Source organism: Corvus cornix, chromosome 4A (genome assembly GCF_000738735.6).
Source record: "Corvus cornix cornix isolate S_Up_H32 chromosome 4A, ASM73873v5, whole genome shotgun sequence".
Taxonomy (NCBI): domain Eukaryota; kingdom Metazoa; phylum Chordata; class Aves; order Passeriformes; family Corvidae; genus Corvus; species Corvus cornix.
Window position 1 is genome coordinate 3,086,928 of NC_047058.1, and position 144,179 is coordinate 3,231,106.

General features: G+C 44.3%; 1 protein-coding gene and 1 long non-coding RNA gene across 9 annotated transcripts; one reads left to right on the forward strand and one right to left on the reverse strand.

The window, feature by feature from the left end:
• Window positions 1-23,883: 23,883 nt before the first annotated feature.
• On the reverse strand, window positions 23,884-110,585 carry LOC104691301. Of its 8 annotated transcripts, XR_005604712.1 has the most exons (10): window positions 110,187-110,582; window positions 84,468-84,589; window positions 80,210-80,378; window positions 59,782-59,883; window positions 58,115-58,204; window positions 33,580-33,867; window positions 31,599-31,907; window positions 31,444-31,493; window positions 25,557-26,297; window positions 23,884-24,923 (listed from the first exon to the last, which is right to left on the reverse strand). It is a non-coding gene; the product is annotated as an uncharacterized LOC104691301 (long non-coding RNA). The 8 variants fall into 8 exon arrangements; XR_005604714.1 differs by having other exon boundaries at window positions 23,884-26,297; window positions 58,115-58,200; window positions 59,792-59,883; window positions 110,187-110,585; XR_005604715.1 differs by having other exon boundaries at window positions 23,884-26,297; window positions 58,115-58,200; window positions 110,187-110,585.
• Window positions 110,586-111,360: 775 nt separating this feature from the next.
• LOC120412051 (POU domain, class 3, transcription factor 4-like) lies at window positions 111,361-112,653 on the forward strand. The gene is given in 5 exon segments (XM_039572333.1): window positions 111,361-111,491; window positions 111,493-111,789; window positions 111,791-112,256; window positions 112,259-112,440; window positions 112,442-112,653. Coding segments are annotated over 5 exon segments (1,116 nt in total). The 5' UTR covers window positions 111,361-111,431; the 3' UTR covers window positions 112,553-112,653.
• The last annotated feature ends 31,526 nt before the right edge of the window (window positions 112,654-144,179 follow it).

Sequence of the window (144,179 nt, forward strand, 5' to 3'; positions counted from 1 at the left end):
GAAATATTTGAAGCACAGGCTTACATGTTTTCTTACTGTGACTTTGCTACTGAGCAGCCTGGCCATACAAAGGGAAATAAAGCAGCTAATCAATACTCTGGGATTGTGATATATTAACAGGCATCCCCAACCATTAGCTGAGAATTACCCATTAACAGATTAATAAGCAAGGAACAGCTGGAAAAAATACGTTGTTATTGCTTGTGAGGCAGTGGTTTTTTTCCCCCTACAGCTTAATTCAAAATAAGCAGCCAAATTTCAAGAAACTCAGAGGTCCCTTCTTCCAGAAAACTTTTTCTGCCTTTAATTACATCAGCATATTCTCAAGAACCACCCCTACCAGAACCAATCCTTGGCAAAAATTGCCTCTTCAGTGACTGGAATTGAAACAATTCCATTATTTAACTGAAAAAAGGATATTTTCAGGCAGTTGCTGGCCCATGCTCAGGGCAGTCTCCCTTCCCTATGCGCTGCCAGAGAGGCCAGGTCTGGTTCTGTGAAAACTGACACTTTGTACAGGCTATGCCATTCTTATTCTGACTTTCCTTTCCATTTCTTTAAAATTACATGCCATCAAGTTTAACACCACAGTTCAGAGTGTCATCGAGCCATTTCTAACCAAGAAGCCACCAAGAAATATTTGGGGAGTTCCAAACCTGTCCTATTTCACGTGCCCCACCCTTAACAGGCACCCAACACCCGCATGAGAAACTGTGTGAAACATCATTTTTATAACAATTTTCCAAAAATATTTCCCTATTGAAATAAACAGAGACTTCAGTGACTCCTTTCTGCCTTTCTTCCCAGCCTCCACACCTCCCAAAGCCCGGGGAGTGGGAAGGAAATGTTTCTTTCAGCGAGATGCTTGTACCCCTCGCCTTTGAATTCTTAAAAGAAGAATATTGTTTCATACTCTTCCAAATCTGCTCTGCCTTCCCCAGCTCTCACCTTACCTTCTCTTCCTCCCTCTTCTTGATGACTATTTTCTTTCTTCCTCACTGTTTTTCTTTCCTCTCGTCTTCTCCTGCCTCTCCTGCTCTGGTTTCACCATCTGGTTCTGTTCTCCTTATCGCTCTCCTTCCCTCTGCCACAACCCGCGTTTCCCCCTCTCGCACCTTCCCCATCCTTGTTTCTCCTCTCCTTTCCACTCACTCCTTTCCTGTCTTATTTCCCCCAAGGTTTTCAAAGGGAAGCCCAGCCAGGGCCAGCTTTCCCTTCCTGCCTGCTGGTAATTGAGCAGCTCATGAATTCCCACTTCTGGTGGCGGCTTTGCAACTTTCCAGTTTGCCGTTCAACGAGATGGGGACAGCACGAGACAAATCTCAACCAGAAAATTATCCTGGAGGCTGAAAGTCACAGTTCCCACTTGGGTTTATTTTATTTTAGCACTTTCTTTTTAAAATTTCTTTACCATCTTCTCTGCTTCTTAAACAGGCGAGTTGGACTTTAATATACAGTTAAAAAATTCTTATCAAGAACCTTTATACGTTTTCAATGCTGAAGCAACAAGTAACTAAATTGGGAGCCTTTTTGTTTCCTTATCGAGCAAATCTGTTCCTGAATGCTAACAAGCAGGTCTTTATATACTTTGTCCACTTGATAATAGACTAATAATCTTATCACGATGTTTTCTTGAACTTGAACTAGGTGTACAAAGTTAAGGCTGGAAATGTGGGAAATTACTGAATTATATAACGTGGCAGAGATATTACAAGGAATTTCTTATATTTCGCAGCGAAATATTGCCAATTATTGTAGCTGTCAATTTAACAATAGGCTTATTCACTATGGTGTTTGATTAATGTGAAATTATTCAGTTGGCTACCTTGTAGTTGGCCTATTTTTGTGTCCAATTAGTATGCTAATAATGGTAATTATGTTCTATACTGCATGTCTCATCACCTAGAGGGTTTTTAAAATGATAAAATAATGAGAATAAACAAGCTGATGCTGACATTCACTGGGCCATTCTAATTACTTACTGAGAGCACACTGGGGAATCAACACTCAACCAAAGAAAATGATTCTTGCTTACTTTGTTAAAACTACTCTTTTCAAAGAGCATTAATAGTTTGCTGCTGTTTTCTTTATTACAAGGGACTGCACTATTTTCCCTTTTATTTGCCCTGTTAATGTACAGTACGAGGAAAAAAGGAAAAAAAAGATAATTTGATTATGTTTGACTGAAGCGATAACTGTTTGCAGGGGGTGTCAGAAAAAACAAATAACTGTAATTGCTGAATTATACACCTTTGTAATGGCTCCCATTTATTTCTTGGCTGCGTGATAAACATACCATCACCTTTCTCACCACGGGAACGGGGCGTTTTTCCAGTGTGCTGGGCGTGCTGTGGGATGGAGAGCTGCCAGGGATATACCCGTGGGTGGGATGCCCGCGGCAGCCGGACCCGCTGCCTCCGCCTTCCCTCCATCCTCTTCCCCACACTTACACACCCCTCAGGGTTTGGGGCTTTTTGGTTATTTGGAAAGATTATGCCCTACAATTTTTTTCTGATAAAAGCTTCTGCAGTGCATAAGGAATGTTATCAATAAATAATAAATAGTAGCACATACTCTTGTTTATAGGCTCAGCTTTAAAACAGTGCCTGACACCTTGTGAACAAACACACAGAGTTTGAAAACCCCTGCCATTCCTTAGTCCTCTCCTTTATCCAGCAGTAACAGCATCCCTACTCACTGGCTGCTCCAGAAACACCGGCTGAGCATGGGGCTCAGACATCTGTTGCACTGACACCGGAATAAAGAGTCAGGATTTTCCAGCTTCAGCACAAAAGAAAACAGAGCCAGGCACAGAGGGTAAAGCTGAGCCGAGCGTGTGGGAATTCTGAATCCTTCATAGAGCATTTTGAGATTCATGCACAGCTCTATTTTTTTTTAATTGAATTCAAGTGATAAATGATATAAAAGGAATAAATATGATAAAAGGAAAAATATTATTTGAAAAGTTTCTATGCCAGGTACAAGGGAAGCTGTACAAAAATTTAGGATGTTGGGAAAAAAATGCAAGGAAGTTGCAGACCCGAGGCAGACAGTTGGTCAGGTATGCCCTAACCCTCAGATTAATTGATTGTGCAGAAGAGGGATACTGAAATACCTCCAAGCTTTAGAATCCAGGCTGCCTTGGGAAGCCTATTTAAAACTACGAGCTGTGATTAAAAAGATTGTTTGAATGGAAATCCCTACAAAGACAGTATAAAGGAAAAAACCCTCCATTATAGCAACACTGTGTGTTTATATGGATGCTAATATTTTACTCCACATACAACCAAGCTCCAGGACAATCCATCATAAAGCTGTGCTGGGGGATGGCTGGAAATGCTGTTCACCAACATGGAGCAGGGGCTGGTTTTAATAAAGGATGTAATACGTGACATGTTAACAGGGAGTCATTTGTGCACCATGTATTGGTTACTCCTGTCCTGTCATTTTGAATTATGTCTCAATAGATCTCACTTGCTAAAGGAACCAACTACCAGCAAACAGAAAGTTACTGTAACCCAGGAAAAACAACAAAAAAATATTGAGATAAGGAATTCCAAAAGACTTTTTCTTTGCACCAGAACATACATGCAACTTCGAAATACAGTTGAAGTGCCAAGCAGAAAATCCCTGGATGTGCCTGCTCCCCTTTCCCACCTTCTCCCACACCAGCAGCAAAATCTTACCCTCATCTCGTGGACTATGAGCTTAAATTTCTGTTTGGTGAATAATCTCCAGTGTTTATTTTCCACCTCACTGTACTGGTGTTTATGCAGACACGGAGAGTTTGAAGAGGCTCAGGAATATTTGGAATTGCTGTTTGAACTCCGCAGCGTTCCCGCCGATGCGGGAAGTCTCCCTGTCACCTCCTAATTATTTTGGACATAACTTTTTTTTAATTTCAGAATAGCAAGCTACTGCAGGGAAGGGGAAACAACTGGGAATTTATTTGAGATCAGTGGTTATTTGTGCCTTTTGTGTGTCAGGGAGATCACCAGCAGTATTTATGCTGCAAATTGCTAAGAAATGATCCCTTTAATAATTCTCGAGACAAATTCTGAGCGACAGCTTCACTCTGAGGTGTGTGGAGAGAGTTCAGGGTGGAGAGTTTGAGTCACCAGTGCCCAAGATAAATTCATCAGCCTCGTGGCAAATATATTCCATAATCTTAAGCTGTTTTTAAAAGCAAGACTGAAGGAGCAAGGAGGTAATTTAGAAGTGAAAGCTGGTAGTGCAGGAGCTAATAATTAACTGCTGTACAAAGGTGATCTGGATCAACTCATCTGTAAATCCTGGAACTTTTACTAAGAGTTGTTATAAATGACAAATTATGCCATGCTGCAGATACCTTCTACTTGATACCCTCAGCAATTACCACCTCACAGTAAATTCTAGGCTGATATCTTTGATTTAGCATGGAATTTAGCACTATATTCATCATTAGCCTCGTAAGTTTTTCCCAAATTAATTAGCCATTAGCATGAACAAATAAGTACAACCAAGTATTAATAAACAAACGTGCATTTGTAGATAATGCTTATATGGACATAATTTATATAAACATTCTTACAGTGTGTACATCTTTGAGGAACAGTGGGAAAATCATAAGCAAGGAAAATTCTGCTCCAAATCTCCAGGTTTCACTGCAAAGGTGAACCATTAATGATTTGTACATATCCTGGATTATATTGTTCAATAGGCACGGTGTCAGAAAGCTGGGGACTTTTACAGACGGGTTGGAATCTGATAAAGAAAAATACAGAGAATGTGAACTTGGTAGTTCTGAGACTTCAGATCTCAGTAGCTACAGGAGATCGATCTGTAAAATCCAGATTGCTATCTTGGCATTGGCTGCTGCTATAAATTAGGGATTTTCAAATACTAGCTAGAAAAAGTAGCTGATATTTCTCACAAGTGCCTTACTAATAACTATTTGCTAAAACTTCATAGAGGGAAGAGGAAAACTGCCTGATTTTTTCTTCCACCCTGAAAGAATTAAGAGGGAAAAAATGTATTTTTCTCTTTGTGTTTGCTGAGCACTGCCTGGTGAATTATCTCAGAGCCATATTTTCTTTTTGTTACCCAAGGGTGAGGTTTGGAGGGCTTTTATTACTTACTTAAATTTGCATTGCTGTTAGCAGTTGAACTTCTGAGTACTTTTACAACTAAGACAAGCCCCTCCATATCTTCCTGCGAGTCTGCTCCCTGTTAACAATTTCCCTGAAGTAAAAATATGGGGGATTCCAAAGGGGAAGGGGGGAGAAGGGAAAAAACAGTTTGGAAAATGACATAAGCAGCTGACAGTGCACACAGCAAAGCTTGAGAGAAGAATTTACTTACAGACCATCACTGCCTGCCATGACTGCCTTAAACCAGGGCACGATTTAACTAATTCTTCCCAACACAAGGTAGCCACCCACCTTTTAAATCCCTCGTTCTCTTTAGAAGGGATGTTTTGGGATGAATTAACCTTTGTTGCTGTTAGTGAACATCTCTGTTGGAGATAGAGGGAAATCACCTGAGTTTAGCACCCTCTCAGCTTTTCCAAATTGAACAGAGGTGTTAGAACAGAGCGAGTAGGAGACAATGTTTCCTCTGGGGCTTCTGCTCCCCTTCTGCATTAAAAATCAGAGGGGAGAAAAAACAGATTTCTTAATTTTTATCAGAATTTGGATGGAGCAGGACAACGAAGTAGAAAAAAAGGGATGTGACCCTCATCCCCTACAACCACCACCAGGAACTGCAGCCAGTCACAGAGACATTTATATTTTATGCCATTTTAAGCCTGGCCTCTCATGTATTTTTGCACTCTAACATCTGATTTCCCAGCACATGACATCAGCAAGAAGTGGAATAGATAAGTATCTTCCACCAAAACATAGTTCAGTGACCTAAATTACATATTCAGCAATGGGAACGCTGCGAGTCCTAAATCTCACCACCATCTCTCTGGGATCAAAGGCTGTTTCTGCTACAGCAGCACTTTTGGGATGAGGAGTGATCCCTTCCTGAACTCAGTCTCTCTCCTCTGCTTCCCAAGATCAGCCATAGCAGCATAATGGGAAAGGCAGTGCACATACAAATAAATTGCACAGAATCCATTAATTAACGTAGGTTACAGGCAAACTTTGGATGTTTTCTTGTGCAAGAGTAATGCAAACATCAGGGCATTATGTTTCTTCTCTGGGTTGGTTCCTTTAGAACTGTAATTAAATCATAAAACACACTTTTGAATATGTATTAATGTATAAATTCACTCCTGATTCATCTGAACCTATATTGCTCACTTCAAAATGTGCAGCATATTATTACAGTTAATCACTTAATTATTAGCTAGTGTTGGGTTTTTCTCCTTTCAAGTCTGAAGATGCAATGCACTAAAAATAACATTTTCAGTGGACGTGAAAGACAAGCTCCTGGCCTCCACTGACACCTCTGATATAAAGACACTGAATTCATCCACTAGGATTTTGGAAACCTTTAGTGCTGTCCCAGCCAACCAGGGCGTTTCTCATCTTTGCAATGTGTCAGAGATACAGGAGGGGGTTTGGAGCTGTGTTGCTTCCCCTGCCCTGGTGATGGGCTTCGTGGATACCCCAGGACAAAAGGCTCCAGACTGACCAAAGGGGGCTTTCCCAGCCCAGCTCTGCAGTTTTTGGGCCACCAGGTCAATAAAACAGACTGAGGAATGCTGGCCACTCCCAACCTTAAGTCCCAGACTGATACCAGGCCATGCTCTACAGGCGGACTCAGGGCAAAAGCCTCGTCAAGGAAACTGGGTAGGGCAAATTTGGGTTTGTTTTCATTTTAAGGCATATCTATTTCTAAGATCTTTCTGTCTGTCTCATTGGTTTCATCTTACAGGAAATACTTGGTCAATTAGGAAGTCTCCCATATTTTCATTCAGCCCCAAATTCTCTCCCCTCTCCCTATCCAAATATGTGGTAATTAATTACACAGTTAAAACCTCAACTGCTCTTCCTTTGCTGGAGCCAGGCAGCGATTCCCACTACCCAGAGCTACTCCTAGACACCACTTCAGTGCCAGCAGCTCCAACCTATTCTTGGCTGGGAATTGCCTTGCCAGGGGAAGCTCCGGTCCCTGCAGCATCATCCCATCCTCCCTGCCAAAGTAATTGGGGCCAGGCAGGGAGTACCCAGCACTCAGAAACCTGGGACTGCATGTGCCACTGGAAAGAGAAAACAAAGTGTTACAGCCATTAGTGAGTTGTCATTAATTGTTCTCCCGGCGAAGGAATGAATGAGGAATCTTGGAGGGAAGAATTCCCACCTTCTCCCAGTAATAATTATTTCTGCCAGCCTGACAAGACGTCTCAAACCAGGAAATCCACACAGAAGGGAACACTTCCCTGTTTTATTTGAGTGTTGTTTAGGCTTGGATGGCACTTCAAGCATGTGCTGTGGGTTCAGTGGGAGCTGCCAGGAGTTTTATTCCCTGGCAATTATTTCTCACACACAGCCCTTCTGACTTGGGATAAACAATTGGATAAATTATAAAAAGCCCAATTCTCAGCACTGACAGCCCTCAGATCCCTACAAGCACCCTGTCCAGTTCAAAACAACCTCAAACTGAACAAGATACAGCAAAATAAGCAGAAATTCCATACAGAGCAGTTTAAGTTTTATAAACAACCACAATTTCTCCTCCTCGGTTTAACACAGAAGGATTTGTAACCCTCATTTTAGGGACTAGATAGAGAGCTTTTTTGGGGTTGGGAAAACCCTTCTCCCAAAGATTTGCAATTATTGTGGTTTATTGGATGGGAATGGTCCAGCTTTTGATAATTTTCTTGGAAGATGCTAATTTACAGATTAGTGCTGTGGCCCCAGCTGACCTCCACATGGGTTTTCCAAGGGCTCTCTCCATCAGCAAAGCACAAAGATCTACATGTGACATTTTATCTGGTTTTTGCTCCAACAAACAGGAAACACCAACTGCAAATAAATGCCAGCAGTAAAAAAACTCTGTAAAATACTGGGAAAAGACCTCTCCTCACCTAAATATTTCACATTTAAAAAAAAAAAAAAAAAATCAAATAGGAGGTGGAACCAATGGGTCAAAAGCGCAAAAATCTCACCTCTGAGCATCTGCTTGAGCAACCCCTGGACTGGGCAAGCAGGGAGATGATGTTTTATTATTTGTGGGCTGCTGTAAGTGGTGTTTCAGGGAGCTGCAGGCCCAAGGAAGGGCATCCAGCATCCGTGTGAAGGACGTGTGTTTACAGCTATATTGAATATTGATCTATGCATACTCCACTGGCAATAAACTTCTTAATATGTACTTGAAAATCCCAACTCATACATCCTTCCTGTGAAGGCTCAAGGGCAGGGGGAGGTCTGATTGCTCTGTGTAAGTGAAATTTCTTCGTGTGTCTCTTGAAGGAGTTAAACAGGGTGTGATACATGGTCTGCCCTGAGGAGGGGAGAGCCAAGAGCAATTCTGCAGGTTGGTAAAAGCTACAGTAGGAACTATTGTGCATTGCTGAAATTTAAAATGGATGCACAAAAATTTTTTTGAATTCACCACTTATTCTGCAACTGTTTTAACAGCCACTGTGAGAAAAATAATTTTTAAAAAAGTCAAGAAACTACCAAAAAATAAAGAGAAATATCAAGTGTTTTGACTTGCAAGCGCATGAAGAGCCCACCTCAGCTTTATATTGATGTACAGGAAGCCTAAAGCAAATCCAAGAGGCTTTAATACCAGCTCTGCCACTACAGTTCAGAAGTTACTGTGTAACCAACTCTTCCTGCCATTCCTTGGCCCTGGGAATCAGCACTAATAAATGTCAAGAACAGGACTGACCAGCTTCCATCTCTTATCAAAGGGCAATGGATGTGGTGCCTTAGGTGTCACTTTGATGCAATTTTTCATCAAAAATAGTAAATTATGTAAAATCGTGTGCAGGTGACTCTTACTGCAGGGGATTTTACACCTGAAAAGGTTGAAGATATCAAAGTCTTGCAAGTAAATTCAGACATTTGTTTCCATACTGCCAAACTCCAACCACATTTTACACTCTTATCCAGTAAAAGAAAGGGGGAATAAAGCTTATTTGCTTTCCAGTCCCCACTGCAGCATTCCTTGTAAGTTAATAGCAATTGCATATCCACAAAAGGCAAGTATGACCCCAGGTATGAGACTAACAAGAAAAAACCCCTTAATTTATTGCATTGCCTCTTTTTCCATGTGGATCTTCCAAGAAACAACATAGAACAGACCAAAATTACACACACAGAGACTCTTGCTGACTTTCATTTCAAATTTGACATTATCCTCCTCACCACTGCTTTAGCACTAAGTTGCCACAAAATTCATTCAAATTGGTTTCCCAAAACTACTGTAGAAGCTGGGTCTGGGGGAGAGGAGCATCCAGCCAGAGACTCCCCTCTGGCAGTGCCCTGTCCTGTCCTCTTCCCAACTAAATCCACCTCTTACTCTCTGTGCTGCCCCTTTCCCCCAAACCAAACCAGGTTCCCGCACCACAGACCAGGAGCTGCACAACCTCCCCAAGCCAGATTTAGTATGAGAGATGCAACCTCCAAGCCAATTTCCAGGCTTCTGGCGACTTTTGAACAAGAAATGGAAATAGGAACAAGCCAGGATGAATTCCGACATCCGGAGTTCCAGTGAATCCTACGGACGGATTCAACACTTCCTCCACCACTTCCGCTAAACTCTGCAGCTAAGCATTATTGGGAGTTTGTTTCATCTTTCTCGATCACCTCCCAGAGCATTTCCACTTGACAAGAGCTGAATCCAAGCTTCAGGGTGCAGGATTTGGATGCCTTGGTCCATCACTTTTGGTCAGCATCCTACGAGTCACAGAAATATTGCAGGAAGAGGGGCTGGGACATCCCCAGGAACAATGTGTTCTGATATCCATGAGCATTAACTTTGGCACAGTTAATATTCCCTGTCTTTCCCAATTTTTATGCTTTCACAGTTTTTCCCTGCCTGTGACACCACTCCCAAATAGACTTGTTGGTGTTTTGGCTCGTGGGCAGTCCCACCTGACACAGCTTGGCACAGCCACAGCAAAAAGTGAAGTTTGTGAAGCACAATGTCAAAAATATGACTTTAGAGGGAACAGAATCTGTTCCTGGGAGTCACATCCTCCTGCCTTTTCTGAGGAGAAAACAGGAGAAAACAAATGCTGGGAAAACATGGAGAAAAACAGGATGCCTAATTCTTGCCTTAAAGCACCGTGTTTAGGTTGAGGTCAGCTCCAATGGCAGAACACAATGATGGAACAAGTTGACCTTCTCTGGCATAGACATGATTTCTCAAGCAAATTAACCTTTTTCTCACCTACAGACAGAACAACAAAAACAAAACAAACAACCCATAAATCAACCCGTAAACCTGTTATTTTAGAAAAGACAGAGTAGTGAAGTAAATTCTTCCAAAATGCCCTTACATCATTCATAGAGACAGAAAAACAATTACAAAGCAAATCAGATCCTCTCTTTAATTGATTGCGCTCAAGTTCTTTCCTCAAGTAGAAATGTTGCCAAAAAAAAATAAAGTAAAAATCAACGAGCATTTCAGTTCCAGGCATCAGTGAAAGCATAACTGCCACTGGATTGCTTTCCAGCAGTTTATACACTACAGGAAAGATTAAAACAGTCCTTGATAATCCCTTCCAAAAATGAACTTCGAAATGTTGCCTTGGATTATTACACAAACACAAGAGATCATTAAAAATGCAACATGGAGCTCTGGAGAGGGTCCTGTAGGTGTGCAGTTTTTGCTATTTGGGAGCTTAAAACTTCTCTTTTGGCAAGAAGAGGGACAGAAGGGTTAAAGGAAAGCAGCAGGTTTGAAAAAAACCAACCAAAACCCTCTTGTCACATCTGTCATCAACCCTGGCCATGCCCTACTGACACAGAGCTTCAGCAGGAGCTGGAATGATCCTCTTCCACGGTGGGGACAGCTCTGGAGCCCCGGTAGACCTGGGCTAAATGAAGCAAAACCAAATTAAAGCCATGAGAAGCCTGTTTTTTCCACATTTAGCATTGAAAGCAAGGTCAACCCACGCTGATGAGGAGTGTTGCACTTGTTCAGTTATTAAGGATGTACTAACTCAAAGTTTTTGCCCTAAAGCTTTAGTTTGGTGACTCCAGCTTTCAGCTGTCACTGTCCCAGCACATCAGTCCAAACACCATGGAAAATATCCTCACACATCCCCTGAAAAAGTGTCATACTTGGACCTACACAGTGCTCCTCTGCTCCTGCTGCAGATTTTCCTGGGAAAAACCTTCACTCCTTAATGCAAACTCCACCTGTCACAGCACCTGCCCTGTGCTGGAAAGGCACGAAGATGAATTGCCCTGATTTTGGAGCTTATAACAGTGCAGTGCCACTGTTGTCACCTTCTAGGAGTGCCAGAGTTCAGCAATGGGGAAGAAAGAAAATGGATTGAAGTCAGAATTCTTCATCATTTGAGATCCTAGGAGTGTGAAAAGTTACAGCAACTTGCATCCTTAATTAGGAGTGTTTCTCTGGGAAGGCTGACATTCCCATCCCTCTGGCTGGGGGGGGGAATACAGCTCTGGTGCCCAGAAAAGCAGCTCCTGACAAAACCAGCTCTTCCCCTCTTGGCCCTTCACTGCAAGTCAAAATAAAATTCTTATAATGACCTGTCCAGTCTCTTCCCATAACTTGCTCGAGAATTTGTTTTCATTTACGAATCCCTCTTTTTCCCAGGTGGGGCTTCTGGCCCCTTGTCTCACCCAAAACATTTCCAATTCTCTTGGCTTCTGCCTTGGACTTCTTGCTCTTATATTCCAGTTGAAACAAGGCAGGGATCTGGATTGAAACCCTGTTGAATCACCTGACACAAAGTGGTCTAATGGAAAGTGCAGCCAAACCCAGGAATACTTTTCCTGTGTCAAGTCCCCTGTTGCAGCTCACAGGGCACTTTGGCCAAGCTGGGTGTTGAACTAATGACTGAACAAATTCCTGGGCAAAAGCCACCAGAAAGTGCTAATCCTTCTCCTGGAGAAAGTTTATCATGCTGGGGTTAGGTTACAGCCATGGCAGAGAGACCAGATAAATCCTTTTAAATTATATTCCACTAAATGATTATCCATTAAGTGGAAGAGGTATCTTCTGCACTAAAAGCTTTGCTACTCAATAGAACTAATGACAAATTAAAGCTGACCGTGTAAATAAGCAAGATGGGAGCTGATCTGATTTTGCACTTTACTGAAAAAAGTGACAGATTAATCAATTCAAATTCACTACAGAAATATTTATTGTGAGACCCAACAGTTACAATTAGAGCTTTCTCCCCCTCCAAACAAACACTGACTTGTGAAGAATACTTTTCCAGTTTGAGCAGAAAGCACGGGTTCTGAGTGCAAGTTTCCGCTTGAGATTAAATACCAAATAAATAAAAAGAGATTTAAGTTGCTTTCATTTAACACAAGAAACATTCCTTCTTATTTTTGTCAGCTGCCTTTCTGGGAAAAAAGGCAGTAGGTGGAAGACAGAAAAAGCAATGAAGGTAAAGACATGTTTTCATGTTGCACTTTATAAAAATTTAACTACACCCAGATATATCTTTTACTGTGCTTGAAAGAATTTCTGAAAAGCACTTGGCATTTCAATTGTATTTTCCAAAATACATGCACTCAATTTATGATAAACAAATGTATGTGATCATTCAACGGAGAGGGGGAAAAAAAAGAACATTACATGATAAAAAGCTTAATAAGCCATGACATTGATGAGGTCAATTAAAGTCAGTATTAAATGTGTTAAATACATATAATATGAGAACTAGATAAATATATGGAAGAACAAGACAAACACTCAGGTTTCCACTCTGATAAATTCCCAATGCATATAAAATTCTATGTGGGTATAAAGAAGTGCTTTTAATGGAAATAACCACCAGGAGTTTCCTGAAAATAGTTTTTCAGGTCTAGAAAAGTCCAGGGCTCATCCAGAGTGTTTCAAGAATTGTGCTGATTAACATAAAGGCCTTGTGCTTAGCAATCCAAGTTGGTTCTTTTTTAGGGAAATGTATGGAAGTGTCAGAACTGCAGCACTTGAGACCCACGTCCCACTTGCTCAAAATCAGGCAGATGCTGAAACATTCGGCTGAGACCACATTAAGGGGAAAGAAATCTGGAGAGGGGGAGAGGATTGTGAGCAGCACCTGGGGATTTGGAGAAAAATTATTTCTTTACTGTGCAGGGGGTCCCAACACATATTTTTTCATCATCTGAAGTATGTCTGGGAAGAAGGTGGCTTTTTATAAGGAATAATTCCTGAGCAAGGCTCCTGCACCAGCAATTATGAGTGGATGCGAGTGTGGGGGAGACTCTGGGCTCAGCCCTTAAGGATTTCACCAGGATTAATGTTCAACCAGAAGTTAGAAAACAAGTAGATTAGATTTTAGCAGAGCAAAGTTGGGAGAGTAAGTGCGGGGTGAAATTCAACATGATAAAGCTGGGGAGAGAAAGGACACAGAGGAAATAGAAAGTGTTCAAAGATAAATTAATGTATGCCCGGGGGTTGTGTGTGCCACCTCCCAGTAATTGCACAGGGAATGTTCAAGTTGGGTTGGTTTTTTTTTTTTTTCCCCTGTAAAGCCAGTGTGAAGGAACATCAAAATGTAAAAGTAATCAACAGTGGAAGAAAAGGCAGACACGAGTTATAAAACATCAAATACAGAGCAGGGTTGGAACAATTGCATAATGAAGTTGAGAGCATAAAAAGCGATAAGAAAAGCAAAGGCAGTGAATGAAAAGAAACTTTACAGGGAGGTAAAATAAAATTAGAACAGTTTTCAGGTCCAGGGAGGAAACAGGAGGCTGGAAAAGCAGCCCAGGTATCTGCCAGAGTCAGGACAAGGTGCTACCCAAAGAAGTGACAGTGCTCAAAGCCTAAAATATTGCTGTGTGATTGGGAAAGTGACTAAAATTTCAACCGTCTCACAGAAGGTGGCATGGAAGAAATGAATCCAAATGAGTTTTCTGTCCTTTGAACCGCCAAGGCAGCCTGATGAGGGCTCCTGGGTAAACACCTCAGCAAGCTGACCCAGTCCTGAGGATCGGGGGACGGAAAACACAACCCGTGGACAAGGTCTCCCAACCTGGATGAGCCCAGGAATCCACCACCATCCCTCAGAGCCCTGCCAGGATCCAGACTTCCTGTGCCAAGTCCTCTCCTCAGAGAGTCCTTACATGGAACAGGTCCCACAGAAACAGCCTCAGAAAGGACACAAGAAATATCATTAACTTTTGAAGAAAGAAGCTGGAATTCGGCTGCCTTGACAATTATCAATCCCAGTTGGAAGGAACAGAGTTTGCACTTCGCTCTGAAGTCATCAAGTTCCTCCCTCATGGAAGAGTTTCCAGTTCCTGGACTAATTCATGTGACCTCCCAGGTCAGCTGTGTCCCAGGGATGTAATAAGGTCACTACAGATTCTGGCCGTATTTTCCTCCTCAGGCCTTCCCAAGGCAGAACTTTCCACCCCCCCAGGGCCAGATGGAGCTTCCCAAGGACGTGGGGGAGTCTGCACAAGTTCTCCCCCCAAACCAGCCAAGGGCAGTTGTTCTGCAGCCCCACATCAAAGGGGACCTGAGCTGCACCCCAATCACTTTGGGGTTGGGGGTGTCTTGTGTTCTCTGTTGATAACAGAACATCCTTTAGCTCCACACTATTTTCAGCACCAGAGCCTGAAGGACACATTCTCCCTGAATTTAAGATGCTGTTTCAACCTTCTCTCCATGTAATCTATTAAAGTGAGAGTTTACACTGAAATCCTCACAAGAAGCAGGGACTGAGTCATGGGGACTAAAACACCAATGACAGAACCAGAAGTCAACCAGGGACAAATGCTTGAGCCAGGCTCCCTCCACAGATCAACCTTTCTGCCCATCTAAAACAAGTATTAACGGGTTTATGCTCTTCTTGGGCAATTAAAGCACCATCAGGAGATGGAAAGCAGAAATAGGACAGAAGAGGGAGGTTTTATAGAATCCCAGGAGGGTGTGGGTGGGGAGAGATCTTGAAGCTCATCCCATTCCACCCCCTGCCATGGGCGGCAACACCTTCCACTATCCCAGGTTGCTCCAAGATCCATCCAACCTGGCCTTGGACACCTTCAGGGATCCAGGGGCAGCCACAACTTTTCTGTGTTCACTGTGCTTATTATTTGACTTACAGGTGCTGTTCAGCCTCTCCTGCTTAGATACAAAATGCTGTTCCCTTTCCTGTGGGGGCATAAGGACAGTTTAGTCCTTGAGAGCACATGGGTTTACATTTTACATGTCAAAGAAACACAGTAGCCCCAGATATGATTCAAACACTCCCCAAGGCAGTTCTCTGAATATCCTTATCCCTCCCCCTCTGCAGGCTGCACTGTGCCAGGCATTGCAGGGAGGGATGCTGAGCTGATTCCACTGCTTATTCCCGAGCACGGTGTCTGCCACATGGCTCTGCCACCAGGAAATAGCAGGACACCAAACTAACCAGAATCTGTGTTTCTCAAGTTGTCTCTGTTGTACTTTGAGCCTCAAAGTCTTTTTAAAAATTAGAGAAATACCCTTCAGTGTGTTGGTTTTAAAGTATTTCAGTGACTAAAGAGAACCAGGAGGAAGCTGCAGATATTTTGTGCCATATGAATATTTCTTTGAAGCTGTAAATAAACAGCAGCTCTTTTACCTCATATGATTTCCCAAAGGAAAAAAAAAGAAGGAATTGCCTGGTCCAAGAGCTCTGCATCTCCCTTTCTGCTGCCACTAGAGGGAGAAACCTATTCCTGGGATCCCATGGCTTCTAGGCTGTTTTTTGGAATAGAATCGGAATTATTCCCGTTACAGGGAAAGACGTTTGTCCCTCTGTGATAAGCAGGGATAAGGCAAAGGGAGAGCCTCTAAAATGAAGAGAGATAAACATTTCCTCCCCCCACCCTCAAATAAACTCCAACTACAATCCTCAAACCTTGTGAATTTAAACACTGCTGCAATTGTTCTTCTTTGTTGGAATACAAATCCTTCCACTGTGTTTACTCCCGTTGCATCCAGGGCAGAGGAGGGCAAACAGGAAGAAAGCAGAATACTGCGTTCCTATCAATATAGGAACAAAGGATGTTTTCTAGTGGCTTGAACTAATTCTGATTGAAAAACCATAAAATTTTCTATTAGCTGTAAGGAACAGTGGAAATTCATTGTGGACAGGAAAAGATCCTAAAGTAGCATTTAAATTAACTAAAAATCCTAGAATTCTGGATTTGCGCTTCTTTTTCTTGTCCTAATTCAACTCAAAGGATCATACTGATGAATAATTCTTATGTCACTATATTTTAAAGGTTTGAACCAATAATGATTGCTTTGGATAAGTGTTTATAGCAGTGGCAAGGTCATTTCACTGCTATGGAAGATATTGCGAATCAGCCTCAAATGTGGGTGCAAAAAACTTTAGCACCTTCCCTAAATATGAAATGTCTCAGTCTCAGACATGCAGAGTTACCCCCAAAATGTGCTTTCAAACACAGGCTGCTGGTGGCCAACAATGTGCAACTAGACCTGGCTTTGTGACACAGAACCTGATGACCATAACACACTTAGAGGGTGAAAAAGTCATTTTTCCGGACAATGAGGCACTTTGCAGGCTCCAGGCTTGGCCACATCTCTTCTGGGATACTCGTTGTTTTTCTCTCCAAAAAAGAGCAGCGACACTGACCCTTAAGGTCATCAACGATGAAACTTTGCTGATCTTAGGCTTAACAGCAGGTGCAAACATCACTGTATTTCTAGAGGAAAACATATCCCAAATCATTCCTTCCTGTCCTTTAATGGGTCTGAAAAGGGACTAAATCCACCCAAAAAAGCCTTCTCATGGTTCATCTGTCCCAGCCTGCTACTGCAGTGGCCAAGGTTAGCAAGTTAGCCCTCCTACATCCACTGTGTTTTCCCCCAAATATATCAGAGTATCCTATCTATGGTTTTGACTGGAAGAATACCAGTCCCCACCTGCTCTTTTGTCACTGTCCTACAGCCTGGATACAATTAGCTTAGATATTGTTCCTCACCAACACAGCCTGAATTCTGCCTCTCTTCATCATGCACTAAACAGGAAAACTAGTTATTCCAAATGTAATCCCAATTCTCTGACAATTAATAAGGACATTTTTAAAAAGCAGGATGAGCAAAGCAACAGAAGGCTCCCAGGCTCAGTGCAGGGGCTGCCACTGAGGCTTGGAAAGAGGCACATCCTCACTCATCAGCCGAAAACCTGGGGAGCCAAAGCTTCAACTACAACAAGCTTTTCTTTTCCTGGTGCTTTACTTGATGTTTTTTCAGACCAGCTGCAGTACTTCCCTCACTGAATGGGAGGTCACTTCAGCACTGTTTCTGTAAAAGAGGCTGGAATCTAAAATTGGTGTTAAAAGTTCAAACTCATGACCCATCCCATCGACAGTATTTTGTTGTCATTTTTGTGAGAGTGACAGGGTTTGGGATTTAAAAACTGCAGCTATATTTGTATGATTCAAGTGATTTTCTTCTCCTATGATGATTTCATAGCAGAAAGCTTAAGACAACATTCCAGATTTTTCACCCTTTGGTGTGCATGTGTCTATGTACACGCACACATATACAGAAAATAGAAAACATTCCCCAGTAAGTTTTCCTTTCTGAAAGGATTTTCAGCAGCCTTGCAGAGTAACAGCATATGCAATATGTGTGTCACTCAAACATTTCCCTTAGCTGCAAAGTTTGTGTCAAAATCTGTTCTGAAACAACTCCACAACGTGCACTTCATATAACCCTGAGCTGCAGGTTAGGCTCCACTTTAAGCATGAAATATTAAGTGAGCTCATAATAGCTAAATCACTCCATTGTCATTCCAGCACTAACCCAGGTTGGCAGAGCTCACGCTCCATGATGTCACCATTCCTACCTTGCTGCAGTTGCCAGCAGAGCCCAGTTTGCATAAATTAGCTTTGATCGATGAAAAGTGTTAACATCTTTTATTTTTACCTTGGAGCACACTTGGAATGATCCTTTTTAGTGTTTTAAAAATGCATATGGGTGGCTTAAGTGCCAGGTTAGAACATACTGCGGTGCCAACCACATGAGGATGGTCAGTGGCAACCACAGGAGAATGGTCAGTGCACTGGAAACTGGAGGGACTGGGGACAACGAACACCTCAGACCATCAGCAACACCTTGATAACATCCAAAAAGCCACCTTCCAATTTGCAGGTTGGAAAGACTTTCAAAGCCAGCCCTGAAATAGCAAGGACAGCTGTAGGATGGATTTCACCATCCCTCCACACATTAAACCCCATCCCACTTTGCATCAACTCCCACTGAAATAAATAACTCAAGAACTACGCAACATAAATAACAGCAGAATGGTTCAGGAAAAAAAAAATCATCTCTCCATCTTCTAAAAATAGCTTCCTTTTGGCTACGCTGCTCCTTTATGTCTTTCCTTGAGAAAGCAGGGATGAACTGAATACTGATTGGCATTCACTGGCAGAGGCAGCCTCAGGAGCAGCATTAGAGGCACATTTGTCCCCCAGCTTGCTGATTTTCTAGAAGGAGAGGGTATTTTCCATCTCCTTTTTCCCAAGGCTGGCTTTGTGGCTGCCCTTTCCCTGCTCCCCTTCATTCATGTGGCTCTCGAGGCTGTCTCTGCCAAAGATGTGCCATGGAGTGGCTGAGATTCTGAGCTCCCACACCACATCCAGCATGGCCCCAAAACTCCCTCTGGGCTTGCAGGGAAGTCTCAGAAGGACCTACAGACACACATGGAAGAGTAGGTTTATCCATCCAGCCTTCCACAGCCCTTCCCTGGCCATCTCTTATCATCAATTCTTATGTTCACAAATGTAGTGGTTAAACTCTGACCAGGGTTAAGCTGAAGACTCCCATCCTTGCTCTTTTCAATTTCCAAATCCTCATGGATCAAGTGAGATCTCCCTCACATCAGCAAGTTTAAGCTTGATCACAGTAGGTTCACACAAATCATGGAATCACAGAATGGTTTGGGCTGGAAGGGCTTTTCAACACCAGCTAATCCACCCCCTGCCGTGGGCAGGGACACCTTCCCCTATCCCAGGCTGCTCCAAGCCCTGTCCAGCCTGGCCTTGGACACTGCCAGGGATCCAGGGGCAGCCACAGCTTCTCTGGGCACCCTGTGCCAGGCCTTACCACCCTCAAAATAAGCTCTACTCCGCTGCTCCAAGATCTTTGCCCCAAAGCAGAAGAGATTGTAAAGGAATTTTTCATTTTTCTATTTTTTACTATATACCTGATTGCAAGGGTATCTTTGGAAGGAGAAATCACCATCTTCTCCCTCCCTGGACTGAAGCCACAGAGACCTGGGATGCTGTTGGGACTTCACCCAGAGGCTGTGAACAGATGGAAGGTTTGTTTTCCATCCAACCCCTCAAGCTCCTCCGAAGGAAGAGCTCGGGCACCCGAGAATTCCTTATTTTCCCACATTGCTGTATTTTTGAAATTCCCTGAAACACCATGAAACGAAGGGAAAATACCTGTGCTGCTGGTGTTTGAGCTTTACAGGCTGAGGGGAGCAATGGGAGTCACACACACACTTACAGCCCAATAAATGGAGAAGAGGTCAAATCAAAGACTATCCCCATCTGAGGTTTATTTCGGGACCCCTTCTCCAGCACTACGAGGGGAGCCCCAGCCCTTTCAGAAACAAGCTGTTCCTGCTATTGCTGGCTTTGGACAAAAAGCACACTGCTGCTAACCTCTTACATAAAGTGAGCAGACAAACAGCTGAATTGCTGACCCCGTGTGGCCTTTCCCCCAGGATTTGCGGGTTTGCACAAAGAAGCCAACGTTTTACATGCAGCCCTCGATGGAGTTTGGAATTGTGCAGAAACCCTGTTTGGAGTGCACACTCTTAACCCAACTGTTTGTGTACGATGTTCCTCCACTCTGATGCCAAACACTGTAGGTCTCTGGGTTATTTTTTCTATTTTTGTTTTATTTTTTTAAAGCTGCTGGGTCATACACAACTTTGAGTGCCTGCATATACCTCCACTGCCATTAGTATTGCAATATAATAAAAGTCAGGGATGCTTTTTTTCCTAGGATCTATCCTTTTTTTTCAGCTGAGCACTCAGAGCTTGCTAGATATGAGCTCCAAAATTATTAAACACTCCTTGGCTCAGAGTTTTCTGTGCGGGCAGAGATATATATCAGGTTTATTTTGTGAGTGGGATATACTTCGCAAGAGCAGTTGACTCAGTCTGCGTTTTGAGTAAACAATTCTCTTCATCTTTACTTGCAAATTGATTGATTTAAGATTTTTGGAGGCTTTTGCCAATTGGTAACAGATATAAAACATTCATAAGGAAGTGCCACTTCCCTTTGAGTGGGGAAAAAACCTCAGGCACAAGGTGCCAGCAGCTCCTTTCATTGAGCCAGAGGCTGCACTGACTTCCCCTGCCCAGCAAATCCCAGTGCCTCCAGCACTGCCCCCATTAGATCCATGAAAACCACTCGAGCACACCGGGAGAAGCCTGTGCTGCAGCAGGGCAGTTCAAGGACCACACACTCCTGTTCCCAACGCTCTGGATGTTTAAATCATCCCCGAGTAATCAAGTCTCACACCTCGGAGGATGAGAAAGTGCAAGTGATCCGAGAGCCCAACTGGTGGATTACACAAGGCGAGGATGAAAGCACAAAGCACCACAATGCTCGAATTCAACAACAACAAAACAGCATTGAGGCATCACAGCACAAAAATCCCCATTGTACGTTTGATTTCCAGCCATCCCAGCTCCAAGCTGCTAAAAACTACAGGGTATACCATTCCCTCCTCCCCAGCTATCCCAAATCCAACCTTGGCATTTTTGTTTTAATTCAAAGACACATTGATTGTTGTAAAGGCACAAAGTATTACCTGGAATAACACTTCAAATGCAAATTAAGGGCTGTGTAAAATTATTGTAGTGCAAGAGTACCATGGTTTATTAACAGCAGATTTGCAAGGTTAATTTTCAATTATGTATTTCTTATTAGTTTTCTAGCTGTCTTGCTATTATTAAATTTAAAGAGGAAGATACTTTCAATGTGTCCAGCTTCTGTGGCGTTATTACTGATAATTATTCCTATTTTCCAATTTGTGTTACTCTCATGTCTTGCAAAATTTGTAATTAATGAGCAAATAATTATAGCAGCACTCACTAGAGCTGCTTTAGTTAAAGCTGTGTCAGCTTTTGTATTAGGATCCCCATTTTTCAAGGGTTTATAACTCAAGCATAAAAATTCACTCTGGGCAGAGCCTTGTCATAAGAGCTGTCTGCTGAGCATGATTTTTTGTTTTTAAATATTTCTTAGCAGCATTATTTTGTTCTTTTTTCTTAAAGTTACGGACATTTTAACATAGCTTAAAGCTTCCAAGGGCACTAAGTTTACAGCACTCAGTTTTTCTATGCTCCAACATCTCAGAAATAAAGACATTTTATTTTAAGGTGAAGGCATTCACCTTTACAAACAGGAAGCAAGATGCCTCAGCATCTCCAAAGCCCAAGATCGGGTTTTTAATGCCTGGTGGTCATTAGCTTTAGAAAACAGACACAGAAGAGAGCTTGACATTCAGGGATGTTTGCCCTGATCCCACCCAGTTAAAGCATTCAGGCACTGCCTCAATTAAGGCACACGAGTGGTCCTTGGGAGTCAACAGGGCTGGCCAGGCTCTCTGGGATGCCCAAACCATTCACTGCCCAGTTCAGCAGAACAAAGCTCTGCTTTTGACAGGAGTTTTCAGCTGTCCCCACGCCTGGGAGCACTGAGCACCACAGGGATCACTCCTTCAGGATGCTGAAGGCCCACAGGGCTTAAACAGCTCAGCACCTTCTCAACGAGGTGCTCAGAATCCCACAGGGGCCTGGCTGGTGCCAGTTTAAAATTTAGCACAAAACCGGTGTTTGGTTTTTTGTGTGGAAGAGGAAACCCCAAGGGAAAAGCAGCAGATCCCAACACACCAGGTTTGCTGGACACACTTCGCCACAAAATAAAATTGGAAAGTGACAGCTCTAGAACAGACATTCTGCAAAATTTGGGCCCTACAGGAGAGCCCATCACAGCTGCTACCTCCAAGAATTCCATGTGGTCATTCATCCAAAAACACAGGACACATCCCTTCATCTCTCCTGGTCTTCTGCACCCCTTCTCCTGCAAAGGGCCTTGGAGCAGTCACCCAGCTCCTGGAGAGCCACCATTAGAATCCTGGAATCATTAGGGTTGGAAAAGACCTCCAAAATCATCAAGTCACTCTTTGGAGTGTTTGACCTTTACACCAAGCTTAATACTGACCCTGTTTGACCTTAATGCTGAGCTTAATTAAAGCAAGATCACCATAACTCAGCAAAGAGGGAACAGCAGCAGGGCAGCAGTGCTGTGAATAGCAGCTTTAGTACATTCTACTTTGAAGAGCAAGGTGGATTTAGACTCTTCTAGTGATGCCTTTTCCTGGTTTTAAAATCAAGAGTCGAGCACGGTTAGAAGGGAAAAAGGGATTTTACCTTGGTATTTATTTTAGGGATCCTTAGGTGCACACGTCCAGGTCGAATGCACCAAAATGCACACCACAAATGCACACCCCCAAAAGATCTGGTCTAACATTATAGGTGTTACTAATTAGCAGATCTATCAATGATCCCCCAATGAGAGGCTCAAGTGAGCCCCCCTCCCCAAGGAATCTTCCCCTGGATGGTTCTATCTTGGTTTACAGAATATGTTCTGGAGAGGACCTTGGGGTCTGGGGCACACTGATCCCTGGCTACAAAGCTTCTAAAATGTTTAGTCTCTTACCTTGACAAATAAGTCCAAGAATGTAGGCAAAAAACAGTTGTAAAAAGGTATAACCACTAAGAACACGGAAGTTTTAAAAAGGTATAACAGGGGCATAAAAGAAAAGGCAAAAAACTCTTCATGGCATCACCAGCGGCAAACAAACAGCAAAGATGCCCAGCAAAACCTCTCTTTTACTGGAAAACATGGTCAGAGATGAGCTAAAACCAGAGAATGATGAAACCTACCTGCATCAGCCAGAGCAAGTCATGGAATGCAAGGTTTGAGCTCTTGAAAATCCAGGCAATTTACTCCTTATACCTCTTCATCAGGAAAGGAGTCTGGGCCTTCCCTGCACCTTCTGTGACTACCATCAGCTGAGGCTTTCCACACCCTCATTTGGGATAATTATCTCCTCGTGTTTGAGTTAATTGCTGATGAGGGGGACCCAGTTTTTAATCTGTTGGTTAATCCAGATTTGTGGCATTTGGAACCTTTTACTGGCCAAGGCATTCCAATGACTGAGAAATCCCAATATCCCTCTTCTCTGGTGCCACTCTCATGGCTAAACCATATTTTTAAAGCCTGCCCATACTGGCAACCCCCCAGTCATTTGCAAACCTGTCTGTGTTACAAGAATTCTGGTATCTTTATTTTACAAATATGCAGAGCCTGGTCCAAATAAGGCTGATAAATATATTGTATAAATAATATAACAAATATAATAAAACCCTGCCATCTAAACCAACTGCTCCCCCTCATTTTAGGGGCCTGTTTATCTTGCAGGTAAGTAATTTTCCCTAACTAACCTGCGTCATGAGTTTCCCCTGGTTCAGACTAGTCTGCAAAATCACGGGAATCTCTATGTGCTGATATTCCCTGGTTTCTGATGGCCTCTCATTTTGGCTGTAACCATGGTGCTGCTGGATTTATCATGGCTGCATGGCACAATGTGTATCTCATTCTCTCCTGGCAGCTTTGTATGGCTTTTATTTAGCTGTAAAAATAATTTCCATTTCTTGAGCATCTGAATTAAAGATAGAATAGAACTATGACATCGAGAGCTGGAGATTTTATGCAAATTTATTTATAAATATAAATCACATTTAGAATGCAAAATTACACAAATGTCTTCTACAGATTGCCCATCTCTTAAAGAAATGATTTCTTTACTTTTTTAAGGCTAATGCCTTAACATGTTATCCATGTATTTGCAATGGGAATGGAAACTCGGTAGAAAGTCCCAAGTGAAATTTGGGAACCCAGTGGGATCAGTTATGTGACGAGGAATTTTTCCAGTTCTACATCAGTGGCTTGACATCGCTCCACGTCACCAGCCCGTGTCACACTGGGATGGATTTCCAGCTCTGCTGAAGTCACTGACAGATTCCTGGCTGGATTTACCGGGATCACGATGCTCCAATGTGCCAAGGGATGCCCAGGAAGAGCAGTGACGAGTCCACCTCCCAGTGCTCCTGTGCCCACACCACACCCCCCAAGCGCCTGTGCTAGAACTTGTGTTACTCAAATATTCCAGCATAACATTCCTGGGAAAACCCAGCTTCTTGCATCTAATTCCAGCACTCCCAAGCATCGTAAATTCAGGTGTTTTTCCTGCCTTTTGGGATTTCAGAATGGTATAAACTTATTAAAGTGGGATACAAGTGATGAGGGTTTTCTGACTATAGAGCTCCTCCAAGCAAATAATTTAACAGTACTTCCTTGGATTTCAAAACAATCATGGATTTTGGATACAAATATGGCTTCATCAGATTTCTTTTACAAATTTTGATACTTTTTCTCTGCTCTAATCGCAGGTTTTCCCTTTTTCCTCTTTTGGGGCCAGGTTGTTTTCTCATTGTCTCCTCTAACACTGGTCTGGGGAAAAATTCGGTGGTTATTTTCTTGACTGTCCAACAAAACAATCTGTGAGGTCTCGGTTTTGATGACCAGTTTTAGCATTACATTCCTTCTACTGGATGGAGGTGACATCCAAACCATCTCAGAAATCTCCATGCTGCCCATCCTTCTGCCACAAGGAATTCTCCACTGAGCAGTCCTATTCCCGTTGCACTTTATCCCCTCAAAAAGGGGAGAACTGTTTCCTAGGGAAAGAAAACAACAAAAAAAACCAAACAAAAAACCACTGTAAAAATATTGACTGCCAATGCCCTGCTCTTTCCTTAGCTCTGCTTCCACATGGAGGTTAAATAGAACTCCAGAATCAAAACTAACGCAGAAAATTACTTTTTCTTTAGTCAGAGCAGCTCCACAGGGTGTTTGCTACCCTGAACCTCTGTAATTCACGTCAGGATCACAAAATCATTAAGTTTGGAAAAGACCTCCAAAGTCATCCATTCCAACCTTTGACCCAATTCCACCATATCCACTAAACCAAATCACCCACATTTCTGAGCCTCTGCTCACTATTTTACCTATTAAAGCATCCAGCTGATGTCATTTGGGTTTTTTTTTTAATTCCACCTTCTGAAAAACTGCAAAGGGAAGAAACTCCAGGGTTACAATTGAAAAACTCAAATATTGATCCTCTGGAATTTACCAGGTCAGAAACTTCCTGTTGGTGTTTTTAACCATGCCACAAAATTCCTTAAAAGACACATAATTTTTGGTTCAGTGTCATGAAAAGCTTTTAACACAAATAAAGTGGATATTCTGGTGGATGAACACTGAGGATACGTTTCTAATTTTATACATTTAGGGTGACAGAAGGAAAATACCTTTTCTGAGAAATTATTGCTTCATCAGCATGCTCAGAATTTGCCACGGTGTTGTGGGCAGAATAAAGTCTTATTCCTCAAAATCACATTAATCTGGGTATTTGGAAGACAGCAACATCTACTGTGAAGAGCAGGAGCATGATGGCCGTGGATGCTCAGCTTTGCATCCTGGCTGGTACGGGACCAAACACATCCATCAGGGCATCAGAACATTGGAGAAGAGATGAACATATTAAAAAGAAAAAGGACAAAAGGCAGGTGTAAGGATGAGAAAAGTTGTAATTAAGGAGAGCCGAGTTAACTGGAGACTGATTTAACAAATGTAGAATAATTTTGTACCTCAGGAGGGAATTGTGCTGGTACAACCTCAGGAGCGGTTGATGTGCTCCACTCCCACCTCAGACAATTGGATTTAAGCACGAGTTTAAGGACAAAGCTGAGCTGGGATAGTTTGCAAAATCACTATAAAAGCACAACCTTCCGTTCTCCCAAACCATATGGGTTTGACTTCCCATATGGAGTCACAAAATAAAAATATAGTCTAAAAATAGCTCTCAAAAATGCACTGGCTGAAGGCTGCTTCCTGTGTCACGATTTGATTGGCCTTGTGTTTTATTTCTTCAGCAGCAATTTCCATTTATCTCTGATTTGGAGCATGAAAAGCTGCTTTTATAGTTGTAAGCAGAGGAGAAAAAGGCATCCGGGAAGGAAATATGGAGAGCTCTTCTGGCTTTACAGGAGCTGCAGGAACAAGGAAAATTATTTTAGAGCAGCACAAAACAAAGTGATGCAGGGAGAGGATCTCTCCTTGCAATCTGCACTGAAGTTCCCTGTCAGCCCAGTGCAGAGCATTATATATTCCGTGCAGCTCCGGAGGAACCTAAAGGAGCCAAAAATTGTCAGAGCAGAAATCCCCCGTGCACAGGGAGCGGTGCCAGCACGGCTCCCAGCCCGCCCGGCGCGCCGGCCCTGACAGCTCCTTCTGGCCACCAGCGGAGCCCGAGGAGCCGCTCCCGCCGTGATGGATGGCATCGAACGCGAACATTCCCACTTGGGCTCTGCTGGATGGTGCCTTCTCAAAAATCAGAGATTTATTTTGGGGGTTTTTTAGGGGAGAAAATATACCAGCCACTCCTGGATTGCTGCGTTCAGTGTTGGGCTGCTCACTACAAGGGAGACTTCGAGGGGCTGGAGTGTGTTCACGGAAGGGAAAGGAGCTGGGGCTGGAGCACCAGGAGTGGCTGAGGGAGCTGGGAAAGGGGCTCAGCCTGGAGCAAAGGAGGCTCAGGGGGGACCTTGTGGCTCTGCACAACTCCCTGACAGGAGGGGGCAGCCGGGGGGATCGGGCTCTGCTCCCAGGGAACAGGGACAGGAGGAGAGGGAACGGCCTCAAGTTGCACCAGATGAGGTTTAGATCGGATATTAGGGAAAATTTCTTCATGGAAAAGGTTTAAAGCATTGGAATGGGCTGCCCAGGGTGATGATGGAGTCACCATCCCTGGAAGTGTTCAAAAAATATGTGGATGTGGCACTTGGGGATATGGGTTAGCAGTGAACATTTGGGTGGTGCTGGGCTGACAGTTGGATTTGATGATCTTAAAGGTTTTTTCCAACCTTAATGATTCCATGATTCTAAATTTTAAATTCTTTCCTGCTTCAGCTGGGGCAGGAAACAGACCATCATCCAAGACCTGAAACCCCTGGCTCTGGAGGAGGAGAAGGAGGGAAGATCAGTCTTGGTGGGAGCCTCCTACCATTGAGGAAGACCTGAGCCACTACATGAAGACAAAAAGGAAATGTTCCAGCTGAGCTCCTCAGCGATTACTTCCCCCACACTGGAGAGCCCAAGCTCCAGTGAGGTATTTCTCATTATTTGTGACTTTTGCCAAAAAAAGGTGAAGAAATAAATAGCAGATAACTAAAAGAATTCATATACAACTTTTCAGGATAATGGAGAATATAATGTCTTGCTTTTTCAGCACTTCAGTTTTCCCACATCCATGGGTTGGCCTGGGTTTATGCAGGTTTATGGGTTTCCTGCAGGCTCTGACACTGCACAATCTGGGACAGTTTCTGTTCTGTTTCTGCATTAACATTTGTTACTGTGCATGAAAAAGTGAAATAAAACTGAGAAAAAAAAGGTGTTTGCAAGAAAACAATGCCCCTCTCCTCAGCACACGAGTGGCAGAGCAATGCCAGGGTGGGGTTGGGGAGGGAGGAGCAAATCCCGGCTCTGCTTCAGCCCAGAAGGAATGAACAACCAGCAAAGGGCCAGCCCCTTCACTCTCCAGGAATCTGGAGTGAGGAAAAGCCAGAGTGAAGTCCAGCAGTCTGCTCTGGACATAGGTCAGGCTCTGGACACACATCTCCACACCACGGCCCAACACCTGCCACAGTGCACAATAAAGTTCTTCTATTTGATGTTTTCTCTCTTTCTTTCTCCAGTTTCTTAAAGCTCTAGGAATGATTTTCCCAATCTGAGCAAAAGCTCTGCACTCCCCCTTAAAAAAGATTTTTATAATATCTAAGAAATATTAAAATCCAAAGAGGGGAAAGAAAATATATCTAGAGTGGGAAAAGGCTGTTTGTCATTGGCGGAATAAGGATTAGAAATCAGCTTTTCTCTGAAGAATTTATAGAGAAGGGAAAAAAAAAAACCAACCCGACACTTTGGAAACAATTATTTACAAAGTTCAAAGTGTTTGGTGCCCTTTGCTTGGGTAAAATAAGGGGCAACACATAACACCCACAGTCACGAGGAGTTTAACCCAATTACTCCTGTCAGAAAAACTAATTTTACAAAGCACATTTCTGCCAGAAGAATCCTTTCCTTGCCTCCAATTCCTTTTTACATTGCTAATAAGTCTCTTAGCAGTCGATTAGAAGTGCCTCTTCAGCCAGGAGCAGGCGGATCGCCCTGAGCGCAGCCAGCGGTCCCTGCTCCGGAGAAAACCTGATTGGAGCCGAGGGGAATTTCGCCTGAGGAGCTTCCCTGCAGGTGTTTGGTCCCGTGGCAGTAACCTGTGTCACTACAGAAGCTGCTAATGGCTATTACACACTGACAGCTCTCAGGAACGGGATCTGGGACTGTTCTGACCCTTTTCCCCCTCTGACATCCAGAAATCAGAGGGTGTTTTTAGGGCTACATGCGCAGAGAGGGGAAGAGGACCCACCTGCCTGACAACTGGATAAGGCTCACAAACCTTAAAAATTTGTCCCAAATGATGCAAAATCTATCTGAAACATCCCCAAACTGTCACCTGCTGAGCCAGGTAAACCCTTTAAAGCAATGTAAGTTCAGAAGAATCTAATTTCAGTAAAAAAATGATGGATGAGAGACAAGGATGATCAAGGACAGCCCTCTCCGGGTGGGTGCCATTTTACCCAGCTCCACAGATGGGGAACATTTTCCCGAGGAGATGCTGAAAAGCCCCTGGCTGTGCTCTCTGGAAGTGAACAACAGCAGGAGCTGCACCAAGGCAGGAAGATGAGCAGGGGATATGGGAGACAGAGAATTTAAACTTTTTGACACATCTTCAGAACAATCTGAAAAAAAAATCAGTCTCTCTGTGGATAAATACAATTTTATCAACTCTGCTGAAGGCAGTGAGAAGCCCCAGGCTGCCCTTGGCACCTCACCTGTACCTGGAAAACAAATGCAGTGTCTTAATTCATCCAGAGAAATGCTCACTTATGCAAAGAAAATATTGAGATGATGGAGAAAAGGATCAGCTTCCAGCTTTGGATATTCTGGGCAACTCTGTGATCCGTGCGTAGGCATCTCTCTGGAGAACAGGGATTGGAGGTGTCCATGTCCATCCCAAATGTTATAAGAAATCATCTGACATCTAAATCCAGCACATAGAAAAGAGGCTAAATTCATTAAGTCAAATTATTCCATTTTAATTCTCACTTCTTGGTTTTTGTTCCAAAGGCTTTGTGGCAATTCATGTCAAAGAGCCAAGTAAATATTTTCTTGTGCAGTGTGGAAGATGATGTCAGGCGGTGATGGGAGTGAAATACTGACTTTGTAAAACTATTTGTACCTCTGATAGGATTGAGTCATTTTGTGAGATTATAGGAAATGCATTCCATGATTACATACACCCCTCAAGGCCCTGTGGAGGTGAGATTCTGCATCTCACAATGTTATTTAACCAGAAAAAAAAAAAAATGGGCTAAGTAAATAAAAAATCTGCAGGATGTGACTTCATCGTGCACTGTTGACACCTGCTTCTATGATTTAAAGGATGTTACTAAGAATATCAGGGTTGCTAATATAAATGATGAAGAAATCAGAGGTCAATCATATAATAATAAATATTAGCATAGGTTTCCCAAGGCCAGAAGTGGCTGCAATGGTAATTGGAATTATGATTTTACTCTTGAATTATGTGATACTGAAAACACTTTGTTCTCTGCTGCTTTCCTGGAACAGCTCCATTAAAGCCAAGGAGACAAACTCTCCAATTTTTCTTAATCCAAGAATTAATGTCCCCTTTTTATAAGGATGCTTTTTTTTTCATGTAGGCACCCCCCTCGCCCTGTACATGAAGTTGTTGTGTTAGAGGGGTGTGCTGGGCTGCGTGGACATGGTCCCTGTGCTCCTGCTGCTGATCTGAGGATGCAGCACCCCAACTCTGCCATCCCTGCTGGATATTCAGGATAAGGTGGAAAAAGAGGAAAACTCCTCCAAACAGCACTGCAAGCACAAAGGAAACCTAGAGTCCTTCCAAAACCACTAGCTAGTTCCCTATGGAACACCAGGATAAAATGCTCTGAGTGCATTAATGCAAGAGCCAGTACACTAAATTTGATGAAAGACTGGTCCCAACTATACAGTTTAAATTGACAAAATAGCTGAAGCTCATGGCACTCTTTACAGCATCTCTGAATTACTCTGGACACACAGAAAACACCAAAAAACTGTGGCTGCAGCTTTAGAATGATTAATTTTGGAGTTATCTGGCAGCACCTTGTGCAGCAAAAAGTCAGCCCAGCAGCCAGGCTGGTGCTGGGAGGAAATTCCAGAGGGTGAAGGGCTGGCAGTGGCTTTAAAGCACGGAGTGACTCCTTCCCCTGCTTCCCCACCTCCAAACACCCCTCCCTGCACTGAAGGTAGCTGTCCCAGAGCAGTCTGAAATCCAGAACAGCTGCATGAAATGTTTCCAGGAACAGGAGTTGCTGGGTGCTGCCTGTCTTACCTGGGGATTCCTGCCAGCACCGCAGACGGCTTTGGAAATGCTGCTAAATCATATTTTTTACAGGGCAAAAAACGCCCCAAACTAATCCTATAATGCTGCCTGAATGTTGGTGGGCTCTTTTCCTTTCTTGCCTGTGACTCCTTGCTGACGGGCAGCTCACAGAAGCCGTGTTGGAGCTGGTGTCAAATGCTGGAGCACTCCGTGTGAGGAAATCGGGATACGCCACGAGTGTTTCAACGCGGTTACACAAAAGTCTAAAATTAGGTCATAAATTATATAATCTTGCAAGGAAACAACAAATTTAATGACTATGCCAAACCAGAGATAAAAGCTGAGGAAGGAAATAGCATCTTGCTCATTAAATATTAAGGATCAGATCCTTCAAACATTTTCCAGTGATGAACTCTGTGGGAGTTTGGCATCTGTATTTGTGTGTGTTCTATAGAATGTGCTTATACATCATATACAAGTGCTGGGTGTGATTTATGGAGCACACACACCTAGTAAGTATATTTATAATGCATAAATACATTCCATCAAGAGCAGAGAAGGTGATTAGTGAGAGTTTCCTAAGAGGTTTAATCAGATATTTTGATGGCTTATTTCCAGTGTTGCTCCAAAAGCATTTTTCATTACAGGGCACTGGGAGAGAGCAGGTAGAGGCATCTCCCTTTTCCACTTACTGCAGCAGCAGCTTTCACAGACATCACATCTTCCGTGGGACTGAAGAACCCTGTAAAGGAAGAAAGATCACCAAGATGTAAAAATGGATTTGAAAATTCCCTGCAACCTTTGAATCCCTCCCCTAATGTTGCTGTGCCCCAGCCTTTCTTCTCACCTTACATGTGGCAAATCTGGTTTGATCTGTTTGAAACAACGCAGGGCTGAGGTCTTGTGCATATTCCCTTAAAAGTTGGAAGCGATTCCCTCGGGCCCGATGACTGTGCTGATGTCCTGAGTATGTTAATGAGAGGGAATGGGAATCTCTGATGGAAAAAGGCAGATAGCACTCCCGTCCTTGCTGTCGTCAAAGCTTCTCTGATAACCATGTCCTTTTCTTCAAAGATTTGAGTCATCAGTGGATTGACTAAATCCTTGTGCTGGAGCCTGGGAAAATTGCTGTTGATGCCCTTGGCAAATTCTTAGCCTAAAAAAGCATGAAAAAGAGGACCAAGTAATTTCAATTCCATAAAATACATTAAATGCAGCACACAGGTATGTAAATGGGAAACTCCATAACTGTAATTTTCCCATTTAGAGCCTGATCTAAAGGCTATAAATGTTAATTTGAAATCTTTTCATTGATTTTAATGGCCTTTAGATCAGGCCCATATTATTCACTACATATCATGTTTGTTTCAGTGCAATAGTGTATTTACGTAAAACGTGAGTTATGTGGATTATAACACATGCAGATCCACTGCTTATTGTGCAAGGGCAGAGATTGTGAAATTTATTGGCTTTAGCAACACACATAAAATACAAAAGCCAAAATAAAATCCCAAATAATGATTAGACTTTTTAAAAGTGAGATTAAAAAAAAAAGAAAAAGAAGAGGCCTTTTTTTCATTTTATACTAATACAACCTAAATGTATTTTAAGGATCATGAAATCCAAATGGAAATTCGTACAATTCCTCATTTCCGACTGCAGCGGTTCAACAAAAAAAATTACATTTAAATGATTCAAAATGTCTCAAAGAAACGGCATTTTTTTCTTCTAATTTGGGGAGAAGAAAAAAAAAAGAGTTTCAACCCAAGCTCAGCAAGGGATAACAGCATTACAGGCACTGCACAGAGAATTTAGCCACTCATAATTCCAAATCCTTCTCAAATGCTTTATTGCTATAAGGTGGCTCATAGCAGCCTCTACACAACAGGACTCCCATAGCATTAACCATGAGAGATAGGCTTCCAGAAAGAAACTATAGCAAAGTAATTGTAAATCTCTAATGATGCATAAAACCGAGCTGAATTGGTCCTGAATTCTCAGCATAAAAGAAATGAACCATCAGAAGAACCAATTCTGGTGGCAGTATAACACACCCCAGTGTGGAAACTGTTTATGGTGTTTGCTGCAGTGGAAATATTCCCACTAATATGCAAGGGATAGGAATTCATTAAAAAGGCCTGAATGCTGCAGCTTCTTGGGATGCCCCATGTGACACTAAACGCAAATCGTTAGCCAAAAGGAAAACCTTGTCTGTGCCAAAGCAGGTCATTGGCTCTGTCAGGGCCAGTACAATAAATGCGGTGGGATCTGCAGGGTTTTAAACCCACCTTTCAAGACTTCCAGGGTGCTTTTGTGCATCTTGGGGGGTTCAGCTGCACTAGGCTGGGCTTTGTTGGAACTGTGCCCACCAAGATGTCCCCAGGAGTGTGTGGAGGGACCAGACTGAAGCCTCATCCCCCTCCAAAAAATCCTGTGCCCAACAGGACACCCGGGCTGGGACCTCCAGTGATGGCCTTCAAAGGGACATGGCCATAGATGGCACAGAGAGTTGTCTGTGTTAAAACCCAAGCTCTGCCATTTTCTCAGAAACTTTAGCCAATTCCCACCAGATAAGCGCCCAATAAAATATTTAAAACCATAATTAATGGTGCCATTTAATTAATTAACAATGCAATCCACAAAATCTACCGATGTACCTGGCTCATTCCAGAAACCTCAGTGCACAAACCTGGACTGTCACCCATTAATCCATCCCTGTCCGGAGGCACCTTGCTCCAGGAGCAGATCAGATGGATTATCTGGGAGACCAGGAATCACTCACTCGTGCAGGAAGAAGAGCCTGCACACATTTCCCCACACAGCCTCACCCAGGAGCTCCAGCGTGGCCACAAACACCATTTCTTCGAGGTGAGGAACCGCCGCACTTTTGCGTCCAGTAGATCTCCGGCTTTTTTTTGGCACTGCCAAGAGGTGTGGGATCATGGGCTGAAGCTTTTCTGGCACCAGGGCATCTGTCCACTGAGAAGTAGATTGACAGGGCTGGAATGGCTGGGTTTGTTTGTTTTCTCATTTCACAACTCGGAAGAGCCAGACATCTGAGAGCTCGGATGCTTCATTGCACAGTGTCAAAACCGGCGGAGGCACAGATTTGAAATCTGCATACGTGGACAAAAAGAGGGCGTATTTGAAATTAATTACAATTTCTAGGCACTACCCAGAGAACAATATTTACCCATAATAAGCATGCACCAAGGAATGGCGCATGTACTGCACAGTTTTTAGTGAAGCTGCAGTTTTCCACACTTGTGTCCAGGACTCCAAGGCTTAACCAGGACTTCTCATTTTATAAAAGCATTTAAAATAATTCTCTTCTAAAAAAACAAAAAATATCACTGATTTAAAGTCAAGCTAAAATGAAATGAAATGCAAGTGACCCCACTGGGGCTTTCTATGCTTGCAGTTGCATTTATCTACATCACACACAACACATCAGTTATAAAACATCCAACACATGAGTTATAAAACATCCCATAACTCTGTCTATGTGTTACAGCCTTACCTATAACCCCCATGGAAGTTATGGGAAGAAAAGGTAAACAATTTTGCAAGGGATTAAAAAAAAATTTGGTCTCACTCTGTATCAACTGTAGATAATGAAATAGGTGAAGAAATGTTTTCCTAATAAATATCCTCCTTGTACATAAATATAACAGTAAAGGAATGGGGAAACTGAGGAAAGAGGGGTGACCACTACAGGTGTAAATAAAAAATTAATTAATTCACACTGCTGCAAAATTTATTGTCATTGGTGAGGTGCTGGCACTGTAACCATCCTTTTATTTACCTCTGATTTAGGGGTTGTACCCTGTGAGCAATTTATAGCTGCTCATTTTGGAAATAAAAGTCCAAGCTACTTGACCCATTTCCCTGAGGATCCTGCAGTAGTAAGTGATGTCCAAGATGCTCCAGCTGACACCTCTCTATTCCAAGGTACCTCCATTTTTCCCAATCAAATCAGAACAAGTCTAATTAAAGGTAAACAAGAAGCTAAAGTGAGATGAATGTTTTGTAGGTGCTTCATGCTTCCCTACATTGATTAATAGATAACGAATTCATCCCTCCACCAAATTAGTTGACAAACCCTGCTGTAATTACTCCCTGTACATGATGATCTGTAGGCACGGGGAACTCCGGTAGGGACTGAGCTCCAGCTCCCTCCAAAGATATTTTGTGCTGGTTGGCTGCACCCACCAGGTATTTACATTCCTCAAATCTTGTGTTTGTATTCCAAGTTTCTCAATATGGTTTTCATTTGAAAATTAAAGTGGGGTGGTCACTCTTGCATGGAATGCCATTACTTGTGAATCAGGTTTGCAGCATGGGCAGCTGCCCTGGACTCTACTATTTCTTGGCTTTGGGAGTTTAATTTTTCCTTTTGTTTTCCCTATTGTTGTCCTGCACTTTGCTCTGTAAGTGAGCAGCAAATACAATTTTCTTCAGCTGTGGATGAAATTTTGTGAAAGCAGCGCATTTGCCACCTCAAAATCAACCCCAAAGCGATCCAGAAGACACCTGACCACTCCTACAGCAGAACACTACAAGAGAAAGGCACTTTGGGGGCTGCACCAAACATTGCCTGGCCACCATGGACCAGGCTGGAGGCATCCAGAGATGGGCTCCAACTTTTGGAGAACACATTGATCGAGTTATTTTTAAGAGTTTATTCTTAGAATAATTAGCAGTTATTAGGGTAGAAACCAGCAGCTGGAGAGGGGTGGATACAGGGCTTAGTCTCATTCATTGATTACTTTCCAGTTCAAGTTTTGCAAGGGGGATCCAGTCCTTGAGATGGAGATCCCTGTGCCGGAAAAATGGAAATCAATAAATCTATTCGGAAAAACATAATTTCATTTTGCTTCTTAACCAGAAATTGAGATATGCACATTTCTCCCTCCCTGCTTTTCCCTGACTTAAATATATCCTGTGTTATGTAAGTAATTGTTTTGAACCCACTCTAGGGCACAGCCAGAGACATGACTCCAATAACACATTATCAGTAAAACAAAGCAAAAGAGTTTCATGTCCCTGCTGGGTTTGTATATCCACTCTTAAATGAGCAGATTGTCTCATTATTCACCCTGATCTGGTCATTGTATGCTTAGTCACAGCTGTCACAACAGGTGCCCAAGCGGCCTCCCCCTCCGTGGCACTGCCTTTGCTCTCTGGAGTTTGTTGTGAATTCCTCTGGTGGCTTTGCTGTTCCCTCTCTGGCTCTTTCCAGGCTCACCTTCGTCATTCCTTCTGAAATCATCCAGGCTTGGCTGACTCTGGGTATAACAAACCTTCATCTTAGCCATCAGTTCTTTACAAGTCGGTGTTCCTCACCCCATCACGCAAAACCAGTTTATCCATCACCTTTGGCCATGGTTCTCTTGCCTGGACTTTTCCCACCTTCCTTGATACCTCCAGTGACCACTTCTCCTCATGGAATTAGGTATTCCTGGACTAGGCAGGGCTAGGGGCTGATTCCTCCACTAGACCAGATCATGCCAAGAGACAGCAGGAGTCTCCAGTGAGTTGAGAATTTCCACAGGCTCTTGTCCAACATTATATTTAACAAGAAAATTCTTTGAAAACAGCTTTTAAGCCCCAAGATATCATCTCCTCCCTTTTATTTCTCTTTAACGTCCTTCAGTGGTGGTTTGGGGTTCCCAGGGTTGAGTGCAGAGCTGCTCCCCTCCTGTTCCTCTGCTCTCACTGCAGATTTATACATCACATTTTCCCACTGAGCTTAGCACTCACTGGGGATCTTTTACTGCCGAAAATCCTGTGAGTTCTTCAATTATCAGCACTGTGCCACTGTGCACTAACAAACTTTATCTGATACAGCAGCATATCAAACATTTTTAGCTCTGTAACAAATGTTTTCTTAGCTGGAAGCAAATCTCCTCTGATATTAAAGTACCTCCAAATAAAGAGACAATTTTATGTGAATCTTCTTTCTATTGTCTTCAAGGAATATATTGCAGGTTGAGGGCAAAATATACACAATTCAACCTCTTCTGTGTTCTGTAGGCATCAGAATTTAGGGCCTAATTCCTGAAATCCATCACTCCCACGGAATTCCAAAGGCTGGTGAGGGAGATACTAGACTGAAAGCCAGGAATGTAACCTGTATCAATCCCCTGCTGCACTGAAAAGATTTCTATAATTTTCCTTCAATAAAATTACAAAGGAGCAAGGAAAATATCCAGCTTTTGATTTACAGAAAAAATAAATTCAGTGCACTACTGCTACCATTTGTTTTCTCTCTGAAAACCCAGAGTTAGGGGCTAAAACAGGCACTTCTATCTCAAATTTCATCCATTTGGGATTGAAATCTTTTTTCTTCATAATTTTCTCTTCTAGCCCTGAATTTCCTGTCCTGCAGCACAGGATATCCCTACAGAAACCCAACTCCTTACAGCTGAGAACCAAGTTTTACCAAAATCTTCAATGCATTGCCACCATTTTAAATGCAATTTATTGCCTGAAAACCAAAAGTAGAGGCAGTGTCATCTTCATTCAGATTTCTCTTGGTCACCTACACTTTAAATAATTCATCCTCTCTGTTGTTACTCTTTAAAGCTCTTTGGTAGTATTAATTAGCATGGGGAGCTAAATTGACTTAAATTCTTGCTGCCTTAAAACTGAGTTGGGAATTCATTCCTCTCTTATTCTCCCTCTTTCCCATGTTACTTAAAAAACAAAATAATTATTTCTGGTGTTTGTGGCTCGACCCTTTCCAGGATGGGGAGTGCCCCAGGCTGGCATTGGGTCATCTGCTAAACTAAACAAGAGCAGCAGTACCTGAAAGCACCTAAATGAGGGTATGGACTGATGGTCAAGAGAACATAAATCTACAACAAACATAAAGAAATTTAGAGGGGTGAATTAATCAGAGAGCTTATTTGAGGGGGAACAAATCAGAACAGAAAGTTGGTATCCTACAAAATCAGCAGTGCCAAGGATCTGAGGCAAAGGAGCTTGGCCACTGCTTTGTTTTTGGTCTTTATTGGGGTTTTTGGTACGGGTGGTGGTTACAGTTTTTTTTTGCCTTGTTCTGATTGCTTTATTTCACGGCTTTGCTTAACCTATTTTCTCCAAAAATCATTGACCAGGATAAAAGAAACCTCGATTGCTCCAGACATCCCTTCACCAAAGGGAGCAGGACACAACCCCTCCCATGGGGCAGAAAGCAGGATTTTTGAACCCACTCTCATTTTTGGCATTTCTATCCTTATAAAACCTTTATCTTCTTGATTATTAAGCTCTCCCTATTCAAAGATCCCAAAAAGGTGGCTGTGCCACCTACCCAGCCTGGAGTTCAAGGCCTTTATGGCTGAGGAGACATTTTAGAGCATAATAACAACACAAAATCTTTATCAAAGATTGTCAGAGAGTTGGAATTACCAGTGGCTATCAGTCAATAATTGTTAGAGTACGTGATGGATAAGGGATAACCCTTCCCAAGCAATTCTGCTGTGGGAATGAGAAAAGCAGCTGGAAGGAATTCATAACAAGAACCTCGCAGAGCCCAGAGAAATGTGATGTATAAACAGATTATTATTTCCTGTGGATATTGATGATAAATGGACTGGATTTGGTATGTCTGGGAAATATCACCACCCTCTAAGCCACCTCAGCTCCCTGTGGCTGAAGGCAAAAAGCTCTCCTGTAACTTATGAGAACTTGGACAAGAAAGCACTGAATATCTGGGTTGTTAGAAATACAAAAGTTGCACATTCCTCTTGCACATTTTTCATTTAATTAGTATTTCCTGCGGGCTTTCAGCGTAATGAGTCATTGATTATTGCAAGGAGTGCTTTGTAGGGTAAATTAATTCGTTTAAGAGAAACAGTAAGAAGTGTTAAGTAGCTGGATAAATAAATAAAAGGCAAAGTGTTTTGGTCATTTGGTTGCAAGTCAGGCCCAGGAGACCCCCATTTCTGAAATCAGCTACTCAGTGAACACACCACTACCTGCCCTCCTCCTTCCTTATCTTTACCTGTACCTACATCTGTTATAAAATATGAAAAATCTCTACAGATAAAGCAAAAATAAAGAAAACTCTGTTCCTCTGCTGAAATTCAGATTACCTTTAACAATATGATAGCTAATTACATGAGAAAATATATGCAAAAAATGGATTTTCCATTTAATTTAGAGAAAACTTCTATTTGCTACATGTTCATTTTGAGTAATTAACAGAATTTCTGATAAGAAAAGAAAGCAGAAAGAGTACATTAACATTTATGGCCAAAAAGAGAAAAAGGTGATGTTTGGAAGAGTTGGTTGTAATTGTGACAGTACTCTTAAAACATGGACATGTTTTAAGGATATTTAAGGATATTTAAGGATATATTACGTGGCTTTTCACAGGGTTTCCAAAAAGATGATATTCTAAGGAAAAAGTCATCGAAACAAGAAACCTGTTCAGTGCAAACAAAGATGGAAAAGGAGTAATTTTCCTCCTTGGGACATCTCTGATTCTTCTTTAGCTGAAGACATATCAGGTATTTATCAATATATTTATGCAGGGTGGGATTTACCAACCCAGTCAGCAACTGGTTTTTGAGAATTCCACACAGGGGAAATAAAAAACCAATATAATTCCTCATGACCTTACCTTGAGCCCATTCCCACCACAAATGAGCCTGGATCATGAAAGATTTGGCACTGCTAAAATATGGGTTACAGTTTGTGAAGATCCCAAACTCCCTGCAGTGTTAAACTCCATAAATTCAGGGGAAATGTTGCCTCGTATTTGGACTGAACAGGGAGCTACAACATCCACACATATTGTGGTTCCTTTGGTGGTTTTTATTGTTGAGAAGGGTTCCCAATGTGCTGGGAGGAAATTTATTTCCATTGGTCACGTTTTGTCCCTGCAAAACCTGCCTTTTTCTGCTTCCAGCCTTGGGAACTGAATTTTAAGTGTTGGCCAGAAACATGCCATGAACACCCAAGCACAGAAACAATCACCTCAGCTTTCAAATATTTCTTCGATTCACACCACGAAGAAAGAGAGAAAAAAAAACCTTTATACAGGAGATTATGCCTAGAAATCACAATCCAAGCAGGCGAAATGGTAAATTCGAGAAGTAAATTAGTCATTTATAATATGCACTCAGATCTAGCCTGAGATGTGCTATTAACTCATTTTAAGCTGCAAAACTCTGGGGACAAGAGCCATATTTTCCATGTTGGGACTTGCAGAGTCAAATTTAAACCCATTAATGGTACTCACCAAGCACCAGTGCTCCGAGGTGGCCTCACTGAGCAAGGCAGAGCAAATTCCCTTTATCCAAGGTCCTTCCTCCTGTGAGGAACAGTTATCAGGCTACAGAAAAGCTGAATTAAAGACTTCAATTTAAAATAGGGTGTGCAAAAAGTAGCAAGGAGTCCTTCCCTCCCTGGAGATCCCTGCTTTCCCAACGAACAGACGGATTATAAGGAGCCATTGTGTATTATTTTCTGCTGGTAAACGACTTCATTCCCATTCTGCAATACTTCAGTGGACATTCCAGCTTGGGGACAGATCTCCAGCTGGACTAACTCAGCCCTGCTCAGCGTGTCCAGGCACGGAGCCTCTCCCAGGGAACACAGGGAGCTCAGGGAGTTTCATTGCGTGGCTTGAAAGAGATGGGAAAGAAAGGTGCCTTTCCAACATCAGCAGACAGGTGAGTAGGAATGTATTTACAGACATGGATTTTGGGGTGACTTCAATGACAGAAGTTTACTTACTGAGAACTCACGAAGTTGGGGGTGTCTCTGAGAAGAATGCAGAGGTGGGGAGGCCCTGGCACAGGTTGCCCAGAGAAGTTGTGGCTGGTCCATCCCTGGAAGTGTTCAAATCCAGTTGGATGGGGTTTGGAACAACCTGGTCTGGTAGAAGGTCCCTGTCCACAGCAGGAGAGCTGGAATGAGGTGATCTTTGAGGTTCCTTTTAACCTAAACCATTTTGTGATTCTATGATTTAGATTTTTGACCTGGGACTGATGCTGCTGAAGTTAAAATGGTTGTTGACATCAGGCTTTCCCCCCCAGATCTGTTTGATTAGTAAAAATAATCATAGAATCATACAACAGTTTGGGTTGGAGGGGACCTTAAGGATCACCTAATAGCAGTATGCAGTGAGAATGTTCACAAAAAGAGCTGAGTTCTGCCCTATTATTATCTTCGTAAAATATTTTTTATTTTCCAGAAATTGCATATGTTGATCCTTGCAATGCCTTACAAATAATGCATTTATCCATCATTTAAACCGTACATTATAATTTATAGGTTAGTTATTTTATTTTGGTGTCAATCAAAGTGGGAAGCTGTATGAAAGAACTTAGCTTAGGAGAAAGAGATTTTTCGTGATAAGCTTTAATAAACTAACAATGACATTATAAGAGCTATCAGAGAAAAACCTGCCATCTAATAATAAGCTTGTTCCTGTTTATTTAAATGCTCCACTTTGTGCTTGTTTGTAAAAAGTTAATCATTACAGCAAAGTTCAACCTGTGGAAATAGGTGAGCCTGCTCTGGCTAACCTGCAGCACTGAGCAGTGAAAAGGGGATTGGAGATTTCAGCTCTTTTTGTTGCAGGATAAAACATCCTTCTGGAGATGCATGGGATGCTTTGCCCAAATAACTCCTGCATTAGGCAGGATGAGGATGGTCCCTGTCCCAGCAGAGCCCTGTGCAACCCGACCTCAAACATTTCCAGGAATGGGGCACCCACCACCTCCCTGGGCAGCCTGTGCCAGTGTTTTGTAAAGGGATTTCCTCCTAAATGTGTCTTGCCCTTACTCCACCAGGCTGGAAGCTCCAGTAGCTCCCAGGGATGGTCCTGCTGGGCAGTCACCTGCTCACTTGCATTCTGCAGACTAAAATACATTCAAAATTTATTCATCAAAGTTGTTCTTGAGGAACCAGCTCTCCCAACATCCTGAACCCCAAAACATATCCATGTTCTCTGATCCCAGGGGAGCACGTTCATCCTGACTGCTCCTATCCAAAGCTTCCCAGCAGGGACAAAGCAGGATGCCCTGACTCCCAGAGGTTGCTCAAACACTCTGTGCCTCCTGTGCCATGGAGGTTAAACTCTGACACTCCTGAAGTACATGGCAGAGCCCTGCCAGCTGCTGATAAATGAGATTTCAGGATGGGCCATGTTAAATCATGGATATGTGGACTTGTTACACCCTCTCCTGCTGTGACCCAGCCAGCCACGGCCATATGGAGTAGTGGGAGCACTGCTGGCCACACTCACTGATGGCCTCGGGTCAGCTTTGGCAGCAGCCCTGGCCAGAGCCCCTCCATAAATCACACACTAAACTCGTGTCTCCGGCCATCTGGAAGGCTCCCAGCTGGACCATGGGCATGGATCTCACACCTCTTGGCACTGTGGTGGTGGGCAGTGGCAGCATGGGATGCTGAGTGTTCTCCATGGGAATGGGATGTTCTCCATGGGAAAGGAATGCCCTTGGAGCAGTGCAGGACACCAGCCCAAATCATCCCAAGACCTAAACAAACCCTGGACTTTCCACCACCCTGCAGAGGAATGAGTCCCCCTCACCTGACATCAGCATTTTGTCATACAGGTGTCTGGAAAGCAAAATTTCCTCTTTTGAAGACGAAAACCCCTCTTAGCCCCACCTCTTCCATAATTTTTCCTGTCTAGAGCAAATTGTTGTTGCTGCTGGTGCTGCTTTCCTGCAGAAAGGAGCAGGTTAACCTGTGTCATGTAGAAATAACATTTGCCTTCTTCCCTCCAGATGGAAACTCTTTGGTTTCTGCTATCACTAAACACACAACTAAATCAAGATACGATCTGCTAACATATTCAAAATGATGTTTGGCCTGAATATTTTTTTAGCTTCAAACATCAATTTCATTTCATAATGAATACATGCTTCATCTCATAACATTTCATTTTTCATACATTTAGCAAAATTGCTTAACTGATACTTTTTTTTTCCCAAACAGCTTTATTCCTACACTAAAGACATGCAAATCAGACTTGCACTCTTATATAATGTGCAGAATTCCCTACTGTTGGTTCAATTGCTAAATTATAAAATATTCATAATAACTATATTTTTTTACAATATTAATTTGGTATCCTGACTTTTTTTGTGGAAAGCACATTAAGATACACAAGCAGAATTTTACAGGTTTCTCTGTTCAATGATTTTCATTTTTATTTGCTCTGCTCTCCAGAGGGAACCTCCCCAGCACCTGCCACGTGCTCCACATCCCGGGAATGTTATCAGGAACGCCGGCGAGGCACATCCAGCCTCACTTCCTAAGCCTAATGCCCTTTGCAATTCTTGTCTGAGCAGTTGTTAGCTGAAGACAAGACGACTTATTTCCATTCATTCCCTGCATAATCCACCTTATGAATTTCCACCTCACCTACCCGCACAGCCAAGGAGCCAGAAATACAAAATATTTCCCACTGTGTTTTAAGCCCACATCCTCCTGGATACACGATAAGAGCTTAATAGCTTTGACGCTGCACTGTTTTCATATTCATGCCTAAGTTATGGATACAGCAACAGATCAGCACTTCTTTGTGCTTGGCATTGGCTCTGCTTCGCTGCCTTAAACTGTCTGAGTCAAGGCCACGTTTTAATGCCATAGAGCTCTATTCAAATACCAGTATGACCACATTTTAAAAGCCACCCTGTACCACTTCATTGCCGCAGATGTCCTTTACATCTGGCAAGGGCCGTTTCTCTGCATGTCAACAGTAATTCAGTTTAACAGCTGTCTCTTTTGACAAGCTTAGTGTCAGACTCTAAAATGACAGGGTGACAGTTTTCCTTTTCTTTAACAGAACATAGTGCAAATTAACTGTTTGAATGCAGGAGCACTGAACGCCTCCCGAATACAGTTTGGAGTCAAGGGAATAGGACTGGGAATTGTTGGTATTAACAACCCAAACTGGAAGCCTGTAAGGTCTGACAAATCCTGGCACTGCCCCTGGAACTGAGATTTTCACCTGAAATCAAAGTGTTCAGCATCCAGAAAACCTTAAATTGAGTTGAAGTAGATGTCGGATGGAAACACTGGGTGTTTGGACACTGGCATGATGAGTGATTTTCCTGAACTGCATAAAGACACAGGCCAGTATTCCATGTACTTAGTTAACATGCTTGTTGATACAGCAACTAAAGGTACCCCATGTCTCTGCTTTCCAACATCACTCCATACACACAGGTTTCCCACAAATTCCAGGCCTCCAAAAACACCTCAGTATAATTTCTGTAGGATTACGACTGTTCCTGGAATAATACTGTACATCTTCGTGATTGAACCCTTAAACAGCAAAACCAGCTTGTGGACAGCAACAAAGTGCCACCATGATTTATGAACCACCAATAAATGCTACCAAGGCACTGCTTTAATCTGGTGCAAGAGTGATCTTTATGAGGGTGCTTGTATTAGGCTCACATAAAAGCGAATCAAAGGAATATAAACCTTACACTATGTGTATTTAAACCATGTACTGGTGGCAGCTGTACACTTGTGTCCTTGTTCTCCAGGACTGAGAAGTGAGGGTGGAAGATGCCTCCCCAGTTCAGTTCTTGGCCAACCTCAAAGTGACTGCAGTGACACTTGATTCTATCTCACACAACTTGTTTTAAAGAACTAAGAAAGCCTTTCCACTGTTTGTTCCTGGGTAAACAGGTACAGCTAAAGCACCACAAAAAAAGAATAACCAACAAAAATCAAACAGGTTGAAATGAAACCAAGCGTAATATCAAAATGCCTTTAGTAATTTGTAAAAGTAAAAAGTAAATTGCTTTTGTTTGCTTAATGTTGTCACAAGGAGGAATTTTTCTTACCAAAGTGGCAGAACACTGGCACAGATTTCTCAGAGAGGTGGAAGATGCCCCATCCCTGGAAACATTCAAGGTTATCTTGGACAGGGCTCTAAGCAACCTGGTCTAGCTAAAGATGCCCCTGCTCATGGCAGGGGGGTTGGACTGGATGGCATTTAGGGGTCCCTTCTGCCCCGAACCATTCTCTGATTCTATGATAAATATTTGTATGTAATACCCGTGATTACAACATGTGGCCACCTCATGATATTTAGAACAATTCACGCTCAAATACCTACAAATACCTCTAAAAGCCATGCTCATTTTTGTCAGTTGGAACAGAGATTTCCCTTTCTCAGTCTCACTACACAGCCCAGGTCCTCCTCCTTTATTCAGCCCAGTTGATCATGACCTGCAGGAGTCACTTATTGTCCACCACTCTGTATCCAGGTCTCTCCTACAGCAAAACCTGTGTCCCTGTGCTGCAGGGGCTGGGACAGAGACTCTGACAGTGCCACCTCCCTCCCCGCTGCTTTCTCACCCACACACCACGTGTGCTATTTCCATATCCCGAGAATTCGTACTTTCATAGCCAGAGGTGAGTCTCTGCAAAGGGAACACGTTGCTGGGGTTTTATTAATATATCATGAAGCTCAGTTAGCTGCAAACACATATTTTTAGCACAACATCAGCCCCAAGGGACGTGCAGGTCGCTGCCTTTGGAGGGGTGGGTTGTTATTGCTATTGCACTTAGAGCTCAGCTACACAAAACATAGAGTATCACCTTAAATACTTCATCTCCCTAAAATTTCTCACATGCCTGGAACACTAATAATTCTATAACTTAAGCTGAACAGAGTACTATTCAGCTGTAAATTTTATGGCTACCCTCTCCACCTCTTATGAAGTGTGAAAAGAGGCTTCATATCTGTCAGTCTTTGCTCAGAAATGACTTTCGCTGATTACTTAAACTTTCGTTAAATAAGCTTTCCACAAGCTGTAAAAACAGAACACAGTAGGGAAAAAATTGGCTCTCTTTTAAAAGTGCTGTAAAGTCTCTTTTTGAATGAGTAATTAGAAATGTGTAAACTCTTTTATGGATATGTGAGAAGCACACACAAAAAATTTGACATTCCATGCAAGTATTTCTGTGTGCTATCAGATTTCATTGTATTTCACAGAGACCCAAACTATACAGGCCCAAAATACACATACATTAGTGGACATGGGTTATTTGCCAAGGAGGAATTTACATACAGTACAAGTAAAACATCCTAATTTAAATCTACGACAATGGATACTCACATTCTTAAAGAGAAATCAGAGCTGTTTGTCTTTCCTCTCATATTTATACAGATTGCAAAGCTGTTGACAGAGCACGATTTGAGCTGGGCCTTTCCAACTGCTTACTGTTATTTTTATTGCCATTGTCAGCTATCTTTTCCATATCAAGAATTAAGCTTAGATGAAGAGGTTCTGATATCCCAAACCCATACAGGAACACCCAGGTGGTCAGGCAGGGAGTGGCAGTGACAGACCCCAAGTCCCACTGCTGGTCCTCGTCCCCTTGAAATTCCCAAACCTCTTTAGTTAAACCAAGTTTCCATCTCCATTTCCCACACACACACAAGCTGCCCATCCCCAAACCAGACTCTGCAGATGCTCTGCAACCCCCTTATACCTTCATTTTTTAGGGCCCTTTCCCTCCCTTAAAACTTGCATTATTTGTGCGGAAAACTTGCTTTGCCTCCGAGCCTCATGCTCAGCTCCGTGGCAGGGGGTGAGCATCTCATCTCCAAAGAAGTGAAAGAAAGGCAGAGATGAGAGGAGATGGGTGGTACCCCTGTGTGATTTCCCACCTCCCTGGGAGAGGGCACAGGGCATCTCGGGGCCACGGAGCTGGAAAGCATCCCACCTCCAAACTGGTAGGATGTTTGCTCGGGGATGTCCCGCTGGGCACACGTACTGTGCACTATAAATAGTAATGTCTTCCATGCTCCTCTCAATGGAGAAATCTGCAGGAGGGGAAATAGTCTCAAATCTGTGTCATTTTCAAGGCAAACAGAGCCAGCCTCATTCCCTCCTCGGCAGGGAAGCCGGAGGTAGGGGGTACTCACCCCCAACCCTGTGGAGTTGGGAAAAAGCAGGGCCCAGCTGAAGACTCTGGGGGTGAAGAGCTGCTGCACCACCCACTCCCAACCTTTCCATCCCAGTATGTCCCACGGGTATTTTCCTTCCCCTCCATGAGCAAACTCAGCCCCTCTCCCAGGAAAATGGTGGTCATTGCAAAAGGTTTAGGGGGTGATATGAGCAGGTGGCATTAACTACTCCCCAAAGCATCTCTGCTGGAGGGGACTGCCAGATGCTGCTCTCCTTCTGAATCCCACAGATTTCCAGCATGGAAATGGTGCTGAGAAGAGCAAAGAGCACTGCAGTGCTCTCTCCCCTGAAGATATTAGTAAAATATCTCTCCCAGTAAAGATATTATGGTTGTTATTATTATTTTAATCCCCCCAGAGAGTGATCTGTACCCCACCTGCAAAGGCCAATAATCCTGTTGGTAGCAGAGCAATGCCCCTGCTCCTGCTTCTCACCACTGCTCCGAGCCAGTTCTCTGGCAAAACATCCCCAGGCCCAATTTGGTGCCAAGTCTGTTATAAAACCAACCACGGTGCAAATGTTTTCAAGGAGAAGAACAAAAGTATGAGAAAGGAAAAGGCTTCACACATCTTTAGCATGGAGAATGTATTTAGTGCTCCCAGAACCTATTACATGGGGTGATCCAGGCAATTTATTGTTCTGTCAATACCTTTTATTTTGATTTAATAACTTACAAACCCCACGGTCTATCTGTAGCACAGCCTCAACTTTCTTTACACAACCCCACTTAACTTCCAAACACTTTAACTTTCAGGTCAAATCTCTGTCATATTGATAAATGGGTCTATTTAAATTTTTATCACCAAAGAATTCTCCCTGGTGTCTTTTTCACTATCAGATTTCATGCCCAAAAAACCAGGATACTTATTATTTTCTGTTATCCACCACACAGGAGAAGAGTCGTTGCAGAAAGCCCATATGTGGTGGGGAAACAGCTGTAATTTGTCTGCAATAGTCTCGTTCCTACAGACATTTCATACAGAGGGTGGTGCAATATTTGCAAGAATACTGTGTAAAAACAGGGGAAAAAGCCCAATATGGCACACATACACTAAATTCAGTCTGCCCTGTCTGTGTATTTTACCCTCCCAAGGCATTTCTGCGCACAATGTAGAGGCCCTGGGCAAACTTTAATCTGATTTGGCCATTGCTTCATTAAGCAGACTAAGAAAAACTGCTACAAAGTCAACAGATTTTTAGATATTATTAGAAATAATCACCTGGTTTTCCTGCCAATAATTAGGACCGAAACGACAATCCTTATAGCCCTAAGTAGGCTATGTATGTGTTTAACCTCTCCTTTAAATGGCATTAAAAGCTGAATTCAGTGGCTACTGTAAAGATAGTAAAAACAGATACTGCAGGAATAGAGAAGTGTTTAATGACAAGTCACAAAGAGTTCTACTGAAAGGAAAGCAAGAGCAAGAAAGGTTAAATAAACAGAACCCACAGTGCCTCCCATCTTTCTTACATTACCTTTCAATAACTCTAAGGGAAAATTTCTACTAGCCATGATTTGATTTCCCAGATTTGTGCATTAAATATTTACTTCTAACTATAAACTTATAGGAGACTCAAACAAAAACTAATTTGCATTATTAATGATGCAAGAAATGTGATGCTTAGTCCCTTAAGATTCATAATAAAGCAGGAAATGTTAGAGATTTACTTTCTTTTTCATTTTGAAAGGCAAGTTAAAGCGATAAAACTTATTTAATTAACAGAGAGTCTATTTATGAATTAGTTGTTTCTGCCAGCAAGAATGTTTTTTTTAAAAAAAACTGTCTGAAACGAGGCTGAGACTACAAAGAGTCCATTTTCAGCTTGGGAGTCTCAAGGGAAAAATCAAAGGGTTTCTTTCTTTCAACAGTTTGGGTGAGATGATATTTTGAGATGTTGACAGCTGCCAAACTGCAGAACCAGTGAAGAACTACCAAATTGAAGTCGTTTTTATCTTTTTGAATTTTCCTCAATATTCAGCTCAACTTCCTTTAACAGCTCATGACTGAAATTTCTGCTCGGTTAAAGGGTTTTTTCCCTTCCTTCAGGGCTCGTGTCGACTGCTCTGGGCCAAACGTGAACTCTCTCTCTTCTAAAATCAACCATCAATAATAGAGAACCAGTATTATTACTCCTAGTAGTGTTGCTCTTTTAGTAATGCATTAATTGGCATCCTTTTCTCCCTCATGTGCCCAGTGTGGAACCAAATTTCAGTGGTTCATCATCTTTATCGTCACTGAATTTTCTCACTCTGTTTACTTACAAGATATTAGCAAAACAGAACTAACAGTCCTTAATAAACAGGGTAGAATTAAAAGTCAACATTTACAGCTTGTTTTCTCCTTTTCTGACAGAAGCTGTTTATAAGATTCAAGCCAGCCTTTAGTTAATATAATAATAGCAATAATTATAGTAATAATAATTAATAATAATAACAATAAACAATGCTTGCCATGTGGCTCAGAGTAGTCTTAATTTTCCGTTTTCTCGCTAGCTCCTGTTTCCACTGCTAAAGCCTCCCCTCCTTTTCTAACCCTTTCATTTGTGTTAGTCCCATGGCCAAACTTGTGGTGGTTTCTCCTCTGCCTCAGACATCTGTCCCACGTTTCCTCTTAAAACCTCTTGCCCCAGATAATCTGTGCTTATTTTGTCTTCACCACATATTCGTTGACCAAATCAAAGTGGAACAAACCCCTTCCTCTCATTGTTCAAGGTTTCAGCCTCAGCTGCATCCTCCACTTCAGCTTCATTGACTGCTTCTGCTGCCTTCTTCCCTCTCACTGTCACATCTGTGACCTGAAGAAAAGCACTTTCATCTTCCTCCAAGCTACCATTTCTTTCTAAACGTGTCCTTTAAGGTCTGTCCAAGGTGTTCCTCTGTCCCCTGTCACCTCCTGGGCAGCCTTCCTTGACGAGACTCAGGTGGCCCCACCTCATTTCAGTTTGTTCCCACCAAAACCAGCTCAGGCAACCCCAGACTGAGCAAGGAGCAAGTCCAGAGTTGTGTTCCAGGAGGGGAGGGGCACAGGCTCTGGCACTGCTTTAGCACGTCCAGCTTCTGATGTGTTTTGTCTTACAACACTGAGCATGAATGAGCATCTTCTGAGCCTGATCCCCACGCAGATACAGAGGAATTTCTGGAATCCTGCAACCTACCAAACCCTGCTCTGCCTTGTGAGATCTGAGGCAAATATTATTTGGAAATATCAAGAGTGGGCTCTGCCGGCACAAACACCTCAGAATTTGGATTACCTGCACTTTGGGACACTTTCTTATAAGAAAACAATCCCAACTTGATATTTAAGTTAAAAATGTTTCAAGAATAGAGGTTCAAGTATTGATCCCTGCAGACATTGGATAGCTTTAAAAAAGGGGGTTTTATGAATTATCATAAGAGTTCAATGCCCAGCAAAGGCAGTGGAATAGAAGAGAATATCCCCAGCTGTACCACACACCTGCTCCCATGAGTGACCTAAGGACTAATTCACAACTACATGATCAATTAGAAAGGATTTATATAAATAATTTTTTTTTAAAAGCTTTTTACTGCAGACTCTTTTGGGAGAGTTCCTGTCAACACTAAAGAAAAACATTCTCCCCTTTCCAGGGGACCCTCCCACACCATTATGCTCCTAAACTGGTGAGACACAATACACAAAGTCTTCCTTAACGCTGCAAATAAATAAAATATAGATATAAATACAAAGATTATTAATCTAACGCTATTTTAGGATTAAGAAGCCACATGAAGACTCTCCAAGTGATGCCTCTAACTCAGCAAATGCAGATCCAACTGGGCAGCCCACACAGGCCAGGTGGGTGTCCAGGGGTGAACCCAGCCTTGCCCACTGGACTCATTAATTGATTTTGTTAATATCCTCAGAGGCTGACCCTTTGTTAGCACAGACTTGAAGCAGAGCAGTGCATCTCCCCAGGGCCAGGAGAAGCTCCCCATGGCCAGCAGCAGGACAGAGCACCACTGGATCCCAACATTCCACAGCAACAGGAATCCAAGCTGTGTTCGCCTCCCCTTCATCCCCTGCCCTGCTCTGGACATTTCCATTTGAAACCAGGATCTGTCACTCCCCCAAAACAGGTATTTTTCTTTTCTGTTTGAACCTGAATGAAAAAAACCTGAATCCCCGGGTGTCTGACATCAAAGTGTCATAGAAGGGAACTACTGGGATGGCATTGTGGCATTAATGCTGCACTAGAAAGGAAGAGCAGATGGGCAGCGAGGAAGCAAATCCTGTTGAAATACGATTAAGTGACACTGAAGATAAGGAAAACCATGAAAACTAAAGGGCAGGTAAGGAGATTTTAAGTGCAATATAAAAGGGGATTTGTGGCACATGTAATTCTTCCTTTAAATGTTTATTAAACATAGATTTTTTTGCCTCTCAATTATAGTTACAGATCATTTTGTTTCTCTCTTTGCTGTCTACAGGGATTAGGCAAAGCTGAAGGTTCTTGGTGCTTTTCTATCTACCGGATGTTTGTTTTATTCTCTCTTACAAAATACATTGCCAATTACAGATGAAAACAGGAGACATAAAGGGAAGAATGTGCCATAAAGTATCTCCAGCATTCCCAGAAAAAAGCCCAGGATTTCCTGGAAGACGATGGTTTCATTGCAACCACACTCCAAATCAAGATTTATCCATCTCCATCTTTGACCAGGCCAATCTGGTTTCTGATCATCTTGTTTCTTACCTGTTGTCTGCCAAATTAGAGTCTTCTGTAAGTATTATGGGATGGAGAATGTTGATTTTTTTTTTTTTAATCTACTTTTAAATTATTTGTGCTGATGCAATCAGTCACACCTTTCAATAAATTACTAATTGTGGGCGAATCCTCGTTCTCAGCACCAACAGAAATAGGTTTTGTTCTCACATCCCTGTACATGCCCACGGCCACCAAACCCAGCCCTTGCTGTGCCAGTTTTCCTGGGAGCTCATTTACAGCCCTAAGTGACCCAGAACATCCTGACCTCCTGCTTCCTGGTGGGACAACCTGCTCCAGAGATGGCCCTTCATTCACGTGGTGCTGCTTCATCTCAGCATTTCTAATTTTTCTTCTGCCTCCCAGAGAAGATGATTTAATTGAGTCTTTAAATTCAGCAGGAATCCCTGATGGAAGAGGAAGATAGGGAAGGAGCAAGCATGGATGGATGGATAAGAAAAAACCTCATGTCTTTTTTGGCTAATCTTATGTATTTTCCTGTACTTTTCCACAATCATAAATCCAATGAGCTCCTCAAACCCCTCTCTGAGCTGTGCTCTTGCTCTGCTCCAGCACAAACTCAGGATGAAGAGGGACAGGGAAAGGCAGGTGAGTGCAGACTGAGCACTCGCAAAGGGGAGACCTCCCCACCAACCTTGCCAAATCAACACTGCACTGACATAAATATGCACCATTCCTGCATATAAAATCTGCATTTCTTTTTTATTTGCGTTGGAAATCCTGGCTCAGGCCTGTGGCTGGGATTGGGGTGGTGTGTGCTCCTCTCGTATTGCTTGCGGCCAGTTAGAAAAATCACATAATCCACCGCAGGTTTAAAACATAATTTAAACCTGCCAAGTCTCATAACTTCCAAGGAGGCACATTTACCATAAAAAAAATGGTTTCCACTTACTAGATTTTATATTCAGATCTCTGGCACACGGGCTTGCCACCAAAGAAGCCTTTTATGCAAGCACATAATCAACGGAAGCCTTCATTTTCACTGCGGTTGGATTTAATGTGATAATGAATATTCCAGTGTCAGCTCTGGGTAAACGGATGGGGTTTCACCTCAGATTCCCTCCTCTCAGTATCTCACGCAGGCACAGGCTTGCTGAGTGGTAAATAATTTAGCAGCACCAGCAGAAGGACACCTGAGATGTGTTCCCAAGGCGGGCGGATGTGCTGCGCTTGTGTCCTGCCCCGTGTTCCTGCTCTTGTAAACAGCAGCCGTGGAAAGGCTTTATTACCTATTTATATCTGGCCCTTGCAAAGGGGAACTCTTGGGAAAATGCACGGCTTCAGCGAGCTGCCTGGGGAAAAATCTCCCTTGGGTGGCCCATGGGCACCCAGGAATGTCCATGGGTCCAGCACACAGTTCTGGGCAGGGAAGGTTGGTCGTGCATCCCAGACCAATGCCAGAGCCGTGAGGAATGCACGCTCCCTAATTAGCAGCATTTATTTTTATTGTCATTTGCAGAGCTACAGCTGATATTTCACATTGATTTGAGAGTCTCTCTGCGGTTTGCAAACATTTACTCACCCCATACGAGGTAAATTCTTTCATGCTCACTTTCAAGACACGGAATGTGGCTGAATTAATGTTACTGTGAAACCCTTCCCTGCCAGATTCCCCTGTTTGTCCCCAGATTTAACCTTTATTACCCAACCAGGCCTGCCTGGGGGAGCAGCTTTCCAATGCAATTGTTAGGGATCTGCTCTTTCTTTGGCCTTCTCACCTATATCCCAGTCATTGGCTGATGTTTTTCCTCTCCTTTTCTCCAGTTTCAAGTTTCCACTCCGACACCAAATGCTTCTCTCTTTTCCTACTGCTGTTAGCACGAGGCAGATCAAACAAACACAAAAGTGTTTTCTCAAAAAATAATCATTAAGCGGATCGTGGAGTTTGGTTCTAGTGACAGCTGAGTATTTGTTTCATTAATAAGTCATTTGCAATTAATTCCTGGAGTCATTTCTAAAAGAACATTGTGATGTTTCCATGGTTTTAAAGTGACAAAACACCAGTCATTCTTTGACAAAATTTCAGAGCAAAGTGCTCATAGGCATCCACTGGAAAAATCCAGCCTCTGATGAGGAGTGTCCCCGTGACGTGGGAATGTGGCTCCCATCAGTGGTGAGGCACCTACTCACAACATGCAAAGAACTGCAGGATTTAAGGTTGGAATTTCAGGTGCCTGGGTGCTCATGCTGCTCCATTCAAATGGTTAGTAATGAAATTATTGTAGTTAAGGGTTTTTTTCCTTTTAAGGCTCATAAACAACTCTTCTCTATGCTGGAAACATAACAAAATCTCCAATGCAAACAGTTCAATTTCTCTCGTTTCAATCAAGAGGGTGGATGAACAAATAATTGTTATCCTGCCTTTTGAAACTGAAGATGCTCCAGCTCACAAAGGTTCCTGAGGCTCTAAAATCACACCAGGATGAGCACCTTTCCTTGGAGATCCAAGGGGCTCCATCCTCAACCTCCCAAAGTCACCTTCTGCTGGGGATGGAATAGGCACCACTTGCACTGATGTTTCATTCAGAATTAAATAACAGTTTACTGTCTTTCACAGTGTTCTTTCTAACCTTACAATATGGCACAATTTGGGAATAAATAGCACAAGAAAGTGTCTCTAATTCTGGGCATCAGCTCCACTTTCACTCTAAATCCTGAGTCCTGACACGTGGCCAGCAAAGATGAAGGACATTTCTAAGCCATAAAAACAATTACAATTGTTGTCATCTCACCTTGTCAGTAACCTTCCCCCAAAATTACAGGTTAGAGAGGTGTCTGTAATCATTAACAGCCTGGAGGAGAAGCACATTACCAAAGCAACAAACCTCTAATCAACAGAGCGGGAGCGGTGCAGGAGAGAAAAATAACTCCTCAACGAGCCAGTAGCAATAATTTTGTTTAAAAAAATAAAGATCTTACTCAGTACATATAGTTACCACCCCACAGTGGCAAAATTGACATGTTGGAAAAAGTGAACATGATAAATTTCTGCCTACTTGGGAATGTAATTTGCTGGAATTACACTTTTAGAGGGAAGTGCTTGCAGGTTTTCATATTCAGCAGCAAGAGGACTAATTCTGTCCGTGAACTGACACAGCTCTGAAATGAGAGATCTGACAAAAAAAAAAAAATTGTGAAATATTTGGTTTGCAATTAAAAATGAAGACAAAATATTTTTAAAACTTAATAATGCCCAGTTTCAAGCATCCTAGTGGAGATGAACAGATAAACTTGGGATCTGGAAAGCAAAGTTCTAGATCCACTTAAAAAATTCTTCAAGAGGAAAAGTTTTTAATTTGTCATGAATATCAGGTTAAAATGAATCTTTTAAATGTTTTTGCAATGTCCTAACTTATGGGCTAAAAAATTAATAAAGTTGGATAAGAGAATCTATAAAATATCCAGTAAGAAAAAATGGAAACAATCAATTTTGCACCTTCCATCAATACCCCAGGAGCTGCTACACAACTATTTCTATGATAAGATGTGACTTTGCCTTGAATGCAATTTGCAATCTATTAACTTGATCCAGTTTTCACTGAAGGAAATGAAAAGATTACCATTGACTCCAGTGAAAGCTGGATTAGGCTCTGTTCACATTCACAGTGGGGAGAGAAAAAAAAAAAAAAACCTTAATGATTATTTATGCCAGAAATTCCAGTGCAAAAAGCAAAACTGGTGCAAATGTGTTGAAGAATTTGAAGAGAAAAATGAGCACAGTTGATATAAAATATAATTCCACTAAAAAGTAGAAGATTACTAATTACTCTGAATACGCTTATAGAGAAGCTATAGATGTAATTAAATGGCACAAATATGCTTTGAAATCCAATTATAGCAACGGAGCAATGATTGCACAGTTGCATGAAGAGTTAAAATAAAATATGATAGCAGATAAATGGGTATATTAGAAAGGCATTATTAGATTTCCTTGCATTTATCCACCACCGAGTGCCACCAACCCTTCAAGCCAGGGACAAATAGGAGAAAACAGATAGAGGAGAGAGATTGAGGTCTCCTGCTAAATATAGACAGCAACAACTGAGATATTTCTACTAAAAAAGATAAAAGGAGAGATACCAGCTACCCATACATGACATATAACAAATCAAAATCCTGAGTCTTATTCACAGTCCTGCAGTTCCAGCAGAATTATCAACTTTTGTAAACACCAAACCATAAAAGGAGTAAAACTCGAAAAGGATTTACTGCAGGAAGTCGAAAAATCTCCAAGAAAACACAATATACCAATAAAGAGCCAATTATTGCACCATCAATATTCGGCAGTGGACTATCAGGGCAAAAATATGCAGATTCCATTAGGAAAAAATACAGCCATGCCTATCCTTTGGCAGGAGAACATTACTTAGAGATGAGAAAAGGGACCTGCACTTTATTTGTAGGTTTAAATAATAATTTGATACTTTACCCATTATGTTGAGAAATTAACATTTAGAGGAAACAAATGCGCTTCCCGTTCTGATTTAAAACTAAGTCAGTTCTTGCTCTGCTTTCTCTTGTCCTTGGAATTCACATTGCCTTAAAATATATGGATATTTATGGCATGTAAGAGGTATTTATAGTATATTCAAGGTTTGCCAAATTTTGAAATCCAAGGGAAATATTCACCAGTTGCCAGTAACTTGCTCATCTCTCTTACAACCTTACCTGGTTTTAAAATTCAAACATAAACGAGGCACAGCTTGCAAGAGGTTTTTGTGAGAACTCCTCTCTGGTGAATTGGTAAATGCTTCTTTGGGAGGTTCCCAATCAATAAACACCTGCATTCAGCCCTATTTCCCAGTTTATCCCCATTTTGCTGTCACAGGGAGAGGGCTCATAAGAGGTTTTATTTTATGAGGTCACATGGACTGTGTCTGCCCCTCCCCAGGTACAAGTTGGGCTATTAACTTAATCAAAGAGGGGGGGGGAAAAGATCAAAAATAACCCCTAAAAATAATCTCTCATCCTGCTTTTGCTGCAACACTACAAAGACAAACAGAAACATCCACATGCTCAGCTCTGCCTTGGCTAAGCAGGTCTCATAAATGTCTGAATTTCCCATTATGGCCATGATTTCTAGAGGGAGATGAAATCTTTACCTCTCTCTAAATTGATGGGAGTCTCCCTCCTCCCTTCAGATGCCAGAATATGGAAGTAGAAGACTCTCCCTCTGAAGGCTGTATTTTATAATACTCTGATGAGATGCCTTTTGATTTAGGGTTGGCATGAAGGAAGAAAAAAACCCCGTGTAGTCTGCCAGCTCATCTAACCCAACTTTAATCACTTACTGTGTAGACAGCTATATCTGAGCCACTCATCTAAAATCCCTTTAAAGTCAATGGTGAGAAATAGATGTTTTTAGGATGCAATTAATTGATTGGAAGGAAGTGGGATCTATCACATATGGAAAAGAATTATGACCCAAAGCGTTCTGCTTTTCCTCATTTACTTTAGAGGAGTTTGCACATCTGCATTTGAACAGTCACCCGGAACAGGTGAGAAGAATATCTCCAACCACTATTAACAAATCTCTCTTGGTGGTTTTTAATCTGTTTTCCTGTTCCCCTCCCTTCTGTTCCCACACCCAGTCTCTCCTGAGATACCAGTTCCATTTTTTTGCATCACAAGTCCATTAACTGCTCAAAGAGATGGGTTCATCCATCTGATGCTAATGAAAACTTTTGGATCGCGCACTGGGGCCAGAAGAACTGATCCATCAGGTTTAAAAAAGACACTAATGGATATTTTCATGCCAACTGTCACAGTAATATTTGGAATAAGGCGAATAACAAAAAACTTCCTACAGCTGTGCCACCCCCCCAAGGGCCCTTCAGCTCCCAGGACTGTGGGTGGTCACCACCAAAATGTACCAGAAAACTATGGTGGATCCTGAGAGTTTAAGGAGCTGGGATGAGGATTTTCATGGAGACAAAGGAAAATATTCCCCCTCAAGAAGATGTGGCACATCTGTCACCTTGAACACACAGCAAACTTCTGGGGGAAGAAAAATTAATAATAATAAATTTCCCTTCATCAAGTGAGACCCAATGAAGCCAACCTGAAACAAGTTTTGCCAGACTTGAATATTGTGGAGCCCCCCAAAACCTTTCTTTTGCTGCTCTACCACCCAAAGCACAACCCTGTGCAATTTTACTCTGCTCTGATGAGCTGGTGAACCACAGGCTATTTCCTCTCACCCACCAAAGAACACCATTGTGCTGCAGGTCTTTGAGGAATCTGCTGCTCACTCTGACATAAGGGAGTCAGTTTTGTTTCATGTTTCCCTCATTCTGGGTATTCATCTTCAAAGTGCCTCACTTGCAACCGGGGAGCCTTAGAAGCCTATCAGGGGCAATTCAAAGAGCTTTGCACAGAGCAGGAGGGGGCTCCTGTTCAAAGCTGCAGCTTTGCATCCGCCAGAGAGGAGCAGATTCAAACCCAAAGAGGTCACTTCACCTACCTGTAAGTGGGATCTCATATTCAGAAGACTCTAACTAAAAATAAGGGATATTTAGACAGTGTGATAACTGAAACCCTTGAGGCGATGCTCTTTCTCACTCCCTCACACACAGAGCAATGTCTCCTTTAGAGAAAACCTCAAAACCCCGGGAGACATAATGGCCTCCAGAAAACTTACTCATGTATTAGCTCCAGCTGTAGCATCCTCCTGGTTTGAGCACAAAAGTTTCCAACAAGCTGGACCACCACAGACCTCTGTTCAAACTGCCTGAAACAAGGAAACTACAATAAACACTTGTTCAGCACAGGATGGAGCAGCAAAAACACTGATTTCTTTCAATTACCCAATTTAATGCCATAGGGAGGAAATATTTTGCTTGGTTCAGAAAGTACCTGTTCTGTGGTCAGACCTGGAAGCCCCCAGATAAGATAAGGGCTCTGCTTGGATGGGCACTGTCTAAACACAGAGTAATTCAGAGCTGCTTGCCCCAGAATTTACCACTTGCACAGGAAATATAGAAAAGTACAGAAGAAAACTCTGTTGTCTGAAATTTAGACACGGAGAACTGAGACGAGGGGACATGCAGGTTCAGGTACAGATGTTTAATATCATTGATGAGGTTGAGAAAATCAGAAAAGGATTTGTAAAGAAACAGAAGCATAATGGTTTTACAGATTGTCTGTGGAGTCTTTGTAACAGACACTTGATACTTCTAAAAACTATTTCGATTAAGTCATTGTAACACCTCGTTTTATGAGATGTAGTAGCTCTGCATCTGCAAGGGAATCTCCTCTTTGCTACTGGGAGAGGCCAGTGGCATCTCTGGGATTTAATCCCATTGCACTGAGTTAGCAGGGTCTCTCTCCCTGCTCCCATCACACACCTGATGTGGCCACATTCCTCCTCCTTCCAACATCCACACCCCAGACACGAATCCCACCTCTGTACAGTTTCTCCCACCTGTAACAGTTCTTCAGTTTCTGTTGTCTCCAAGGACCTTTTTTCTCTTTTTTTAAATACTAGATTAAAATGCACATCATCCTGCACTACTTTCTCAGCCTCCTCTTATTCACATTGTATTTTTATTAAAAGCTGTAAAGCCTTTGGGACAGTCTGTGCCTGAATGGCACTTCACAGATACACTTGCATTACTCCCCATATCAATTTTTTCTTTTTATTAGAAGTCCCTGGGTTTGTTTTTCTTTTAACCTCAATTTAAATATCCCCTCCATTGCCATGCTTCATTTTGCTGCAGTGCTGACTGTGATGTTTCAGGTTCACTGTGCTCCCTCCACATTTGGGTTATAACAGCAGGCCAAGATGGATCATAAACTTTATGTCTGATTCCTCTTCTTATGTAACATTTGTGGGATTTTTTCACATTTTTCTACTTAGCAAATGCATTACTCCTTAAAAGCACCTGATCAAGTTTACTGAGATCTGTGAGATAATGCTAAAATTTAATTTAATTGCCAAATTATGCTCGAGCTGCACATACACAGCTACAGCCCAGTTTGGACAAGGCATCTCTCCAGAAGAGCATTTTGAGGCCTCTTCACACTGTAAGGAACACACACTGTGCTCAAACCTGCTCTCAGAGGGTTTCCAACCCTGCTTTTGCAACATGATTCCTTTTGTCCGTGTTTTGTCCTCACTCCTGTTGCTCTTGCTCTGACCTCACCTGGAGCAAGGAGGCTGCAAGAGCAATCCATTTATGCCCCAAATGTTTCCTGGGTTGTAAAATAGCATAAAAGTACAAATGAAGAGCCTCACGCTATTTTTCTTCCTGCTGTGTGCAATCAAGCCAGAAAGTATCCCTTACTCCCAAAAAACCTGCAAATTACCTTGGCATACCTGAGCCACCAGCAGCAACACGACATTGGGAATATTTTCTCCCCCTGCTGAGCTCCTCCACAGGTCTGGGATGCTGTCTGCTTCCACAATGCCTGGTTGGAAACAAAAATCCTGCATGTGAATGAAATGCTAAACCTTTGCCACCAAAATATATGAAGTTTTAAAGAACTTCGCATCACTTCAGATATTGCAGGGTTGACCCCATATATCTGTGGAGTCTGAAAGGGAAATAGATTTAACACAGCCAAGAAATAATCACAGGAAAGCATTTTGGATTCAGCCAAGGAGGAAGTAAGGCAGTCTATTTTCTTCAAAGCAAGCTGAGGCCACCGCTCACTGTATTCAAATACATCAATTAGAGAGAGTTTTAATGGAAAAGGATTAAAAAGTACAAAAGTACAACAAACAGCATCACTGCAGTGTCCAGGAGGATGAAACAAATTCCTTTTGTGGTGGGTATGATTACAGAATTGCTAAAAAAAGAAAGAGAGGAGAAATGGAAGAAAGCTTTTGTGTACCTTGACCAGAATTGCTGTGACAGCACCATAAGCCCAGGACACTGCAGCCACGTGCATTGTGGAATTCAGTCCCCACGCCCCCAGTCTCACTGGCAGCACTCAGATCTGAACTCCAGTTCTGTATTTCCTCTTTCCTTCTAGCCAGGGAAATGCAGTATTTCATCAGTGCATAGCTTTAGATAAGGTTATCTTTCTTTAAGTCTCTTCAAATTGTATCTGTACTGTCCCAGGTTATTGCAAACTGTTTGCTTCACTCTACTTCCATCCACATTCTCATTTCCAAGACCTGTGCCATTCAGTTCCATCTTCCTTAAAAGTTTTGGTATTGAGTTCTTCATATGCCTAATTTGGGCTTAATTCGAGCCTGGGGTAAATCGTTACAACTCAGATGAAGTCAATAGGAGCACAGTGACTTACATCAGCTTTGTGTCAGTAAATACTGACAAGATTGATCTCAAACTTTTTCAGAACAAAAGATTTCTGGAGATGGATTAAACAACATAAATGCTGAGCTGTTTTGCCAGACTGCAAATGGCATAACACAAGCTTTGTGTGACATCTCTGAATTATCCCTTCGTGGTAATGTTGACATTACATGGTATTGACTCATGGAAGAAGCTTAAATACCCTTTTAAGTTTTCAAGACTCTTTGACAAAGCACTATTTCATTAACAAAATGTTAATGGAATCCAGGAAGCCTGAGTCTCCAGAAGAGCCTGCTGGCTGCAAGGAGCTCTGCTGGCTGGCCGGGGGATGTGGCTGCACAGAGCAAAGCAATCCTGAATTTTAGGCAACAGGAAAGGAAGCATTTCAAGCAGGGCACTCACTGGTTGAGGGAGAGGGACCCGAGGGCACTTCCACAGCCCTTCACTGAAGGACTACCACACCTTCTGCTGGAGAAGGTCAAAATAGCACAAATTAGGAAATGCATCACACAAAGTGAACTGGCAGAGGCAGCAGGGTTGGCATCAGCTTGGAGTTAAAACTTCTTGCTGGGAAAAGGAGAAGGACCTGGAGAGCATTGCCGCAGGGATCACCTGCTCTGGGGTCACCTTTGGGAACAGGGAATTATGTGCTAAAATTGCTCTAAGAATGCTGCTAATCACAGAACCACTTATATTGGAAAAGATCTCCAAGACCATCAAGTCCCTCTGTTAATAACAGAATGGCTCTCAAATAAGTACAGGGTTTATATTTGATGGATTTGCTGCTAGGAACAGGTCTTGGCTTTCAGGTTCTTGACCCAGTCCAGACCAGGGACTTGGTGGGGAGGCAGGGGCAGCACAGCTGGCACAGGTGTCCCCTGTCACCCCCAGGACCATGGGGGGAATCACCACTGCACCAGTGAGGAGCACACCAGAGACTGGGTCTCACCCCAGCCAGAACCTCCCACCTGTGAAGAGCAGAGAGCAGGTTCTCTCCTTCAGAGAGCAGTAGATTGCTCTTGAACAGCCACTCACAAATCTTTTTATCAATAAACTTGGATTTATCTAAAATGCCTCTCAGGACTGTGCCATGCTCCCAGCACCTTTCCAACACTGATCTCTGTAGAGAAACCCTTTGTAAGTCAAAGGGAAGGTGACAGACCTTCTCAAGAGCAAAGTTTTCTCCCACACTGAGTACTCAGATTTTCAAACTTCAGCTTTTCTGCCATTTCAATCATTTCTGTGATTGCTATGTAATAAGGCAAATCATTATTAACCAAAAAGATTGGAAGGGCTGGGCAGGGAAATAATAAACCTCTGTCCATTTGACAGCATTTTGTACACCAACAGCTTCCACATTCCCTCCCAAGGGTTCATTTCATCTGCTCCATGGCCTCACATAAAGCAATGAGTGCAAGAAAATAATGTGAAAAAAAATATTGAAAGTTCAGTGCATAAATGCAACACTTGACTGCAGCACTCAAGGGCCACCTTGCTGCCTGAAACCACTTCTTTTTAATTGTTTACATTTCAAGTTGATAAAATTCACAGTAGTAAAGATAACTTTGCCTGACTTCCAGCAGAAGCTGTGATGAGAAGCTGATGGGGAGGGGGGGAGGTCTCTGAGATGTGTTTGCATGCATTTGTGCAATATATTAAAAATAAAGAAATAAATGAGGAAAGAATCACACACAAATAACAGGTTCCATCAAACATGGCAGGGCTGTGAAACACAGCTGCACTCAGGTCCTGGTGGCTGGATCAAGGGGGAAGGAACCCTGGTGTTAATGACAGGGTACCCTCACGGGACTGCACTCCACATCCATCATCACCTCCAGCACGGACCAGGGATTGAAAAGGAAGAAAAAGATCCTCTGACACATCTGAATGATGGACAAAGGGCTCATTCCCTGGCTGAAAACAGGCATTTGGGGACAATAGCAAAAGCTTCCTACACCTCTCCCCAACTCCTATGTAGCCAGGTGTGTGAAGTGACGCTGATGGTCCCTTCTGTCCCCAGGGTGATGCTCCTCTCAACAGCACATCACCCTCGTGGGATAGTTGGCTTGAATTCAAGTCAAATGACCTGTGTCTTGAGAGGTGAACAAGCACAACCATCAGCAGTCTGATGCCCCAAGGAGAAGACAAAAACTCCTGCAGAAAGGGAGGAAAGATTTTGTGCCAGGAGATGATTCATTTTTCCAAGTACCTTGCTGCTCTCCAAAGGAGAGGAGGAAAGCTGCACTGCCTGAAGTCTGCTTGGCTGCACTGCACCGATGCCAAGGAGCCTGCAAATCCTCTGCTCAGGGGATTTGCTCCAGCACAAGGCAATCCCACCTCTCAATACTCCACCAAAACACAAGAGAAAAGTGCCCAGAACACATCCCTGGCAGCAAACCAGCTCCCGGTCTGCCCTCCAAAATCCTCCAGCTAAGAGACGTTCCTCAAATTCTTGATGTAATTAAACTGGAAATCAAAGATTGAGGCTCTTCAAGGATAACCAAATAAAGTCCTGGATGGTTGCTATGGTGATAATGGCCACACCAGAGCTCAACATCTGCACAGACTATGAGCAAAGGATCCAGGTGAGATTTCAGGGCTCCGTATTCCTACCAGTGTGGAAATTCAATAACTTAATAAAAGAGAAAGGGAAGAACACACAGAGCCTTCCTCAAAGTTTTCTTCGATAATACCATAGGTTTCAGTATAAAACAATTTAAAGAACTTCTAGAAAAATCAAAATTCAAGGGAATTCGAGGGAGAAAGACATTTTGATCTTGACTGCAAAGTGTGGCACTCGCTCAAGGACACTGAACTTTGTGATCTCTCCGGGGTCGCGAATTTTCCACATGAATTAACAGACGTCCTTTGAGCTGCAGAGACCGAGCAGGACTTTTATCCCGGCTGAAGATCTGCCCCACGATGTTCACATCCCATTGCCAGGAAAGCATCTCCCACCCTCCAGATAGCCTTGGTCAGAGCCCTCTGTGAATAAGCACTTTATAATGTGAGACACTTGCTGTGCAGTGGGTCACTGGAGCAGGGTTGAGAAAGGGACATTCACATCTGAAGTCACAAATCTCCACAGTCAACGCTGAAAAAATTAGCTCTGTCTCAAAGGCTCTTACAGACCTAAGAGAATCAACACGCTCAAAGAACACATTGCTGCAATGTGTTAGCCAAGGTTAGGGAGAATGGGAAACCCTCAGGTTTTGGAAATCAATCTGTGCATGGCACAAGGCTTTCTCTCCTTCTAAACCTGAGACAAATGCAGGTTGTGTTTGTCGTACTCTCAGAGAAACCTGACATCAAAATCTCTCACTCTCATTTGAACAGGACAACAACACCCCAGAGGCACAAAGACAACTGGAAGGCAGCAGTTCTGCACAAGAGGCATTTTAATTCTAGAACTCCACTGCATGCCCCTCGTGCTTACACACATTTCTGTCCATTCTCTGCATTTACACCCATTGTTTTTCTTCAGCTGCCACATTTAACCCCAACTACTGTGACCATAAATTTAAAAAAAACACTTAAAAGACCCCCAAACAGCAAACTCAACAACATTTGCAATTGCATTAATATAAAACTCACTAGACACAACTGGCACCACACAGGAGGATTTTTCTTTCCCAGTCCTAGGAAGGAGTTTAGTTGAGCTGAGATTAATTTAATTGAGCTGAGCTGTTGCTCACCCTCCTTCCTGCTACACAGGTGCCTCTCCCCAGCTGTTCCCCAAGGAAAACATTCACTCCTCCAGAAGGAAAACACCTGTGTGGTACCAGGCACTGCTGATTGTCATGAGGTGAGGGGGTAGTTACTATCTCTGCAGGACAACTCTAGGAATCAGCCCTCTTTTTTTAATCTCTGGATGGGTCTTTAAATCAAAGATTAAAGAAGCCAGATAAGGTTTACAAAAACTGATAATCCCAGCCCAGACACTTTCCAATCATAAATACTTGTCATTCTTAGCACAATATGCGACTGTCAATACACTGTTGTTTCAGGCACGTTTAGGTACCCCATAGAAATGACTTTATGCTGCTATTATTCCTAAAGAACTTCAGATGGGTTTGGATCCATCATCATTCATCATGTCAGCCCCTCTACGGGTAGTTACTCACACTTTGTCTGCTCGGGTTTATCTAATAGCCAGCCTTGGGTTTTATTAATTTCCACTGGTTTGCAGAAACTACAGAGCTCCTATGCTCTTTTATAAATTATCTCTGAACTTATATCCATTTTCCATGAAAACCCAGACGTGCTTTAAAGGTACTTCAGCTCTTCCAGCGCTGCTGCTTCCTTAAGAAGGGCATCCCAAATGCCTGATGTGGTTTGGATTTCTCTGGTGTTTGTTAGCTGGAATTTAAACTTAAGGAGAAGCATTTTTTGGGTGCTTCTGATAAATGGATTCCCAAGGGCAAAAAACTGATTTGTGTGGTGGGTTTTTCTCATCTTGAATGTTCAGCAGCCTGAGTTGAGCTCAAACCTTTTACTTTTCAATTTTGCATCTGTGGGATTAGGGAGCATCCCTATGGAAGTAGAGATAGAGAAAATCTGAATTTTCCTTGTCATTATTCCCTTGCCCAGAGAAGCTGTGGCTGCCCCTGGATCCCTGGAAGCGTCCAAGGCCAGGTTGGATGGGGCTTGGATCAACCTGGGATGGTGGAAGGTGTCCCTGCCTATGGCAGGGGATGGAACAAGAAGGTCTTTGAGGTCCCTTTCAACCCAAACCGTTCCATGACTCTATGATGATTGAGGAAATAAATTCTCTTGATATATATATGAAGATTACAAAATACCTGCTTATCTATCAGGCATAAATCCCATCTAGATACCCAGGTGTAAGCGCACGGATCTGTTAAATCACTACAACTTTAGTTTCTGAACTTTCAGTTGAAATCCCCTCAGGTCACTGCCAAAACCATAATTGCTAATTTAGCAGTTCTGCTGCAGAGAAAGAAAAGAAAAACAGAACAAATATTTAATGTGTGTATATATATACGTGTATCTATGTATACGTATTCAAAACATTGCATATCTTTCCTCTAGAATGTTACTTTATTCTATTTTACAGAGGATTTCTCTGTTCCTCAGTGAGTTTATGCTCTGTCAAATCTGTGTAAGAGGCAGGCGTAGATCAGGGCAAGGCCTGATGAGGGAAGAAAGGCTGCCATGGCATCCAGAGTCCTGACCATGGGTACAGCCACCATCCCAAGGCCACACAAGTCCCATGTGCCTTCCACAGCATCAGTCCCACAAGCCAAGGCTCCAAAGAAACAGCTCCTGCTCAGGATGGGAACCACACTGGGGTGGCCTGGGGTCTGTGGCTCCCAAATGCCTTCCCTGACTCATGTCCAGCCCTTGGCCCACCTTGGGAGTCTCTGGAGTTGGAGCTCCTCCCTGCCCTGGGTTCCATGGGCACGGAGAGTCCCAGAGGTGCTTCCCATCTTCAAACACTTCCCCTTGGAGCACTCCAGCCACCTGTTCAGCACAGTAAAATATCCAACCCATTTAATGAGGCTTCTGGTAAAATCATCCCTTTGAAGTCCCTCAGACCACGACAGCAATTAACTCCAGACCCATCCTCACTTCTGTTGTTTTACCTCAGATCATTCAAGATCAACAACATCACCGAGAGTGCAAATTATTTCCCTGCAGAAGCAGTGAGGGAATGTCTCATATCCAGTGGTTCCAGCCAGCTGGCAAAGTGACCTGACTGCAATCACAGGCACAACCTGGGGGTCCTCCAGCGTCCCTGGGCTCATCCAGGAATTTTAATAATGTCCCTTTTGCAGACTGAAGCCTGCAAGGAAATTCATTGCGTTTAAGACTGGCAGCGTTTAGGGATGAATCTACTGTAGGTATAGAGAGGGCAGGTAATGATGGCATCACAGGACAACAAAATACACAAATGGGATCATGAACTGTGGCACCTCTCATTGACACTGTCCCCAAGCACATCCTGCTGCAGCATCACGTGTACATGTGGATATTCAAAAGCTTTTCCCCAAATGTGCACAATGTGGATTATTTCCATTGTAATTGTTTATAACAATGCACATTAAAAGCAAGCATGACATCAAGTGGACTATAAATAATAGAATTTTGAAAAGGCAAAAGGATCTCACTGAATATGAGTTTCTCCACATTAGAAAGGGGAGAAATAATAAATGAAGAAGATCATGAGCAATAGATACACAGCCAGAGGTTGTTAGTCTAAAACTGCCCTTGGAAAAAACTTCTTCAAGGTTTTCTGTTTGCTTTATTTCTGTTTCTGGTTTTTTATTTGCTTTGGGTTTTGTTTTTAAAGAGAGCAAGAATAAGGATAAAAGGAAACTAATTCCCCACTAAAGGGCCTCCTACAGCCAGAGCAGGAAGACCTGCTGGCTCCAGGAACCCCTGCCAGGGGAGGGGACACACAGCCCCCCAAATGGGGCTCCAGACAATGATCCTCACTGGTGGCAACACGGATATCACAGGGAAAACAGCAGAGGATCCGATTCCTTCTCCTGCTCTGTGTCTGAGGACACCCCCCACACATTGATCCATTGGCCAAGACGGCATTTCCCAAACCCTGAGGGCAGAACAAGCCACTCCCCAGCTAAAAAAGCAGGAGAAATGGTCACAGTCTGGAATTCTGTGAGAAATCCCAGTATTTTCCCAAGTGCAGAACATAAAAGTTTCTTAAAAGACCTCTGAAAAGTTCCTAAAAAGATTCCGGCAAAGTTGAGTTTGAGAAAGCATTTTATGGAAATGTTCCATTTTAATGAGGTGCAGTGGGAGGCTGAAGATGTTCCAGTTGCCCAATTGGAACAAAATATAAGGCAAAGAACTGGGAAACAGGAAAGTACAGTATAAATAAATAAATTAATAAACAAACCAAAATTAAAGAAGCCTAAACAAACTAAAATATTTCAGCACTATCAAAATGAAACACCTCAACATTATACTGACAGAGATGAGAGTCAAATGGTGCATTGGAACATGTTTCCTCTCAAAAGTCATTATAATCAATAAAATTCCAATAGAAAATTTCATTTTTGTTCAGACTGGGGTTTGGATTCTGAGCTGTTGGAACAGGCTGTGACTCTCTTTCCCCCCAAGAAAATTGCTGCTGTCCCAACATCCTCTGCAAAGCTGATGCAGGAGAATGGAATTGTTACTCATTCTTACTGAAGAAAACCTATGTTTCCTATCAAATTGGTGCTCTTGGCTGATTTCTCAGCAAAAATGCTTTAAGGAGAGGCAAAGCAAAGCTATTGTTCCCCAGACTTTCTTCCTGTAAGGACCCATCCTACAGTGCATTTACTGGTATGCTCTGAAAAACCATAAATCATTTTGACAACGTGATACTTGTCAAAATAAAGGCATAAAATACATCTTGGAATAAAATCTCCTCAATCATATTTATTTGTTTGCTCGCTGGTGCCATTTGGCTTTTCTCAGTGGGTTTCCCAGTCGTTAGGGGGAATTAGTGAGATTCTGCTGGAAAAACAGCCCCATGTGCATATTCACACACTGAATTTCTGCATCCAGCACTGTGCACTCATTCAAGAGAACTAAAAATAAAGCTTTCAAAGGACACTTCAGCTTTCCTGCTGTATTTTTTTTCCCTTTTCCAGCTTTTTCCCCCATCCCCCTCACCAAATATTCCACTAATGCTCAACGGTGGCGTGGTTTAAGGGAGTCCTGCATGGAAAGCTCCTTCAGCTGCTTAGCCCAACAGCATAAATTTGATCTCGTAATTAGTATTCAGCTCAGCATCTTGGATAGAAACCAATGTTACAGCCAAGAGGTGGTTTAAATCACATAAATCATAGATCAATGACAGAACTCTAAGCACTGGATAGATTACAAAAGTAAGCTTTAGTTAAAAATAGATTAACCATTTCCCTGCAGGAATTCCTTCAAAAAAGCCCTGAATATAAAACAAATAAAATTAAATCTGATAATTTTTTTTCCTAATGTATGCATATACTAGATGAATTGTTCTTTCCCTTGACAGTTACACACTGATTAAAGAAATGTGTTAACATGCTATTTCAATGGAAAATATTGTAAATTGTGGGGACTTTAATTTTTTTAATGAGCCTTTAATAGTCAAAAAGTACATCCCAGCAATATTGTGTACAGCCAGGCTTATAACACAAACCTAGCAGCTAACAGATACCTCTTCAGCTGCTGGTTTTATAAAAAGCGTAAAAATCATTCCAAAACCAAGAAAAATGTTTTTAAGGAGCATTTTAAAGTGTTTTGTGTTTTAAATTTAACTAAGGAAGCACCCAGTCGTAGGAAGCATCACAAGCCATCAGCTGTCCTGATTAAGTGCCCACAGGGATACTCAGCGTCTTGAAGGATTGTGCCCAAGATCACCAAATTGTTACAAGTTCAAGGGACAAGGAAATATGAGGCTGAATCTCTTCTCCTTGACTAAGAAATGTAGGAGGGTTTGGCTCCTGCAAGGTAATTCTCTCTCAGTGTAAACTCCAGGACAGAGAGTGTCACCCAGGAATCTTCCCTGCAGCCTGGAAACTGCAGATGTAAATTTGAAGTGTGTTCCTGCTCCTGCACATTGCACTGTGTTTGCCTCCCATTGGGTCACAAATTATTCAAAAGAAATAAAAAATAAAGAAAGAAAAAAATTAAAACAAAAAAAGACTTGCCAGCGTCTGAAGGACAATTTGAATGTCCGTTTTCTCAGTTGCAGATTTGAAAGCCAGGAATGCCTCAGCAGCACCTCAGCCATTCCTCAGGCCAGGGAATTGCAGAATTCCAGCCATCAGGTCTGGAATAACACCCTCAGGTTCCTCCTGGTGACCAGCACAGTGAAAAAGCCTGGAAAACACACATGGTCCAAAGCACTCCGGCCATATCAGAGAGGAAAAGCAGCCTGAGCATCCTCACCAGTCCTGTGCCCTTGTCCAGACTGGAAATGCAGCTTCAAATTAGTAAACAAACAAAGGGAGGGAAACCCAACCTTTCCTACCCCTAGACTAACAAATTATGATCAAACAGAGAACTGAAAATGCAGAAATTCACCCCAATAAAAAGTTGCACAATTCTTCAACCAGTAAATAACTTTTATAGCCATGATATAGTGAAGCCAAACTTCCCAATCACCGATACCTGGCTGTATATTTAACTTTCTGCAGATGACAAAAGCGTGAACGTAATTGGTGTTGCCGCAGCTTGAATTAAAAAAAAAAAAATGTAATACTGCATTTACAGACATTAACATTTGTTTTCAAATATTCCAGCACCTTCAAAAAGAACATTTTTAAACTTTGAGTGCTTTATGGAAATGACTACTTTCAATTTCCAAGGATTTTTTTTCAGCGTAAGAAGAAATAATAAAGCAAGCTGCTCGATGGTTATACAAGGAACAACATTCAGATTTCAAAACTAGCTCTCTGTGTGATAGAAGACTGCAATATATGCAATCAAGACAGAGATTCAAACAATAATAACTAGCAGAGACTCCGGGGCATTGCAGAACATGTCATTTACTTCAGCCCCGTTCCTTTAAACATCAGTCCTACGAGTAGTTCAGTGGAAAATAGATGGGGCTGCTCATGTAAGTAGAGACTATTCGTACAGGGAAGTTTTCAAAGGCTCTGCATTTTCCAAAGTGCTGAAAAATGCATATCAAGTTTAGTAAAACTAAAGAAGGAAAAAAAAAAAAGAAAGGAAAAAAGGATCTCTTGTAACACGCCAAATTGTCGGAGAGATGTCAGGGTTAATTTTTAAAGGCACATTTCCCTCCAGCAACAATTCTCTTTAATTATTTCAATGTGAAACACATTATCAGACATGTTCCTTGCCTGTTCTCAGCTCGCTGACACAAGATAGGTACAAGATGTTCCCTCTCCTCCGCCGATGCTCACACATGGTGCTGGGCACTCCAGGGAGCGTGGGCAGCTCCTGCTGCACCTCCAGCCTCCTGCTCCTTCTACCAAACCCCTGGGACCACCTCCCCACAGCCACAGCACCAAAACAGGGAAGGAGAAGGTTGAGGAGAAACCACAGGATTTCAGAGTGTGGCCTTGGACACGTGCACTGGCACCAACAGCAGCACGGAGCTGCAGCCACAGCAGTTTAAGGGTTATCAGGTAACTGTAACACACAGGCCAGCCTTCCAGCAGGTTTGCATGGGAATTTAGACAGATTTGGGTTTTTTTTTCCTTTACTTTGGTGTTTAATAGTCACGTGGAATAGACAGCAGATCAGGCAAATCCCAGTGAGGGAGTTACAGGCCCACTGCAGCACAACAAGCTGCTGCAGGACACGGTCCTGTTGGATTCTTCTCCAGGAATTTATGAGAAACACTTTATGTTCCTCCCAAGTGGGAAAGGACACTGCTCAGAGCCCCAGAATAAAATATCAGCTCAAAATCACGAGGGACAGTGGTTTCAAATTTAGACACGCAGAAGGAACCTTGATCTAACACATCGGCTCCGTGTTGCACAGCAGCATGGTTGGTCAAGTATTCCAGCTGGGAAAGGGGATTTCTGTTTTCCCACATAATTTCAGACTTGAGAGATATGTATTTAAAGTTCTTAAATATGCTAGAATCACATCAATCTATTTAACCCTTGTTCTGGTGCAAGAAAAGTCTAATCCTTTTCTTGGGAGGGAAGAGGCTTCAGACCAACCCTACCAGATCGGCTGCAATCTAACGGCCTTTTTTATCTCAGCTCCAGTAAAACTCACTATAGAGCCAGTTGTGAGATTAAAAGCTTTTTTAAGTTGCTATCTTGGGAAATTTCTTTCAAGGAAATTACTACAAAGCCTTGTTTTAGTGTGTTCCCCTACTGTGAGTCCTACTGTGTTTTTTTAATAAGGAAAGCCATCCATCCATAGAGGTGTATCCTGTTCTCCATGCTTGAGTGTCTAACAGCAGGCACATACAGTAGACACTCTGATGTTTTGCCTCTTTAATTTTCACTCCATAATGTTGGTGCCTGGTTCTCCTGACTGCACCTTTCAGAGCAGTTTAATTATGGGCGTGCACAGAATTTTGACAGGGGATTTTCAGTGATAATATTCAGATGTTAGGGGCAAGTTTAATACATTAAGATATCCAGAGTTTGTGGGTTTTTTAACTACAAAATAAAGTCCTTCTATGCAGTCATCAGAGGATGGAAAGTGAGATAATATTACCAAGGGGAAAAAATAAAAATACTTCAAGGCTAAACCAGAAAAGACTATAGAGATGCTTCATTTAGTCTTTAAAAGATGCTTCATATAGAGATGCTTCATACAGATATAGAGATGCTTCATATAGATATAGAGGTGCTTCATTTTAGCCTTTAAGAAGACAACCTTATGCTAAATATGAAAGTATGGCAGATCCATCACCGAGCTTTCAAGCAAATAGGACACAGCCATAGGTTTCCACACTTAAATTCCCAACCAAATGAAAATAGCTCATGCCACTGAATTTATTAGCCCAAGGATTTTACCCCTGATTTTGATGAATTTTTTTAAATTGAGCCAAGCAGCTCCCTGATAAAAGGTTACTGTACCACTCAGATATCAGGCCTGGAATGTTTTTTTTATAATAACAGGCCAGGTACAGTGTTATAAATGAGCCCTGCTCCATTGACTCCAGACAGGGTATGAAAATTGATTCAATGGAGCACCATCAGTCCTCACCAGCTGAGTATCTGTCCCTCTAATCACAACTAAAAAGATTTTCCGAGTCAATTAAATGCTTGAAGCCTTTACTCACTCACACAAAATCCCTGCTAACAATGCCTTCATTTAAATCCTAACAAACAGAGCACACGCTCTGCCTGGTGCCACGGGTGCTGCTGCAGATTGAAATCCCCGCTCATCCCAAGGCTTCGGACTCTTCCCTCCTGGCTCACGTGGCCCAGGATCACACCTGGCTGTCCCCCAGTTCTTACACTTTCCTTCGGTGTCTGACACAAAAATTAGCACATTCATTATTTTTGCCAAGGGGAGGGAGCACGAGCCACACGGAGCAAACATGTACCTTTGCTGCCAGAGTGGGAGTACTTTAATTTCCAAATTACACCCATAAATAAATCAAGCCGCAGAAGCTGATAAATGAAAGATTATGAAAATAGTAATATCCCGCAAAATCTTGAAAGGCATCATAATTCCTCAAACAATTATCTTCTGTCATATTTGCGAGTAGCCCATGTAGTTCAAGAACAGAAAATACAAATGTGCTCCTTTAAAATTCATGAAACCACTCATTCTGTCATAAAAGCAGGCATCTTTCATGGCTACTTATTTCACACAGTCTCATAACTAATACTGACAGATACTTGGAATGCAAAAAAAAAAAAGAAAAGCGCCGGACAAAGAACTAGAGCTGCCCAATTCTTACATTTTAATGCTCAAAATGGAAAATAAAATCATATATTATAGACGGCTGCAGAATTTCTGGTATAATTAAATCAAAATTTGTAGATAAAAATGAGATTGTACAAAGACTGGTGGTGTACTGCTCCCAGGATTGGGCTGTGCTGCATCCATGACAACAGGATGGAAGGTTGCTTTTAATACTATTATCTTACATACCCACAGCTGAATGCTAATGCAGCTATACTGAGGAAATCAAGTTTCAGATCTGTATCCACTGAACTTACATCCACCAGGCAGGGACTTTAAAAGCCAGGCGAGCACACAAAGACCAATATTATAGCTCTGTCAACTCCCCAAAGGTCACAGATTTCAAAAGGTATACACAAATATTAATTGTCAGGTAGTTCTGTGCCGAGGAGCAGAACTGAGGCAGAAATCAGGTTTTGTGGCCATAATTCCCTGCCAATTCCAGTTTATAAAATGGAGGTGCAGAAGGAAGCAGGGAAGATTAACTGGGATCAGTTCATGTTCCCTGCGCTGACACACGGTGACGTGTCCCTTGTGAACATTATGTCAGGAAGGCTTTTCCCTCTTTTCCTCAGTGAAGGAGATAAAAAAATGCAAGAAAGCAGCTGGGCAGCCTTGTTTTCCAAAACTTCTATTGACCCAGCCTACGGGCTGTGGACTCCACATCCCTGCAAGTGTCCAAGGCCAGGCTGGACAGGGATTGGAGCAACGTGGGATAGTGGAAGGTGTCCCTGCCCATGGCAGGGGGTGGCACTGGGTGAACTTTAAGGTCCTTCAAACCCAAACCATTCCATGATTCCATCCTGGCTGGGGGACAGACAGAGCTCCTGGTCCCTGCTTGCCCTGTGCCTGCACAAGGAGCCTCTGCTGTCCCATGGGAATCTCCATATCTGCCCAAGCTCCTTCTACAGATATCACCTCCAACTTCTCAATTCATCTTGCCCTAATTTAATAATATTTTGCCATAAAATCACATGTCTATATTATGGATATCTAATTTTGGTTATAAAATCATAAAAACATAAAAAATACTGATCTACTTGGGGGCAACTGGATTAGTATTTCCAAAATTACGGAGTTCTCAGCTGTCCTGTGAAATCAGGGCGTCCTTCCTCCTCAGTGCCAACCAAAGCAGAAGGGTTCTGTGAGTTCCCAGGTGAAGACATCCTCTCAAGCCTTGTTCTACCAGAAGTGACCCCATGTGACTGACAACACTGACCCATCAGTGTTCCAAAGGGGAGCACAGCCTCTCCTTAGCATTCAGGTCACTCACACTATCTATTTTTCCTTCTCCAACTCCCCACACTTCCAGGTGGAGAACTCCAAACTATCTGAGCTACTGACCTCTCTCCTAAAATAGTTTGTAACCTGTAGTTATCCAAATCCTCCATCTTCATAAACCATTGGCTCATACCCCGAGCAATTCATTTTTAGATGCACTATGAGGTTGCTGCAGGGAATTCTGGATCTCTGGTGCTCTGGCTCTATTTCACACAGCCAAGCATGTGGACAGATTAAAATGCCCTTTTTTTTTTCTTTTTTTCTGAAAGCATTCTTAGAGTTACCTTACATGAAATAGAGATGGTAAAATAAATAATATATAAATAAATCTAAAAAAAAATGAAGATAACAAAGTAAACTGAGCCAACTGAGCTAAAATATGGAGAAGAGATGCTTGTGGTGAGGCTTTGCAAGTCCATCAGGACCTGCAGATGAAGCTCATGGTGTGCAAACCACTGCAGAAGTTCAGTTCCCAAGTGGTTTTTTCCCCTGTGCAAAGAACGCTTTCTCCACAAAACCATGGCTTCAGGGGGGCAGCAAAAAGATGCTTCATTTAAGAAAAGGGGGCAACAACAGCCACAGTGATGAAAGCCTTGGCCTCTAAGTAGCAGAATGTCAAAAAAAAGTTGTAGCATTTTATGAGACTGTAATTGAAAAAAGTACTAAGTTGTTAGTGGAAGTGTATTTAAGGGAAGCCCCACACGTGGATATAATAGAAAATTAATCCTCAGAGCTCAGAAAGTCCCTGAGGATGTAGAATCCATCATGAAGTTACCTCCTGTCCCAGATTTTCTTGTTGCTTGCCTCTGCTGACAACAGTTGTCTTTTCAATAGAGAATTTGATATCAATTTACTCAGACACCAGGGGCAAGAAAGGATTTCACTTTCTTCATCTGAAAGACACTGATCCACAGAATTAGGACTTTGAACTGACACCAGAGTAAAGTGGTGACACGTTCTCTAAACCAGTAACTACAGGTGGCCTCAGAAAATGGTCCAAAGCCTCTCAGGGCTGCCCAGGCAGCCACAACCCTCCCAGATTTCTGATGATTTCAGTAGGGACAACCCCCCTGATTGCAAAAGTCTCCTTCCAGGCAGCTCATGTTTCCAAACCAACCCCATAAATAAGTGTCCTGGTTGTTAATGCCCTCCTGCAGACAATCACAGAACAATGGATAAGGTTGGAAGCACCACTGGTGGGATCATCTGGTCCAATCTCCCTGCTGAAGCAAGGTCTTCCTGGAGCTCATGGCGCAGGGTTGTGTGCAGATGGCTCTGGAATCCCGTACTCCTGCAGCAGAGAGTGCAGGGAGTGACTGCTCCCAGTGCATGTTCAGGTTAAATTCCCTCAGAACGGGTCTGTCTCTATTTTAAGCATTAAATTAGCTTCAGGTGATACAACAAATAACCCCAGGAATGGGGTCTACCTCCCCTAATTTGAAAACAGATCTGGCTGCCTTCTGCTTCTCACCGATTCCAGAGCTGCAAAACCAACGGGACAAAGCACCAGGAGAAGTGATGACCCAGCACGTTATCATGGAGATTATTCCCACCTGACTGGGCATCTGGTGAAACTTGGGCTGCACCCCAAGCTTGGAGTGAAACTTTCCCACTTAGAAGCGTTTTCAAAGGCTTTGGCTCCTTTCTTTTTCAAACCTTGCTTATACCGAGGATTTATCACAGAAACCTTCACAGAAAAACGAGCTGCCATGCAACAATTGGTTCTGCCCCCGCAAGGGACCTGATTTGGGTGCTCAGTGAGACCCCAGTGACTTGGTGGCAGCTCTGGCAGGGGAACAGCCCTGTCTGAGATGTGGAGCTGCTCCCACTGTACTTTCTGCTCACCCAGAGCTGGGCTTAAATGAGAATCTGACTCTGCAACTGAAGAGACCTGCAGCAAGCAGAGCTTGTGCTTTGTTACAGCCAGGAGCAAGCTAAATTGGACATCTAAAATTAGACAGCTTGAATTTTCTCCTGAGCATCCCTGCATCTTGATGGTGGAAGGGTGGAAAATGAAGGTGGAAAGCTGAGAGCACCAGAGACAGACCTTCTGCTTGCCAGCAGGCACCAGAGCCTCTGTACTCAGCACAACCCTGACCTTCCCTAATCCCTCACACCCAGCAAAGCCCTGGCAGGGTTTGGACTCAACCCTGCTTCTAATAAGGTACAAAACCACAGTATTTTTATCAGAAGGCTCAAGGATCAAACTGAGACAAGCAATTTATTCCAAGAGAAACCAAGACATCACCTGAGAATACTCGCATGGAAGATTTCTCTCCAAAAACAGGGAGTGAAAGGAAATGTAAAGCCATCAGTTACTGCTGTTCCTCCATCATATTTTATCCTATTCCTTTGATGCTCCAGTGAGGTTCCCCACCCTGAGCCCCCCTCTCACACTGGTAATTTGGTACAAGATGTTAAAACCAGCCTGAAAAACTGCGAGACACCGAGCAGAGCTTCCCCTCAGCTCGGCTGCTTCACTGCCCTCATCTCAGCTGCAGCAGAGACCAAACACAAGACCTCCCTTTCTGCCCACAAACCCCATTTTCCGCCCATGGGGAAACCCTAAGTGCTCCTATTTTATCCCACCGTCACTTTGCAACACGGAAAACACCCAAACCCATTAATCCAGCTACATTCAGATCACAGCTTCTGGTCCTAACAAGCAGCCCTGATGCAGGATGGGCTCTATGGGAAGGGGAGGGAGTGATGATCCCAGTCGGTGGAACAAAAATACTCAAACCACCTTGATCTTTGCCATAGTTGAATAATTTGGGCATGCAGGGGTACAACAGACTGAATATTTTTATTGGATGTTTTAAAAATAGAGAAATGATCTGGCTATGATTCTTTAGCATGTATTTCAGCAAAATTCTGAGGTCATGCTGTTTGTTAAAAAGGAAGCACAGAACAGTTTGGTTTGGAAGGGACATTAAAGCTCATCCAGTTTCAACTCCCCTGCCATGGACAGGGACATCTTCCATTAGACCAGGTGGAAAAATCACATTCCCTCAGTCCAAGAGTTTTCCAGCTGTCAGTGGTAAACACTGCCTTCAACTCAGGTACTCAGTTTTCATTTTAAATGATTTCTCTCGCATTTTGTTCTTTTTCTTACACAGATATTCCTGTTTTGCCAAAGACACACCAAAAATCATTTGGATTTGTGTTAGTAGGACAGAGGTTTTACCAGACAGGGGAGTTACGGGGGCAGAACTGGCTGCTCGAGCTGATGCTGAGTTGAAAAATGCCCTCCATAAACCCGACACTGGCATTGTTACAGCGCTGTAAAATCCCAGTCAGACCCTGCCAACATGGAAATCCCCGAGTTCCTCATCTCCCTGTGCCTGCAAAGCCAGGCTCTTGTTGCTGGGAGCTTCTGCACTCCCAGCCCCAGGGCCCAGCCTTCCCCACCGTGTTCCTCTCCCCTTCCCTGGAAGAGAGCTCAGCTCAACTCAACCTTTGCCCAACGACTTCGGATACAGGTCTCCCATTTTTCCCAGTTTTTACACTAATTCCCTGACAGCATTTTCTCGGCAGTGTTTGCAGGGTGGGCAGGGCTTTCCCTCCTCCTCCTCCTCCCTGGCAAAGAGCCCATCTGGCATCCATGTGGCAGCTCTTGCTAAGTGGGATCTGGCGGAAAAGTGCCACATTCCCAGTGGCAATTCCCGGCCACACCAGCACAAGGACACACAGAGAAATCACTTCCAGACTGTTTTATTTTTTTTCCCCAAAGTGTGGAGCATCTCATATGCATAAAATTCCATTTTCCTGCAACTCACAGTGGGGTTACTCTTTGCATGGGGCTGCAGGGATGTGTTTTTAAGCCACAGGTTCCTCTCCAAAGGCTTTAGGTCTTGCCTAATCTCGGCTCAAGGTTCCACCTAAGCTCAGCTCCAGCTGCATCACTCAAGGGGCTGAGTGCACAATGCTGATGAAAAGAGCAGGGAGAACACAGTTGCTACACCAGGTTACCTCAGTTAAAAGCTGTTTGGGTTTAATCCATCCCCTTTAGGACCTTTTGTGTTACAGGGGGAAGGGAGTCTATACAAACAGACTTGGAAAAAAAAACGCATTGCTCACATTTTTTAAAAGTTGCCTTGGGCAGTTATAAGTTACATAAAGTTGCTCCTGTTCCTGTTGTAGTTCTGCCAAAGTTATCTGAGGTGACGGACACAAAGTGAAAACTCCAAACTTGGAAAATAAAAGTTCCCAAACAGGGCCTTTTCACATACACAAAATCAGAATATAACCAATAGCCTGCAAATTCAGACGTGACTTCACAATTTCATTGCGATCATGAGATTATTCTAATACTTTTTACAAAAAATATACAAAGTACCAAGACTTAAAACCAGAACAATAACTTGTAGATTAGCAGGGTGTGAAAGAAACTATTCTTGTTTCCAGTAGTTGCAATCATGAACTTCATTTAGCCTGACACTTGTGTAATAACGTGAATATTTAGCTTTTCTGAGTATTTATTCCCTAAACTCATGACTTCTAGAAATCCTTCAAAATCTATCACTTGAGAAAGAGAAGTTAAAATGAGAGATATTCTGGGGAAAATTACTCCCTTTTCTTAACATTCTTCTTCCCCCCACACACACATTCCCAATTTCCCACACACATCTTTAAGGCACTGCAATACAAGTTTTCAGGAGCTAAATCTACGAGAGAAATCAAAAAGAAAGGCTATTTTAAAACAATCAAGACAAAAATAAAAGTCATCCTTAACTAAACACAATGGCAAAAAGTTGGACATCTTTTGTGTCTTTTATGAGTGAGAGAGAGAGGAATGATTAAAAATGTACCAAGAGCCCTGAATGCCATTTTACTGTCATTTCCTTTGATTAACCTTCACCTGACCTCAATCCCTAAGGCAATTTCAGTTTCTTTTTGTTCTTCCATTTAAATTCTCCACTCCACCAGGTGAGTACAGCCCCGTCACTGCAGATCGGTTTGGGGGAGGATTGCACAGAAAATATTGGGTTTTTTTTTCTGGAGAATCACTTGCAAAAACCTTAACAGGGACAGTAACGGGTCTCATGTGCTCCAAAAGTGGGATTTTTACAATCCCTGTGGAATTATAGAATGATTTTTTTAGGTATTGATTGAAACAGAGTAGAACCAGTCACACCAGTTCCCACCAGTGCAGGAACTCGGTGCTACTGGCCAGTACAGACTGAGCAACTACATCACCCTCACCACCACCCCCACTGCACATCAGCAATATCTGCTTCCACCTGATTTACAGATGTAGCATTCCCACCGGAATGGGGGAAAAAAAAAAGGCCAGCATGAATAAAAGCTTAAAAAATAGATTATAAACTCTTGGCACAAGGAATGGATCCAGAGTTTGCACAGGAATCTTACACTGCAATTCTTTCTTGTTTTAAAGCTATTTTCCAACAGGTCTCATGATCTCAGGGGTTGAGCAGAAATTATGGAATGCTGCACACTTAGACTCTGTTTTTTAAGTGTTAATGGGATAATAAAAAAAAGGGACAAACTTGGATTCAGCAAAAAAAGGACTTGATGGTCTTAAAGGTCTTTTCCAACTAAACATTTCTAGGACTCTATATCTACAAAAATCCTGTAAGATCTATAAATTATGCCTGGTGATGAAATGCTGAGGAATTTTCTGACCTACTTACTACATCACAGACTGGTTTAAGGGATAAACCATCCTCATCCACGAGAACTGATGTGATGCTGAGGCTTCTGATGGCACATTTTTAATCTCTCAGCAAAAAGTATGAGATTTACCAGTCAAATTAAGCCTAGAACCAAAGTGCTTAGTTTCAGCTTGTGACACTGTTCCAGCTTACCTTGGGATGAGGAGATACTTCACCACACATGGCCTTTGTTATCATCCCAAAATATATATTATTCCATAAGCAGAAGTTATGGATTCAACGTAGGCTTTGCTTTTCTCTGCTGTCAACCCTATGTGGGATCTGACTGGATTCATAATATCTCAGTTCCATGTTGTTCTCTCTAGAGGAATTTCAGGAGAAAAAAAGATGAAATAAAATTGTCCCAAGCTGATGCAAACATCAGCATTTCTCGTAAACCAGCAGGCAAAAAAAGCTCAGTTTGGCGTAACTGAAATTTTTGTAGGCATGCATCATTTTGAAATATTTTATTTCTTCTGGCCTTCCTAACTTTCATTTTCTTGCTACCTGTAGATAAAAATTGAGATGAACGCAGATCTGTGGGGTTTCAAAATGATAGAATAGACGGCCCTGGAAATTTCCAAACTCTGTTGTTGTAAGGAGGAGACTCATTAACTCTGATCCCCTCCTGGTAGTGATTTTATTCTCCACAAACTGGCCCTTCCTGAGAACATGAAGGAGTTACAACAGAAAAGTCCTGTAGATCTCAGTCATGAACCCTTTATGATCTTAAATATTTCACAATATTCATAAAACACTTCATAGACACTCTGAAAATTCGGGTTTCTTCAACTGCTCTTATCCGAGCTCTGTTTCCTTTGCACTTCCAGCACATCCAGCTCTGGGTTGTGCAGTCCAGGGCAAATTCTGCCCAGTTTTCTGTCACAACATCTCCACTGGGTTCTCCAGGAACGTGTCCAGCTCCTGAGTGACAGAGGCACTCACCTGAGAGAGCACCAGGCTTAAGTGGAGGAACAACGGGATTGGAAAGTGCCTGGGGGAAGGAGGTCAGGTGAAGGTTAATCGAAGGAAATGACAGTTTGATGGTATGCACGGCCCTGGAGATCACATGTGTGGATTTTGTTGGGAAATATTTAACTGTTTTATCTCTATTTAGGAAGAAAGCAAAATAATGTGCATGAAAACGCAGGAGAAGACGTGGATGCCTCTTAGCCTGGCAGAGCTGGCACAGGTGGGATGCAAAAATTCCAGCTGGGAGGCAAAGGGAGCCAAAAGATGCCAATTTTTTCTTTGGTTTCACTTATATCAAACATTTCACTCCCATAAAATGCAGCACAGTAGCTGGGGAGGCAGGGAATTCAATAAACCTCTCATTTACCTTGCTCCCATATTTAGCTCAGTATTTATTATTCTTCTCCCAAAACAGGTGCTGGAGCTAAGAAGGGAAATTTGTGGAAGCCTCAAACTTATTTGTGTCCTGTAATGAACTTGGCTTGGCCACATTCCTGCTTTATTTATGTTTCCTTTCCAACAATTTTCATGCATTCGGATTTTTACTTTCAAGAGTTCTTTCAAAACCTGATTTTAAGCTTGTGCAGGTGGAAAGGGATTTTTAAATACTCTCTCCTCAAATATTTAGTCATGAAATTTATTCTAGTATTTGTCCTCAATTAATTGGGGAATTAAACCAATACCACCTGACTGATCAATCACAAATACATAACACACCCCGAATTCTGATTTCTGCTTTGGATTAATAAAAAAACCCAACGAGTCAATAGAAAAAATTTGACAACTATTTTTTCTTCATTCTTCCTACAGAATAAGAGGCAAAATTCACTGAGTGAATTATTAATTCTGAGTTATTCATCCAGCCCTACTAAAAACTAATCTGTTTCTTTTTTTTAAGCATCAAAAAGGTCTTTCAAACGGGGGTTGCAATAATGAAATATGGCAGCAGATCTTGAAACGTGCCCTTAGCCAGGCTGCAGATATGGAAAAGGTTACAGAACCAGAGTTATTAATCCCCATCACTCTGACAATTGATTTTGAACACAGTCTGTTGGAGTCTTTATAATGCAAGATCATAAATGTTCAGAACTAATTTATTGCTCTTTGTTCCACCTGGCAAAAACACACTGTCAGATTGAGTTGTGTTGACACAACGATGCAGGTGAGGATTTAAGTTGTATTTTTATCCACATTTGTAAATTTGTTTGCCATACCTGTGTGTGGTTACAAGAAAAGAATTTAGAAACGTCCATGAAGGAGTTAAAAATGTCCACAGAAGAGCAAAAACAGAGGATGAGGTTATGCTGTCCTTCAAAAATCGGAAATGTTTGCACACATAGCCACATATGTGAAATTTAATGGGGAAAAGTCCTTATTTGAATTTGTCAGTATTGATATTTTTGGTTTGCACCCTGGTCCCTGGTATCTCTCAGATTTCCATAAGTAAACATGTAAAAACATTTGCTTTATTCACCTATTGACTTCCACCCTGGGCAAGGGTTCCCCACACACCAACGAGGGAGATGCAAAACCTTTCATCCTGACTGGCTTTTTCCTTTCTTTAATCAGTAATTTCGAAGCTTGAATCAATTCCATTCGTCCTGAAAATTCCTCAACTTGTCTTTTCTGCTTGCAGCAGTTGCCTCTACTCCTGCCCACGCCAGGGAGTGCCAGTCCCAAAGAGGGACAAACCAGGAAAGGAGGGGAGAAGGATCCCCTTTGCACTGACATGAAACACTCATTTGTAAAGATTAAGGGTTTTTCAAGGATCAAAAAGAATGTATTACAAAAAAGCTTATTTTAATCATAAAATCCTGTCCCACAGACCAAGAATACCATAAAGGATGAATTACAAGTTTTCCAAAGCCCTGTGGAAGCAGGGAAGTAAAACACGAAAAAATAGAGATGGGGAAGGAAAAGAGGAGAGCGTTTCCACATCAAAAATCCCAACATCTCCAAAGTATTTTTCCTCAGTACAAACTGGTAAAATTATCATTCTTTTCAAAATATCCACACAATACTTCTTAAATAACACCTCTCCCTCTTTCAGATTTTACAGTCCAAGAATACAAACTTCGTCCTTCCATTATCTGGAGGCAGAGTCATTTAATTGTCCTGGCAAGTTTATTCCTTTTGAATTCTTATTTTTACCACAATTAGGAACTAGGAGAGCTGTGGCTGCATGCTAAAACTGCTGCTTTCAGGACTTGTAGGCATCTGTATGATATTGAAATTAATTTCCAGTATAAAACAGTTAACAGAATAACCCTAGATAAAGGCAAATATAATATTAATTCCATTCTTTTTGTTGGCAATGTTGTAAAGTCCATTGCTCAAGTAAAGAGCACTTTGCTGAGCCAGATACAAATTAATTTTAACATTCTTCTTCAAATAGGAATTTTAAAAGTCAAGTAAAGGCTGCAATAGCTTTGAAACATTTCAGTGATTGTTTTAATTACCTATCATAGAGCTGTGAGCCACTGCAGAGGGACGAGTACGAGGGGAAGGGAGAACAACACCTGGTGCATTAACAGTCATTTTTTTGTCATAAAGAAGAAAAAATACTTTCCAAGCCCTCAGACCAACAAAAAGCTCAACAAAGTCAACACAGATTGGGGGTTTGTCAGTGTATAAATGCTGTGATTTTATCCTGGACTACATGCTCTTATTCTGTCAATAACAACTTTCACTGTTAAATAAACCCACCGAATCTCCAAACATTAAATATATGAATTCTGACAGCTTTAAAGCTTGTTTTTCCACCCAGAGCTGATGCATACGTGGGGCTTCTTTCCAGGGTCTGGCTGTGCAGCAAATAAAAGGTCGCTTCACTTTTACCACAACTACACCAAAAAAAAGTATATTTTTTGTCATTCCGACCCTAAATAGAATTGGAAACTGGAGGTTATTGGGACTCCCGCTGGCCTTTGACATCCAGCACCTCGGGAATCAGCAGTGCTGGGGGAAAGAAAGCCCCCTCAGATGCAGAGTTGTCATCCCCACCCTCCATCTGCGGCTGTGCTGGGAGGAAGTGCTGACCCCATCATTCCACCGTAAACACTGCCGGAATCAACAACAACAAATCCAGAAATGAAAAAGGAAACGGGGTGTCAGGAGTCAGGTCAGCCCATTTTATTTGCACATGTGTCAGTAAAGATAGAAGGAATCACTGAATTAAATTAAATCAAAGCAAACCTGCTAATTAAAACAGCTAAAATTATGTTTGTGAAGATGTGTGACTGGTTTCCTGCTTATCTGCAAATAAGCCTCCCCATAATATAAACATGTTTCTATCTCCACTTCATTTATAATAAGTCTTTAGGCAGATTGTAATTAGTATTTTGAGTTTCTAATAGAAGATCTATTGTGCTGCTGGAGCAATATTTTCCCTGACCATCAAAACACTGATTATTTCTGCATCAGTCTCAAGGGTTCTCACCTGTTCTTCTCATGCTGGTCAAAGTCTTGCATCCAATTTATCAGAATCAAATTGGGTATTTGTCTGAACACCATCATCTTCAGAACATATTGCTTGTAGTTAACCACTGTATTCAGCTCCACCTACAAGTCAAACCAGAAATTATTACCAGTTCTGCTTGAATTTATCCTGTAGCTGGATTTTCATCCAACACTTAAAGAACGATCACGATAGGGAATAGCAAAATGGAATCAAACAGAAATTTTGCTCGGAAAAAAAATGGTACTATTTACAAAAATCAACTTTTTGTGTCTGTTTTACTTATTCCCAAGTTTGCAGTGCATAATTTTATACAAACCCAATTACATAGCTCAGTGATTTACTGGCAAAGCTGGCCAGGAGAAAATTATCTGGCTTTAGCTAATGTGTGTGCCTATTTACAATCAAAACAAACCCAGAGAAAATTGCAAAATGGCCACAAAGAAAAAAAAATAGTCACGTCAGAAATGCACCGGAGGTGACACAGTTTCCAGGCTGAAAAAAGTTCACCTTGTGTTATTATTTCACTGGATGAGCAACAAACTGTGGTTATGGGTATGGATTCAGCCTCTCAGATCATCTATTGACTTATTCCAGTATTTACCTTGAAGCCCATCTGGGGTCTCACTGGTTTGGAAAGCGTGGTGCTTTCCTTTCGCCCTTTCCATCATTCCTGTAGGGATTTCTTTGCACAGTTAACGGGTGTGTGGGCTCTGCTCACCAGGATCACTCAGCTGTTTACAGCTCCCCTGGCTCTGGGCAGGTTTGGGATGCGGGTTTGGGATGCAGGGCTTAGGATGCAGGGGTTGGGATGCAGGTTCTGGGATGCAGGTTTGGGATGCAGGTTTGGGATGCAGGTTCTGGGACGCAGGTTTGGGATTCAGGGTTTGGGATGCAGGGTTTGGGATGCAGGGTTTGGGATGCAGGGTTTGGGATACAGGTTTGGGATGCAGGGTTTGGGATGCAGGGTTGGGATGCAGGGTTGGGGATACAGGTTTGGGATGCAGGGTTTGGGATGCAGGGTTTGGGATGCAGGTTCTGGGATACAGGTTTGGGATGCAGGGGTTGGGATGCAGGGATTGGATGCAGGGTTTGGGATGCAGGTTCTGGGATGCAGGTTCTGGGATGCAGGGTTTGGGATGCAGGTTTTGGGATGCAGGTTTGGGATGCAGGGTTGGGATGCGGGTTTGGGATGCAGGTTTGGGATGCAGGATTTGGGATGCAGGGCTTAGGATGCAGGGGTTGGATGCAAGGGTTGGATGCAGTTTTGGGATGCAGGGTTTGGGATACAGGTTTGGGATGCAGGGTTTGGGATGCAGGGTTTGGGATGCAGGGTTGGGATGCAGGGTTGGGATGCAGGGTTGGGATGCAGGGTTTAGGATGCAGGGGTTTGGGATGCAGGTTCTGGGATGCAGGGTTTGGGATGCAGGTTTAGGATATGTGTTTGGGATGCAGGGTTGGGACACAGGTTCTGGGATGCAGGGTTGGGATGCAGGGGTTGGATGCAGGTTCTGGGATGCAGGGGTTGGGATGCAGGGGTTGGATGCAGGTTCTGGGATGCAGGGTTGGGATGCAGGGGTTGGATGCAGGTTCTGGGATGCAGGGGTTGGGATGCAGGGGTTGGATGCAGGGGTTGGATGCAGTTTTGGGAAACAGGTTTGGGATGCAGGGTCTGGGATGCGGGTTTGGGATGCAGGGTTTGGGATGCAGGGTCTGGGATGCAGGTTTGGGATGCGGGTTTGGGATGCAGGGTTTAGGGTGCAGGGTTTGGGATGCAGGGTTGGGATACAGGTTTGGGATGCAGGGTTTGGGAAGCAGGGTTTAGGATGCAGGTTTGGGATGCGGGTTTGGGATGCGGGTTTGGGATGCGGGGTCTGGGATGTGGGTTTGGGATGCAGGGTTTAGGGTGCAGGGTTTGGGATGCAGGTTTGGGATGAAGGTTTGGGATGCAGGTTCTGGGATGCAGGTTTTGGGATTCAGAGCTCCAAGGCCACAGAACTGTGTGCACATCCCAGTAACAGAGGCTGAGCAGATTTTGGGATCTTGGAGATGAAAATCATAACCATCAGCACTGCACTAACATATGTGTGTTATTTATGCTGACAAATCCTATGGTTTTTGCTGTTGAAACATTTCTGACCCAACACAGAATGCCTTGAGGGAAGTGCAGGATCCTTTTTTATTTGTAGCAAGTGAAACTTCTAAGATAAAAATATGAACCAAACCTTTACAACTTTTTTTAATCACACCCCAAATTATTTCAGATCATTATATAATTTTCCCTGGCCCTTGGCACAACTGTTCAGTCAGAGATTTTGCTGGATGTGGCCCAGAGTTCATTTACTCACTCACCTCCAAGCAACAGCTTCCTAAAAATACAGTAAATTGCAAATATGCTAAACCCCAAATTTTGCTGTAATTGCATGTGCCAGCACTAAGTCCTGCATCAATAAGAAACCCCACTGATGTCAGCAGGACTTTTGACAACACAAGATTTCCCTCCCTTCAGTACGGCTCTGAAACTGGATCCTGGGCCAGCATGTTGGAATTATGTGGATTATATGTGATTAAACACATTTGGATTAAATCACAGCAATGGTTGTCTCCCCGAGAACACCCTGTCAGGACCACACTGATGTGCAGCAATCAAGGTGACCTTACAGACTTTTACAACCCAGAGCAAACTCTGAACAACTTCAGTGAACGGGAATTTTTTTTTTTAGCTCTGCAAAGATCAGGTTGCAAAATGTAAGGAGTTAAAATGCTGCTGTCCTGAGGAAGAGCTTTCATGCCTTAAAATTATGATTCAGGCAAAGAGAAATTTTTCTTGCAGGGGAAGCCAATCTCAGCTCAACTCCTTGAGCTCTGTTTCATTTGTCAGGACGGAGAACACAGCTGCCTGTGCCTTATCCTAACACGCAGGAAATTTCAAATAAAGGAGAACAATGTCTGAATACAGAAATCCACCAAAATGCCACCAAATCCCAGCTCACCCTCCACTGCATCACTGCACTATCTCACTTAATTTTTTAAAAAAAACTTTGTGAAACCTTACCTTTTATTGCTATGGTTATTCTTCATTTAACCCAAAAATACAATCTATAATTTCTTATATAAGTGCAATAGGATTAACCATAAACAATAGAAACTGATTTCTTCCCCTCTAGAGGACACAGCTGAGAACAGAACTTTGTGAAACAAATCTCTACAGTAACTTTCCAGTTTTACTCCAAATGCTTCACACAATTCCAATATTCCGGAATTCTTCAATTCTTCAGCAGCCTGGGAGCATCTGCCCTGTGGATGCTGACACACAGCCTCATATCTAATACGGGTAACTTTTGGCAAATGCAGCCACAGAGGTCATGAGGGAGGGAGGAAAAAAGGCCTAACGGATATAAAAAGGCCCAGGTTGCCAAATACTGAGGGTTTGGCAGAGTAACAGAGATAAACTAATCAGCAGCACAGCCTTCCTGCACCGAGGCTTTCCGAGCTCCATGCAGAACTCCGTGTCTGCCTCCTTTGGATTAAGCAGCCAGGGTGTTCCTGGATCCATAGATAACATTGAAGAGAAAAAAGGAGAACAAGGGAAAGTAATGGGAATACTTCTCTGAAGTTTACTTCAAGTCATCCAGCAGCTCAAAAAGGTTTTCAGCCTAAGATACTTTATAAAATTTTCCAAAGGCTTGGAAAGGCTTGGGGGTGGGAAGCTGTTATATAATCCCTTAACACCTCCAAGAGTTTGTGCTGCTTTCTCTCCCACATGGACCCTGTAGTAAACATTGTGCTCTGAACCTCTGGATTCACATTTGAGCTGAAGGACTTGGCTTAAGCAACCAAGCTGTGGTGAAGCCACAGGTCTGGAAACTTCCTCCCCTTTAACATCCATCCTCTCCCACCCTGTCCTCTCCTCCACCAAGGACATTTTTAGCAAGATTGCTGTGCAGCTAATTACATTGCCATGGCATCCAAGTACCACACAGTCACGAGACCTTCTTTTAACAGCCCTTGGGTTTGCAGAGAGGAGTTCATGGGGAAACATCCCTATATTTGGAGAGCTGAGGCACCGGGTCAGGGCCTTTGCCCAACACCTCTGCAGGGGAGGCACCAGGCAAGGACCTGCCCAGTGCCAGAGTGGCCAGAATGTCACAGCAGCTGCATGGCCACCAACTTACCCAGCCCTGTGCCCTCAGAGCTGCTCCAGGAGGCAGCACTGGGATTCCAGGGGGAAACCTTGAGTAAATAGAGCCAAATACCTGCTCACCACGAGCACTCTGCAGCCTCCAGCAGCCCTAGAGCGGTGCCAGGCTCAGCTGGTGGCCCCAGAGTCCTTCTGGAGGAGCCCAGATGCTCTATTCTGCACAGGCAGGGAGGTGTTGGGGCAGCCAGGCCCCAGGCAGAGCTCACCCTGCACATGGAGAGGGGGAGATGCCCATGCTGACCATCACAGTCCGTGGCTCTGTTTTTTCTGCACCAAACACATTTCTGTGGCAAACCTCAGGGAACATGGACTTTAACAGGGCCGCCCTCACCAGGCCTCTTGTCCAGTCTGGGGCTGGGGTTGTGCCGTGTGTTATCCACATGGTGTTCCCTGACTGAGTCTCCTACAGTCTGAGACAACTTCCAGGATTTCCCACATGTCCTCACTCCTGTGACCTTGCCTGGAACTTGACTTGCCTGAGACAGCTCCTCTGATCCCTTTCAGCTCTTGAAGAGCAGAGCACTGACTTGAAGATCTATTTTCCCTGTGCTATTCCTCTACACGGAACCAGATTACTCTTTATTTCTCATTTCTCTCACCAGTTTCTCTCATCTGTTTCCATTTGCTTCCTCTAACAGATTCTTTAGTCACATCTGTGCTACTGAAACAGTTTGGTCATGACTTACTGCAGCCTGGTGTTTATTTGCCTGTTTCTGCTGTTAGATCAGATGAAACCTGTGTGTTATCTTTGGTGTCACCACCTCTCACTGCTCTGATGTTCAAATATTTCTTGCACAGCATTTTCACCAGATAATTATTTCAAAAATATATATATCAATATATAAAATAATATATAAAAAGCAACCACAACAAAACCTGGAGTGAGGGGATTAAGCCCCACTCATGGACAGCACAGTCCCACCTCCAGCCACTCCACCAGCACAAGCTCTATGAGGGAAACAGGCTCAACCACAGCAGTTTGACAGGCTCCTAATTTATTCAATTAACAATAAACTCACAGTACTGCGTCCTGAACCTGTCAGCCAGCTGAACTGAGACAACCAGCTGAATACTAAAATCTGTTCTGCCACTGAACTACCTTGGAGCTGAGGGCTGCTAAAATGGAGAGTGGACCCAAAATAGCCATGAGAGAAGGACTTTAGCCAAAGGTTTAACTCGCTAGAGAGCTCACAGAGGTGACAGAACTTGTTCCAACTGTGCCAAAAAACCATAGACGTCACGTTGTCAGTCTGCTCTACATCACTCAACATGCAATACTTGCTGTGGCAGACAGATTAATTAATAGAGATAACAGAAACAGTAGTATATAATCATAAAAGAGAGAGCTGAAACCACAAAGGACTACAGCTTCCCTATGGCACAGCAGTGATTTTTTTTTTAAGCGTCCAGTCCCTTTTCAACAGCATTTTTAGAGGAATTGCAGTCAGCCAGATACAGCCACGGATAATCAGTGGTGGATAAAGAAAACCCTTCTCCTGACAATCAGCATCTACACTTTAAGCTGCAGAAGAAACAGCTGCCTCACTGTTCATTAGAGAAGGGATTTGCCAAACACCCTCCCTGGTGCTCTGTTATGCAAGGTAGTACGATGTGTGTTCTCCCCTTCCTCAGAGATGGAGCCTAAAATCATCCGTATTTAGTCCTCCCATCCCCCTAAATCTTCTCCACAAAGGACACTGTCACCACCAAAGCTCTGCAACAAGGATCGTTTATATATCTGACAACCTTTAAACCCCCGAAGAAAGGGAGAGGGAAGCGGTAAAGCTCTCTGAAGAGCTCTTTGGTGGAACAAGCAGAATTATGAGCAGCAGGAGAAATATGAGTAATTAAGACAACAGTATATCTATATCTTACAGCTGACAGAGTGAAGCTGCAAGTTAGCTCTGGGCAAGATGTTAGCAGAGGAAAGAACTGAGCAGACTGTTTCTAATGTTCATGTTGAAAAGCCAGCCCAGGAAAAAGGCTAAAGGGACAATTTCATTAAAAAGAAGGAAGTAGGTTGGATTAAGAGAGCAGTTAGATGCAGACTTGTAACATTAAAGGAGCAGGTCAACAGCTCTCTGTCACAAGACAAGCAATCATTTGGGGAATCAGCCGATGTGCCACTCTTGCTGTTCTTAAAAGAAAACGCTCTTAAATTATCTATGGGTGGCTTATAGAGAAAATGAATGCTGGGGAATGGCACCATGGCACAAAACAAAGCCCTGGGGTGGACAGAGGCTGCAGGAGAGCAAAGCACAGCAAGCCAGCATGTTTACACCAAACAGCCCAAACCAGGGATGGTTTTAGGCAGTGGGCACTGACCCAGAGCTGGCCAGGACACAGCTCTGGCTCCTGCCTGTCCCTGCACTGACCGGGCTGAGCTGGGACTGGAACCACCCCAGGGAAGGGCTGGACCTGCTCCCACACCACAGCCCCTCTGACAAGTGCATCCCCTGGATTTGAGTCCTTCCCCGGCCCCTGACGCTCCACATGCTCCAGCGATTCCCAGCTGGCAGGACGGCCCTTTGTGGCTCCAGCAGCATGGTTTATAGCAGCCCCGGGGCTGTGTTTTCCATCTAGGATATATAAGTGAATTAGTGGAAAATTTGAGCTTACACAAATCACGGAGCCAATGCACAGTTTGTCATGGCCAGGCAGCCTTTTCTCTGGGCTGAATCCGCAGCCACGAGGTGCAGGGAAGAAACTGGGGGTGCATCCTTGGGTCCTGAGCCATGGCTGGGTTTGGAGCTGGGAAGGAAGTGCTGTTAAATGAGAGGGGGGAAAAAAGACCAAGGGCAGCTCCCCCATCCTCACAGATTAATTGTGTGGCTGGTGCAGTCACCTGAGGCTCACAGCCGAGGAGGTGGATGTGGGGATGTTGGGAAGGAGCTTCCCTCGCCTCCCAGGCTCCATCTGCACGAAGCAGGAGATGGGAATTACCCCAGTGTAATATTTGTGCTGGAGAAATGGCAGAGGGGCTGCTCCAAATTCCCATTATTGCAAACAAGAGCGGCATTTACCCAAACGATAAGAGCTGGAGCGAAGGCAGAGCCAAAGGGCACCAAACGAGGGTCACCAGCTGCAAGTGCTGCTGCCACCCAAGGAGAGGAGCTCCAGTCTGCAGCAGGATGGGGACAGGGGAGCCTGGCAGGTGCCAAAACCTCTCACTGTGGGTTTCAAGGGATTGTCCTGATGTGTCTCTCCCAATATTTAGGACACTCCAGTTTCTGGCCGAGCTCCTTCCTGCTGTGCTTTGCTTTACTTGCACCTACAAGCCCCAACACTTCTCAAGCATTTCCCTATCAACAGCACCAACACTGATTTAGATTAAAAATACACCTGGAATAGATGTTTCACAGTGAAGCACAGCACAGGCAGTCCCTATCTCTTTTCCTTCCCTACTTTCTCATGGATCATGCCATTCCTGACCACTCCATCATTTAAATTGGTGTTAAGAGTCTGAGGTGAAGGGTTTTCTTCCTACAGACAATTCTCTGCCATTTTCGCTACTATAAAGAAGTAAGTAGGGCTGTATAAGGAGCCTGGGCACCCTTTCCTACACAAACCTGCATATTTCAAACCACAAACTCTAATGACTCCTTAAAATACACATTTATATTCAGCCCGTAAATCAAAGCAGAAAGTCAAATCCTGCTTGGAGATCAAAATCCTCCCTTGTAGCTCCACTCCATACCCAAAGTATCACAGTGCCTGTGGATTTCTGCCTCCAGCTTCAGACACATCCTCGCACTGATGGAGAGCACCAGGGGATGGAACCCCTAAAAATTCACAAATTTCTCACTTTCCCAAGTACTAAAATGCAGCTGAAATTAGGAAAAATGGCCTCCTGTCGTTTTGTTGACTTGACAATGAGTTTATTTACTCACTCAGCCCACAGAGCAATTGCTCCTTGGAAATGCAGAAATGGTTAATATCCCACCACAAGGCCAGGGACAGGTACCCAACTCTCTCCCTGTGCCAGGAAAAGACAATCATGAGGCTGGAACTGCTCATCAGCTGCTCTTCCCATAAAGGTGAGCATCCTGACAATTCTTTAGGATATATTGTCAGAAAGAGAGCTCAGAATTTCATATTATTATCATATTACAGACGGCATTCCTTTGATAAAGGGTCAGAGATCGGGAAGACAAGAAAAATAAGGAAATAAAGCCCAGCAACAGACAGATCTTTAGCTGGCATAATTGGACACCCAAGTCCAGGGAACTGTGTCCATTAGCAGGAGTGGGTGATCTGACCCATATGCTTTGCCACTTTCAAGTATAAAGATTAGAACAAGGCACCTAAGAGCAGAAATGGGTTATATTCCATTTCAGAGAGGCTCGGGTTGCCTAAAATTCCGGAGAAATTTCCAGCCTGCCATCATAAAGACTTCAAGGCTGTTTACCCAAACTTCTCAATAGCTCCTTCTAAAAAAGGATGATGAGCAACCATGTTGGGGTAAGACAGATTTTTAATGTAATCTGTTTATAGTTTTAGAACAATTTCCAGAATAGAACATTTTTTAAATGTCCTGAGCCTTTTGCATTCTCACTTTGATCATCTCCCATCACGTTATCGTTCAGAGCAGAACGTGATGGAGCCAGGCTAACGAAGCTGCCAGAAATGACATCAGAAAGCCAAGTGACCTGAAAAAAAAGTGCTCTATTTGAGCACCATGCTCTTCTTGAACGTTTCCCTTTTTTTTATTTTTTTTTTAATACATTTTAATTAGTGTTTTACTTTCACTGGATTTATCTTACTTGCATGAAAGCTCAGAGCTTTGTCTCAGAAAAAACTTCTATTGAAAACAAAAAGAGCCTTATTTGACCAAGGGAAGGCTGTAGGAGGTCCTCAGATAACAATAACTAACAATTCTTTTTGGGGTTGAACAGTTTCAGTAAGGAACACTTTCTGAGGAGGTTAACTCTAAATAATGATTGTGGATTTTGCAGCCTGTGGAAGGCAGAGATTGCTCTCTGACAGAGTTTATATTACTAACCTGATGCCAACAGACAGCTGCAAAAATGAAGTGATATCAGTGATAAAAATATTCTTTCTCCGTGCAGGCAGGAGGAATTGCATGGAAGCAAAGGGCAAATCCCAGTGGCCTCCGTGCACACCAGATCCAACACATGAAGACAGGGCCTGGCTGACGTGGCACGGCTGATCTGTGCACGTCCTGACTCACTGTGCACTTACTTTAAATATTTTTTAACTCCTTGCGTTAAATTTCACAGAGATATCTTGCCTTCCTTAGAAAAACTTTATCTACACAACATCATTTACTGCCCTTTAATTCAAGCCACGTCAGAACTGGTAAATAACTTGGTTAAAAAATAAAATATCATAATGATGCCCCCCCCCGCCTTCTATCCAGCATAGAAATAGATAATTTCTAGTACTAAAAGTGATTAAACCTGGTGCATTTCCAACTTGTATTTTAACAATGCATTACCTCCTGAATTGCTGCATAAATATTAATAGACAGCCTGCTATGGAACTTCTGCCCGTGGTGCCCTTGGAGAACCATAATCACGGCGAGTGGAGCAAAGGAGATGAGAGAGAGCCCTGAAGATGGAGGTTCTATCCCCAGCTTCACAGAGCTACTCTGGGTCAGGCACTTTCTGTGCAGTCTCACAGATCAGCACTATCTCAAAGCCTAGACTTTGTCTGGTAGGAGATGAAAATCCTGCAGACATTAATCTGCCCCGTGCTCATCTGAAATACAACCACAAAAACCCCACTGATGCCATGGAGAGCTGCACCGATTTTTCTCCAAATTAGCCAGACTTTATTTTTGACATAGTATGTGCTTTTAAATTTCATCTGCAGATGTTTGCTCCTCTAATCACCTCCAAAATGGGTACATGGCATTTATCTACCTGCATTTCCTCCCTCTGATATAATCTCATTAAAAGTCACAGTCGCTCTGTCTGCCATTTGAAAGAGGCCAAGTGCCCACAGATCCCCTGAAGTCATGCTCAGCCTTCATGAAAATTGGCCAATTATTTAGTTCCCTAAATATGGACTTTGGGGGCTGAAATTCAGGATATCCTCTTGGAAAACCATTCTGGTCTGCCATAAACCAGCTCTCTGAGAAGACAACACCATTGATTTTTGTCACCCTAATACAAGAACACCACTCAAAACTTTAAAATACTGGCAGTAAAATGCTCGAGGAGAAAATATTTCTGCCTGCAAACATCCATTGCCCAGCTGTGTTTTGGACACAGGTGGACTGTGCTAAGGGTTAAGTTAATTTAACTTTCACCAAGTTAGAAAGCTCCAAAAGTTTAATCACAAATGAACTCCAGTGGGCAGTTTGGTAGCTCCTAGACAAATGTTCTCATTTTCATTCTTTATAGGCACTGCTCAAATCCTCGTAAACCATATTTAAGGAGGGAGAAATTTCATGAGGGGAGGGATCTGTTTTATATGACAGAATAAGAGAAAAATGCAACTTACTGTTTTAAAATTTAAATCCGGCCAAATTACCAGAAATGCTGCTGGAAACAGAATGCTGAGAATTCATTATTTTGTTTCAAAGTTAGTTTATCATAAATCTGCCCTCTGACACGTAATAACTAGTAACATTTCGAAGGTTATTTGATAGTAAGTTCAACAGTGTAGGTGACTGAACATGTGAGCTGCATGATAATGAGTCCCAGGGGAAATCAGGCTTTAGGATGCAGGGTGAAGCATCCCTAGGCTTGTATTCAAATGGAAAAAACATATTCAAAAGTTTATTGTTTATCTCCTAAGAACATCAAATAACACACAGGCCTTTGAATCAAATGCATAAAGCACACTGGAGAACTATTTGCTGGGGGGAAAATGCCTGATTTGATCCAAATTCAAAAAAACTAATAGCTCATACACCGAAATGCACAGAGTGATTTTGATATAAAAAGTGGAGGGGAGCTTTTGGGTTTGTTCTTTTGCAGAACTAAGAGGCACAGCCAGTCAATTTGCTCCTGCAGCAGGCTCTAGAAAGAGGAGCTCGACGGCTTTAAACCCAGTTGTTCTCAAATCCTCTGCCTTTCGGTACAATAGAGTCCCTTAAGTGTGACAAATACAAATTGCCCTGCTCGGCCTGAATTTCATCTCCAAAATACGGTGGCGGTAATTGATTAATTTGTAGTGTACAAACTAATTTGAAGCCAATACTGAAAGTGAAAGGGTTTATTTCTCAGCAGGGAGGTGGGGTGCAAACAGCCCTCTCTGCCAGGATGACACAGTCCCACCTCTCAGCTCGTTAAGCTCTTACCTAATGAATCTGCTGCTGCCCTTATCAAAGTCAGGGGTAGTCTGGGCATTGGCTGTGCTGGAAAAGCACGTGAGATGGGACTTTTTTATTTATAAACCCTCTGCATGGCAAATGCCGAGGGCAGGGACATTCCAAGCCCGTAACCGCGAAGCCACTGGCACGCTGCCACCCCACTGGGAGCAGGGATGGAGGGACGGGCATGCTTCACCCACCTGCAACTGCCCTGCTGGGCACAACCCATCCACAGCAACACATCACTGCTCATCTCCAGCCCTGCAATGTTTCCATAGGTGGGAAAGTTTGCAGAGGAGACATCGTGTTCAAGGATCCCTGAGTTTGGATATATCAAGTGCTGAGTTTTCATCTCCAGAGAAACATCTGCCCCATTAAAAGTGATCAAACAGGACTCCTGTTGCTCATGTGCACAGCCATACCTGTCAAGGGAACCAGCTGCCTTGGAGAATCAGAGTGTCTGAGGTTGGGAAAGTGCTTTAGGATCATCCCTTTATAGTTGCACAGTCCCCTCTGCATCATAGGCTGTTATTTCATACTTTGGACATTGAGAACAAAATTAGCTGTTAATTTCAAGGTATCTTTCAATAATAAAACCTATTTTTCCACACATCTTTTTAGCTTGTCCTCCTTTTTTTTAACTCGTCGCTTAAATCATGATATGCCATGTGCTTGAACAGTGAAAAGTTATACAACATCTCTCTTACTCAACATCACCCTATCAGTCCTAACTCTTAATATTATGATTACTTTTTTCAGAGATGCAAGTGGCAGAGGTTTACTGACACGCCACAAATCCTAATTATCATCAAAACTCTAAATTCTATGTTAATGAATATCAGGGGTTGAAACACTCTTATCTTGACAAGTTCTAAAATATCCACTGAATGTTTGTTTATTCACTTCCTATATCAGTATATATTTCCATCCCCTAACTTTGGGAAAAAAACAGCATTTAAATAAGCAAAGGCAAAGATAAATAAAAGCAAGCAAACAGGCAATAACTCTGTCTAAAATGCTTTTTACTATTTTTAAGGAGGAATTACCGCAAAGGAGATGATTGAACCCTGAACTCCCACGTCTCAAAGAAAATACATAGATGGAGAAGTTTTTGAATTCATTCCTTGAAATATAATCTTACCCACTGTCCAATTTTTGCTAATGTTTACACGTGGAAGATGCACTGAGGAAACTAGAGCTGTATTAAAACAACACATGAAAAATGGCCCCGGAGCTGTTAATATGAAAATTAAATAAGAATGGGCTGAACCGGATCAGCCTCAAACTTTTGTCTTCATTCCCAAAAAGAGTTAAAAATGCTCGTTGGAGCTGCAGTGAGCCCTGCCCAGTGCTGGGATATTAAAGCCTGCATAAATCAGGGGGCTCATTTTCCTATCAGGCGTTAAAGCTCCCGGCTCCGTTATCGGAGGCATCCGCGGATCCGCACCGAGCGCCTCGGCTCGGGCTCCGGCCTCTGTGTGGTCTTTCAGAACTGTCGTTATCAGCTTTCTGTTTATTATTGTGCTCAGTTTAAAGGGAATTTGCCAAGTGATCCCTGGACTCCAATCTTTAGGCCTGTTGTCAGGACAAATTAATTTCTGTGGAAACCCACTGTGCCTCAGATACCATCTAGGAAATGTAGGATTAATGGAGTCCCTGTACAACACGCTTTGTAGTGCGCTGCTGGGGGAGGGGAGCGGGGCTGCCAAGGCAGAAATCACACAAATAAAGCCCCTGCACTTTGGGGGACTTTGGGGGGACTTCATCTTTTTTTACTCCATCAGATCACATCAGTAATATTTAAAATAAAGCCCAGTCGTCGAAAGGAGCGGGCAACTTTTAACAAAAAGAGCAGTGAATGGAAACTCTCAGCTGCCAAAGATGAGGGACCTGAGGTCTAATTATCAATATTTTATATTTTACCAGCTCAAGCCAATCTCATCAGTGGGAAAAACAGGATATTAAAAGAAACAGTCTCCTGTGAATCTTACTAGAAAATAATGAAACTCCACACATGATCCTTTGGAAAAGGGGTATTAAAGCTGGATTTCCTACAGGGCTGGGTCGTTGCTGTGCTAGCTGATATTTGGAGCTGTTTTTAATAAGTGTGTATTATTTCATTGTCAAAAATGTTTGTTGTCACAAAAAGTAAACTTAAAAAATTATTTTCCTGGAAAAAAAAAAAAAAGAGTGATTACATTTCTTAGTGATGCAAGAGAAGAGAGAAGAGAAGAGAAGAGAAGAGAAGAGAAGAGAAGAGAAGAGAAGAGAAAACTCCAATATGTTTTTATCAATTCTTTCTCATTTTCAGGAGGATGACTCTGCCCACGGTGAGATATCCAGGTTTAATATCAAACAAATTCTTGCCCTTATTTTTTTCTCTCCAAAGATAAATCAGTTGACAATATACAGGACAAACATAGCAGACCCACAGGTTCACATTTTCTGTCGTTTTATATCTCATGACTCCTCTGTGGAATCAGAGAGTCAAGTCAGCCCAAAGTTGCACAAAAACACCAACGGGATCACAAAATAAAAATAAAAATTAATTTTTTAAAAAGAAGAGCTAATGCGCCTTTGTAAACACTACAGCAAAATCTGACTTTCTAGCACAGTGTTCCAATATTACCCTGTTAATAGCAGGGCTCTTTTGGCAGCAGGACCTTTTTAGAGCACTCCTAATACCTCACAAGCCTGGCAGATGCAGAGGCTGCAGCTCCTCTACCGTGGCTCTCCAGCTCACAAACACCTCGGGCACGCTGCTTTTCCTTCTTAGAGCATTGCAAAAATCCCTGGCTTCCGTGTTTGGAGCAGCATTTATGGACAAGGTTCATTTGGGGAGGCTAATTTATCAGTCTTAAGCTCACTTGCTTATGAGAACTGTTTTCGTTTTATTCAGTATTCCAAAGGAGCGTGTTCTTCCCTAACTAAAACATTTAATCTTGAGAGACTTTTATATGCCTGTTTTTGACTATTGCAGAAATTCAATTAACTCCATAATTATGAACACAATTACCATGGAGTGTTACATGTGATTTGGTGGTAGCAGTTACATGGCACACACATACACTCTGGTTTATGATTTCAAAACTAATAACAATGATAATAAAAGCCAAAAAATCCCAAATATCATCCTTATTCTTTGGATTGCATGTACAAATAGTTTTTTAAATGCTGTTTATATTTTTTTTGCCTGCCCACGGCAGGGGGGTTGGAATGAGATGATCTTTAAGGTCTCTTCCAACCCAAACCATTCCAGTATTCTATGATTTTGGTGATGAAAGGTTTGATTGTAGAAAGCACATTATTTGCAACCAAATAGGCTGGACTGCCAGCGGATCGAAGTCACCCAGACTGTGACAATCCACCCCAAACCTGGCCCCATTAACTCATTCCACTGCAAACTCCCAGCAAGGGCAGTAAATGGAGCCCCAGCGATTTTTGCATGGAGGGGGAAAGAGAAACTATAATAAATTAGGAGAAAGAAAGGAAAATATCTAAGTAAGAGGATGGGGTACTCTAAAAATTCTTCAAAACTTTCCACAGGGGCACTGCCAAGGAGCCCAGTGCCCAGCGCAGAGCGGGTGCTCCGGGCGGAGGTGGCGGGTCAGGAGCAGGATGTGCCCGGCTGTGCCAGGGGCTGCCTGGCAGGAGCCATCCCACAAACCCTCCACAGGTGGCCACGAGCAGGGGCTGTGGCCACGAGCCGGGGCTGTGGGTTGGCCACCTGCCAGGCTCAGCCTGAGCCCTTCCCTGCCTTGGAAGACCTAAAGCACGCCACGGTTACACCACAAGGTGAGGCACCAGGCAGGGTCAGCAAGGGCTCTGAGGATGTTACACTTTGGGGGTTTTAGGGCTGACTTAGCTGAACGGAAAGTACAGGAGGACAGGCGTGGTCTGGTTGTAGTCAGGGAAACAGTGAGTTCAGGATGGGCTTAGGCTGAGTACAGAAATACCTGGGTGATATTCACCATGCCAAAGTCTCCATCTGCCCACTGCTGTCCCACAGCTGAGGATCTGTGGCACCTCCTGGGCACAGGAATCTGCTGGCTCCTCACTGATCCTCCCTGCTCACACCCTCATCACATCAATACTGCACAACCAGGGCACGTTCATTGCCAGGAAAAACCACCAAGGAGGACAAGGAGCTAATTTACAGGGGCTTAGATTATTGCAGACATCACCCCAAATCATTCTGGTACCACTCGTGCAGCGTTTGGGGACACTACATACATCCTCTGCTCCTGTAACCCAGCCTTGCTCCCCAGATTTCAGCACCACCCTGCCCAGTGATGTCAGCTCAAGGCCCAGCCCCACATTCTCCTCTTCATCTAATAAAACGCCATTTCTGCTGACACAGCAATATCTGCAGAGATCTCCACCTTCACCCACCCCTTCTACAAGAGCTTTGTTCCCACATACAAGTGCACAGGTGGCAAAGACTCCCTCAGACTGCATCCAGGGTTTCATCCAGAGATGCCCATGGACTTCAAACACACAAGGAATCAACAGTCTTTTACCATAATCAGTCTTCAAGTAATTGAAAATCAGAATTACCCATGTGGCTTCTCTACATAAAAAGTGATCTGCAACCTCCAAATCTGAATTCCAAACATGCTCATGTGAAACGTTCGAAATACAAAATGCAGTTCCAGCTCAGTCCTTGGTGGATGTCAGGCACGGCTGGAAAACTATTGCAAGTGTTATTTTAAATGAAAAAAAAGTGAAGGGTGTAATAAGAATGGAGGTCAAAGCATTTCCAGACTTGCCAAGGGTTAGATCTCACCAACAGAGTAAAATATTTAAGCTTTAACAGAAAGCTATAAATGCAAATATATATAAAATGAAGCATAAAATAGGCTTCTTATAGAAATTCATCTCTCCTAACACGAACAGTACAAATATTTCACAACATGTCAAACCCACTGTATCTGTACATTCATGCTTCCCTCACTCCCGGCTCTGTAACCACACAGAAATGTAGCTTAACAGCACTGGTAAGAGTTTTCCAATCTTGGGGCATGGAACCTCTATCCCAAGGACCTGGTTAATAAATGGCAATGAATGGAAACAAAAGGCAGAAGGAGGAGAGAGCAGCAGAGGGCTCAAACCAGCCCCAGCCCAGCCCAGCTGCCCTCACCCTCAGCCATCCCCTAAAATCACCCCAGATCCATCCTTGCAGATCGAGCTGCCATGTGGTTGTTTTCTAAAACATCTCACTCTGTTGTGGAAGAAATTTAGTCCCTATTCCTCTTTAATATTCATATGGAACAGAGCTACATTAACACTAAGTTTTAATTTCAGAAACATTCTGACCTTTACAGAGAACAGATTCCAGCCCTGGTTTCACACCAGGTTTTTTTTTCCATTATCACTGTTATTACTGGTATTAGTATCACTGTAGAAGTGATTAAAAGGTCCTGCATGTCTTATTAAAATAGTCTGGATCTACCTCCTTCTTCAGCATCAAGATACAATCTGTTGTTTTATAAATGGGAACCATCTTCCTGGAAATTAAATTTGAAGTATTGCCTGTTCCTCTTTTCCTTGTGAAATACAGGCACATTTTGCTGTTCAAATTGCACATAAGAAATATTCGAAATATTTGAAGCAGAGAAAAAAATAGTTATTACTAAATGCTGAACACTCCCCAGATCTACTCATAAAATGTGAAAATAATAAGAGAGCAGCAACAAACAACTCCTCAAAACTCTCGGGGAGGTTGAGGAGAGAGATCCCTCATGGAAGTCAACGGTTTTGGTCCCTACATCTATTTTCAGGTGCTCATTTCAGCACAGGATTATGATTTTCTGAAAGGACTGGTTTAGCTGCAATTGTGGAAAAATGCATTTTTGTTTCCCGAGATAGCCCAGCAGTTTAAGTGTGAATGTTTGTGTCTCAGAGCTCTTTTCTGTATCCCCCACTAAATAGGAATTCAAAGAGTCTTAGGCTTAGATTAAACGCTTTCGAAAATCAATTCTAGGCTGGCATAGAAGTCAACCAGTCTGACCTCGTGATTACAGACTAAACACTTCCTTAGGAAGCAAAGTGGAGCAATATTTCATGTTTCAATGATTATTGAGATAGCCCCACCACAAATAAAAATGAGAAACCATGGCAATATTTTAAAAAGTTTGTCTAGGGATAATTGCATGAGGAATTAAAAGAGGCCTCATCAGAGGGGCGGGATATTGTAGTATTAAAATCCATTAACAAAAGGCAGTATCCAAGAAACAGCTCATCCAAACTTTAACAAACACTTCGGATCTCATGGAGCTTTGAGAAAAAGAGAATCATATAACTCAGTTTCTACCTGATTACTCTGATTTTTTTACTTCTGGAACCTTAATCTCAAGACACAAAATGGCAAAGGGAGCAGTAGCGAGATATGTGCTTATCCTAATGGCTAAAGAGCCTCTTCCAAACTGCCTTGGGACTGATACAAAAATAGGCTCCTTCCATTCCATATTCCTGAGGACAGAGCTCAGATCTAATGCCCAAGCACTCCTGTGCCTTGCAACAGCATTTTTATTTTCCTTCTTACCAGTGTCAATGGCAGGGTAACCCCAGAGCTTTCACATAAACGTTTGCCTTGGTTTGATCCTCTAAATGTGCTAGCCAGTAATTAAATCCAGTTTGTATTTTTAAAGTGCACATGGAGCACTGTTACACACAGAGCCAAACTGCCTTGCATTTGTCTCCACCATCTCTCAGTTCTGGGAAATCCATAAATTCATTTGTCAAAGGTAAAAATACTCCAGCAAAACTCCTTCTAAATCTTTTGAAATGGTTTGTTCAAACTCTTGACATAGCGTTTTGCTCTAAACAAATTTCTAGACAACCCTGTGATTTTCCATCTCAAAATATACTGTTTCCCTGCCATGAAACTAGAACAGAGGGTCTGAGAGAAAGGAAATTATTAAGCATTCTAGTGGGTTTTTTTCCAACAAAAACTAAGATAGAGGTCAATGAATAAGTATGTGCAGGCTGGAACTTAAATCCTCTGGGGTGACTGTAGGCTAATTAATAATTAATGCCAGAGACATGGTGTTTGAAATGCAGATGTGATAACTGGAGGCCTGGCAAAGCTGTTCAGAGGAAGCAGATTTGGATGCTATAGGGAATAGGCACTCCCTTGCCGGCTGGCTCTGAAAGCAGACCTGGGTGCAAAGCAGGGCCTATGGTTTAGATTATATTCCCCTCAGCTGTTAATTACCTGAACCTACTTTGAAGTTTTTCTCTTTTTATCCTCTGCATGAAAAGAGATTGGTTCAGCCAAGGGACTTGAAAAAATGATCAAATACATAGAGTAGAGGAGGGGAATAGAACTTCAGATATAAAAAAGATAAGGAAGAAAAACACTCAGGGAAACACACAGGAACATATTAGGAAGTGCCCGAGTGTGGCTCGATGTTTCAAGCGAGTTGTGCTGCTCTAAGTTATTTCAGCCATTAAGCAGAACCCCCCCGTGTTTTAGGAACAGATTTGTTAAAAGGGATCTCTTGCTGTATGTATAGAGTTTACAGTAATTATTTGATGAAGGTACCATAGGTGATTTCCTATGCTATTTTTAATTCAATAAAGTCATTTAAACCTCCTTGTGTTTGGGGCTATTTAATGAGGTGTGCAACATTAGCAGAATCACCAATGAGCTGTTACTACAAGTATTCAGATTTTGCTAAAAAATGCTCATTTTTGCCAAGGAGAGAGACGGGCACAGGCTGGGCTCCTCGCTGGCACTGCAAGGAGAGGGGCCAGGCGCCCTCAGCACTGAGGCTCCTTGGGCCTCCGGGGGGCACCTGAGGGCAACTGAACCATTTCACAGCCAGTGGGGAGTGGGGTGGCCCAGCGGGCCCTGGCACAGGCAGGGGTGGGGAGGCAGGGGAGTGGGGATGAAGACACAAGCAGGCGTGGTGAGGATGAAGATAGAGGGACGCGGGGGCGATGGCGATGAAGGCAGCGGTGGCAATGCTGGGGGGCAGACAGAGGTGATGGGGATGAAGTTGGGGGGGAGGCACAGGTGATGAGGATGAAGACTATGGGGAGGATGCTGCCCGCATCCCACACGGGAAGTGTTTGGGATAACGCAGAAGCTCCCCCTGAGCGCAGGGAAACACCCCGTGACCAAAGGGAGTGTGGGGGACCCTCTTGCGACACCGCTGTCCCAGCGAAGGAGCCGCAGGGTGCGCGGGGCCGGTCTCCCGGTGCCCCGGTCCCGGTGCGGGCTCCCCGGGCGCTGCCGGCCCCGGAGGCGCCCGGGTCCCTGCGGTCAGAGAGGCCGCGGAATCGCCTCTTGCCCTGGCTCGCTTTGCTGTGGCAGATCGTTCCCTTTTCAAAGCGACTCCAGAGTCGCTTTTTTTGACGCTCTTCCCCGCTCGTTAGAGCCCGCCCGTTCAAAGGCGAAACTTCCCAGCAACTTCACTAAAACCCTTTGGACCAGAGGGAAGACAGTGGTATAATAATTTTTTTCCTTGCTCTTCCTTTTTTTTCTTTTTTTCTTTTTTTTTTCCTGCAGTAGGGTGAAGCAATCTCTGATGAACTCAGGGCTGGCTGTGTTTAAAAATTAATTGGAAAATGCCCGTCTTCAAGGCGCAGGCGTCTCGCGTTTACACCTATCACCTTGGCATCGCGGCACAGCTTCTCCTCCTGCTGATGCGGAGAACCCACCTCGGCCCAAAACAAAAATTTTTATCCATTTTTCTCTTTCCCAGCATCGTCTTTCACCGTGACGTAAGGAACACGCGGCTGTACTACAGCCTTACGCATAGGTGTACACCTGTGTGATGCTCTGGCTCCTTTGAGGGGTAATCCCCGCTGCCGCCGGGTTCTCCAGCCCTGGAATAGTTACCTGCGGCTGAAGCTCCCAGGTGAAGGGGATGAGTCCGTCCCAGGGCGGAAAATGCCTCGATTTCCGCCAAAACGGGCGTGGGAAGAGCCTCCGTGTCCGCTTCACGGGCGTGGGGTGGCCCGGGAGAGCCACGCCTGGGGGGGAGAGGGGCTTTTAATGGAATCACAAAAGCCACACGGTTCCCTATTAAATCCTGCTAATTTTCTAGGTGAAGGCTGTGAAGTGAATGTGAGGAAGCATTAAAAGGGAATTGAATTTGCATTCCTTATGCTACAGGCACATGTTTACATGACCTTTAAAACAGAATTAAAGCTGTATCATCAGCAGCTGTAGGCAATTCACATTACTAAGGCAATCAAATCAGAAGGCTAAACTAACTATAAAACATAAATTAAACTGATAGAGAATCATCCTAATTCACTAGGTTTACTTGCAATTTACTTATCCGCTACTAGTAATTTCTAAACAGTTTGGAGAAGAGGCAAATAGGAAATACTTGGATGTGGCACTTCAAAAACGCGTTGTCCGAGGGGGAGAGCCGGCTCTCCCGGGGTTCTCCATCAGGGAGCGCGGGGATAACACGGGACCCCAGGGCTCCATGAAGGGCCTGCAAACTGATACCTGCATGGCTAAAGCCCAGCTTTGTGAGTTGGCTCAAGCCCCCCCGGAGTCCTTTCCTCTCTGGAGCACCCTCAGAGACGCCGTTGATTTTCTAAAATATGAAATAACTCAATATCCAATACAGCTCGCGTTGCACCGCTGCCTTCTGCCCCCTCCCCCATCCCCAGAGGGACACTTTCCAATGTCTGAAGCACGGTAAAAAAACCCACAAAAATCGATACCGCCGGTGATTTCATTAAAAGTTTGCAGAGTGCCTTTCCCCGTCTCCGCTCCGGCGCTCCCGGGCGGAGCGGGGCGGGCTCCGGGCACCCCCTGCCCCGGGCAGCCCCCACTTTGATTTATTCCCATTTATTTCTCGCAGCCGAGGGCTGTCTCCCCCGCTTTGATGGCGACTCTCCCGTGTGCGCTTCCCCGTGCCCCGGGGCCCGCGGTGATTTATCGCCCGTCCCCCCTCCCCCTGAACTTTTCCCCCGCAGCCCCCGGGACCCCCCGCCACGGGCAGGGCACGGAGGGGAAGGGATGCTGCAGCCTCCGGAGCCTTTCACCGGGAGTCTGCTGGGCGGGGGGGAGAGAAAAAAAGCTGCCAGGAGGTGCCAGGGAACCGCACACGCTGGGGATGGAGCGGATGGAGCTTTTGCAGGGGCTGTTGGGGTTTTTTTGGGGGGGCCCACGGAGGGCTCGCAGTCTCGGCCACGCGTGACAGAACGACACCCAGCCTGCCTCACCATCACCATCACCATCCTGCACTGCCCAAGCGCGATTCTCGAAGGAAACATCTTTTAGCAACGCAGCCTGGCCTGAAAGTTCATTTTTATAACAGCTTTGGTTGGCGCGATCTGAATGAAGCGGGGAGGAAACTTTCCACCGAGCTGTAAACACACGAAGGTCTGTCAGAAAACCAAGAATTAGCAGCAGCATCTACGTATTTATAAACGTAAATCTAGGGATGACGAGGCGCTTCAAAATGCAGGAGGCGTTTCAATCCCTCTGCGAGATCAGGAGCATCGCTGGATGCTTTGCACGCCGAGTGCTACAGCTGGAAAAGCGTATAGTTAAATAAATAATAAATAAATAAATAAAAGGGAAAACACAACACATGAACACAAACCCCACATGGAAATCGCTCGGTAAGCTACCAAACAGCAACGCAGGTATTTATCATCCAAGGAACAGAGGGATTTGTCTTCAATGTCTCATTAGTCAACAGAGGTTAACTAGCGAGCCAGTTAGTGCGTGTTCAAATCCAGCCCATTCTCCTTTAAATATGTCTGAGCAGAAATCTGTCCGGTCGGGAATTGTATTTGGATTATTTCTAAAGCACAGGCGGGATGGCCGCTGGGGTGGCAGGAGCTGGGTGTGACCCCCCGCGCCCAGGGGCTGGGGATGCCCATCTCTGACCGCATCCCCCCGTTTGCTGGGAGAAGCTTCACAGGAAAAAAAAAAATAAAAAAACAAAACACAACCAACAACCAAAAAACCACGGGTTTTCGGTCCGGGATGAAACCAGCGCGTTCTTGTCATCACGCCTGTTTGAATGGCACGGTGAGGAAAGTGCCTACGTAAAAGGGAAGGGATCGGCATTGTTGTGGGGTCTATTAACTCCTGCCGTGACCTCAGGAGCTGCCACGCACCGCCCGAGCAGGAGAGGGGAGCGGGGCCGCAGCCCCTTCTCCCGCTGCTTCTCCCCATCCACACTTCTCCACTAGACACAACAAAACCCGACCTTTCAGTTCGTGGATTTCATAAACGGCGAGACCGGTCCCGCAGTAAAAATGTGCACTTTGGAGAGACTTCCCGGAATATTTATGGTTTTTCGCTCCATCAACCAAATGTTCGAGACAAGACCTGCTAAAACCGACCCAGCTCAAAAATAACAGTGACCTGAACATGACGGGGTAGTGCACGAATGAACGACATTTTTTTTTCCCGCAGCAAGTACATTTTCCAAACATCAACAACGTGGAAAAAAAGATATTAATGATAATAATAATAATAACAATAAGAGGCGATTCGAGCAGAGGAGCAAGGAGTCGCCCAAACCGCTTCGGAAATCGCAACAGTTAGAATACAAATACTATTTACCTTGTGATTTTTTCTGCCCGGGACTGGCTTTATTGTCCCTCCCTGGACCAGCCCAGCCGCAGCCACGCTCCCTCCGTGCCGGGCTCTTTGCTGCCGGGCTGGTGCTGGGAGAGATTTTGGGGGGGGGGGGGGGGGGGGGGCCGCATTCATTCTTACATTAGGACTAGTTTAATTTGCAATCTGTCAGTCCATCTCCTGGCTGTGGCTCGGAGATGGCAGCGTGGCTCTCTCCCTCCTCTCTCCCTGCTCAGCATTTACTCACGTTCAAGAGCAGCCAACAGAGACCGAAAAAAAAAAAAAAAAAAAAAAAGGAACTAATTGAGCTTGTGTCGGTATTGGCTAATTTCTGCTAATACTCTGTAAATTCCTTTTTGCTTCCTAAGCTTCCCCCACGCTGGTTAGGTGTTCCCAAAGCCTCTCCGGAGCTCCAGGAGCCGGTTTCTCAGCCCTGATGGGTGGCTGGGCTTCAGCAGGAGCCCCAGCGCCTGGATGTACACAATGCAAACCTTAACTCCTGGCTCCAGAAACGGTTAAATTGCCCTTTCCCAGCCCCCACCCCCGTTATGATTGACTCTGTTTTTAAATTTGCACTTGTTCCCACCAAGCGCAATCTAACTCGTCCTGTCTCTAAAGTGAACTTGTGTTGAAGGTGAAGTTTTCAATATAGAGGTCACGACACCGAGGCACAGCTTACCGCTCCGAGCTTCATGCTGTATTAAACACAATCAAAACGAACCCCTTTTAGACCTTTTTTTTTTTTTGTCTCTCCTTCCCCTCCCGCGGATGAACAATGAGAGGAGGGGGAGAAAAAAAAAAATCTCTTAAATATAATAAAATCAGCTCTGTCACGATAATAAGCGCGTCCCTCCCGCTCCTGGGTTCAGGTCCCAACCTCCAGCCCATGGAGCCGGTGGGGGACATCAGCGCATCCCGACCAGAGCTCTTAAAGGGGAATGTGTGGGGCTGGAGCGGGGAGAGCCAGCCCTGCCCCACGCGTGGGTGACACCGCCGCTGCCACCGAGGGGACGGCGACGGCCGAGCCACGCACCCGGGTGATCCCAGCAAGCCCCGGTGCCGCCTGTGCCAGGGGGACTCGACACAATCCCAGCTCCTGCACTTCAAAGCGGGGCGTTCTCTATAGCGACTTCTCGCTGCCCCAGGACGGTGGCTGCCTCCAGCTATTGTGCGAGCTTTTTCACGCCAAAGATTTAGCAGAAAAAATAGATATTAAAGCGAGTTATTTGCTGAGGAAAGGCGGGTCTCTCCGGGGCGGGGGCACCCAGAGCCAAAGGGCTCGAGCGCACAGTCCGAACCCAAAAACTTTTTTTGAATTTTTTTTTTAATAAAAAAAAAACTTTAATGGGTTTCGGTCTATAAAAAATAAGTTACAAATTCTTGCAACAGTAGCTTTGCATGTACTTATTTTTCTCCCATGTCCAGACGGGGTCGGCTATTGAATAAGGCTCTTTTATTCTGCATGGGGCAGGGGATTTGTGGCCATGGTCCCCCTTTTATTCCTCTCTCTATGGAAACCCAGATCATGGGGAGAAATATGCGAGGCTGAATAAAGAAAAGCAGCAGAAAGGACCGCTTGAGAGCGGCATCTGTTACACTTGGGAAGTTAGACTGACAGGAAAGAGCTAAAGAAACCCTCTCCAGCAGATTAGTTAGAACAGCAAAAAGATTTAACTATATGCAGATAAAAACACTATAAAATCCACCATACTCTGCTATAGGCGAGGTGAGAGCCGCCTCGGCAGGAGCAGAGCTGGGCTCTGCCTTAGCTACATTTGCAGCAAAGATTAAAATGGGACGTTCGGGGTTTTATTTCCCTGCCAGAGACTCTGCCTTAATTAAACGGCGGATCTGAACATCTATTTTCACGGGCAATGGGATTTGAAAAATTGTTTCGGAAGCTAAAGTGCAAATTAATTTTAAATAATTTAGTTACGTTTTTATACAGTGCGGATTTGATGTTGTTGTGGGGGGGGGGTTGGTGTGGGGTTTTTTTTTTCTTTTTTTTTTTTTTTCCGCGGGCTCCGGTGATGTTTATTTCGAGGAGCTTGTGAAGGCGGAGAGTGGGGAAGAGAAAAAAAAAAAAAAGGAAAGGGGGGAGGGAGGAAAAAAAGAAAAAGGGAAAAGGGAAAAAAATAAAAAGGAAAGGCTAAAAAAACCAAAAAGGAAGAGGCTGCTGCTATAACTCCTTCCCTGCCCTCCCCGCGCACGGGCGGGCTCGGCCGCGGAGCTGCGCGCCCCGCACCGCCCGCACAGCCCAGCGCCGGGAACGCAGCTTCCAGCAGGGACATTCCCATCTCCCGACCCTCCCGCTGACCCCCCCGCCACAAACCCCCCCCCCCCACCGCCGCCCCTCTACCCGCAAACTTCATTTTTTATTTACTTTTCCTTATTTTTTATTTATTTTCCCGGTCGCCCCCCCCTCCCCGCACCCCCGCGGGTGCGCAGCGCAGCGCTCGCCCGCCGGGGACCCGCAGCGTCCCCGATATATCGCGATCTTGCCCCAGCCAGGCAGCCCGCTCTGCTCCTCGCCACCCAGCCCTGCCTTTACCCCTCTCACACGCTGCCCCGGCGAGAAATTATTGTGATTATTATTATTATAATGAGGAAAGCGATGGGACCCGGCTCCGAAGGAACCAGAGGAGCGCTCACCTTATTTAGATCTATTTTCTCATTTTCTTGAATTTTCTTCAGATCTGTCTTCTCAGAGAAACTAATGCCTTAATGACTTTCTGGTAGCTGCAAGCCTTCTTTTATTTCTGCTAAATATATGAAAATGTATGCAAATTTAAATCAAGCTTAACCTAGGAGCTCTTGCAATATATTTAATGGAATTTCAAACCAATAAGGGGACTCTGATGCAGTCTTCTGGAAGTGCAAATATAATTACGCAGCTCGGTTACCTCCAAAACGATGCAGGGAAAGGTCATTTTGGAACTCGGGAGAGGGTCGGGGGTCCCGGGGCTGCGCCTCTCCCCGCCCCGCCGGGCTCGCGGGTGCGGAGCTCTGCCCGCCGGGCCCGAGCGAGCCGGGGGGCTCCGCGCTCCCCCCGCTCCTCCCGCGGGGGGGGGGGGGGCTGGGGACCGCACGCGTTTTTTCCCCATTCTTTTCCCTTTTCTCACAGCTTTTCCCCCTTTTTCTCCTTTTCCCCCCGGTTTTGCCCTGCAGCCCGCCCGCCAGGCGCGCACCGGCGGCGCACCGCGCCCGCGCTGCGAACTTTGAGGAGCATCCACCGGGATTTACCGGCGGCGAGGCCGGGAAGCTCCTTTTTGGGGCTGCTTTTTATTATTTGGAGCTTTTCTCAGATTTTTCCTCCCGACCGAGCGCGGCGGCAGCGCACGGCCCGGGGCAGGCGGGGACGCGCGGCTCGGGGCAGCCGCACCGGGGGAGGAGCGGAGCGGGCGCCGCGCACCCGGAGCGCGCCCGGGCCGGCGGGCGGGCGGGGGCAGCGCCGGGGTGGTCCCGCGGGGCTGCCGCCGGGGCGCCGCCGTTTAACCTCTGCCCGCCGCTAATCGCTCCCCATTTAAGCCGTGCCCCCCGCGCCCCCCCCCGTTCCCAGGCGCTCCCCATTTAAGCCGTACCCCCCCTCGGGCCCCTCCGCTCCCCGCCCGGCGCGGAAGGAGTTAAGCGGCGGGGCCGCCTCGCGCCCGGCCCCCGGTGCCGGCGGAGTGATTCACTTCCTGGCCTCGCGCCCGCGCGGCCCCGCGGCCCCGCCCCCCGCGGGCTCGCCCCGCCCCCGCGCCGCGGCCATTGGGCCCGCTCGGCCGGCGGCGCGCTCCCATTGGGCAGCGCCGGTGCCAGTCCTGGCGCGGGCCGCCGGCGGGCCGCCGTGCCGGTGGATGTCAAAGGCTGGCGCGGCGGCGGCGGCACAGTATAACTCGTGGGGCTGCCGCGGCCATGGCCACAGCCGCCTCCAACCCCTACGGCCTGCTGGGCGCCGGCGCGCTCGCCCACGCCGGAGGGCGCGGGCATGCAGCAGGGCAGCCCGTTCCGCAGCCCGCAGAAGCTGCTGCAGAGCGAGTACCTGCAGGGCGTCCCCGGCAATGGGCACCCGCTGGGGCATCACTGGGTGACCAGCCTGAGCGACGGCGCGCCCTGGCCCGCGGCGCTGGCGGGCGGCCCGCTGGAGCAGCCCGACGTGAAGCCGGGCCGCGAGGACCTGCAGCTGGGCGCCATCATCCACCACCGCTCGCCCCACGTCTCCCACCACTCGCCCCACGCCAACCATCCCAGCGCCTGGGGCGCCAGCCCGGCGCACAGCGCCTCGCTGGCCGCCCCCCCCGCCGCCGCCCGCCGCCGCCGCCGCCGGGCAGCCCCTGAGCGTGTACTCGCAGGGCGGGTTCGCGGTGGGCGGTATGCTGGAGCACGGAGGGCTCACCCCGCCGCCCGCCGCCGCCGCCGGGCAGGGCTTGCACCCGGGGCTGCGCGGCGAGGCCGGCGGCGAGCACGGCGAGCTGGGCGGCCACCACTGCCAGGACCACTCGGACGAGGAGACGCCGACCTCGGACGAGCTGGAGCAGTTCGCGAAGCAGTTCAAGCAGCGCCGCATCAAGCTCGGCTTCACCCAGGCCGACGTGGGGCTGGCGCTGGGCACCCTCTACGGCAACGTCTTCTCGCAGACCACCATCTGCCGCTTCGAGGCCCTGCAGCTCAGCTTCAAGAACATGTGCAAGCTGAAGCCGCTGCTGAACAAGTGGCTGGAGGAGGCCGACTCCTCCACCGGCAGCCCACGAGCATCGACAAGATCGCGGCGCAGGGGAGGAAGAGGAAGAAGCGGACCTCCATCGAGGTGAGTGTCAAGGGCGTGCTGGAGACGCACTTCCTCAAGTGCCCCAAGCCGGCCGCCCAGGAGATCTCCTCGCTGGCGGACAGCCTGCAGCTGGAGAAGGAGGTGGTGCGGGTCTGGTTTCTGCAACCGGCGGCAGAAGGAGAAGCGCATGACCCCGCCGGGCGAGCAGCCGCAGCACGACGTGTACTCGCACGGCGTGAAAACGGACACGGCCTGCCACGACCTCTGACCGCGGGCTCCGGCCACGGGACTGCCCGGCCGCGGGACTGCCCGCCGGGCTTTAACTTATGGTTTCGGGAGACGCGGCGAGGGGTCCCCGCCCGCCGCCGCCTCGGCAATATTTTTTTTCCTCTCTCCGACCTTTCCGCTGATCACACACGGTGTTTACTCGCAGACAAGGTTTGTTTTCGGTCTCCGCTAGGACGAAGGAAAAAAAAAAAGACAAAAAAACCCACCACAAAACAAAATCCAAACTAAAAGGAAGAAAAAAAAACAGAAAAAAAAAAAAAAAGGAAAACCCACGGAAAAAATAGAAAATTTAAAAACAAAACAAAAAAAAAAAGAACGAAAAACCCGACAGAAAAGGAAAGACAGATGTGTGCCTATGAATAACCTTCCAGCGCCTTGGTTATATCAGCTGTATTTCAGGTGAATCTGTTTTACAATAGACTAGTTTTGCATTTTTAAAGACTTATATAGCGTTTTTAAATGTCTGAGGTGTTTTACTACAAACTGTACACAATATTTGTGACCTAATTTGTATCGAATTGAGCAGTCCAAACGTTCCTCCCTTCCCCACGCACCGGCAATGTCACCCAGCGGGGCCGGAGCAGGGCGGCCGCGGCCCTTCCTCACCCCCCCGAGGAGATGGGGCTCCCTCCGCGCCCGCGGAGCCCCGCACCGATGTGAAGAACAGGCTTATTCGTTGCAGCTTTTTCCTTCCTTTTCAAGAACTTCCCAACACCGTAGAACGGTCTGGTCATAAGCCTGACCTCCCCCCTTCTTCTCCCAAGGAAAAAAAAATTATATATATATATAATAATTATTTCTAAGAGATTTACCCGAAATTAAGCATCACAACCAAACCCGTGGCATTTGCCAGTCTTTTTCTTTCCGAAGATGAGTTGGGCTTTTTGATCAGCGCCAGACTGAGAGGTCTGTAGTAAAACACCTTTATCCTTCTGCGCTTTCGCTTCGGAAATCGGTTTCTCTGTATTTTGTTTCGATAGTGAAGAGGAATGAGGTGTCGGGGGTGGGGGGGAGGGAGGGAAGGGGACAGAAAACGCCCGCATTTGGTTCACGCTGAGCTTCTTTCCGCGTCACAGGGAGATGCTGGATTTGTGGAAAAGCTTTTCTAGGGGGGAGGGAGGTAGGAAAAAAATAATCATAATAATCACCGACAAAACAGGGAGAAAAAAAAAAAAAAAACAAAACCCAACCACCAAAACAAAGTCACTAAAATGCTAACGCCGGGAGCCGTTTTTTGGGCACAGGGAAGTGCTGAGCTGTACCCGCCCCCTCTCCCCCTGTCCCTCCCAGCCCGTGGCTGTGTTGTCCCTAAGGGCGGGGGGTGCGGTGGCCACGCACCCACCCGCGAGGGGTCCGTGTGTGTGTGTGTGTCTGTCTGTCTGTCTGTGTGCGTGCACCCCCGAGCCCCGCGCTGCTCCCGCACTCCCGGGGCCGCCGGGCAGGGCCGGGCCGGGCTCCCCCCGCTCCCGGGGCTGCACCCGCGGCCCCCCGAGGGCCGGGCCGGTCCCCGCTCTGCAGCTCCCGCACAGCACCCCCTCCTCCTCTCCCCGCCCTCCTCCAGATTTTTTCCTTTCGACATTTATATTTTTCAAGTATTTTTCAGTAAGCGCTAAAAAAAAAAAAAAAAAAAAAAAAAAAAAAAAAAAAAAAAAAAGAAAAAAAGAAATTAAGAGAAAAAAAAAAAGAAAAAAAAAACTCGACACTGAGGACCTGCCTATTTCTGCCAACTTTATAACTGTACAGTTTTGTATATTAAACGTTTTTTGGAAGTTATTAATTTAAAGAAAGATCATTTAGTTTATTCATTTAGTAACTGATGTATAATAAACGCTATTTTCATTAAAGGTTGCTTTTTTCAACTATTTTATCCAAAATTGCCTATTGCAGTTGCCAACAATTATTTATTTTCAATAAATTCCGCATTATGTTTAAAAAAAAAAAAACAAAGAGAAAAAAAAAACGTTTCAGAAAGAAACAACAAAAAAAAAGAAGCCTAAATGGGTGTCGGATAAAAATAATAACGAAACACACGAGTGGCTGTAACGTTTGGTTGTCGACGAGTTTTAGTCAAGGGGTTTATATTGACGCAATATTTTATTGTTGTAAAAGGAAAAAAAAAATTAAAAAAAAAAGGTTTAAATAAACATTTTTACGAAAGAAAAACAAAATAGATGGAAAACTGCGGGTGCGTGGTTTGTGCGCTGGCCGAGCCGGGGTGCGGGGACTCCTCCGACCCCCCCAGCCCCGGGCACGGCCAGGGGGGCTCGAGGGGCCGATCCCGGCAGTGCCGCTGACACCTGCCGGGGCTTTGGGGTGGAAAAAGCGCTTTTGGGGTGGAAAAAGGTCTGTGCGGCTTTTGCGGGGCGTGTGTCCATCGCCGGAGCCGCGTGTCGGTGCGTTCCGTTTGTATCAATATTTGTGCGCGTCCCGGGGATGTCCTCGCTGCCCCCGCGCAGCCCCCGCGGCCCGGCCGCAGCCCCGCGGCCCCGGCTGGGGGTCCCGGCCCCGCCGAGCGGCAGCGAGCGGGGCACCGGGGAAGTTTCTTTTGTTCCGCCCGTCCCCCCGCCCACCCTGCCCGGGCCGCGGCCGCCGGCAGCGGAGGGGCCGCGGGGGCCGCATCGCCGAGCCCCGAGCCCCGTCCCCGCCCCGGGCCGCCCCCCGCTCCCCCCGGCGTGCGGGAGGAACAATAACACTTAATCACATCTAACGGGGGTGAAACGGGGAGGCTCCGGCCCCGGCAGCCGGGTGGGTGCTGGGGGAGGCAGGGAAGCAGCAAAAACTTCAAGGGATCGCCAGCGAAACGGCCTTTTATTTTTTTTCTTCTCCCCGTTTCTGAAGCTGAACGTCGGAGAAAACAATACCCAACCCTTCTGCCAGCAGTGTAGGGGGGAAAAAATTACCTTTAGGAATCCTGCGAAGCGACCCGAGCAGGGAGCGAGCTCTCGTCTTCAATAACCAGCAGCAGCATGCGAGTGGACAGGCGCCTTCCCACTGCACTGCCAGCACACCAACCCTCCTGTACCTGGGAGCAAGAGGGATTTGGGATGTGAACAGTGGGCGATGCATTGTTTCTGAACCATAAAAGTGATTTATTTCATTGGTAAATCTCTGTGAGCTGCAGCGCCGCGGCCTTGGGGGCAACGGGCCTGCGGCCGCCCCTGCGCTGGGCAGCGAAGCCCGGCTGCCTCCGCAGCGGGACCACGACCTCCAGCTCTCTCCAGAAGGATTACAGCAGCAGGAGAAGGAAATATAACCCCCAAAAGCCCGTTTTTTCAGTCAGCTCCAGGAACAGGATGAATGTGGCGTGGGGACCAAACCAGGAGTAAACAGCCGTGGTTTGTAAACAGCCCCGGCTGAGGACACAGAGGAAAAGCTCCAGCTTAGAACAAGCCCTGCGTGGTCACGGTGGCTCTGAACATGCAGGGCCCTAAGAGGCAAAGCTCTTAAAGGCAGCCTTGGTTTGGAGGAGGGACAGAAGGCGTTTCACTGAAATTAGCCCGTTTTAGAGCCCTTTGGCTGCTCTGTAAATACAACCACAGCGAGGGCTGGGTTATGTCTTATTTTAAAACAAATTAGGTTGAGACAAAAGAGATGCAATGAAAGACGAAATCAAGTAAGTTTATAAACAGAAGCATTTCAAAGGCTGCTGGAAAGCTGGAGAAAATAGGAGAATTTTGTTTAAAGAAAAGAAAATCTCAATTGGTTATTGCCCATCGATTTCAGTGTTCCTGCGAGCAAAAGGAAACTCTTTTGTGCCACCTAATGTTAAGTACAGATCACTGTTGTCTTCTTCACTGCCCATCATCCATGGTGAGCGTGGGGAGGCCTCGGGGTGCTGAGCCCATCAGGGTGGAGCTCAGCATCCCAAAGTTCAACCAAACCAAGGGCAGAGAGAGAAACTTCAGCTTCACAGTTACCTTCTGAATTTAGGGATTTTTTTAAAAAAAGACCTCAGGAGGGGGTGGAGAGAAGCACGGGGTAGAATCATAAGAATGAGAGACTCCAAATTTGGGCTTTGTTATAAAAAAGTACCTCCAGAACGAGCACATCCAGGGTTTACATAAGCTGCCCACCACCAAGCTCCATCTCAGCAGCCTCTGGGCTTGGGGGAGCTTCTCCCTCCGCTCTCCTCAAGAACCCAAGTGGCCTGGCCTTTGCACGCCCGTGTCTCCCAGCTGGAAGAATTTTGGTGTGTACTTAGCAGCCATTCACATTAATTTAGTATGTAAATATCTCACACAATCCTTTAAAGAAAGGGCTGAAAGCAAGCGTTTCTCTGAAAACAATAAATTGCACTGGTTTTGTGATTTTAATGGTGAGTGTTAAACATCTTTAGCAATTTTTGAGGCTGAATCTTCCATACTTTTCATGTTATACTAAAAAAAAAAGAAACAGAGGCTTCCTTTGGGTTAAATTTTAAATGCTTGTAAGCTGTGCTCTTTAAAGATGGCCAGGACATGGGAGAGGGTTCTCTTGGAAGCAAAAAATTACTAAAAGTAAGCAGAGGTGCCATTCATTATAGATCATTCAAAATATGGACTAGTCAATCCATATCTAGACTATATTTGACCAAGATGTTTTAAAAATCTCTTAAAATCAAGTATTTTGATTTTTCCTTTCTGTATTTTTAGGTAAGAGCAACCTGGTCTTCTCGGGCTGCATCCATGTACCAAAACCACCACTGATTTTAGGGCAGATCCACATGTGGATGGAGGCACATTTAAAACCTCAGTCCTTCCCCCAGGAGCACATGGGGCTGGGGGTGGATGCCCTGATCCCAAAACCCAGACAAAATTCATTCCTTTACTCACCAGAGCAGCTTCTCTGTAATCCAGTAAGCTCACGCAAATGGAGTTATTAATTGGTCCTTGCACAATTGAATTCCAAGGTTCCATCCTAGAAAAAAAAATATATATACAATATTTCAGGCAGGTGACCGATCCCGCTCAATATCACCCCAAAAAACTCACAGACATCAGGGCCTACATTTGTACTCCCTTTCCCCTTTTTCCAACATCCTGTAACCAATAGACTGGAAAGGCTCCACAGCAATTACATATTTAGGATATGTGATAGCTGCAGTTAAGATCTTTACGACTGATTGCAGGATAAAATTTACTTCAAATGTGCAAGAGCCCATTTTTAAACCTCAGTCTTTCAGCTGCTTTGCATTATAGATATTCCAAAGAATCAAAAGCAATTAGAGCGTACAAAGTCTAAATGGTAAATAATTTCCAAATCAAAACCTTTATTAAAGCAATAAGCATCTATTTTTGTTAACACTGTAAGAGATGGAAAGGGCCAAAGTAAAGAACTTTTGGTTTAATGTCATGGAGAGAAAGTCAGATATCTATGCTGAAGAGCAGTGTAAGAAATCTCACCCCAAGTGGGTTTTGGGTTGAGTTTGAAACACTTGGGAAAGCAGGACAAGCAAAAGGATTTAAAACTCCCATTTTCTGTGGTGGGAATGAGTAGGGATGGTTTGCACACGCCTGAGATGGGATCTGTAGGTGGATCCGTGGCTCCCGATTCCCAGCGAGCGCCTCGGCGGCTTGCAAATATTTGTAGAATCACGTCCTTAATTAGAGTGGTAAAACACTATTAAATCTTGGGATGGGAGAGAAAGAGCAGAGCGAGGAAGAGCTGTCACTGGTGAGAGCCTGTCAACAAGAAGTTAAAAAGCCAATGGTAAATCTCATTTCTGGGAGCTCTGGGTTTGCGGAGCCATCGACCGGCGGCTCTGGGCTCGGCGGCTCCTGATCGATGTTCTGCTGGCACAGAGCACCATGCCGAGGAGCCGTGGTCTGCTGAAGGAGCTTTGAAAATGGGGGTATTTCAAACAGGGACTGTGAAAAGCTGTGCAGCAGCTCTCCTCACCCCTGGTGTTATTTAGACACCCAAAATGCTGCTCCATTATTCCCTCGCTGGATTTTATTTTATTTTTTTTTAAACGATGCCAGTCCTTGATTTCTGTGCTTTGAGTACAAATAATATTTATCCAGCATAGAAGCACCATTTCTGAACCCAAGTTGTTTTCCTTTTTGGCCAAAGCATGAAGTTTTGTTTTGCATATTCATCTTCAGACTTTGGGAAGGAAAAATCAAATCAAATCAGCTGACAGACCTTACTCACCAAAAAATGGCTGGGGGAGATGAGAGTGTCTGAGCTCCCCTGCCATCCCTGAAGGGCAACTGGAGGTAACACGAGCTGCTCCCCATCCAGGGCTTGTACTTCTGTCCAGATTATGGGATTAGTCTCTGTTACATCTATCTACAGTTGGGAACTTGTGATCCAGTTAAAGCAGCTTGAAAGGCGCCCAGCAGGTGCTGGGGGTCCAACTCTGCGGCACAAATTCTGTGAGTTACGGGGGCAAAGCAGGGCTGGCCTTATGCCGGGCTTCCCGAGGCTCCACACAGCTAGGGGAGAAGGGAAAAAATCAAAATCCTGCCAGAAAGCACTCCCAGACAGGGAAAATCACCCACAGCCTCTTTTTTCCACCCTAAATCTTGAAATGGAGTTGCTAACGCTTAAATACAAACACTGTCAGACGTGAGTTGATGATTCTTTGCTGCTCCACACACATCACACGGACACAGGGGATCTCCTACACCTCAGAAATGCTAATTCAGCTCTGGAATTCTGAGTTTGCAGAAAGTGTCCTGTAAATGTCATGGGGGATTACCAAATCTACAAAGATTATAGCTCTGCATACATTCAGACTATTGATTTAAAACTTTATTATCTTTGATACAAATTCTTCACAAAGGAAACAATTCAGCAGTGGGAATTCTGTCCATGTCAAGCTTTTGCAGGGTTGAATCCTTCTGTACAAATCCTGTTTTCAATAGAGTGGGCAGATCTCTGTAGGTGATGCTACACAAACCCAACACAGCACCTTATAAACACAAAATTCTGCCCTGCTCAACCCAAACTTCTGCCAACTGCAGCAGAGAGAGGATGTAACACACTCCCAGTTATTCAGCCATGAGGAGTTTTTAATGGAAAATATAATGGTGTGGGGCTTACTCTCGTATGTTCTTCATAGTGTAGTAAAGCTGTAGTACAGCCTCAGAAAATCTGCCTTTGTAACAAGATCTCTGCAGAAATGAATGCATGGTGATGTGGCTGGCAGTGGTTTGCTCAGAAAAATATGCAGTTGCATAGTAAGATATTTATAACAGGATTAGCTTTCAAGTACAAGGCCCAAGTTCAAAGATTTTTCAGGATGGTGCACGAGAAAACAACAAACTGATTTTTTTTGAATTTACAGTTCTCTGTGGTGGAGAACCTTTGTCGTTAAGCATCACTTGGAGCTGTCTCAGCTAGACCTGGGAAAATCGTGGCCCCTTCCCAGCCATCCCAGGATGGAAGGCAGATGAGCACAACAGACACTGGGAAAAGTCCTGGGCTCCCCTCCCTGCGATCTCCGACTCCAGGGCGCTGGGCACTCAGGGCACAGCAACCTGCACATCTCACATCCATGCTGGCTCTCAGCCCTCTGTGTAGGACTTTTCCTTCCAGGGAACAAGCCCTGTGGAATCTCTCTGAATGCCACTCCTTGGACAGAAACAGTGCTGGAGCAATTCCAACCCAGTCTGGTGAGAGAGAATGCCCCTTCCAGGACCTCCATCCTAAATCCAGGTAAGACATGAAACTCTGCCCTGCTTCACGCCCATTTCCTGTGCTGCACACCACTTCCAGGTGATCTCCAGGTGTCAAACTCACCATGAACATTTCCTGCTCTGTAACATTCTTTGTCCTTGACTATAAAATACTTTTGCTGGTTTGTCCAATATAAAGCATGTCCATTGAAAGAATATCAAGCAATTCTTCTAGCAGAAAAGACTTGAGGTTTTTTTCCTAATTTCCTACAGGAAAACACATCCACCATTCATCCTGAGCTGCTGCTACTTCTTGTGGGCACAGGAGAGATAAAAGGGATGAGTTCAGTGGGTGCCTATTTCCATCCCAGTCACCACGACTGTCTTCCCAGGGGATTTATTCCATGCCATTTCTTCCTCTTGCCCCAACCTAAGCCAGGAAAATGCGCTGCAGGAATTGTAACGCCTCATATATTCCAAGGGAGAGGATAATAAACTGGGCTGCTCTGACCTTTTTGGGATTGGTGCTGTTTGATCCCTCATGTCCACAGTGGTGACCTGGGGGACGCCAGGCAGCGAGGCCAGTCCAGCTACAGCACAGTGAAAAGGTTAAAGTCGGTGTTTATGGGTCTATTAAATGTTTATGATCTTTCACAGGCCACACCAGGCATTAAAATTATGATACCTCGTTCCCATAACAAACACTGGAATGAGAAGGGAAAATGGCAGAGCATCAGGCTGGTTTGAGGTGCTGCTCTGAGGGCAGTGCTGGCAATGAGGGCACAAAACCAGCACAATGTTCACTCATGGCTGTGGAACAGCCAGAAAGGAAGAGGTGGCATCACGAGCCTGAGCCGTGCCCAGACTGACATTGCAGCAGATGACCCAGCCAAAGGCACCAGCAATCTCCCTTCCCCAACAGTGACCAGCTGCAGAAATTGGGAAGCCCAAACAGAGATCAGACATGTCCATCATCAGTCCTCAGAGGTTTTAAGCTGAAATGCAAAAAATGAACCATTTTGGAGGCTGCCAGCACAGCGCTGTGCTGCTGGGACACCTCTCCTGCTCCACAAGGCTGCTGAGCCACCACGAGCTCCTTGCTTGGCTCTCACATCTCACAGTGGGCTTTACAGCCCAGTCAAACACTGGGAATATTTTTTTATTTTTATCTGTTCTAAAGATATCACATCTTGATTTCCCCATGTGTCCTAAGATGCCCGTGGTACATTAACGAGTGCCCATGAACAGGGACAATTTACAAACATCCAAACAGCCTCAAAGGTCTCATTCCACCACTGTAAAACTTCTGGTTGTCACCACAAATCGCTGGATTTACACTGAATTTTCCTGGCAAGAAAAGAAACTTTCTGTCAACTCTAAAGGATGAAAAATCTCAGTCTGGAGACAAAACCTCCCAAATCAGCAGCAGCCCTGGGCTCCTGTGAGCTAGTCAAAGACTGAGCTTGAGGTAACTCCTGCTTAAGATGAGCTGTGAAAATAAAATATGTAAAATCATTAAGTGTATTATTTCCTACTATTACCCCAAACAAATTACTCTGGAAAATTACCCTGTTTTTTCAAAATCATATCTGATCTGATAGCTGGTAATGAAAATAACAGGTCATTAAAATGGCAGTTATTACAAGTGTATGAAAAGTAAAGCCAAGGCATCAAAAATAATGATGTCATGGATATTTATTTTATTGTCTGCTATATTGCTCACATCCTTTTTTTATTTGTTTTGTAATAGAGTATTAAAAAATAAATATATGTACATAAAATATTATCAGTTGCAAAGAATTAAGAACCTAGTGTAGGTCCCAAGCTAGGATTAGTATCACATAAGTAGAAATACATGATTTAATGTTAACTAATATGTGGTACCTAGCAGGGACTGAGATACCTGGTCACGGGAGAAGAGGACAGGAAGAACTGGGCTGATGGTGAGAAAAGGTGCGTGGTTAGATCAGTTATCCCAAACTTTACACCCCAAGTGCTTTATGGAAACCAAAAACTTTAAAAAAACCAAAGAAAAGAAAATTAAAAAAGAAAGCTCCATGAGGTTCCACAGCCTTTTACACGGGAATTCAATGCTCTGGCTTGGACTTTGTCCATCATTTACCTCCCCTGTTGAAATACTCTGAAATTCCCAAAGAGGGCCAGGTGTCCCCAGGGCAGCTCCTTGTGTGACATCTCAGCCCTGCAGTGATGGGTTCCTGTTGTCCCCCTGGGCAAGGGAAGTTCCTCCTGTTCTGCAAAACCGGGGGATGAGGAAAGGGCAATGGGAGGGATGGAGACAGGAGAGCCAAAAAAGGTCAGCCAGGAGATAGGAGGGTTTCAGCCTCCCCTGTGCCCAGCTGGGTGTGCTTTGGCACAGCACAACCTAGGGGAGGTAGAAATGAGAAAAACTGTAAAAAATGAGGGAGAAACATTAATTTAGGCGTGGGCTGAAATGTGGAGGGTGCTTTGGCGTATAAGGGCAGTGGTGGGTTCAGACAGCAAATTTTTAGGGCTGTTATTGAGCTGCTGCAGTTCCTGCACAGCTGTGGTGCTAACGCAGGTCTTTGTCCTCCAGAACCACCTGTGCAGTAATATCATCACTGAATTATGTCCTTTTAGGAGTAACTATTCTTGTATTACAGAAAAGAAAAGGGCCTTTACAAATTCAATTAATTGAAAAAAATAAATTCCTTCAGTAGGAGTTGTTTTGTTCCATTCCACATGCTAAATATTTGGTCTTCATTCTAGAACTGAAACTAATTTTTTTTTTTTTTGTAAATTTTTTTGGGGGGTCTCTCTGAGCTCTTGCTCAGAAAAACTCAGACTGATCACGTAATTTGTGCTGGGTTTGAATATGAAAATATTAATGCTGTGTGTCCCCACAGCAAACACCGGTGTGGACAAAGGCGATGAAGAGCGCACAGCAGCGCTGTTGAGCTGAGCAGGAAAGCTCCTGCTTAGACAGAAACTGAACATCATGGGATGTACCCCAGCAATGTGTTGTGGAAGTCTCTGGTGTTCCAGCAGCAGCAGGAGGATCCCGTGGCTGGATAATCAGGCACAGGCTCGGTGCTATCCTGGAGAAGGCGTCGCTCCGCCCGCTCCGGCTGCGGATTCCGAACATCCCTGATTCCCCCTGTGCCTGCCTGGAGATGCAGGAGACAGGGAGCAACTGGGAAATCAGCAGAGCAGCAAGCTGAGCACTACAAATTGGTAAAAATTATTTAATACTGGGAAGCCTATCTCATCACCCCCTGGTAATTCTATCAATTAAGCAGATGGAATTAATATTAATTATCAACAACGAATTGTTTGCGAGTGTAATAATGAATGGAGGAAATAGGAAGAAACACAGCACATTTATGATGCAAAAACGTTGGCTGTTTCTGAATATTTCCTCTGGAATCTCTTTTGGTTCAATTAAAAAGGACTTTCATTAATATATTTTCTTAGTGTTTGAGTTGCAAATCAGCCTGGACAGATCAGGAAGTGCCACAAAGCAAATGTATACACTGAAATTCTCTCTGATCCAAGAAGTTACATTCACTTAAAAAAAAAAACAAATCGGAAAGCAACCCACAGAGACGCTCAGCAAGAGTAGTCATCCTTGAAAAAGAGGGAAGAACAGCACTTGGAAATATTTTAACTGGAGAAGCAGTCATAGGAATATCGCTCCCAGCCCATGCTGATGCCCATCAACAGATTGCAATAACTTTCTTCTCATACTGGGGGAAAAAGAAGACAGAAGGAAATGCTAAATCTATAAGCAAAAACCCTGAATCCCTGAGACATCATTTATAATTAGTTTTCACTAATAATTTTGATTAATTTCTGCCACTTTGGTCTGCACCTTCACGGTGCCCCCTTGGCAGCTGCTGGGGAACCTTCTCCTTTGCCATCAAAGCAGGAGAGACCTTGGTTATAACACCACTAACAAGGGCATCAGTTTCTGGAGTGTTTGACAGCGAGATTTGCACAAAATAAATCTTTAGAGGAATATTTCCCTCCAGAACAACCTTCCTCCACCCCCGAAAGTTTTCAAAATACTCCCACTGGCAGATGGTGCAAACACAGGCAGGTCTACAGGCACGGGAGTTGTTCATCACCACTCGTGCTGGGGTTTTTGAAACTTGTCACTAAGACCAGAAATGAAATTTTCCCTCCTTGGGATCACTTTGCAGCTCTTCCTTACCTGAATTGGAAGGTGATGGTGGTTTCTAGGTCAGGAAAGGGAATTCTAGGTAACTTGTATAGGCTCTGGGAGATACAAGACAAGGGAATAGGGGGCACAGGGGTAGGAACAGCAATGGAAAAAGGGATATAAGCAGTGCCAATCCTTTTTTTAGAACTGTGTATAAAATGATGGATCTGTTCTGCTGCTTGAGGGACATAAATATCAGTTATTAAGACAATCAGGATTTGTTCTTTGCAATTACTTTTTAATAGAAACATGAATCTCAGTTAAAGCCAGATTTACGCTCACCCTGGCCTAACCCAGTGCCAGGATCTTTGATCCCAAATTATTTATGAAGCGGGGGAATCTCTGCTGCATGGGGTGCTTCTGCTTGAAATGGGCAAGAGGTTCTTCCCACAGGTCTTTGCACCTTCTTTGCATAAAATAATCTGCTGCTGAAATGCATTTATAGGTGCAACATACAGTTACTACAAAAGCATTCAGCAAAAAAACTTAAAGGTTTAGGGCAGAAATTGAATAAAAATGTGATTTCCAGTTTGAACAGTGAAACTGAGACAGTGGGATCTCAAGAGGAGGATTTGAGCAAACACTCTTGCAACAGGAAACACCCACTGCCACCTTAGTAGTGAAGGGTGGTGAAAGCCCAGAGGCAGAAACAGATTGCTGGGAAAAGTTCCCCCACCCAGTGGCTGCAGGGAGCATCCTCATCCTGTCCATCCTGCTGCCCAGCAGCTCCAGCTTCCCCCTTTCCCCATGGATCTACAGGCACCAGGGCTTTAGCAAGAGCCTGGTGGGATTTATTGTGGGGTTTTTTCCCTTTTTAAAAAATTTTTGTCGTGATTTCTGTCCCTCCTCCCCATCCTGTCTTGAAGCGTCACAGGAGATCCCACTTGGTTCTGGTCTAATTAGAAATTATTTTTAAGTTAATTCAGCCATGTATTTGGGGGCTGGGAAAGCCAGAGCTCACTGGGAATGGGGTTTCAGTGGGTTGGTCCAGAGTGAGGATTCCATGAGGGAAGTGACCCCAGTCCCACCACCCTCCCCAGCCTCTTGTGAACTCAAACAGCTTCTGGTTTTAACCAAAAACCCAATTCACTCTTTTAATGAGTCTTTCAGAGTGTCAAAAGGCAAGTGAAGGCAAATCAAAGTTCTTAGGAAAAGGTTTAATTTGGGCAGGGAATACAGGGATAACAAACAGCATCTTCTTTCTGAATGGAGCATGTGCAGGTTTGGCTCCAGGAAGCAGAAATCAGTTTGCACACTAAAAGCAGCTGCAATCCTTTGAGATTTATGTTCAGAAAACAATTCTGAATCGCACAGATCCTTTGACATTAACTTGAAACTAATTTTTAAGTAAAGCGGGTGTAGTTTTATTTACAAGGCCAAGCTGCCTGCAGCTCCCAGCCCTGCTCAAGTGGAAGGAAAACCAACCTTCCGCTGGTGTCAACTGGAATTTAAAGGAATTGGGACTATGAATGCTCAGTGTGCTCTGGAGCGCTGCTCAGGATCCTATGAATCCCTTCTCTTTGAGGAGAAAGGCTGTCTGAATGTCACTCACACTGCCCTTTATTTTTATCCATTAGACAAACAAAATGAATGATCACATTTATGTGCAAAAAAAAGCAGACCCCACGGGCTATACGGCGTGAAAAGAACTCTTTCTCCCGAGCAAGATAATGCTTGAAAAGGTGAATGAAAAGATTTTAGCAAAGAGGAAAATGTCCCTGTAGGACCCTTCCTAATTCTGAGCTCTTCAGCAACGTCAGCCTCGCTAATCCATACCTAGCTGTGAGTTCAAATGAAAAATTCATTAACTTTGTGTCCTTTAATTTATTAGGTGTAGCAACACTCCTCATCAGGGGAAGGGCTGAAAGGAGGGGACAATCAGGGCGCTTTTATTCTCTTGGCAAACCCACGGGCTCACAAAGGGAGAGGACCCGTTTGGGAGAAATTACCCTCCCTAATTAGAAGCGCTGCCGTTGGCTCTCACCGGGGCCGAGCAAAGGGAAAATGGAAAATCTGCCATCAAAGACCTGGAACAGCCACGGCCACAACCACGGCAGGACCAGGCACTGGTGGAGTCATCTCAGTGACCAGTTCATCCCACAGTGGTGCATAAAGAGGGAACAGGAACAGGAAAGTCTTTTTTACAGAGAATTAAAACTGAAAGGCAGGTTGTGTGCACCATGGCAGGACTGGATGTTGCTTCACATCCCCTGCACTTGCTGCTGATCCATCCCATCCCTGTGTTATGGCAAATCCGAGAGGCTTTTCCCAGCAAACTGCCTGAGTCTGGATGCAGGAAATGAGAACAGGAAATATAGAGGGTACTGAGTGATCACATCCACAGTGGAACCTGGGATAACAACCCACTCCTGCCTTTCTCTCAGGCTGATAGGATTTGGGTTTATTCCCAGTAACACAATATTTTGTCCTTACATGACCCTCCCCCGTGTCCCTTCCTTCCCTCTTTGGAAAGGAATAAATAATTATCCTTCTTTTCTGCCAGGAAACACAGATCGTGAGTGGGGTGAGATGGACAGCAGCCAGGGCAGCGCCAGCAGCAGAGCCGGGGGCCCAGGCCCCATTAACTTTAATGCTTGATTAGTGTTTACATTTTCTAAGCAAAATGTAAACATGTATCTGCACCAGCCAGTGCCAGCTGTGGTGGGGGAGTGATGTTATCCAACAGCAATTTCCTCTCCTTTCTGAGGGCCATCTCCAGCAGGTAGGACCACAAGGCAGCATCTGAATTGTGACACCTCATATTGTGCCCCTACAGAGGCCACAGCGGGGTTATAGCACCAGTTTTGAGGTAAGACCAGCAAATGTTTAGGGTGACAAGAAAGGGTAGGTAGTAGAAAAACAAAAAACATGGAAAAAACCCCCCAGCCCCCTTGAGGATGCTGCAGCAGTCATCTACGATTTCAATTATGGAATTACAAACTGCCTTGATAGCCATATGGATATAGTCTTTGAAGGCAGGAATTACTGTTACCCAAATTAATTGTTCTTTGCAACAGCAGAAAACTCTGAACAGCTGTAAAAAATGTTCACAATGAAATCCGAGTGCAGTGGAGGTTAATCCAGGTTGAAATTTCTTTACAAATATTAAAATGAAGTTCAGCTGAGCCAGAGGTTCATAAAATCAGCTTCTCTTGCTCACAAAGATGACAGAGATGCTCTGGCTGTTGGCCCTCCACTCCTCCAAAGTGATGCCCAGCTGACCCACACACAGAACAAATCCCTCTGTCACCACTTGTACCTTCCTGAGGCTGCTTCCAGATGTCTCCTTCCTCATGGTCCAAGTTCTCCCACCCCAGGGATCCCATAGACAAACAGCTGGGGGAGAAAATCACACAGCCAAGGATTTTCTGCTGCGATTACTGAAAAATAAATCCGCAAATACTCTCTGTCACTGATATTTCTAAAACCTCTGTCACAGAGGTGGTGGGACAGCAGATGTTTGTGGTTCCATGAGGGATGGAACAGGATGGGGATGGATGATAGGGACAGGATACCTCATGTCTGCCTGTCATCAAGTGCTTTTTCCAATCAGGATCCTATGAATCACCTCCTGTACACCCTGAGAGTCCCATTTGGTCTCCCTCCTCCTCTGGGATACTCCTGGAAAGAAGCCTTAGGGGCTGGGCAAGGTGAGAAGTTTCTTTGGCAGTGGAGCTGAAACAAGAGGGTTTTCCTGGAGGGAGGTGCACAGGCATCTATTTCCCACTCAGTCCCTCTCAGCAGCCACTTGCCATGCTAAAAATCAAATGTAAATGTTGATTTTGTGCCATAAACTGAGTCCCTCTGGAAAGGTGAAAAACCATCAAGGAGAACAGCCACAACCAATGCAAAACCCAATATAAACTAGGCATAGATGGCCATCAATGTTGAACATCTCTGTAAAGGACAGGGGAGATATACAAGGTGTTCACACAGTCATTTAAAGAAGGAAGACTTTAAAAATGTGTGAAGTTGTCCCTGAGGTTGAAGACAACTCTCCCACAGTGTTACATAAGAGCTGCATAACCTAAAACTGTAAGAACTGCTCTGGTTACCCAGCAAGAACAAGAGCTCAGGTGAGCAGCACAGAGCTGGCAGGACATCACAATTTGTACTAAGAATTGTAAAAAACACAGAAAGAGCTTTATTCTGTCTTATTTTGTGGCAGAGTTCAAGTTTTGGTGCTGTGACAAGGCAAAAGCACCTGAACATGAACATCATCACCGTGGCTCAGTCACCTGTAGTGACTTTTCTTCAAATGCAGTCCCAGATATAATTATGGAGAGGAATTCCTCATGCCATTATGAACATATTGATGACCCCATGGTCCCCAGACCAGCCCCTAATCCCTGAATCAAGGCACAAGAGAGGGTGAAGGTGCTGTCCCTGTCCCTGCAGTGAGATCAGCATTGTCAGACTCATCTGCAGGTCAGCACCACGGTTCTCAGTGAAGCACAAGTCACAGGAATTGCTATGCAAACACACCATTATGATATTTTAAGATATATTTGCATTTTTTTTCCAAAGCTTAAGTAGGAATTAAGCTCTGTGATTTCCCTCCATGCAGAGATGACTTTAGCACAGGTGTCATCTGTCCCCGAGGCACCAGAATAACCAGAGTGACTGCCAAGTGCACATGGGAAATTGCAAAGCACAAAAAAAAAAGGAAATTTAACCTGGAAGGACAAAACAATGGGCAAATGCTGCTGTCCAAATAGAACTCCTTTTGCAGTGCCCCACAACCCTGCAGGTGATCACTGCATCCCCCACGGGACGTCTCACCTGGGGAAGCTGCAGGTGACACCCACAGGCGCAGCTCCGTAACCTGGATGCTCCCAGAAATTCCCAGTCCTTGGGAAGGAACAGCCTCGAGTGACACAGCCGGGAGGTACAACAGGAAGCCTTGCTGTGTGTGCCACACCAAGCTGGGCTGGAGTATGTGAAGGCACAAAGGGTGGAAGCTATTTATTATGAAATAAACTTTGCAAAGGCTTAGCGAGACACCTCTGGTGTTTCCAAAGTGCCCATCTGAGCTCAGTTTTGGAATAAAGTAGCCGGCTCAATGATATCTTAATTTCTTGAAGACAGTTGTTCAGTCTCTTTTCTATACTGTATGTTCCACATTAAGTCATTATCTATGCTGTTCACTCCATTAATTCTGCTAGTTTTATTAGCAAAGTTCTGCTGCCTGGTCCTGTAGCAGTGACAAGCATTTCTAAAAGCTAATCTGACAGATAATGACTCCATTAAGTGTTGAATACTAATTGGTTTACATCAGGGGCCTGAAATTAATTGATGTAAATAAATTAGCACCTGAGCATGCATCACCCCAGCTTTGGATTTTCCTAAATACCAATGATTTTTAAAGCTTGTATCCTCAGCAAAACGCGGCGGAATATAAACAGACAGGATGAGTAATTAAAATGTGGCAACAAAATAAGACTATCAAGATGAGCTTAACAAAGATTGTTTACCTATTGATGGAAAGGGTAGTGCCTGCCTGTACAGTCTGTTTACACTGCTCTGACTCCTAGAAAAGATACTTTTCTGACAGCTTCCCAAAGATATAATTATCATTTCTATAATCACAGTGACACTGACCCCCACACCATTACTAAGATTTAGTAAAGTTCTGTGATACACAGGGAACATGTCCTATTAATCACAGCAAACACCTGCCCCTCCTTGAAAAGTCAAGGCTTCAATTATTAAATCAAGGAATTAATAAAAGTTATTTTGTTTTAAAAGGATAAAACCTCATTATAGTGGTGATTTGTCATTGCAGTGACAAAAATAATGACTGATTCCTAAAGCCTGGGAGAGTGAGAGGGAGCCTGGGCTCCTTGGGCACGTCAGGAACAGCCCATAGGTTAGAAGACACCAACAAATATGGTTTATTTTTATATACAGATTTACTATGTTCACTTGCACGTTTATAAGCAAAATAAAATCTAATATAAAGCAATAAAAATCTGAGAATTCACTTGCCTTGGGAGAGTAGATATCATTTAGAGTGGTAAAGGGAACTCAGCCCAGGACAATACAGAATCACAGAATTGTTTAGTTTGGAAAAGCCCTCTGAGATCACACAGTCAAATCATTAACTCAGCGCTGCCCAGGCCACCACTGACCGTGCCCCCAAGTGCCACATCCACAGGGCTTTTGAAGCCCTCCAGGGATGGGGACTCCTCCCCTGCCCTGGGCAGCTGTGCCAGGGCTGGACACCCTTCCCATGAAGAATATCTGGACAATAAGAGGAATGTGTGGGCATGAGCTCCGTCAGCACCAGGGACCTCACCTGAATCTCTGCAGGCTGCTGGGAAGCTTTGGGAAAGCCACTAAGGCTGGTCAAAGCACACCCATTAATTCCAGTCTGCTTTGGATCAACTTCCTAATTAATCCCATTGATTTCAGGTCGGAGACAGTGATGATTTTTACGTGCACTGAAGAACCCTTTGTTGGACAGAACTATCACCACTGTGAAAACATGGAATGGCTTAAAGTTATCCGGCAAAGGACAAAATCAAAATTCCTTCCCAATATCCCAGTTATCTGTGCCCTCTGGCACTGGGAAGCCATTCCCTGGGTCCTGTCCCTCCATCCCTCATCCAAAGTCCCTCCCCAACTCTCCTGGAGCCCCTTCGGGCACGGGGAGGGCTCTGAGGTCTGATACAAGGTATAATTCCATGGATGAACACGGAAGGAGCTGTAGCAGTCTCGGGGAAGCCGGGATCCTCCTGTCCCCGGAGGGCCCCGAGCTCCCGCCCCGGATCCGAGCGCTCCGTCCCCGCCTGCTTGGAACCCTCCCCTGCAGCAGCCGGGTTTGTCCTTCCTGCTGTGCTCCTTTCAGGATCCGCTTTCATCCAACGCCAAGCACCACCCCATGGCAAACAGGCAGCCCGAGCTCTGGAAACAGCAACACGAGTGTTCCTCTCCTCTCCTCTGGCTCCTCCAGGGGCCGGGAGCACCAGGAATGGCTCATCCCACCTTTCAGGGGAGTGTAGCTCCTGGATGAGTCGTGTATCACCACTGTGACTCCGATTTCAAGTTTATCAGCTGCCTTTCAGTCTCTGAACCACCTCAGTCAACACGGATCCCAGTTCCTACCCAGAGACACCTTTGCCCCACCCCTGGGCCCTGGTCCTGCCCTACACCAGTGAACCATTTCTGGCATTTACATCTTCAAGACATCACGAGCTGGGGACTTCTGGGGGGCTGGCAGCCCTCAGAGCACCTGACAGACAAGAGCCTCCTATACATTCCTCACACACTCCCAAAGCTGAGCTGCAGGGAAGAGTGGAAGAAAGGCCCCTGGAAAGCAGCTGTGATAAAACCAGTCATTTCTCGGCTCCAGCACTGCAGAGATGCCTTGTTCCAGAGCTATCAGCCAGCTTTAGGAATAAAGGTAAAAAACAAAAAGTATTAATAACTAGGAAGAGATACAGGAATTAACAACTCCTTTGCCACTTACGGAGTAAAATATAGCTCCAAGCGACTAAACAGTTTTTAAACATTGCCTTAAGCTACATAAGAGGTTTGAAGGATTTAGTAATTCCATGTTCCCTGACACAGCCTTCCTTTGAAAGCTTTCAGCCAAGAAAACTGTGCAGAGCATTAGCTCTGGGAAAACTTTAGCCAACATCCGTCATCATTCAGGTACCGGGCCCAAACCAGTTAACACCATTTAAAATCCCTGGTTGGCTTGATTTGGAAGGACCTTAAAGCTCATCCAGTGCCACCCCCTGCCATGGGCAAGGACACCTTCCACTATCCCAGGTTGCTCCAAGCCCTGTCCAACTTGGCCTTGGACATTTCCAGGAATTTAAATGGATAAAAGCTTTTCCCCTGCAAAAAAGCAGCAGAGCCACTCGAACCTAAAGCAACATCCTCGAGGTGGGGAGAATGTGGCCCTGTGAGGTGTGGGGAGGTTTTGGTGTGGTCCATCCTCTTCTCCATCTTCGAATCCCTTTTAGAGCAGCTTCTCTCTGATCTCACCTGTGCAGGGATTTTGATTCAGCCACCACCAGGAGCACTGGAAAATCATCAGGAGTTAACCAGGGAAAATTAATTACAGGAATAAAACTTTCTCGAGTCTCCTCATCAGTATTTAAGTATAATGGCTATTTATTAGTCAGGGTAATGGACAACAGAGCTGAAAGGGTGCAGCTTTCCAGTAGTCACCATGCATATGCTTAATGAGAATTCAAAAGACATAATGAATTAGGATTCCCCTGTTGGGCACTGAGTATTTCTTCATTAAATTCTAATGAACTGGGAAGAGTATCAGGTTTGCTCATGCAGTGTAATTTCCCCCCCTTTTTATGGTTATGTTTACATGCATTTAGTTAATCCTCATCATCCTTATGACAAAGAAGTGCTGAAAGAACAAGTTTGTTAGGAATGGAAGGAAGATAAATGTGCAAAGACAGAAGAGTCAGCAGCACAAATTGGGTGAAATAATAGAATTTGTGCTGTACCCCACAGAACCCAAAGCCCCCAACCAGACATTGCTTTTTTCTTCAGAAATTGTGGGATGAGATGAGGTCTCATTTAGTAATAAGGTTATGGCAAACGATGATGGGGTTTCATTGATCACCTTTGGGAAAAGAAAGGACTCGTTCCTAAAAACACACCCAGCACATGAGAGGGGCCAGTGCAGATAAATCCAAATTGCTCATCACAGAGCTGGTGGCAAAAACAGCCCAGGAATAAAACCCATCTCATTGAATGACTACTTCAAACGTGACCATGATGTCCCCAGAATAGTGTCCTGGACAGGAGGTGGCTGCACTGTGCACACCTGCACCAGGCAGCCCAGAGAAACAAATCCCAGGAGCTGGAGGTATTGTGGACTTTTCTGAAGGGCATCAAGAAGAGCTCCTGGGGCTTTGGAGACTGGTATCTCCACAGCCCCGGTTCCTATAAGTGAGTTCCTATAAGTAATTTCCTGTAAGTACATTGTTGTTACAGAAGCATAAACCTCATAATCTGTGCTGGCGTTCAGTCAAAAAATATTTTCAAAAGGGTAAGAGGGTTTGAAAGAGAGGATGAAAGCAGCTGCAGTAATCCCATGGCATTTTCACGCTTCTTCCAGAATCATGGCAAACTGGAATTTCACTTGCAAGCCACTTGTGCTCCCTGTGTCCCTGGGGTGTTCCCTGTGTCCCTCGTGTGCTCCCTGCGTCCCTGGCGGAGTCAGAGCCGCCACCCCACCCGATCCCAGCCCACGGAGCTGCCCCAGCCCTGCTCCTCCTGGTGGCAGCGGCTCAGGTGACAGTGGCACCTCGTGGGGAAGGGGCCAGCTCCCCGTGTGGTGGCACTGCCCCTGCAGACCCCGGCGTGTCCCCTTCCTCACCACCTCCCACATCGAAATCCAGGGGATTAGAACTCTTCATCTCCTCCCTGCCTGGTGGCAAGACTAGCAAAGCAATTAGGCTGCTATGGCAATTTTATGGTGCTTAGAAAATTAATTAGCCACTTATTAATTAAAATTTGTCATTAATATTATTATTATCTTTTCTTTTAATTCCTTCTCTTTTTGAGCTCTATTTGCTTACGTTTTTTCTGGTTTGTTTTTTTTTTTTTTTCTCTTGCTTTGTACTTCTTGTTTGCTTCCCAGGATGGACACATCCCATCCCAGCTCTCCAGCCACAGGGAGGCCCTGGATGGGGAGCTTGGCTATTCAGGATGAGCCTGGAGTCGATGGAGCCCCACAATGTCCAGAGAGTGGACACAGCCCTGGCAGGGCACGTGCAGGACTTGCCAGGGAAAGACTTTGCATAAATCAGTGTTTAGGTCAAAGGACAAGCTATCTTTTTTTCAGAGACCTGGGATGTCTCCTTTTTTTTTAAGCAGAGGGTGCAGATAAAGCCTGGTGATGTGGAATCTTCCTGAAGAAGCAGTTCCTGGAGGATAATGTCGTGCAGAGGTTAGAAACCACAGCACTTGTTCTTTGTGGACACCAGCCAGGCATTTCTTTGTTGTTGTTGCTTTTTGTTTGCTTGTTTGTTTTTTAACTCCACATTGGGAATAATCTCCGAGAGACAGTTTCATAAAATTTTACATTAATTTAAGACCAAAGTGTATTTTACTTGTACCCTTGCCAGGATTTTGAAGTCTCCCTCCCAGGCTCCTGTCCTCTGTTAAAGCATCTCCAGAGACTCCTTTGATGCTCCTAGCATGAGAGATCCCACCACCCCACAACGCCAGAGATTGTCGGAGTTGGAAACTTTCCCAGAACAAGTTTGTTGGTTAAAGGGCTCTATTTGTGATGAAATACGACTCAGTCCACAGGGTCTTACCTTCAGTACTCTCACACTGTTGTCTCAGACGACGTTAAGCAGCATCACACTTGACATGCTCCTCTCTCCTGTAAGAGACACCAAAGAACTTTATTATTGTCAATAAAATTCCTACTGGGGCTCTGCGTGGCTTTGCCTGCTTTGTCCTCAGTTCTCCTGGAGTTTTACAGCCCCATATTTAAGGCCAGACAGTGCCATGGACACGCCCTGTGTGGACGTGACCTGCTGATGCCCAGCGTGGTGGCTCTGGGGCAGCTCCTGCCCTGCACAGCTGAGGACAGGACCTGAAGGGAAGCAGCAGCAGCACGGTGGCACTGGCAGTGACAATCCGTGGGCATGGAGGCACACGAGTGCCAGCCACGGCCTGGGCTCATCCCCAGCGGGGGCAGCAGGCCAGGGGAGGGGAGTCTGCCCTGCTCAGGTGAGAGCCCGGCTGCAGAGCTGCCTCCAGCCCTGGGGATCCCAATATAAAGGACGTGGAGCTGCTGGAGGGAGAGATCGCGGAGCTGATCCCAGGGCTGGAGCCCCTCTGCTCTGCAGCCAGGCTGGGAGAGCTGGGGGTGTTCACCTGGAGAAGAGAAGGCTTGGGGGAGAGCTCAGAGCCCCTTCCAGTGCCTAAAGGGGCTCCAGGAGAGCTGGAGAGGAGCTTGGGACAAGGGATGGAGGGACAGGGCACAGGGAATGGCTTCCCAGTGCCAGAGGGCAGGGGGAGAAGATGAGTTTGGCCACAGCACAGCGTGGGGGCCACAGCCACTCCCGTGCCTCCGGATAAGCCACGAGCAGCAGAGCCCTGTGTGAGCAGCAGCCGGGGCAGGGCGTGCAGGGTCTGTGTCAGGGCGCAGTGTGCTGGGGTGCAGGGGGAACAGCGTGGAGAAGGTGGTCAGGATCGATGCTGAGGTGTTCAGCACGGCTGGGTGCAGGATCGGTGCTGGGGTACAGGGCAGTTTTGGGGTGCAGGATCGATGCTGTGGGTGCAGAATCGATGCTGGGGTACAGGGCAGTTTTGGGGTGCAGGATCGCTGCTGTGGCTGCAGGGTCGATGTTGGGGTACAGGGCAGTTTTGGGGTGCAGGATCGCTGCTGTGGGTAGAAGGTCGATGTTGGGGTACAGGGCAGTTTTGGGGTGCAGAGTCGATGTTGGGGTACAGGGCAGTTTTGGGGTGCAGGAGCGGGGCTGGGCACAGGATCGATGCCGTGTTCAGGTGCCGTGCCCGGGCTGGCAGCGCCGCGGGAGCATCCCCCGGCCCTCGGTGGAGCATCGCCATCTGCAGCCCCTCCCGAGCACTGCACAGCGCTCACACCTCTCCCTCCGCGCCGCTTCCCATGCAGTAACAGCATCCTTCCTTTCTGTGCTGCGCAGGAATCCTCTGGGATGTTCCCCAGGCTGCGGGAACCTCCAGACTAACTTTCCTGCCAGCCCTGACCACCAATAACCCGATGGCAAACCCACTCTGGAAGCGTTTTCCTGGGATCTGAGGCGCTCCTTGTAGGAGCCATCCGCGGCTGAGGCCGATGAACGCGGAGCAGCCTCACACTGTGGCAGGGAAAAGGCATAAATTCAAACATTAAAACATTCTGCTTGGCAAAATCATGTTAAACCCCAACATTTGGGTGCTGTGATATCATAATTCAATATTGTTGCGGGTAACATTTGATGTTTGTTATTTCATGCGGGTAACCTCCTGTTAGATGTCATTTTAAGGGTGAGTTAAAGGCTGTTAAAAGCATTAAAGCACTCAACTTGCTGCTTACCAAAGTCACCCTCCTGGCTAAAATCACTCTAAAATAGCACTGTTACCTCGAAAATAATTTGTCTCTGCAAGCAATGACCTTTCTTTTCTATTAAAGTCTCTTTAAAGTTTCTAGCTCTCTTCTCTGCAAGTCCAGATGTTGTTGTTCTTAAATAACAGCCAAAACCTGCCCAAAAGTTCCTGCCTTCACCCTTGGCTCTGGTTGGTGCCTGACCAGTTTTACCCATTGCTCACACGTCTCAGGACTTTACCACTCTGCATTGTTTGATAAATGAAATTTTTGGGGCACAGGCTGAGCTGTGGGGGTTGCAGCAGCTTTCCCTGGCCTGGTGACCACTGGCAATATCCTGGGGACAGCTCCAGTGCCAGGCTTACCCTGAAGGAATGTCCCAGTTGCCACCACCTTCCTCTTCCACGCTACAATTCTGAATTGCACCAAAGGTAGTAATAAAATAAGCCTTACTCTTGCAGCAGAAAAATTAAATTTACCATTATTATGCCTTCACACAAATCCTCGTGGAAGAGTGGGTTCCATTTGCATGAAGCAACTGTATTTCATATTGCACTGGTTAATACCAATGTCTTTGGAGGTCATCAAACTCAACAGTTAAAAAAATTAATCTGAGAATTTACAGCAGTTAAATACAGCTAAATAATTAATGATGAGGAAATTGAACTTCCCGTTGAGATTGGATTAGGAGCCAATGTGGGACACCACTGCTGTAGAGCATCTTTCCCTGGGGAACCTCCCAGCAAAAATCAGCTCCTTTATTGCTTTCCATATCACTAATAAAATATGAAAGGAGAGAATACAATAATATTTTCATATCATATTAATGACCTTCAGAATGCAATCAGACTTGCAGCTCTGGCAGAGCAATTTGCTAACATAATATAAAACTGTTAATATGATATGAAGGTCACTGAGACGGTGCAAAAATTAGCGTAATGACAGCAACTAACCTGGGCCCTTCAGCAGCAAGAACAATTAACTTCCAACTTCATTTCTGCAACCTGTACCTCGCATGGCAGGGGCTGCTGGATCCCAGGCTGCTCCTTCACAGGCTTTGAGTTCACTGCAGGGCTGGAAAAATACTTTTAAGAGGCCCTGCCATGCTGACCAGGTGCCTTGAGCTCCTTGGAAGGACATCACTGCAGCCATGTAAAGCAGATTTCTGAAGGAGGTGGAAATCTCTAAAAGACCCAGTGAGAAAAGATTAGATTCCAGGAGATTTCTGAGAAATAAAAGAACAATAATATTTTTATTGGAAGTGAGTTTTTAAAAATGAAAATGTTTCAAAATTATATTATTTTGCTCCTGACTACAGCTGATATGTTTAGTTTTGGTAGTTTAAACATGAGAATGCCCAGCAAAAAAGTTCTAAAATCAAGGATTTAAAAATTATTTAAAAGAAAGCCCTATTCTGAAGCAGGATAATTTTGCTTTTCACCATTTAATGTTCCTGAAGCACTACAGGGCATGGGGGACAGTGAACATGTCAAAGTTATTCTTTCAGGGTCTTCTGAAGAGCCAGGTCTCGTTAGAAGAGAGACTAAATTCTGCTCTTGATCCAGTGTAAACTTTTAAGCCCCTTATTTCAAGTCTGTCCATCCATTTGACCTCACCTTAAAGGCCACCAGTGCAGGAGCACAAACTCCAGATTTCTCTCTGAAAAGTCCTCCTGAGTCCCAAAATGTTGACTCGTGGGGACACAGAAGAGAGGGAAAAAAATAAAAATCACATGAGGCTTCTCCTGTGCTGGACTCCTCTTCCAGACCCTCCAAAACTTCTTCCCTCCCCAGAGCTCACCTAAATTTCACCATACACAATACCCTGCAATAAGGCACTTACAGCTTAACAATTTGTTCCATGAAAAGTCACCTTGCTTTATTCACTTTGGATACTTTGGATTCATTTGATGCTCTTCTAAAGGACCTTCTCGAAATTTTTTGGGAGAACAAAACTAAAGTTATTCTTTCATCAGTCAGAGTTTTGTCTAATTACACCAACATTGCCATAACGAAGTGGTGATGGAAAAGTCCCTGTGAAATCTCTTCTGAACAGCAGGAGTGGGTCAGACCATGGCTTTGTTTCCATAAAAACAGCTTTTCTGCAGGACTTCAATATCCTGAATGGCAAATACAGCCAGGAAAAGAGTGTGGGAAGCAACTCTCCAGCTGCACTGTGAGCAAGAGGGGAATCTCCTCCTGGAGATCCTTTTACTGCCTGAGTCAAAGCCCTTTGTATGTATTTTATACAGGAATTGATTGGTATTTAATTAACCTCCACTTTATGCCATAGTCAATCTTTAATTAAATGCATCCTTAAGCATAGAATTTAGAGCGTCACCAGAATGAGTTTAAGTGCAGAAAGGGATTTTATGTTTTCCTCATAAACAAGAGACAAGGAAGGAAGGAAATTGCTGCTTGGAAGAAGGAGCCTCCTCAGCCAAACACAAAACTCTTTGCAAAGTGGGAAAGAACCAAAGATATTACGGAAAATTTTCTAATGTAAACAGCAGTGATTAATTTTAATATCTTAAGTAGGTAAATATTGTTTAGATAACACCCAGCAGGGAAAAGAACATCATTATTTTATGGTTTGCAACAAAAGCCTTTGGCTGCTTTCTCTGCAAAATTCTGAGCCTTCTTACACAAAAATGCTGAACATGACAAAGTTTAGAGTCAACTGATTTTCCTTTGCCTTGTAACACTCATCCTGCTCTGATTGCCTTGAGTGGAACCCCCACTCTGGTCACACCACAGCCTGATTTCAAACTACAGGGAGATGGCTCCGAATTTTCCTCCAAATTTTGCCTTACACTGAGGTCAAGAATCACCATGCAGGTTTTGAGTCATTATTTGCCCATCTATTAATACCAAAGTGATGATTTAGGAGGAATTCACATGAGGGATCATTCACATGAGAAAAAGATGTTCTTACCAAAGAAAGCAATTTTGAACCAGAAGTAACCATGTCCAAAGAGAAAAAAATCCCTTTATCCCCCACAGAAAAGAACCTCCTCTACAGGGCAGTGCATGCCCTCCATTTTCATACAGATTTTCATTAGAAAGACATTTCTCAGGCATCCCATGGGCAACTGTTTAAGGTTTTCCCTGGATGCAGCCTCTCATAGGAATCCAGTGAGCCCCAGAGCCCTGCTGGGTTTGCCCGACGGCCGCGGGGGTTCAGCACACGCCGGGGTGAGAATGACCCCAACCAACGCCCCTCTGCTTCAACCCCATCAATAAACAGCAAATTAATGGGCAGAAACCTAAAGACTGGCATTGAATCATCTATCTTCTCAGTTTGTCTGTTATCTGTACTGCTGGGATATGGAGAAATGAACTTTTGCAGGTTAATCTTGTCATTTTAACACCATCGGGAGGGGTTGGAAGGGACCTAAAACATCGTCAGATTCCAGGGTCACCATGGTGTGTGGGTTTGAGATGCTGCCCTGCTTTATAAAAATTAAAAAAAAAAAGCAAAAACTTTTTTTTCTTTTTTAACAAACCAGGAATTATTGAGTGTTGCAAGTGACAAGCAGGAATTTTGTTTACTGGAAATTCAAACTCCACACAATGTCAGTCCACAGTTCAATCAATTTTTATACGTGTCAAGAACAGGGGAAGGAAGGGGAGAGAAGCAGAAAAGGATAATTCCCAGCTCAAGGAGGCAGAATTTGGTTTTGACCAGTGTGGGATCACAAACAATCAGAACTAAGAAATACTTACATTTTCATTAACCCCGGTGTTTCATCTCACCCAGAGCAAGTGATGGTGCAGTCAGTCCAGATTTCATCTCCATTAGTGCAGAAGTGCCTTTGGGGCTGGTGGCCATGCGTTTTGGTTGAGCTGGGACCTGGGCATTTCTCTCTGCAGAGAAGTATTGCTGCCCAGAGGAGAGGCCCCCAAGCCAAGTTCTCCTGTGGAGGATTTGTTTTTCTCCCAGAATTAAAAGCATATTTGTTTTGCTTCCAGAAAACCAATTACAGACAGAGCTCACCTCGCCTGAATTATAAATACGACGATTGAGTGTTTTCCTTGTAATATCCCAAAAGCTCAGACACCCCGGCTGATTTCCATATTTTATTTGAAAGGAAAGAGGAACCCATGGGTCCTGGCAGGTCTGTGCTAAAATCACGCCTCATTGTGGCTCCAGATTGAGAGAATTTTCCAAGGAAAGGATCTCGAGTACAACCATTTCTTTTCAAAACTGACAAACATTTCTATGGCTCCTGACTTGCAGTGGTGGAAGGTCATGGGCTCCCTTCACTCCCTTTGGGTCTCTTTTCCGTAGACGAAAGGTCTCACTGAGCAACTCAGCTTGGAGACAATGATCCATGAAGAGACTCATGGCTTTCCAAGAAAATAAAGTCTGTCTAAATCATTTAAGCAGGATAACGCCCTCTTCCTTCGTGGAAAAAAGTGTCTTTCACTGCCTGTCTTATCTTTGTTATGAAAAAAAAACGCCTTTCATTCAACTTGCAGCACAATGATCTCGTCCTACCAGTCCTAGACATTCCCTCTGCCCGAGCCCATGTCTCCTAGCATTGGGTCTCCAGCATGAATAATTGCTCTGCACAGGCTGGCAGTGGGCAGGGAGCAGGTTTTCCTGACATCCCTACCACAGGCAGCCTTCCTTCATCCCGCTGGCTCCGTTCCCTCTGCCGGGCTGGGTGGGAAGGTGCGGATTAAGCGAGCAGAGATCGATGCGGTGCCACACGATCTTAAAACAAGCACTTCTGCCAGCATCCCTCACTGATCCACAGTGAAGAGACTCCAAAATTCCCCCAGCTGCCCAAATTCCAGGCACAGTCCTGCCCTTCCAACCTGTGGCTGCCTCCATAACTGGCAAAAACTGAGCGTGCCTGGACCATCGCCGGCTCTCACCCTCTCTGGGGCTGCATCCAGCTCCTCCTCCACCCTAAAATGAATCCATGGATTCAGCTTCATGTCCCTCCTCCAAGATTAGCCAGAAAGAGAAGCCATTTTTGGCAGAGCTAATTAAAGGGGGGGGGTGAAAACGCTGGTTAAAGGCAATTAATAATTAAACCAACTCTTAGGTCAGCTGTGACGTGCTTACACAATTCCTGACATCGCTACAAAACAGCCCAGATGGAAAACGTGAACCTTTCTAAAGGATAAGGGATTGCACTGACAGAGAGTGAGCAAGATCCTTGATATTCTGACATTTGATATATTCAAAGTGAAGAGAATTTATCTATTTAAGCGTCAGCCTTGGTTCAGCCAGAAACTCTGCACTTGCCACAGCCAACACAACTCAACATCACCTTTAGGATCAATCATCCCCTGGCATTGCAGCCCATCATATGCAAGTCCCACACCATCCAGACACTAAAAAAAGAGCCTTTTCCCAATAAACCAGCAACCTGAGCGCCATCCTGGCCACCTTCAGCCCTAAATTGCTGCAAAACAAAAACTTTCTGCCTGCCTAAAACAAACATCCCAGGTGAGTGCCTGTCTCTGCTCCATTCTCCATCTTTATGTTATATTCAGTAATTTGCTTTGTGTTCCTGAAATTTAGGATTAAGTTATTACATTTCCAGATATTTCCCCATAGATATTTTCCTAAGTAGCTTACATTGCAATAGTAATAATCCTTTGGATGGTCCAGGTGATTGTTCACCCGATCTCCTTTCACTGGGGTAGGGCTGTAAATTAGATCTCCCTTCTCTAAAGTCCTCTTGGATGAATGGTTTCATTAATAAGAAAAGAAACAGAAATTGATTCCACCATTCAAAAGGCATTGAAGAAAAACAATTTCAAAGTAAAGGAAATTTAGAAAATTTCAAAGCCCAGAGGAAAAAGAAATAGGACTTAATCAGTTTTCTATAAATCCTAGCTTAAAAAATAAGGGAGAAATACAGCAGGGTAAAGAAACTTGCCAAGAAATGCAAAAATTTCACAGGTAGAGATTTTCCTAGTGCTTCTTTCCTGATGGTGCTTTTATAATTTTATCCCATAAGCCTTTAAGAATTTGTTTTGTTGCTTTGTTCTAAGTTTCCCTTTCTAGTTTCCTCCAGTTACTGAACTCCATATGGCCTTTTATCCCTGCATCCCAAATGTTTCTCTCCTCATGATCTCCCACCTTTGTCAGGCAGCAGGGACACCCAGGTCACATCTCACCTTGTTGGTTCTCCAATGTTTTGTGTCTTCTGCTGAGGAGGAACAGTGGCTGTGAGGTGTAAACCCAGCCCTGCTCAGAGGTTACTCCTTGTTGAAGAGATGCAGGGATGTTCCTGCATTTGTGCGCTCTCAAAAAAAAGGAAAATTTGGAAGGAATTTCTGCTTTATTGACCCCATTGCTGGGCAGGAGCTGCTGGAAAACACTTCTGCTGAACAGTCTCCAAAGTGTCACTGGCAGCAAATCATCCTCTTCTTAGCCCTGGATAATTTGTAAGGACGTTTGGAGGCTTGTGCTGGGGCATAAATCATTGGCAGCACACAATTGATTCATGGGGAATTTCAGTGAGTTCACTCTCAACTCCAAACAATTACCACCGGGCTGATTTTAGAAAATGTCCCTTCCCTTGTGATGAAAGCATCTAAATCAAGCTCGGTTTCAAGGCACAAAAAATCAATGGCAGGTATTGCCATGCCAGCGTGCAGGGAGCTGTGCACATAAATCCCACCTTGTGTAATTTACGTATCACACACGCCCCACATTCAAAATTTATATTAAAAGCTCACTAAAAGTACAAAAACATTCTCACAATTTCACTTTCACTTAAAGAAACCCCAATATGTTAAGATAATAAGAAAATCATGGGCTTATAAAAACCTGTACCTTTGATGGTGTATTATCCTGGGAAAAGTCTGGATATATCAACTTTTAAACAGGGTAAAGTGCTGCTCATGCAGGGATTCGGGGTTCAGTGCAAGGTATCTTCAGGGAATGTCTTTGTCACCACCTTGTCTAAAGGACACAAAAAACGGATTGGAGACTCCTGGAAGGATTGGAGACTCCTGGAAGAACATATGGCCACAGCAAAGGGAAAACTATTTCTGATTTAGTAAATTATTCCAGACTTCAATTGATCCTCTTTGTATTTTCTTTCTCTTTACTTTCCAACAACTTAGGGAATTTTTTTTTTTTAATTAAATACAAAGGCCTTCGCATGTTTCAGAAAATTAATCACTTTTGGCATTTATTAGCTATTCATTTCTGTTTAAAACATGTTTTATAATTCATTAAAGTACCTCAAAAATTAAATTCTTAACAGCCGTAGGCCCAAATTATATTTAAGTAAGAAAATTAAGCACAGTAATAAATAGTGAAGAATTCTGAAATATTAATTTGGCCTGTAGCATTTCAAATGTTTATTTGCAATAATTAATTTGAAACCAAGTTCTCACTGCCTTTGCCAGGAGTTTGCTGGGAACTTTGAGTTATGTTACTAATTTCCTCAAATCTGCCCTTATTCCCTCCCTGATAAGCACTGCCAGCCCACTCAAATTAATTCTTTCAGCTATTTTGGAGTTTGACCATCTTCTATAGGGAATGAGCAGGCCCACTCTTCCTGGGCTGGTGCGGCGGGAATTAGCAGCTGGAGCTGTTAATTAACTTGAGGTTAATTTTCTGTTCCCCCCTCTGCAGCAGAAGCCTGAGCAGCACAAGGAAATCCCCTTTTGAGTTGGAAGGGACCTTTAAAACCCATTGAGTCCAACCCACTGCCACGAGCAGGAACACCTTCAGCTTGATCATAACGGGGTTTTCTAACCTGGCAAAG